Source organism: Varanus komodoensis, unplaced genomic scaffold (genome assembly GCF_004798865.1).
Source record: "Varanus komodoensis strain SLA01 unplaced genomic scaffold, ASM479886v1 scaffold25, whole genome shotgun sequence".
NCBI lineage: Eukaryota > Metazoa > Chordata > Lepidosauria > Squamata > Varanidae > Varanus > Varanus komodoensis.
Window position 1 is genome coordinate 2975046 of NW_025335661.1, and position 144179 is coordinate 3119224.

Sequence of the window (144179 nt, forward strand, 5' to 3'; positions counted from 1 at the left end):
AAGGCATGGAACATTTCTTTCATCAATGGCTTCTTAATTAATTGGTTAAATTTGTGTTGCTTTACACCAGTGCCTCAATGGATTTATCATTTATTACTTTTATATACTGCCTACTAGCCAAAGCTCTTGCAAGTTGCTTTTTACTAATGAAAGAAGATAAACTGTCATTTTAAAAAGGTATCACATATTGTTAGAAGAAAAGTTCTTTTTAATATTTCCAGTTCAATTTCCTATCACAAGATCCTATAAAACACAAATATCCTAAAAAGATAAAGGACTATGCCTGTCTCAGCCCTTCTGAATAAAATGTGACATTCTTACCAATGCAAATTGGTTCCTATGAATTAATAAGTTCTAGCTGATTTAGGGTCCAATTCAACCTGGATGCATGACCTCTGAGGACTATGGGAATTGTATGCAAGGTGGGATGAGTTCAGAGCCAAAGCTTGCCTCCAAGTTCTCTTGCCCTGCAAAACACTTAAATAAATTTTAAAACAAGACTTATTTGGTCTTGTATACTGAAAGATACTCAAAGAAGAAGAGCAGAGAGATGGACCCCTTTCCATACCTTTCCTTTCCAGAACAACAACAACAACAATAGTATTACCCAACAGTTGGTCTCCTCCTCTCCCAGCCTCCTGGAATGCCCACAAAATTGCTTTTCTGAGGTCACTTTTGCAACCTCAGAGGACAAAATGGTTAATGGGAGATGGCAGAGGCACTCTTAGCTCAAAGTTCCAGCTCTGAACAGGGAGTGAGCTTGCAAAACCAAACTGGGACTCTGAAAAATCCTATGGCTATCTAAATCCTATGCAGTGACCATAGGGTTGTGCTGTAAGCCGAATAAAGTTTTTGCAACTATAATTACTATTGTATTATTTGCTAATATGCTTAGCAACCAGTAGTTGGCAGCCATGGTTGGTTAAACCCTGGTGGAGCAGGGATTCTTATAGCATCATGGAAATTGTAATGACCGTTTCCTACTGGTTTTAAAAAGAGAAATTCAAGGGCTCACTGTTATGATAGCAACTTAATATACATAGAGATGACATACCTTAGGTATCAGGTATTGGGGGCAAAAATAATGGTCATTATCTTGTTCATGCTTTTCTGGATGATGTTGTCTTTTGTTGGAGTAAAGCTGCTAGGTTAATAGGATAGCTTCTGGTCTGATCCAACAGGCAGTTCTTAAGAGCCTAGAGTAGAAGAAAGGTTCCCAACATGTTAAGGTTGGTAGGCACAGTTGGAATTTAGAGAGAGTGTCATGAGGACATTTAAAAACACGAGGAACTTCTCTATTCACAAAATGGCTGCCATAGAAGGCATGACAAGTCACACAACACCAAGTTCTCATAGAGCAAAGTGGTGAGGTTAAATGAAAAGTTACATGCTCAAGTGGTCAAGTGCAAGAAATCTGAGCTCCAAACCACATCAGAAGTCAAACTGACACTTTGACCCTCCATGTGGATCTTGCCTTTTTTCGTTTCCCTACCCCCATACATATAAGTTAACAGTTCTCTCATTCAGCCAATTTCAGAACATACTATAAGAGCTCTTTATACATCATGAGCTCTTCTATTCCTTTTTTGTAAGATTTTAAAAAGTAATTTCAATGAATTTTCTTAAAATGCAATTGTGTTGTTGGAATTTAAACTTGAACACATCCAGCAGTGGACCTTTGACCCTCTGCATGAAACTTGCCTTTCCTCACTGAATCTCTCCTCTGCTCCCGCATGAAACTTGAAAAGGCATTCCTGATTTACAGGTTTATTAATCAGGCACTCTATAGAAGGGCGGGAAAGTCTATACTTCCTCTAACAATTAGAAAACTGAAACTACCTTGTGGAAGCCAGTGAGAAACGGAAATTGTTTTAACTCTTTGTTTCATGAGAAAGGAATTCATCACACACAGACTGGTCAGTCACTAATGTCTAGATATTCAATTTTCTTCTTTTCTCATTTTTAAAAAAGAACAACTGGCTTTCATTATATTTAGCTTTCCTTTAAGAAAATTTAATCAGTTTAAACTGTTTAGTCTTTTTTCCCTGATGAAAATCATAAGTCAAATTCAAATTTGAACCAGTTTAAACTGTAGCTCCTGTCAGCACCTTAACATTACAGTCATGAAACTAACGAAAAGAAAAGGTAACAGTACAGAGTCCTGAGTGTAGAATGTCAACACAGGTCTCACTCAGAAAATAAAGGCAGAATACTGCAGATAAATTTGATGTACCCTTATATTTACAGGTGATGTTGTACCTGCATAAACTGATGCCTGTTGTCCATTCAGCTATTTCATTTATGCATGATCAATAGATACTCTTCCCCAGGTTTTTCTGCGCAGTCATTCAGATGATCAAAAGACAATTCCAGTTGTACCACTGCCATCTTTTAGCAATGCAGAAGTGGGCCTTCTCCATGATGATGTCCACTTAAAAGAACACTCTCCCCTTGGTATGAGGAAGTGCCAAATGTAGAGTGCTTTAGGTACCAATTAAAGACCCCTCTGTTCATCCAGGCTTTCCCTGTGTGTGTGTGATGCTCTGTGATGCACAAATCAATAGATAGAACTATTACTGGTTAAATCTTGCAATCATTGACACATAACCAGGCCTGAGAAAATTCCTCCTTTCTAGAAATCAGCCTGTGTGCATCCTTGAAATGTAGCTGACACTGACCAGGCACTAGGCCAGAGAAAACTAGTTGGCACTTGACAGATACAGTAGCTCAAAAGACAATTCACAGCACCCCATCCCAATGTTCTTTTCTTTGGTGTAATACCACCCCATCCTCCCCTCTCCTTCAGAGCATCTTTAGTATGCAAGTGGGAAAGATCACACCATTGTAACCTTTTGCTTCTGTAACCTGTTGGAAAGTGTTAACTGTATTACGTGTAACCCTCTAATGATCAAAGTATAAAAGGGCCAAGTGAGGACTGCTCAGGTGTGCCATCTGGAATGAAGTGTTGGTAGCAGGTTATTCTTGAGAATAAATCCTTTAAAAGAAAACCTTTCTCTGTCTGTACTGGTTTTAATGTTTTTAATGAATCTTTCATAGCAATGTTTTAGCAATAATTAGGCATTTTAGTGTATATTAAACTGTATATCTCCTTGTAAATGGCTTGCTTATTTATTTATTATATTTATTGATTGTGGTATATACATCTATTAAATAAATGCATACATACATTTGTTAAGTTTTGTTTAAATGTCAAGCAGTACACTTAACAGAAAAAACAATGGAGAAAATGAAACAAAAAGAAAATAGAAGTAACTCATAAACATAAGCCTGAGTATAGGTCCATATATGCTAGCAAACAGTGGAAGATGTCAGAGAAGGAATCTCTGCAGTGATCAATATTTAACAGATTGATAAGTTATTCATTTCTCTCTATCAACACCTACTGCTCCTACTACCAGCCTCCTCGACTTATGAATCTAAAGAAACTTAGACTAATATAGGTTAGTCCAGTGATTTTTTTTCTTTCAGAAATATTGCATGGCAGGGGGAGTACCATATCTCACAAAAAGAGTGTCAGTTCTTCTCAATCCTCCATTTTGAATCCAACGCATTAGTTAATGATGAGTCCTCCCACGCTTTTGTCAGTCAGTCCAGAGAAAAAAAGGAGCCTCCACTGTTTTCCCAGGCTCTCTGAGTTGACCAGAACAAATAGCTTAGTAATTTTTATGAAAATACAGCACAGTGCGACATCACAAGTTTGGGGTCATTAGCAACCGTGTCAGGATTCTAAACTGCAACAAGAACCTGCACGAGGACCAATTTTTCCCTGCCAAGGAAATTCATTTTCCCATCATATGGTGGTCAGTGGAGATGAGCCTGGTGATGAGAGACGGAATGCACCTAGCACACTGTTAGGCACAGAGCATCCAAAGATGGCTCAGTCACAGAATTTTGGAGTACTTGGGCACTCCCCCTTATATGCACCTATTTTTTTCAGGCAATTTGGAACCCTGGAAGCCAGGTTACAGAAGCCATGACTAGGACCCTTCGGCAAAGATCTAAAGCAGGCATAGGCCATATAGCACCTTCCAGATGTGTTGTACTACAGATCCCATCCACAGCTGCCTGCATGGCCAATGGATGGGACTTATGGGACTCCAAAAGATCTAAAGGACATCACAGCACTTACCTCTGATCTAAACATCCAAGGGAGCTTGGGACTTTGAAGAGTCACCTTTCACCTCCCTATTCCACCTCCTTCATGGAGGTGTGAAATTCAAAAGAGCTGCAGGATATTTCTGTGTTTCCAATGGATTTCATGCCATTTTAACAGTTATGCATTTCACAAATGTCTTCTGTACATAAAATTTTTAATTTGCCACTTTACCAAAGCTTTGTTTCCATATTCTTTGTGAAATTCAGATTGGTCTCTCCCTCCCTTCCCCTCGCTTTCTTTTTCCTTTCATTGCCTTTCTATATGTACCATTGCACATCCATAAGATGGCACTGTGGTATAGCAGAATTGTGAAAATACAGGAGTTTCTCATAGTGAGATTTCCAGATAATTCCAGGCTTTCTTCAATCTAAAAAAAGAAGCAGCAGCAGCAGCATCAGAAGTTGTTTCACAGCATGGGAGAGGTCCTGGATGCCATCATGTAAAGTACCCACAAAGTCCCATGAGTCAGGAACTGTTTGTGCACAACAAATGCATTGTGTATGTAGAGAAGCCCAAAGGATCTGAGAATCATAGCTTGCTGGCAGTGATGACAATCTTCTATTAGAAAGTCTTAGTGCCTCGTGTCACAGAGTCTTATAGGTCCTGGTATTCTCTAGAGAAGGTTACTGATTAAACAATTTATAGCCTGTATAGTCTATAAAACTTCAGAAGAGTTTGTGAAATGTAATGGTGCATGGAGTGGTGAGGATGCTGTTCATAGAGATACACACACACATATCAGGTTCTTAAGCAAACTTAAAGCAGCTCAGATCATGGCCATTACTTGAGAATTGTTCCTACCAGCAACAAACCAGCTAATCCCATGAAAAGGAAAGGAAAGGAAAGAAAAGAAAAGAAAAGGGAAAAAACAGTAGAATTTAATTAAGCACAATCTGAGTCACTGATGTCCATGGGAATGAATTGCAAACAACTTTTGCTGAGTTATGCCCATCATCCTAAATGGGGTAGAAATACAAGCAATATCACTTGGAAGAATAATTCAGATAAAACAATTAATGACAAAATAATAATAGTTAATGTCAACATAGCAAAAACTACCCATAAAATTTCATCATTATTATGGATAGAGTTCTGAAAATAGGAACAGAAAAATCTGAAAAATAGAAGCTATTTGTTCACCATTTCCTAAGAAATAAACATACCTATTTAATCTAGTCACAGATTGCAAGAAACTTCAATGCTGTGGTTAATAGTCTAGAGTATTTTTTAAAATTTGGAATAGAATACAAAAAGCCAATCAGAAAAGACAGTCCATGACCCCAAGCTTATAATTCAGAAGATGTGACACATAAGGAAAAAAGAATAAGAAAAAAAGAAAATTCGTAGTCAAATTCATAATTCAAATTCATTTGCAGGCTGGTGGAATGACCCTGCCCTTCATTCTCATTTCCCATATGAGAATGTCTAGAATGGCTGCTGGGAGTGGCAGATGGGAATAACTGGTGATGGTTGGGAGCAGGATCCTTCAAGATGGAGGTTTTCAGTGGGCCTTAGCTCAACCTGCCAGAATGGTTGCTGGTGGTGACAGCAGGGAAAAAGAGACTTTGCAGGGGAGATCTTCAGCAGGGCTGCTGGGATGGCAGCTCCCCCTTTCATTCTATCCATACATTTCAAAACATTGTCACAAATTTTCCCACTGAACATACCTCAGTCCATGTTAGTCATGTGAAGTTGCTTAGTTTGTGTGAAGTAAGAAATCAATCTACTATGTACATTATTCATAATTCTGTGCCTAATTCTTTGTACTTTCCAATTCTGTACCATGGATAGGTAAGAACTTTCTTATTTCTTGAAACAAGGGAGGAACTGGTCTCCACCCTGGTTGCACACACCTTTAGAAATTTCATGGGCACTCTTTGGGCTGAACTTCTTATTTTGTATGTGTGACTGTTTTACATACTGAATTTGCTACATTGCTCAGTGCATCGTGATATGTCCTTCCTGACAGAAAACTTGAAGTCCTATGAGCAATTCAAGACTCATTCACATGACTGAACCTCATTTGTATCACCCAGATAATTATACAAAGCAGATAATATATGAGCTGCCACATTCTTGGAAATTCTGAGAGTGCAAACACATCAAATGGCAATGAAATCACAATTCTTAAGAGGAAGACCATGTCCCCTGTGCCTCATGTTATCAGGCATGCATCCAACTGCATTTAGTTCACATGAAATTGTGGTTCAGGTTCTTCGCAGTGAACCTGACCTGACCCAGCTGCAATTCAGTTATCTACTTTTGATTTCTTTCTTTCCCTGCCGCCTCCACCCTGATCTACTACAGTGTTCTTTTAATTGCTTAGAAATACAAAGTTGTTTTGGTGTGGTCAAACCACAGATGCGACATTTATCACTAGCCTATTACACAGTGAGTTGGTTCAGCTCTCACCATCAGGAGCTGTTATTCCCATCAATGACATTTTGTTCTGAAAACAAGGCTACTGATCTGGCAAACAAAAACAGCCTCCTCATTTGCAGATAGCTCCTAGACTCTCATCTCCGTTGCTGAGAAGTAAGGAGGTGCCAGTGGTCCAAGGATACCACAGTCCCTGAACATTACTGATATAGGCACCGGCTCAGTGTAAATAATGCAAAGAAAGTGTCTGTATTCTTGTCTGGCCTTCTTGTGGATAAAAAAAGAACTTTATGATCTTTTCATTTAAAAAACAGCAGTTACTGTGACTTTATTTATGTTAAGGCTAATGTAAAATGTAAATATGGATCAAAAATACCACTCACACCCTAGGTGGGGAAAAGGTACAAATATTGAGACTAGAGCTTGCAGAATAATAAAGGAGGGTTATTATTTCTCAAATTAAACTGTTTTATGATCTTATTGGGATCAACCTATTATTAGAAGCATTCATAAAGCTTAAAATTTCACAGAACTCTTTGTCCAGCTCAGTCTTGATCAACAGTTTCCTGTATAAGATGTTGCTTATTAAAAGCATAGTAGAATTCAGTCTGCAGTGTGTGAAATGTTGATATGAAGGATGATGATGGCTGTGAGGTCTGAGCCTGTCAATAGTGTCCGGGGTTCAGAAGACCGCATCCAATGCTGTAGTTCTGCAAACCAAAACAGTGCTTGTGGAGTTGTGCTAAACCTTTTCATTGTACAAGTAGTTGTGTAGTTGTTAGAGCACTAGACTGGGATTTGGGAGATCCAAGTTCTAGTTCCCACACAGTAATGAACTTTGCTGGGTGCCTTTGGGATGGTCACTGACTCTTAACCTAACTTACCTCCCAGGGTTGTTTTAAAGATAAAATGGAGAAGAGGAGAAGGAGTATGTAAGCCATCCTGACTTCTTTGCAGAAAAAAGGATATTAATGATATAAATAAATCAATAAACTGTTAGCTGAATTCTCCTGTCATGCACAGTTTGTGACCTCATCTCCACATGCAAAGTGCATGTGCAAAGTCATTTCTACTAGTGTAATGACACAGTCAAATTCTGCCTCTAACACATGACCTGGATAAAGCCTTTTGTTGGGTTACTCATGTAATGCCTTGTGAAACCATGAAATCTCATTATTTCTTCAAATATGGAGCAACACACAGTACCATTTTAGATTGGATGACCTTAGTTCTGCCTCAATAAAATCACTGCCTTAAGAAATTACACTTTCATCCATTTTGTGATCCACCATCTAGTATTTAAGAGATAACAAGTTTATTGGAGAGTTGACAATTCAACCCAGAAATCTACCTTTTAAGGAGGAGAAGGAAGTCACAGGAGGGTCAAAAGCTCAACTGAGGAACCTTACCACTGCTTTGGGAAAAACATTGCCTGAGATACAAGATGGGGAATATGTGCCTCAACAGAACTGAACAAGAACTGAACAAGAAAAAGATCTTGGAGTAATTGTGGACAATAGGCTAAACATGAGCCAATAATGTGATGCAGCCTCCAAAAGGGCAAATGCTATTTTGGGATGCATTAACAGAAGTATTACTTCCAAATCACAAGGAGTAGTAGTTCCTCTATTCTCTTCACTAGTCAGACCTCACCTGGTATACTGTGTCCAGTTCTGGGCACCAAGATTTAACAAAGATGTCGGTAAATTAGAAAGGGTCCAGCAGAGGACAACAAAAATGATCCAGGGTTGGAAACACTGTCCTATGAGGAGACACTGAGGGAACTGAGCATGTTCAGCCTTGAAGAGAAGACTGAGTGGGGACATGATATACCTCTATAAGTACCTCAAAAGCTGTCACAGGGAAGAGGAAGGTCAAGACCTCTTCTTGCTAATGCCAGAGTGTAGGACACGGAATAATCAATTCAAGTTGCGACAACTGAGATTCAGGCTGGACATCAGGAAAATCTTCCTCACTGTCAGAGCAATACAACAGTGGAACCAGCTGCCTAGAGAGGTGGTGGGCTCTCATTCACTAGAGACATTCAAAAAGAAACTGGACAGCCATCTGAGTGGGATGGTGTAACATAGTGTCCTGCAACAGCAGGGGTTGGACTCAATGGCCTTCATGGCCCCTTCCAACTCTACTATTCTATGATTTTATGAGATCTTATTTAAGCAATCTCAAAATGCCGTGCCACAGCACCCAGTACAGAGAGTCAGCTCGACCAGTGCAGAAATGAATGAGTTCAGGTCACATTCCAACATGAATTTTTCTTGCCACACACTTTCAAGCTACTGTGCCTCCTCTAAATGGTAAAGGGCCAAGCACCATGACTTCCATAGGCCATTTGAGAATCAGCACATAGACTCTCAATAAGCAAGCTTCAGTTTCTGTCTGAACTGGACAATTCTCAAGGATTCTGGAAGCTATGTGGGACACTGGGCACTGCTTGACTGTTGAAGGGATAGGTGGAGTCTATATCACCAGCATTGTTTGATGGTCTGATGATCCCCAGGCATGTGGGAACTCAACAATGAGGGTATGTTGGGAGAATGCAGAGAAACTGGTGATGCAGCATTCCATTCTTTATTCCCATCAAGTGTGGCAGTGTTCCTACCATGGACTCCTTAAATGAAAAATCCTCAAGAGCAAGATCTTCCAAGCTCAAATGACAGAGGGGTAGGCTTGTTTCTTGTTTGGGCTTTCCAAAGTCCAGTGGACCCAGATCCAGGCCTCTCTGGGGTTGGTGTAGCTACTGGGGTAACAGTGCTCTGAACAGGGTTAGCCCCAGACATTTCAGTGCCTGCTAAACATGCCTCCTCCCCAAGTCAAGGTCTGTGGTACTGGCTAAGTTACTTTGACACCTGAGCAGGAAGTCCCACAAGTGTCTTTCCTGAGAAGAAAAATACAATACATTAAATAACTAAGGACTTGCTGTCTTTCGAGGACATCCAAATCAGCCGCCCAAGCTGGCTGCCTCATTCTACCTAATGATAAGGCACGAATGTTTTTAGACATGTTTTGGGTTAAGAAATCTCAGCTGCAGATGCAGGTTTTTTTTCAGAGCATGACCTCCAAATAGGTTTTGCCTATCACTGCTAATTTCTTAGTAAACATTTGGGATACAGGACAGAGTCCCTATGTTTCTCCAGAAAAAATTAGGCATAATCTGAGACAGTCTGACTGGGAAACCTTGCCTTCAACACAAATATACTCCCCAGCATAATCACAGACAACAATAGGGACTTGACTGAAACACCATAACCTTATACCAATTTCCCTGACTAAGCTCCCAGCTTGTTGCTGGGTCTCAACCTGCTACATCCATTGACTAGGTCATTATGTGTCCTGTAACACAGAAAAGCCAGAAGTATGTGCATTTTTGTTAAAGGTATACTAGGAAAACCAAATTTGTCCAGTAGGCAACCAACAGTTCTGAATATACCTCAATGAATGCAGTGCATAACATGGCAGGACAAATACTATATGGTGCATTAATGTTTGTGAAATAAATACATGAATGGTGATGTTCATTTCATTAAGGTGAACATTCTGCTGTGCACATTCCAATTCGCCAAGGGCAATGCAAGGATTTACACCAGATGTCAGTGTTCTTGGAATAAGGTACTGAACACTCATGGTGTTGTTGTAATGTATGTTTATTTACACCTGCATATCTATATTGAGCATAGATGGAGATCAACAGCACTAACACTAATAGAGTAGAAACCTACTTCTCATTAGGTTTCTAGGCAGAAAATGGCAGAGCCCCAACCTAGAAAAGATGTTTCTCTGCCATCTCTGTCTGCAACTATGCGTATTTCCACAGACCTCTGCCTTAGTACATTCTACAGCTGGGAGGTGGAAAGAAGGTAAGTCATTTTCCCGAACATCCTTGCCTTGGCCACTTTCATTTTATTCAAAAGGTAGGGATTATGGGCCACCCGGCTGTTATCTAGAACAGAAAGAAATATGGTCATTTTTGCAGAACTATTAGCAACTCCAAGGTTCTGGCTGTCAGCAAGTCCAAGGCTCCAGCCTCCAACAACCAACACAGATAAACAGATTTTCACGAATAATTAAGCTGGCAGAGTTCCTCACAAGGACATCCATACCACCCCAACTTAAAGCAATACATTCACTTCCCACTCTGAGATTTATCTTAATCTGGGAGCATTGGGAAGGGAGCTCAATGCTGAATGTTTTTGCCAAGGCATCCCCAAAAGACAAATATAAAGGCAAAGTGAAGAAAGTGGTTTACTGGGAAGATAAAATAGCAGCTACAGGGTCTGTCTTGGATTAATAGGAACTGCTGGAACATTTGCATTTGGCATGTTACAACCTGCACTGTAAGACTTTGTCGTAAGAAAATTCTTAAGAAACATTTCTCGTTTACTCTCAGATAGCTCTCTCTGAACTAGAAGCTGAGAACACTTCTTGAATGAAACACTCCTTCCCCTTCATGTCGCAGTACAGAAAACAGAACTGAACCCATGTGAGGAGGCTTACCCTGTGCGCACAATGAAGCCCCTTGGCAGGAAAGGGAGAAGGATCAGCTATTTAGTCTGCAGTATGCATGGGACTGCATGGGGTGTGGGAACTGCTTTGCCTCGCCAATACAGAATAGCCTTTCTAAGAAGGCACCTTCCAGATATGTTGGGTTACAACTCCCATATTCCAGCAGCATAACCTTTCCTCCGGAGGAGATAGGAGCTGAACTCCAACACTTGTGGAAGAAACCATGTTAGGGAAGGCTGATGTGGCATGTCTTCTAGTATGTCACTTCTCCACCCTGCAGTTCAACAGACTCATACAACAGCAAGAGCTAAGTGAAATGTGGATAAGCCAGCGAAAACCATCTTGTGGTGTTTGAGATGCCAGCTCCAAGAGCAATAACCATTCCGTACTAGATCTTTGCAGACTATAAGGGATTATGGCAAGTAAGGATCTAGGCTAGTGTTGCTAAATTTGGAAAACATTTGCCCATTTTTAATCAATAATAAAAGTGAATGAAGGTTCTATACTGTTTTGTTTCCAAATGCCTCTCATTATTTTGTTAATTCTTGTTATTATCTGAATGCTTATTCACAGTCATTGGAATGCATAATATATTGATTGCCAGGATGCATCTCTTTCAAAGATAAGCTAACCTTGAACTTACTTACAAAGCGTCATCATTGTCCACCAGTTTCCCAGTAACAATCTTACAAAGCATGAAATCCAAGGGAAAAGAGACATATTTTGCCATCAATGTAATTTTAAATCTTTTGCAGCTAAATCCAAATGTAAAAGGACAATATAGATCAGATAATTGGAAGACTGGGGTTTGAACTAGCAGCTTTGGCTAAAGATGGCATTTTCCCAATATGTGATCATTTAAAAAACTATTATGGGACTTATAAGTTGCAGTTCTGACTACACTGTAATCCTCATTATCTCCAATACTAAAAATGCTCAAAAAGTGCCTTAATTTCTGGGGCCTTAGGCTGCTGTCAGCACCTAGTTCAACAGGAAGTGCTATGGGGACCAACTCCTCCCAAACCCTGAAAACTGGACTGCTAAAAAGTTCCATGTCACAGTCCGAGTCAGGAACTTTTATATATTTCTCTTCCATTTTAGTTGGCAATACATTTTTTTATCTGATTAATAACTGTTTTATTGTAATTTATGAATATTTTATGCCCTAGCACTGTAAGCCTCCCAGATAACCATCAGGCTATGGGGAGACATAGAAATGGAAATAAATAAATGAGCAACATCATCAGGAGCAGCAGCCATATCAATATTATGGAAAAGTTTGGTACTGCCTTTAAAGATTTCACCAGTCAGTTTACAAAATAAAAACTCAAAACAGTAAAATGTGTATATAAAACAGCAGCATTGCAGTATAATTCTAATATATGTCTCTTTAAAACACATACAGAACAGGTTTAAACCATAAATGTAAAGTTCAGAACATGGGCCAATAGCAATTAAATATGGGCTGGAACCAGACATTCCTGGTTTCTGCTGGGTTGGATGAATGCCAGTGTCCTGGGTTTGTGTTCTGGAGTTACTCCTAGACCTATTGCTCCCACAGAAGTTCCAAATGACCACAGCCAGTCAGAGCGCCTTCTTCCATCTTTGATTCATTTGCCAGCTATGGCTTCTCCTGAACAAAGATCATTTGGTCACAGTGATACAGGGCACTCAAGCCTGGATTCTTCTGTGAGGCTGCCTTTAAGGCTGCTCCAAAACTGGAGCTCATGCAGAATGTTATCAGGAATTCCCTCTTTCAAAATTCAGAATTCCCTCTTTCAAAATTCCCGCTTTGCTGCAGGAAGTGCACTGGCTACCTATTTGCTAATGGGCCAGGTTTATGTTTCTGGTATAAAGCCCTTAACATCTTGGAACTAGGAATCGGAAGAGAGTGTTTTCTCCCTCACCAACCTGGGATCATTGGAGGACATTCACCTGGTGATTCCACATGGCCTGCATGAGGTGACCACCCCCCTCCCTGCCTCTGGAGGGCAGGCAGGCTCTGGTGTTGTGTGGATTGCAGCCCCTGCTTAAGATGCCTTTGTTTGCTCACTGGCCAGCCATGGTTTTAATGTTGTCCTGTTTCTGATGCATTGTTTTTATTCTTTTATAATCTGTTTTATCTTTTTATAGTTCACTACTCCAGAAGCTATCCAGACATAAAGCAGCATACAAATACCATGAGTGTAAACAAACAAACAAATAAATAATTTTAATAAGGTTAACACTATTATCAGCTCTGGTCTTGCACCATCATCCACATGAGCAGTTTTCCTTCCTACAGTTGCTCTATTTAATTTTTAGGAAAAAACATCTGGGGCCATTTTCACCCCCTGGACTTGCTCCCTGAAGCCATACCTGTTTCCTTCTTCCCACTGTAGCTCCAATAATAAATAAATTAAATTTAAAATGAAATCTGGAGCAACTATAGAGCACTTAAAAGTTTCTAAGCTTATAGTAGTTGTGGAGCTCTAAATTATTTTTAAGGTTTCACAATGGCCACTGTAAATGTCATTTTTTAAAGTTTTACTACTGGGGCAGTGGACTCCACTGTAGGAGAAAAACAGAGCTGCTCTTAGTAGCTCCGCCACAGATGTTGCATGTGCCATTTACATTTAGTTCATTTCCTAGGAGGTGTCTGTGCATAAGCACAAGTGCTTGCAAGGAGGCGGCCTTCATAAATATAGCAGTGCACAGAAACTGATATGCTTATTGGAACATCGATAGCACCAGGGTTCTTGCTCAGATGCAGTGGTATGCACAGAGGCCTCTTCCTGCAGATGGCTGGAGAACAAGCAAAATGACACATGCAGCTTCTGTGCAGTCCCACTTCCATGTCCTTTTGTCAACTGCCCCAGAGAGTTTCAACAGCATAGAAATTTACAGCCAAAATAGCTGCATGTTCATGGAAGCATTTTTTCCTAATGTCTGAATAGTGTTAGTACCTCGATCTTTCTTAGATTAACCTTCACCCATCCTGAAACTGCTTCCAGGCACCATTTCAGGATTTCCATAGTTTCCAAGTTGGAGAAAATTAGAGCTAGAGTGGAATATGATGTACACATGACAACTGGGTATGCAGAAGCAACTTGTTCCCATGCTGAGCAACCCTGATGCACCCCAAAGGATATGGGTTAGAACACGAGTCTACCAGGAACACCCTCTGGGGAAAGGACTGGAGCCACCATAACAATAGGCCCTTTGTCCTGCCCTGGCTAAGTGATCCAGAAGAGAGCCGGGGCAATGGTATTAAGTGGTCCACACTAAATGATTCATGAGAATACATAGGGCTGAATTCCCTCTATACATTCTCTGGCACAGGTCATCCCCCTGGACAGGCAAGGCTATGTCCCAAAACCAGGCTCCAAAGCAGGTTGGAATAGGATGAGATTCACTGGTACTGCATAGGCAGTTGGATGTGGTTGTGGTCCCACCCTACTAACCCATCATCCAGAGAGTTATGTGTGATTTTTCATTTAAAAAAAAAAACCCAATTTTTTGTCTAAGCACACTACATACTTGAAAAAACATTTACAATGCATTTGTCAGCCATATCATCCAAAGAAGTAACTCTTTGTATGATTAGGCAGAAGACACAATAGTGTAGCCTTTCCCAATCTGGTACCCCACAGATGCATCGACTGCAAGAGATATAGTCCACCACATCTGGACTGGGCCATTTTCCACACATAAGTTGAGGGCTGTCTTCTCTGAAGGGCAATAGCTATCTTTGTGTTCCCAGGCATAACCTTACCCATCACTTGCTCTCTGAAATCCTGTCAGCCAGAGCTGTCAGGAACTGAACCTTGGACTGTCATGCTGTGCTACTGACCTATGACCCTGCAAGGAAGCAGCAGAAGGCAGAGCTGACCAATGTTTTCAAAGTACACAGTGGAAATGACTTACTGCCAACTTCCGACTTGGCAACCTGATGACTCCAAATTTGGTCTCGTGGATTTGGAATCCTGCACTCTTCTCAATGAACTGGTTATATATACATACACATCAGATCTTTAGTATTTCCTCACACTATGTAAACACCTGCTCAACGTTCCTTCCTACATGAATCACTATTGACAGTGCTTGTTACTCGAGTCTACAAGCCATTTCTTTATAGTAAATACAGAGAAAATTCTTCCTTGCATTTTTAACCAGCATTGAGCAGGAGATTCAAAAGAAATCACTCAGATCCTTTGAATTCAGTGCCACCATGAAATCACTTGGCTCAGTGTAGTATTGCCACAATAGGCAGTGGGATGCAGTCCTCAAAGTGCTTTAGCTGCAACCCTCTGCATGCATAAAATGTGCATCGTGGGACTTAGGAAACATGGGATATCTGACTTGTTTTTTCCACCCTGTATCTATATTGCCATTTCCACAATGTTTCTTCTCATAATGCTAGCTGAACAAGACCTGGGGGAGAGGGAACAGAGTCACACTTCAGCAGTCCGGGTCAGGAAACAAAGAATATCACAACCAGCTGAAACTACAGAGAGAATTAATATTAGCAGAATATAATTAGACACATTGGACTTCTGCCAGGACATCAGGGTTAACACTCTTATGCTTGTAAAAAGTACCATGGGATTCTTAATGTGGTTAGAATGTTAGGCTTCCCCTCCTTGCTGAAAAACACAGACTTGTAAAATAATTGAGACCCTGATTCTAAATGTATGTTGCACTTAAAATTCCACTGAAGTTACTTACCCTTTGTTTTTGTACACACCTAGGATCAGCTGAGATCTTAAGTCATACATTCCAGTTGCCTGGGCACAATTACATTTGCCACAGACTAGAGATGCCATTGAAAATGGGCTTATCCATGGCAAGGATCCCCATCCCTGACTGTAATTTCCAGAACTATTTAACTTGTAGGTGGTCACTAGCCACCACCAAGAGCATGAAGATTCCTATTGTAATGACAGCCATCCACATGGCAAAGAACCCTACAGAGTACTGTTGGGACAATGGTAACTTATTATTGCTGAAAGACTATTTTCACTGGCATAACTATTACAAAGGGACTCAGCCCAGTGGGACTTAATTCCAAATATCTGCATTGAAAAGCCAAGCTTTTGGGTATCCTGAGACAGATACTAGACACACCTACCTACTTCCTAGTTCTGGTGGCTTATGCTCACTTATTACACTTGGCTCTGTGGCTTTGTGTCAGGCTCCAACATATTCCCCAGCTGTTTCATTTCCAAGTCATACTACCTAGGAATATGAGACAAATTGCAGCACATTCCAACCTGGTATTTTAAGTTGGGGGAATGATTTTCCTAACTGGCAATAATGACATCGTGTATTAGCATAATTGTATGTTAACTAACATAAATTAGTATTAACATGAAGTGGCACAAGTGGAACAAAACTGTGGTTCAAAAAAGTCCAATTCCATCAATGAGATGATAAAATGAAAGACATCTACCACTCCGCAAAAATCAGACAGAATGAATTTAATAAAACCTGTCTATCCCGAGCACTGCTTGCATGTCCTATTCTAGGCCTGGGCCTGCCACCCGGCAGAGTGAGGCAACTGCTTCAGATAGACTTTGGGAGGCAGCAGTGACATCCACTTGGCGAGTCCACCTGAGCCCCCTGGGCCTTCCCTTCTCTTGGAAGGCAGAGCTGTGTGTACAACATGACCCCTCCTGTACCGTCTGGGCGAGGCTGCTACCATCAGGCATGCTGCAGGATGCTATCTCATTGCCAGTTTCAAAGCAGGACTCAGTTTCCGGTCTATTTGGTGCATGTGGATGGACTTGAGATGAGCATCATCATGTTCTCTTCTTTCAGGCAGCAACATCTCTTGGACCAGACCTACCGTGTTCTGCTTCAGCTTACCTTTCTTCACTGATAGGCAGCGATTTAATTGTTTATAAGCAGTATGATAAATTAGTAAATAGCAGCATGTCATAAGAACATAAGAGAGCTGTGCTACATTAGTCCATCTAGTCAAACCTTCTGAAGGTTCATATAGTAGTCAACTATCTACTCACAGGAAACCCACAAGCAGGACGTGTGAGGAACAGCAGGCTACCACCCATGTTCCCCAGTAACTGGTGCCCATCGGCATACTACCACTGATAATGCATAGCCATCAGTTTAACACAAAGTAATTTCACTTTGGTTTAATTGCTTTGAACTCTCAGAATCCACAAACATCAGAACTTTGAAGGAATTCTTTAATGGAATGTAACAAGGGAGGAAACACCAGACATAAACATGTTTGTTCCAAGTTATCTATAAGAAGTTCCTTCCCAGTACAATTGGTTCTCCAACTGGCTTCTTTGCCTCTGCAAAGATAGCTTTTAATTGCCTCAACTGATTAGAATTCACACCTGCATCTGTAGTGTAGAAGCTACTTAAAATGAACTGGTTTTGCAATCAGTATATAAATTGCTAGGGAGAAGAGCAGTTGGTTAGACAAATACTTATCAGTCCTGGAACAAAGATTTTTTTCTTTGGATGCACTTAATTGTATGGACTTAGAAGTGTCACCTTGAACTTGAATCCACTTTACCAACTACAATTCAGTGAGAGCTAACAGTGAATTAAGACAGTAATCCTTATCATACTTTCTCAGAAGTAAATTCCATTAAAACCAGTGAAACCATGTACACATGACTTAGTTCTACCAGTATTTTACTTCTTGCTTTCTAGGTAGCATTTTTAACAATATAAATAATCATAAATAGAAGTTTAATAAAATGAATAGTTTTATTCCTGTGTCTTCAATTTCCTTTTGTTGCTGTTCTTGTTGTTGTTCTTGCTCCAGAAAGTGTGATTTATGCCGTATTAACTTAGAAATTGCCCTATTTGCCCTTAGAAAGTGAATGAGATTGTTAATTGTGATAAAAAACAGAACCTATAGAAATGTTATAAGTGAATCACAATTTCAGTACAAAAACAATTAATTTAAAGGGAATGGAAAGTAAGTTAGTGTTAAGCATTATGAATTAGAATACTTGTTTTATGAATTAAATTCTTTTATTATATGGTTTTATTTAGGGGTGAAAGAAAAATAATAATTGTTGGTGGGTTTATGGATGTGTTGTAAGGTGAATTATTGATACCTATGTCAAAATATTTTTCTATGTCATAATTATTAGTATTAATTATTAATTAACTTAAATAAGTATTATTTTTAATTAAGTATTAAGTTAAAACTATGACAAATTTGGCAGAAATAATAAAAGCTATGGACTTTTTTGAAACTTCCTGAATTTGATATAATATGTAATATTTGTGTAAGGTCTGTTGGTATGTTTTCTTCTCTTATTTCTTCTTTTTTATTATGAAAATAATAAAAAAAGAAAATTAATGAGATTGTTGTGATAAGAATGGCATTCTGTAATTGGCTGCATTTGCCCACACACCTTCAGTGCAGTAAACAGTTTTATAAACTCTACTTGGTTAATAAGTTGTAACAAAGAAGACTAATACAATGTAAGAATGAAACTTACATTATTATGTCATAATTAAGAAGATTCTCTCATAGTTGCTCATTCCATAACAGTACTTCAAATCACATGGAAGTGAAAATAATGAAGTACAGCCAGAACCTGTGTGGATTGACAAAGCTTCACAGAATATGCAAATCCCATGAATAGTAATACATTAGGAAGAGCACTTCATGAGTATTCTTAATTTAGAATGTATTGTCATTGGTTTTCCCAGACAAAATGGACTCCACTGAAATAAGAATCTCCATTGGTTTAAGCAGTTTATTGTTTTGAATGCTCATTTAATTCAACTGTGCAAATTTAGACTCAGAAATTAGCTTCCTGGCGAACATCATTGTTTATCTCAAGTTGCATCATTCTGTATGTCCTTATGCTTATTGTCATGAGGGGAAAAATCCCATCTTGGTACTAAATGCAATTAAGATGCTTTCCAGCAGTGTTCATCTATCTTTCAGAAACACACACAGGCATGATGTTTAATTCTAATGCTTTTTGCTGAAGTCTCAGGTGAAGAATTAAACTTGGCGTATGTGTAGCACAACCTGTAATAACTTCAAGGGTAAATTGCAGAGAAATTTAGATGATATTGCAGTTAGATTCCAGTTCTTCTGGTTTGTACCCTGAGCTGTAGAACAATGGAAAAGACAAGTTCTTGTGAAAGTAAGACAAATCCTTACATATCCTCAGCTCATGTTTGCAACTTTTGAAATTTTAAGAGAAGCAAAACCTGCACAAAAATGTGTATGCATTTTCATGCTTTTTTCTTCTAACATAGACACTTAATCTATACATTTTTGCCTGGTAGACTCTTTTCTTGCAAGCAGTTTACCTGTGTGTGTGTGTGTGTGTGTGTGTGTGTGTGTGTACATGCATATGGTTTACAGAACACAATCGTGAAATTCTGAGAAATGTGAATTGTGAAGGATAATGATGTTCTGTTTCACATATCAATTGCGAACTATCTTATCACACAAGCTGAATAAAGTTCCATTACCACTCCATTGTCATCTCTAGTGAACACTATATTCTTCAATTAGAGAGGAAAACATGATGGAAAGATATTTTAAAATCAGAAAACCTAAGAGAGGCAGTCTCTTCCACAGAAGTACTGTGAGCGATAATACTAGACCACAAAATAAATTAATACTAAGAACATGCTGTCATTTCCTACCAGAATGCTCATGGTGATGCAGAGATAGGAAATGAAATCAGAGAGGGTTACAAACAAGTAAATAATGGGTGACATCAATCACCTTCACACTGTCTGGAGAAATGCATTTTCCAGTCACAGCACATAGGTTACATTTCTTGATGCCCTCACCAACTGGGTCCTGAAACAGTTGGTTATGGAAATGAACAGAGGAAAGGACACCTTCAATTTAATCTTAAATGGCTATACCCAGGACTTAATACAAGATATAGATATTACTGAACCAATTGATAACAATGATCACAGTGCTATCAGATTTAACATATACTGAAGTAGAATTTTTTTGAAGAGGCATAATGTAGTCTCACATTTGACTAAGCAGGAAAAAACTTCTCTAAACTGGTAAAAAAGAAGTTGAAAGTGGGAGTCAGAAGGGATCAGTATTAGGACCACTGCTTTTTAACTTATTCATCTGGAATTATGAGTGAGACGTGAAGTGGCAACGTGATCATATTGGGAGCAATGATGACACAACACTGAAAAATACAAAGTGATGGAATATCAGCTAACTGTCCCTGACCAAAAGGAGATCTTGAGATTGTGGTGACTGGCTTGATGGAAAAATTAACCCAGTGTCATCTGCTGTGAAAAAAGGCAGAACTCAATATTAGGTATAATTAAGACCGGAACTGAAAATAAAACCACCCAGATCATACTGTCATATATAAATCTACAGTCCGGCCACATTTAGAATATTGTGTTCAGCTCTGGTCACTGCACCTAAAATAGATATTTCAGAGTTGGAAAAAGTACAGAAAAGAGCAGCTAAAAGGATCAAGGGCCTGGATCAGCTCCTGTGTAAACATCTGGGACTCTTTAACTTAGGAAAAAAGATCAATAAGGGGAAACAAGATAGAGGAGTACAAAATTGTGCATGCTGTGGAGAAAGTGTATAGGGAGATATTTTTCTGTCTCCCATAATGCTAGAAATTGGGGTCATCTCAGGAAGCTGATTGGCAGGCCATTCAAGAGAGATAAGAGGATACTTTTCTTCATACAGTACATGGTTAAACTTAAGAATTCATCTCCACCTGATTTAGTGATGTCCACCAATGTGGACCCCTCTAAAAGAGGACTGGACAAATTCACAGAGGAGAAACCTATCAATGACTGCTGGTGCACAAGACAATGTGCTGCCTTTAGGAACCCAAGCACTATGTCTATGCATCTTGTTTGTGCAGGTACCCGGGTGAGAAAGTGCTGTTGTACCCATGCCTTCCTTGTGAGTTTCCCATGGGCAGCTGGTTGGCTGCTGCATAAGCAGCATGCTGGACCAGATGTACCCTTGGCCTGATGCAACATGGCTCTTTCTATCTTCTAAGAATACTTCCAAAAATGTATACTGGCAGCATCTTTTTCCATCCTAGTACTGCCATTCACTCAAAGTCTTGAAATACTACTGCAAAAATGACAGCTCGGCACACTCAAAAGACCAGGTTAAATCATACATTTGCATTCCTGATCTAATATAAAAATTATAATAAATCTACTGTTTTATATCTATGCTGTTGAGGGTGGAACAGAAGTTGTCTTCCAGCTAAAATTGAGGAAAATTAAAGGTGGATTAGCAATGAGTAAAAATCTTTTTCAGACGTGGAAAATGCTTGCAGTTTGGATGCATTCACCCTTCAGTTTTGCTCACTTTAGGGGCTTCCATATAATTGAAGGAAGTAAGGCCAGTGGTGGCTGGTGCCTGTTGGGAATGGTGGGAAAGGAAAGGACAGGACAGCTAACTGCAGGCAGAGTCCTGTATTCATGGAACCAGGGAACAAAAGGGGTAAACCATTCACAGGCTGAACCATAACATACTCTGATCATAACAGGCAGAGCAACCACGAGAGACAATTAATTTTAAGTTCATGAGCGAAAAAGCAATGGGTAGGTAGTAGCGCCAAACTACTCAACAGCACAAAAGCACTACTTTAAACAACATGTTTCTGTCTCAGAAGTAGCCTATTGCATTAAAGAATAAAAATGCCCGATTATTTTTTTTTTTAAGTCTAAAATGAAATGAGGGAGGAGTGGAATGCTCCTGGAATATTGCAAGCCTCCATCAATTGCTTTTGTGCCTAGAGAAGGGCAGTTGTGCTTGTTTGTTTGTTTGAAGTTATAAATGCATACAAAAGTAGAACCATTTTGGAAAGAGTGGTCAGTTTGGAGTGGAGTCCAGGGTCACAAGGCACTGAAGCAGGCAAGGAAGCCACCTCATGGAGAAGAGAGATCAATGCAGGCTTCAAACAAAGCCAACCGTTCTTGGAGGAAGCTGAGCTGAAACAAGCTGAACAAATTCTGAGCAGCAGCACAACAGAAGTGACTTGTTGAAGATGGAGAGAGACTGGCTGGGTTCAGACAGCATGATAACCCACACTCCAGGACTGAGCATAGTTTGAGTGTGGGTTGTCACTGAACTGTGAGTATTGCTGCAATGTGGCATATCGTGTTGCCTGAACTCAGCCAGGATAACAAACCATGGGGAACAACACACATTTCAACAACAAACAAGAGTTCAAGAACAACCCACACTTAGTCTTGTATATGGATTATCATGTTTTCTGAATGCTGTGAGTTGTAGGACATTTTCTCTCTAAACATGCATAATACTTTGGCTTTAAAGTGGCCTAACAGTTATTCTTTTTCCACAGGAATGACAGGGGCTATAGTTCCATAAAGAAGCTGATGATTTCTAACAAAGTGTCCTTCATCAAGCACAGGCATCCTGACATTCTCTACATGCTTTGGACTACAGTTCCCATAAGCCCCTGCCAAGATAGACAATGATCAGATATTATGGGAATTTCACTTCAAAGCATCATGAGGGTGCCAAGCTGCCTACCTGAGCCCAGAGAGGCTTGCCTGGCACATATATTGTAGTCTTGTCAGTGACTTCGTACTTTTCCAGGCATTCTACTTCTTCAGTTTTTGTTCTAGTTAAATCTGTTACTGTATTTTGAAATATTCACCACACTGTTGATGGTTTTACTTTGGTTTTATACTATGAATTTACATTTTAATAATTTTAAATGATGCTTTATCATGCTATCTTGGATGTTTTTAATTGTTGTAACCTCTCCAGAGACCTTTGGCTATTGGGTGACATAGAAATGTGACAAATACATAAATATTGTTGTAAGCCATCCAGAGACAACAGTGATGGACGGCCTACAAATTTTATAAATAAATAAATAAATAGATAGATAGATAGATAAATAAATAAATAAATATTCTCACTCATAAGACTATGAGTGCTTTTTGCTCCAATCCTTTTGCCAACCAGCATTGCAAAGAATGCTCATTCTCATTATAAAGATTTCCCCAGTGCAAGTACTTCTGCTTTCCTAAACCATCATGCAGTAATCAAGCAAGAAAAGTGTTGTTGGTTCAGAAGAGATCTTATCCTTGTCTTAGTTCTGAGACTTAAAATTGAAGAAGAACAGACCTGTGAAGGAAGAGATGGGCAGAGTGTAGAAAGGTGTGGAAACTCTGACTGTGGAGGTACACGAAGATCATGGGAATGTATGTGAGTACCTCCATTATAAGTGAGTAACCGAATAGACTTTTAGGCTTCTGTGATTCACTTTGTATAATCAGGATTTTAGCCAGTTCATGCTTAACTTACAGAGCACAAGAGAAACCAGAAATTGGATGAGTCTTTTTCTCCCAAGGTCTGTAACATTTTGTAGATGTTTATCAAATTGGAAGTCTTTAACTCTTTTATGGATCAGAGCTGGATTCATTTTATCATCCCATCCACTTAAGGAAGATCTTATTTTAAAAGCTTCTCCATATCTCCTTAATCCAGAGTCTATTTTCTGTGTGCAGAACATTACACTTCCTGTATGGGCACTGACCCATAACTGTGAACAGATGTGGCTCTTCGGAATAGACCAAGATTAGAGACGAGCTCCTGCCAGAAAAACTGCTGTGATTTCAGTGCAGAAAGAGGAACTTAGAGCACCTTGACCCATCCAAAGAACACCTTACCCTTTGCTTTGCTGTGTTGCCAGATTTTTCTTCTTTTCACATCATGTCGTTGATGAAGCTTTAATGTGTGGGAGGCGAGGCTCTTGCTGCTGTTTATCAAGCCCTTTGAAACATGCAAACCCTTTGCCAGAACTGGGAAGCACAAGTTTTATTTAACTGACTCTGTGATGAACTCAAAGCAAGGCAGCCGCTTTCCCTTATTCCAGGTAGGCATTAGAAATAAGGATTCGGGTACTACACACAATGGAGCATTGGTCCTGCTGGGGCAGATGGTTCAGACAGTAGAGGTAATTGGCACAGGTTTTTTTTTTATAGAACTGTAGTTGATTATTTAATCAAATATTCTTTTGATATGATTAAATAACTATCTATATAAAAGAGCCAGTTCTCAAACTTTTTTCACTGTCAGTTTAATGAACAACAGCAGCAGCCATGCTGCTTCAGACCAAAGACCCATATCATCAATATCGTGCTTCCATCAGAACTTTTCTGTATTTAATCCAGTGCTTTACCAAGGCTGCTTCTTCCATTTTATTTGCAGGGAGGAACAACCTTGCTTCTGAAGATTTTTGTTTTGTTTCTGGGTGGGAATTTCTCCTCTGACTCTCTCTATGCAAGATGGTGCTGTGGCAAAGAGCGGAACCTTCTAGTTGGATCTTCTACAAGGCTTCTGCCACAAATCGTGATGTCATCCAGGAAAATATTGCTTTATCCTCAGTGTAATAAAAGGAAGTGTGAAAAGGACTGGACAACATGAGAGAGGCCCTGGGAGCACAACATTATGTAAAGGACCAAAAAACTCATCTGAAAGAGGGATCACAAGTACACAATAAGCCTTGTGTAGAAAAGCCCACAGTGGCCAACCATATACCCATGAAAGGCCCACAAGTAGGATGTACAGGCAAGGGTCTTCTCCTGTGCTTCCCAGTAACTGGCATTCAGAGATATGCTGCCTTTGATCCTAGAGGTAGTACAGAGTCATGCATACAAAGCCCAAGCTTCCATCACATGCTAGTATCACACCAAGAAATAAAACCTAGGCTGTAGCTATGCGTATTATTGGGCATTGCTGTGATGAATGATGCTGGCCCAGGTCTTAATGATTCCTGCAGAATTCTATATGCCTGAGCAACATGCTACAAATCAGGTACACCTCTGAAGAAGTAACACTGGCTCTGAGTTCACCAAGAGCATCTCCAAGTATCTCTGTGCACTTCCTAGGGGTCACTGCTATAGTCTCTTCATCAAAAAAATCTACATATCCCTAATATTACATAAAGGCTGTTCCTTGAGTCTTTTATATACTAGCACAGGCCATCCTGACAACCCAGAGCTTGTTTGGGGGTTGTTATACCCATGATCCACCCCATTATGGGTATTGGGAATTGACTAGGGAGTGGCAAGAGTGGCAAAAAATCCTTGCCAGTTTTTCTAAGCTCACCTTAGCCACTGCCAATGCCAGTCATTCAAAAAATGCCCAAGTGACACTTTGGGGCAACTGGTACAGGATGGGTATAGCTCTGCCATGATTGTGAGCCTTTTCAGCTTGCCATAGCATTTTTCTTCTTACCTCTTACATGATGCTTTTAACTCACCACTTTACTTTTCAATCCACTACTTTAAGATCAAATCCTCTACTAAGATCAAATCCTCTCATTTTCAAGACTTCTAGTAGAATTTGCTACCTACTTCATCAGCAATTTGATTGGCTTGAGGGTCAACAGTTCAACAAGGTCCATTGGCAGGTGGGATGGGAGGAAGAATTCAGAATATGTTTAGTTTAAACCCTAAGCCACTGCTTATTTCATTAAGTGATGGTCATTTTGCTGTAGATAGCCACCTTCTCCTGGGAGACTCTGACAATGCAGTTGAGTATGAACAATTTCATAGACAGCACATAGCAACTTATCCGTCAACCTCTTTTTTGCATGTACTGGTTGCAGAAGCATGACCCTGCTTTCTTGATTTCAAATCAGTATAGCTATATAGCTAGCATAAAAAAGAATGTACAAAGTTCACCTCTACTGCATTCATGTACATATGCTTGAAAAAGTCTCCTATCAAGTATAGTTTGGTGAATTAAAAAGGAAAAAATGATTCCCAGCTGTGCCAATTAAAATGCAAAAAGAGAATGTGTGGAAAGGAAAAGGATGTTCCAGGTGTCCCCAGCTGTTAACAAGGACATTTCTTATGGTGTTGTATCAGAACTAAATGATCTCCAACATACCATTGTTCCCCAGTCTCCCTCAACTGCTGTTTACTCTTCATTCACATGCTATAAAATTTCTTTTGATTTATTTAGTACAGGAAATTTGAGGAATATTGAAATCTTACAGGTGTTTCTTTTAGTTACCATTGCACATTTTTATATTCAAATCCCATGCTTCCTCCAAGAATCTCGGGGTGGCTTATGTGTGCTTTTCTTTTATCTACGTAACAACTCTATAAGGTGGGTGATGTGCCCCATGTCACCCAGTGAGCACCATGGCTGAGCAAGCATGTGCAATAAGTTTTGAAATTCAGTTGCAGCATTTCATCCTCCCTGGTACTCACTAAAGAAATCTCATGGACTGATAGTATTCTGAAGGTATAGAATTCAAGGTCAAAACATATCAAATCTTCAAGACCCAAATGAACAGCATTCTAGAGTAATAAATCAACTGGCAGAAGAACTCTCAGAATAATGCTCTGTTATCTTTGTGAAATCATAAAGGACAGGTGAAGTGCTGAATGACTGGATGAAGGCTAATATTATCCCTATCTTCAGAGAGAAAAAGGAGGAATCAGTCTATCTGACATCAATCCAGGGGAAAATTCTGGTACAGGTTGTAAAGCATTCAGTTTGCAAACACCTTGAAAACAATGCAGTCATTACTAGAAGCTAACATGCAGCTGTCAAGAACAAGTCCTGCCAGACTACTCTGATCTTGTTTTTTGATCAAGTAACCTCCCTTGTGGACTATGGGAATGTTGTGACATAATATATCTTAACTTCAGCAAAGCTTTTGACAAAGTGCCCCATGATATCCTGATCAGAAAACTAGCTAAAACTAGCTAATTGGAAGAACAAGCAAATGGATCCATAGCTGCCAAATACCAGACTGAAAAAGTACCTATCAATGGTATACTCTCAAATGTGGGGAAAGTCAATGAGTGGGGTACTGCAGGATTCAATCTTAGCCTCAGTTCTTGTCAACATTTTGATTTATGATTTGGATGAGGAAGTTCAGGAAACACTTATTAAATCTGCAGATGAAACAATATTAGATGGGATACTCTGGAGGATAGTGGGGGAAATCAGAATGATTTTGATAGGATGGAGTGCTGGACTGAAATCAATAGTATGGCATTTAATAGGGGCAAATGCCAAGTTCTGCACCTATGAAAAAGAAACCAAACATACGGCTACAAGGTGGAGTTTACGTAGCTCAGTAATACTACAAGTGGGAAGGAACTTGGAATTGTTATATTTCACAATATGAACTGTATGAATCTGAATCAGTTCAATAAATTAATTGAATGTGGATCAACAATGTGATGTGGTTGCAAAACAAGGCAACTGCTATTTTGGGGTGCATTATAGAAGTATCACTTCTAAATCACATAAAGTACTAATTCTCCTTTACTCAGCACTGGTTAGGCCTCATCCTGAATACTGTTTCCAGTTTCAGACACCATGGTTTAAGAAAGATGCACACAAACAGGGAAGGGTTCAGAGGAGGGCACCAAAGATGCTCAGGAGAAAGAATGATATGTTTAGTCCTGAGAAGAAAAGAATAAGGAAAGTTATGATTGCATTCATCAAGTACTTGAAAGTTTATCACACAGAAGAGGACCAAGATCAACTCCTGATCATCCCAGAGACATGGAATAATTATCTGAAGCTCCAGGAAGTCAGATTCTGGCTAGACATCAAGGAAAAAAGCCCTTCTGACTATTAGAGCAATATGACAATGGAACCAATGACCTAGGAAGGTCATGGAGTCTCCCACACTGGATAAAGCCAAGTTACATCTGGAATGCCATCAAGCTGTTAGGGACACTTAAACTTGGAGCCCTTCATTGAGCAGGAGGGTGGACCTGATTACCTTACCAGCCCTTCCGGTTTGCATAGTCTATAATTTATGATCGATGCAATGCCATTAACTTTTGACATAACTTAAACCAACTCAGAGGTTATTAGGAAAGCCAGGTCAATGCTGCAAATGTTAGTCCAGAACCTTTTAAGAAAAAGAGCAGTAAAAATGGCATCTGTTCTATAGTGCTGATGTACCCTGCTTTGATCATCCCACATAGGCATGGCTATAATAAAACTGAAAAAAATAGGCAACTTGGAGGACTACACACAAGAGTATGTAGAGGGGCTATTCACAACACGTTCATGCATGCACAGCTAGAGCTCTTCCTCACAAGAAAAGAAACCTGGGCAATAGGACCCCCTCCCAATGGAAGAGTTATGCCCGTGTCTGTATGTCCCTAGGACCCCTTCATGAAAACAGCTAGCATAGGACTGCATTGTTTCGGACAAGTGGCTGCTCCAACAAATGGGAACAATCCATCTCTTATTAGGAGGGTGCTAAGGTAAATATGGAAATGGTGGTGCTCCTCCTGACAGTCCCCCAGAGCCGTGCCCCCAAGGAGGTCTCAGGATTAAGGCTGCTGTGCTGACCCACATCAACAAACCACTTCCACGAGTTTTTACTCCTACCACCTGCCTATCTTTTGAAAAAGCTAATTGGCCTTAATTACCCAGAGCAAGCCACTGAAAAGAACTTTGAAACACAGGTCGCAATATGTTGTTGCTGGGAAAATTCATTTTCCAGCTATGCTCAGAGGGAGCAAGGAAATTGGGAGGGGGAAGGTGCAGGCTCTGCACACCTGTGAGTTGTGGCTCCACCGCACAACAACATACTAGCATGTGTGGAAGAACAGCTAGACTGTGCCCAAAATGTCTTTAAGACAAAGCCTTCTGGCCATGCTCTGGCCCCTAGGAGATCTCCAATCAAATGCTGCATGTGGAATGCTCTTGTTCAGGGCTTTATCCAGGCACCTGTGCCTTTGCTCATATACTGCATTCCATTCTCTTCATCCTCCCAAAAGTCAGCATTTTGTGGCTATGGAGCAGGCTTTGTTTCCAATGGGTTTTTTTTTGAGAGCTCCACCACCTTAGAGTTTTGTCCTCTCCCCTCCCCTCCCCTCTTCCTCCTCCTCCTCTTCTTCCTCTTCCGGGTACTTGGGGTTCTTCCCTGATGGCTCTTGCACATGGTGCTATTTTGGACACATAGACTGAACAATAGAAGAGAATGATCTTCTCCCTTTCTGATGATAGACTCAGAACCTTATCAATGGTATAAGAGCCTGTACACATTTTAAAAAAAGAAGCACATACTGTATAGTATACAACATTATTATTATTTCTTTGGCATTATTCCAAATTCCATTACTATCTTTTAAAAGTATTTAAATGATATATAAGAAATGCCCATCTTACATACCATTTTTGATCAATGATTTCAAAGCAGTTTACCAAAATGAACAAGTAAAAACAGCAATAAACACATACTCTTCAACCAGCAGATAAAACCACAAGTAAAAGTCAGAGAGTTTACAAAGCTTAAGACAGTAAAATTGTTTTAAAGCGTAAATGAATGCAAGTGCTTTAAAAATAGCTTTTCAAAGATTAACCACGCAGTGGTCCAACAGAGACTGGTGATGGTGGTGCCCATGTATGCAGGTGTGGGCTAGCAATCTGGTTATCTGAGGGAAGCTGCAGATTTGCAAGCATGGGGAGTTGGCAGCCTTGGAAAGCTGATAGGACTAACAATCCACATCAGAAAAAAGCTTCTCTCCCCAGGTTCAGTGCCCAAAGCACCCACACAAGCAGCTGCAAGCCACAGGGTGTGGGAGCAGTAATGTCACAAGGGCCTCAGATAAACAAAGTGATATCTCTGCCTCCTTTCCTTACTTGCTCCAAAATGGGCAAACAATGCACAATGGGGGTTTTCCAAATTTCACCCAAAGAAGCCCAGAGAACAAAGCTGTCAGAGTAGTGACTGAGCAGGCAAACGGCATCATAGTCATCCTCATCCAGGTCAGATCATAAGCTTTGCAACTCTGAGCACCCTGCATCTTAACTGGTACCATACCTGAAAGTTTCCAAAGATGCCATCTCCTATATGGAAAAAGCAAGAAAACAAGAGGACATAATGGTTAAACAAGTACTAATCATATGGTAACCTTATCATAGCAGCATTCACAATAGCCGCCTTCAGAGGTTACCCTCCATGTGTTCCCAGGATATGTGGAAGGACAGAATGTGTATAGAGTCCCATCCCTGTTCCAAGGACTTTGTGCATTGGGCAGAAAGGCTGAAGGGAAACCTATGCACATATGACTGGACATGCTTAGGAGCCTCCATAGAATCAAGACCGCAGAAGAGTTCATGTACATTCAGGCAAAAGCTCATGCTGTTTGATTTACTGCCCAGTGTGATAAGGTGTGGCACAATGGGCTTATTGGAGGCAGGGTCACTACACACTGCTTCCATCAGCCTCCAGCAGCATAGTAGGGGGTCTGTAGTTCAACATATCTAGAGCGCCAGCCCTGCCAGGGAACCACAGTTTTGCAACTCAAGGAATAAATGGCTGAGAGGAAGTCTGCTGCTGAATTAAACATATAAAAAGTGACAAAGTCTGTCTCACATCCCTTTCCATCCCTCAGTTGATGCCCACATGCCATCATACCATCACCTAGACCTGGCTGAATATAGCTGGTTTTGGAAACAAGGGTTGCCAACATATCCAGCAAAGGTCCTAGCAATGGGGCCGGTAGTTCTGACGTTAATGCGGCAGTGTATCCACTCTGGGTTACATTCTAACCTTTTAAAGAGTTATTCATGGTACTGAATCTGTTTGGAGAATGAAGGATAAAGTTCAGGACCATGGATAGCTCCTTTAAAGTTCAGACACAAACTCAGAGTGGATTTAGCACCCCACTGACAGTGCATCCACCAGCCTCCACTGGGAGCTCTCATTCTTCTCATGGAGAATCCCAGGGAGCAATCTATCTTCCTTGAACATGCTATAATATATGCTTGTGAAAATCGAAAAAAGTTTGCAGCATCTAGTTCAACAGGCTTGGGGCAGGATAATGGTTGCTGAATATTTTTGAGTTTTGTATATATTGAGTGGGAAATGCAATATTCCCACTGTATAAAGTAGGTCACTCAAGCTTCTCAAGCCACTCAGAATAAACTCTGCAATCACAAAAATGAGCCCTCACCATCATTAACAGTTACCAGTGAAGCATTTCTATTCATAAGAAAGCTCTCACCAGCATTACATCTGCACCAAATATATCCAGGTAAGAAAATGCATCTGTGAATTGCACTCTTATTTTATTTATTTATTTTGTGCCTTAGAAAGCATATCCTTTCAGCATCCTGAGTGTAACAACAATTACAAATGTGAGATCCAACAAAAAACATTTCAAAATCTAACCCAACATAACATACAAATACACAAATACCAATGCAGTAAAATAAATACACATTGTAGGAGATAAAAACACCATCAGGGAACTGAACAAAACTTAATTCAAGGAGAAGAATAAATTATTAGCCTTCTCCTAAAAGAAAACCATCTGGCCATCAGGCAATCTGGTCTAGACAGAGAACTTCAAAACTAGGCACAGGAAATTCAGCATGTCCTCAGCTTATCAAAGTTCTCTGATTTACACCTTGAAGCTTGGTCCATCCCATTCCTATTCACAATTGTGAGCAATTATTTTCTTTTTGAATGAGAAAAGTGTGCATTTCAGCATGCATTTCTTAAAATATGTGTAGTCATATATGTCCTTCCCCTGTTGATTAAAGTGTGGAAATGCATTTTTTCCAAATGCACTTTTTTAAAATGAGCATTTTGTTCAAGCATTGTTTGAATCCAAGTGCAGGCTTAAGAATATGCACACTTTTGACAAGACATACATTCTCATTCACATTTGGGGTTGCTAATGGTGCAAGTTCTGACAGGTAATGAGCAAATACAAAATGCTCTTACAGGGGATCACCACCAAAAAGACCCCATTTCTCATAGCCATCCTCCAAACTTCAAATTGAGGGGACAGTTGGTGGAACACTCCCAGAGATGACCTGAAGATACAGATGGAAAGAGGTATTTTTCCTTCAGGTACCAAAATCACAATGTACAACTTTATCAGTCAAAATCAGTGCACTGAATTAGGGCTCAGAAACTAAAACCAGTAAAAGACAAAGAAAGGATTAGTGTAGTATGTTTGCAACATACAAAATGTAACCTTCATTCAGCTAATACCTAGGAGTATAAGAGGGTGGACAGAATTCACTTGGATGCTGCTTTTTCCCTTTTTGTCTGTACTCTGAATGTTTGCATTCAAGTGTAAGACACCAAAGGAAAATACAAAATTGCTATTTTTCCATGCTTGCCTGCCCCTGTTCCTCACCTATCTTCAAAACTGCACACCTGCTCTTCTTTCAGTCTCAACTGGTTCCTCACATGCCTTCATCCCTGGGGAGGACAGAAACAGGCAACACACCATGAAAACTCCAGATGCAGGATGCAAAAAGTAAGCTGAGCTCTGTTACATAAGAAATGCCATAAAGACCTTCTGAGTCTTACCAATTCAGCTTTCGTTGGAATTTGTACAAGTAATGTTATCTAAAGGAGAAACATATGAGGGCAAATTGAGCAGCACAGAATGAAAACGATTAAAGCTGAACCTAGAGGCAAAGTACCTTTAAAGGATCAGCCACGCAGCCCTATCTTTGAAGGGCTGGATCTCTAGATACCTTTGATTATCATAAAACAAATCACAGTATCGGTCAGGTTGCCCCCCACCCCACCCCACCCCAGCCCTCTCAAAGCACTCTTGTGGCATCATCCCGAATCCGTCTCAGCAACACACACATTTTGCATTAACTGTGGCTATTGGTTCAAAGAGGACTGATACTTTAAGCACTGACAAAGGATGAGGGAAAGCATCAATATTTTATGCCACAAAATGCTGCAAATGCAAAAAATACAACATATGCTGCTAAAACCAAAGGGCCACTGTCGGGGCTATGATTTTAGCATAGCCAATTATGAAATGATTCATACCAAATTTCTCCACAGTATGTCATTTGAATTAGGAAAATATAGATGGAAGTGGGGTATTGGCAGAAAAAGCAACAGTCCTCCATGGATTCAATATGCGTGGTTAATTTAAAATATCTGCATTTGCTGGGTATAATATAGTTGAATAGGTTTTGCATGCCTAACCCTGTGTCATATAATTTCACAAGTGGTAGGTTAGAAAAGATGTGGAAAAAGAGTTATGTTCCATGTTGTGTCCTCTTCTATAAGAAAGTGGAAGGTCTTGAATTTGCATGCATTGATGGACCACGCATACTCTGCATATCAGGCAAAGATTTGCCACCAAAGGAATTTTTTAAGGAAAATTAAATTCTGTTTATTTTTGTTTTTAGCTCAACAGGAAGAAGTTTAAAGAGAAGTCTGTGAATCCTATGAAGAATTTCAGAATCTTGCATTTGATGAAAATCTGTGTCTGTCAAGATTTTATGTACAGACACCTCTGGATCTTAGCAGCCATTGTATCTTAGAATGTCTTCTTCTGCTATTCTGCCTGGAGAGATTACAGTCCTTTGGTTGCACTTGAACTTATCCCATGACAAGAGTACCTAGTTGTAGGTTCTTCTTTCACTATTTTTCTCTGTATTGATAATATAGAAAAGCTTTTCCCATCCAGCTGAGGATTATGGGTGTTGTAATCCATAACATCTAGAAGGCATCAAGTTGGAAAAAGTTGATGAAAATGCCATGTATAAAACAAAATTTCAGAAGCAGCAGGTGCACGACCAGAATCATGATCAAACTGGCATGCTGTGAACTAATTAATTAGTCATGTATTTACACAGAGAACTTTTCTACATGAGACTTTTAACCTTCTTTGTGGGATTAAGACTGGCTCCTTTGCTCATGTTTTACTCCACATCTTTTTCTCCCATTTCTGTCCCTTTCCATAGGTTCTGTTATGTAACCACTAGATGGTGCTGTGGATTAATGGAATTGCACAAATACTCCAGGCGTTCATGCCACTGTTTGCAGCTAATACTAGACTTTCCTTGTTAGACAAAACAAAGAAACACTAAAATGGCTGCAAAGGATGGGAGAAGCCCTGAAGGATGAATGTACAGTGCTACCTCAGCTCACAAATGCCTCAGTTCACGACCAAATTGGGTCGCGAACAGAAATTTCATAAAAATTTGGCCACAGGTCACAAACTCTGTATTGGGTGACAATCGCGAGTGCATCCTCCTTTCCTACATGGGGGGGGGGGGGGGGGGGGGGGAGATGGCCGCAATCGTGCTGAGGGGGGAGATGGCCACGATTGTACCCATGTTCCCTGCCCGAGCATGCCTGCGCCCACCTCCTCCCCAGTGTGCCCATGTCCACCTCCCCCCCATCTGCCCGCACCCATGCCCACACCCACGCCCACCTCCCCACCGTGCGCCGGCACCTGTGCCCACCTCTCCCCACCCCACCCCACACAATTGCTGGGCGGAGGGGGAGATGGCTACGATCTTTGTTGTAATTGGTCACTTTGCTTCACTTTGCTTTTCTGATTAAAAAAAATAGTTTCAGAGTGGATTAACCTTATTTACATTGAATCTTATGGGGAAATTTGACTTGGCTCACAACCAATTTGGGTCACGACCAGAGTCCTGGAACAGATTATGTTCGTGAGCCAAGGTACCACTGTATCATGTAAATATCTGCAAGCCATGAGTGAGGAACCATAAGTATACAAGCATCATGTTGAATGGCAAAGCTGGACAAAAGCCTATATAGCCTGTATAAAAACGTTAAGGCTCACATCACACAAGAATGCAAATGTAAAGAATACATTTTCATATTGCAATATTAATTATTGATTACTTATATTTGTAGGTTAAACAGGAATAGGGTTTTTGGTGTTGTTCTTATTAACAGTTTATTGGTTTTTTTCCCATTTCCAAAAAGAAAACAAAGAATTAAACCCTCCTTCCTCCCCACCCATTATCTACCCCGAAGCCTCTTTGACTACCACAGCTCATGGGCAATGTAACAGCTGCATGCAACTATCCATGGACTAGGAATCTTGATTTGGAGCATGACCTTGTAAGGGAGCATGAACTTTTAAGGGGAAGAGACCTACGGTTCCTAGGATCCCCTAGCCATGAGTTGTAGGATTTTTTCCTGTCCAAATATGAACAGGATCACAAAGAAGCAAATATTTTGAAACCACAATTTCTGTGTAGGAGTTCAGACACTGTCAAGAATGTTCTAATATTTCTGTCTTTCAGTCTTCCAAGACTGTGTTCCCTCCCCTCTGCATACTTTTCTAAAATAAATAGGGCATCCCTTCATAGTAATTTGATTTCCCTGTTATACCAGTACAGGTTCTACCTTACGCACTATGAATTCTGAATATTTTAGTCAGCCTTTCTAACTACTACTAAATGAATTGCTGTATATGCAATCTCCAAGTAGCCATGGAGGCAGGTTTCAACTTTAATCAGTGTTAGCAAATCATTTGTTGAATTAGCAGCATGAAAAGAGGTAATGGTGATCCTCAGTTCCAGCAGTCAACCATGTCATTAAATTAAGGTAATCTAAATAACAACAGCCTAGTTCAGCAACTAAAGTTAGCAGAGGAGCGTTCACAGTCTCCATGAACAGACAGCTAATGCTGAACAAATAGAATGAAATGCCATTACGAAAATAAAGATCGGTGTAAGCAAACAGAATTTGGGTAGTGATTATTGATAAAGAAAAGGACTTTTTTTAAATGATGAAAGAATGCTTTTTAATATGTGAATGAATTTTTAAAAATGCTACACTTTCAATCAAATTGGAGGGTCCTTATTTTAAAAACTAAGAGTGATTATATAGTCCCTGGACATTGTGGAAAGGGTATAGGGTACTTCACGTGCCTGGATGTAAGAAACAGACCTCTGGTGCGTCTCCTACCCCTAGTAGCTGGGGTGGAGAATCATGCGGGCTGCCTCTCTGAGGCCAAGAAATTGAGCTCAGAGAGGGGTAAAGGGGACATTTCATTGGGATGGAGAGGAGAAGAATGTAGCTTCAGCCTCCTTCCCACCCACCCTGAAGTGCCTCATCTAGACAGCCAAAAATGGCTGTCTAGCTAGCTTGAAGAGCTGGAAAGTGGGGAGACAACTCAGCCCTGCTGATTCTCCTGCTCTGGAATGGATATGTGCAAACCTCTGAATTAGGGGTTTATGAGCCTCAGAGGTGCAGCCACGAGATTGTGCCCTAAGTCTGAAATCCTATGCTCATTTGCCGAGGACGGATTCAGTCAGGCTTACTTCTGAGTTGACACATGTAGGATTGCTCTGATAGTGTCTACCATTATTATACAGTTATTGGGCTTGATCTAGAACAGAGTGAATGGATCTCCATCCACACAGAGGGAACTGGATCATTCTCTTCTATACAGAATGGTAGATTGCATTCCATGTGCTGCCTGGAGAGCTGTCCTTATCCTCCTCCTCCTCCTCCTCATCATCATCATCATCATCGCCTTGAGCACCACTGACTGGATACCAAGACTGGCCGGAGTGCCTGGCCGATGCATCACTCTAAGGGATCCTTCCCAGGATCAAGGCAGGCAGGCATCTGACTTCATGGTAAATCTCAAGAATGTGATTCTCAGCCTTCCTATTTCTATTAATTTCAGCATCACAAGTTCAGATTTAAATTAGATAAATCTTTGATGGGCAATTTCAGTTTTAGACAAAGGTGGGTTCTGCAACAAGATCTTGCAGTGAAGAGCCCTCCTCCATTTCCCATGCACATACTCACACATTAGAGAGCATGTTCAGTCCACATTGGGCTCTTTTGGGAATTCCACTCCTTAGGAGTTTTACCCCTAAATATTGATTGCATTTCTGCAACACCCAAGGTTTCACAAAGTCTGCTAATACCTCTCTGTTAAGTATTTCCAGAGTGCTGTTGTGGCTATATAAAGATGAGCGCTCACAACCTGAATTTCAGAATTAGAAGAAATGATGCTATGTTAAACAATTGTGAGAAGCTGCCAGGACAAGAACCAAACCCCCACTGGTCTGTGTGATGTCACTCAGAGGAGTAGGCACCAGGGCCACTGGCTAGAGAATTATCTAAGAAGGCACTGAGAAAGGAACCTTCTTCAGTACCCAGCAGGAAAGCTTTTCCAACACTCTCTATGAAAAAGCAATCAGTTGCTGGTCACAGAGAAGAGCTGTTCTCTGCCAAGCCTGGGGCTTGACCCTAACCCTAACCATAACCCTGGTGACTTGAGTTAAATGGGGAACCTTCTGGCCCAATCCTGGGCAGAGGCAATCCATCTCTGTTCCAGAGTCAGATTTTCCTAACAGGTAGTCACTGGCTTTCTCTGACCTGCAAAGACTCCAGAGGCTTCCTGGTAAGGTTTGCCCTTTTCTGGGCAACAGCAATATATACCGCAAATGGCTCCTTGCTATGCTCAACAGCTGTTATGGGCCTGTGCTGATAACAAAGCAGTCAATATCACATTTTATTAAATGACTTAAAGCTTTCATGTGGGCATTTGAAAATACAACTGTTGGAACAAATGCTTTTTATATGCAATATTTATTTATTTAGAATTTTTGTATGCCGTCCCACCGCATGAGCCTCAGGACAGCTTGCATACAATAAATAAACATAATACAAATAGTGCAACTAAAATCCAGATTCACCCTGGCTGCAAATTAAAACCTATAGTTAATATTAAAAATTGTTAAAATATTGTTTAAATAAAAAGGTCTTAGCCTGGCGCCAAAAAACAAATAATGACGGTGCCAGGTGGACCTCTCTGGGGAGCGCATTCCATAAGTGGGGTGCCACCGCAGAGAAAGCCCTCCTCCGGGTACTCACCCTGCTAATGTCTTTCACAGAGGGTTCCCGGAGGAGATCCTCTACTGCCGATCTCAGGGGGCAGGAGGGCAAATATAGAAGAAGGCGTTGCTTAAAGTATCTAGGTCCCAATCTGTTAAGGGCTTTATAGGTGATAACCAGCACCTTGAATTGAGCCCGGACTTCAATGGGGAGCCAGTGAAGCTGGTAGAGGACTGGGGTTATGTGAGAATAACGCCCAGTCCCCATCAGCAACCTGGCTGCTCTATTTTGCACCATCTGAAGTATCCGGACTGTCTTCAAGGCAGCCCACGTAGAGCATGTTACCGAAATCCAATCGGGTAGCTATTACTACATTGCTCTTTTATCCTGCCTTTTTTCCCTCTTTTGTGGAACTCAAGGGAGCTCACATTGCTCCATTTTATCCTCACAACAACAACCCATGAGGTAGGTTTGGCTGGTGGCCCAAAGTCACCCAGTGAGCTTCATGGCCAAGGAGGAATTAGAACCTGGATCTCCTTGGTCCTCTGTCCATCACTCTAACGCCAGATCTCTGTAATTACATGACTCTATATTGTTCTCTTGTAGTTAGTGGATTGCCTTAATGCACACAGAAGGTGGCTTCTGTCAGTGCTGCAGGAAGAGCATTCTGTGTGAGGTAAGTGGAGGCTCTCTATTGCATATATTGAGTCTCACACCTGCCTAGCCCATATCGACCATGGCAATTCTCTGCCAGACCCTTTTGCTAAGCTACAATGAGGCTGGTGTACTTCTATTTCCCCTCTCAACTGCTAGCCTGGTTTGGCTTGACAGATAACATGGCAGTTCAGGTCATAACTAAGAGGCTTCTCAAAAATGGCAGCGCATCTCCTGGTCTGAACTTGCACTACTTTATTGTTATTAGTCACATGGCATGCACAGTCAGCCAGAACTATTTTTCAGTCTGGTGTATGCTCTGATTGATGCAGCTGCTTCCTTCTGTTCACAAACCAGGGCACAACCCAGCCAAAAGTAAGCACATCTTGGTCCCTGGATTTACTGGGAAAACATTAGTAGAAGCTAAATTCTCTAACTGAAAATCACTTAATCCTCCCAGTGAAATCAATCATGTTCTGAGGAAGATTTTTCTCTCCCTTTTTTCTTAGCATAATTTATGTAAATGCCTAAACAAGAAGTAATTTTTACTGTACTAATGCAAACTCCACCACAGGCATTCATGGTGGACATTAAAAAAATCAAATTCCATATTAGTGCAATTCCTATATTTGGCCAAACAAAAGGTCATTAAATTGTGCATGCCGTCTTCACCACACAAAATATTAAAAAGAGGAGATTTGGTGGCTGGGGATAAAAAAGCCTCATATGTTAGTGAAGCCACTGACTGCATTCAAGTTACACAATAACCCACACTCAGGGTTTGAATATGGCTTGAGTGTGGGCTTCTGTTGACCTATGGGTTATTATGTTGTCTGAACCTAGCTGAGATAACAAGCCATGGTGAACAAACCATAGTTTACAACCTAACAACAGACCATGGGCTCTTCTCCTGTGCTGTCTATGGGTTGCAAGTCATGGTTTGTTAGTGCAAGTGGGTTTCATAAACATGATAACCTACATTTCATTGATAAGCCTCATTCAGTTCACTCTCTGAACCCACTGTCTGTGTGTTCACAGTCTTAAGATGAATTAAGGGAGGAGGGATGTGCAAAAATCCAAATTAGGCTCTGCCAGTCATGTGATGGTTACACATTGGAGATGATGGTAAGGTTGCTGGGAAGAAGAAAATGTTGGATCCCCAGTATTGGAAATATAAAATCCATCTGTTACTCAGATGTGATTCCATCCTGGGTGAAAGCCCCTTGACCACACAAGCACGCACACACCCTTTAGCTTTAGATTAACCAAGCTGGATATAATTTTATATGCTGTACTAAGTTAAAAAGGAGAGGAGAGGGAAGGGGAGGAGCAGGAGGGAGGGAGCGAGGAAGGAAAAGTCAATTGAAGTCAAATTGTTACCTTGCATGATGTAAAGATCTGGAGATCACAGAAGTTTGCACAATTTTTGTGATCTTTCAGTTGGCCCAATAGAGTATTACACTGGTACAAATGTTGCACTAGTGTTGTGGGTAAAGTGAATCCAAGCAAAGTGAATCACACCTCCAGAACCGCATTAATCTGATGAGCTGCAAGCAAAGATGTTCGACATGGAAAAGCTGGAAAAATGCTAACCTTAAATAATATGCTGCCATAGGTGCCTTTTTAACGGCAACAAATCTCACTGTGTAGCAGAACTATCCTGGCAGGTGAGCCAGTGTCCAAGTTGCTTTTTGCTATGAACTGACAACTATAAAAAAAGATACTCTGTATTAATCTCCACCAGATCCCTGGGATGGTTTTCAAACTTAGATGAAACTCTCTCTAATCAAAGTTGACTTTGGGAGAAAATGAAATGCACACGGAAATGACAAGCCGGCAGAAGGCTAACCGTTCATGTGCCCCAGAGGCTGCTTCAAAAGTTCACAGCCAAATCAAGACCTGGGTGTCGACCCCAAATGTCTCTCCTGAAGAGATGTGACCTGCAGTGTGACATCTGGATGACATGGTCAAACTACCTGGAACAGAGCGAACACTTGCATAGATCAAATCTTTGGAATGCTTTTCAGTCCCTATGGCAATTAACAAAGGCTTTGTAGCCTTCTTTTGCCAAGCGCCTGTCTTGTGCTCAACTTGAAAGATAACTCCCCATTTCCAAATCCCTTTAGGATGTCTTACTCTTAGTTTTTTGTTGTTTTTTCAAGTTCCAATGATAAGGTATAATTTAATAAAAGAAGAAATGACATCTAATGAAAAAGGCCTTTGCTTGCTTCAAAAGAAATTGAAAAAGATCAGTCACATCAAGATGTAAAAACGATATACAGGTGCAGTGTATGTACTCCCTGGGATGTTGAAAGCAGTAGTTAAAGGCATAGTGGTGAGCTAGAAAGTTAGTGTGGTCCTTGAAATCCGGTGGAGGGCCAGGTTCTCACTTCACATTTTGCACCCCAGTACAAAACATAGAATCAGAGGTGAAGGATGTGGTGCCTGTCTCTTTAAGGCAATCAGCTTTGTGTATGTGTGTGACACACAGAGAGAGAGAGAGAGCGAGAGGGAGGGAGGGATAGGGAGAGCAAGAGGGAGATGGAGATGGTTGTGGTGCTGGTGGTTGCAATCTGGTATGGATACCCAAGTACAAAATACGCAAGCCACTCATCAAGTGCAAAGGGCACACATGTGGCAAATTTAATGCATGTCCCTTCCAAATGTTCAGGACTGGAGAGCTGAATCATTTGCGGACCACCTCTTACGAATATTTAAAGAGACATGTACCAAATTTTATGCACATGGACCCTTTACCATTGATGCAATTGTATGTATTTTATATCTGGGCATTATTCCTATATGAATGCAACATGGAAAAGACAAATCAGTTTAAAGTACTTACAGCTTATAGCTAGTTCATCTTCTCCCACATCTCCTTATGCCTTTTGCCGTAAGGCAGTTAAGGCCTCTTCAATTTTGACAAAATCCCTCCATGGGAAGTGCTTTTCTGTAGAAAGTTGCACATAACCCACATGTAGATGCCCAGCTATTTCAATGCATGTATAAAGAAGTAAATACACAGAAGGTCCTCATGAGGGTGTAATGGTGGGCTCCGCCCTCCATAATTGTACCCTCCTCCTGCAGTGGATTTAGAAACAGAGGTATTACTCTATTCACTGGTGAAAAGAGGGTCCACTCTTCTCATTACCCCAAACTGTCCCTGAAGTAGCATTGATTCAGGGCATTGTGGGAAATTTCAATGGCAACCATCTGGTCTTCCAGCACTTAGTACAGGGGTCAGAAGTGGGGAGAGGGAGAGGGGGAGGGGGGACAGTGAAGGAGAGGGAGAGGATAATAAAATCAGGGTAATGGGAACAATAGATGGCAAAAGAAGGGGACGGCAGAGAATGAGGTGGCTAGATGGATTCACTGAAGCAGTTAGCGTGAGCTTAGGTGGACTCTGGGGGATGGTGGAGGACAGAAGGCCTGGAGGAATGTTGTCCATGGGGTCGCAGTGGGTCGGACACAACTTCGCAACTAACAACAATGGCAAGAACGATTGGTAGGCAGCTCCTTGAGGATGCCATGTGCTTATTTGGGTCAAACCATCTCCATTCATTCCACATGGTGAACTAATGTTAAAAACAGGCATGCATTCAAAAAAAAAATGCCACTGAACTGGCTGGAGGATACATGTATTCTTCACTCTCCAATTTTGTTTGTCATCTTTGGTCTCTTTATATTTTAAATGCTGCAGTGAAATATTATCATGGCTTCCAGCCAAGTCTTAAACTAGAGGTGGACATATGCAGGCCCCCAGCCCTTTTTGCAATCACCAGAGAGATTCTGGGTCCCTGTGAGATTCAGCAAGACAATGCAGCCTCCTGCAGTTTGCCCACTCTTGTCTTAAATGATGAACTCAGCAGATGCATATGGGCTGCATTCCATTGCATGTCTTTGCAGGGCATAAATGTGTGTTCTGATCACTTCCATCAGACTCAGAATGTCAACATTTTCACCCTGCCTCTCCCTGCCAGGTGTCCATGCTACAGATGAGTTCTTTGCATGTAGCAATTTTGTCACTTTGAAGCAGCCTCAAGGGAATGAAGAGAGAAAGTTTCAGGATGCTGAAAACACACACACACACACACACACACACACACACTTCTTTGAAGTAGCCTAACATTTTTCAGTACTGTATCTTGTAATTAGATACACTTTAGGGGCTAACTGTACTTTTTAAAGAAGTCTGCAACGATCTCTGAAAAGTTTGTTTCTAAAAATGAATCTGGCAACTGTCCTTTCAAACTATCTCCAAGGTAGACTCTTTTCTGTATTGTGAGAGCAAACAAAATAAATACTCAAAACCAACTGTTTTTCAAGGCTTCCTTCACCTACAACATTCCTTCCAATGGAAGACATCATTCACACATTCCTTTGGGCATGCAGATATACCCCACATTGTAAAGTGGATGATGTCACCAAAGCATCCAAGTACTTCTTATGCATATTGGAACAGATAGTAGGGAGCGCAGGGTACAGAAATGGATTGAAGTGGGGAGATCATGAAAATGCTAGCACATAATAGCTACAGCCCAATATCCATCCCATGGTCATTTTGATATGGCGAAGGCTCCACAGTACAATTGGTAGGTAAATGTTGCTTCTGAATTTGCAGGCACACAAGGAAACTTAAGATTTAGCACAGAAGTTTTTATTCTTGAAATAGGACCTGGATTTCTGTTTTGTTTTTAGCATGTTCACAAATTAAGAACAGCCCAGACCATGATGATGTCCTCATCTTTGTTTACCTTATTTCTCTTATAATAAAACAAATAATTAAAGTCCTGATAGATCAGTATAAGAAAACAATATTATGTTTAATATGTGTGCACAGATCATTATCTGTACATAATTTAGCAAAACATATGAACAAGATCTTCAGCTGGGATGTTTGTTCCAGGTTCCCATAGTTGCCTCTTCATGAGTGGGACACTGTATATTATATATCTTAGACTAGCCTGCTTCAAGGGATTGACTGTTTAAGGGCACAATCCTATTACCAATAGACACTGTCAGGAGAGCCACAGGAAAAGGTGGCGTCCCGGCTGCAGCCTTGGAAAAGCTTTCTGAGGTTGCAGAGACTGACTTCAGAGGGCCCTTCCTTTGCCCCCTGAGCTTGTGCAGTCCTTTCTATGGCAGCTGAAGCCCAAAGATGGAGGAATATTTCTGGCACAGGCAGTAGAGGGAGGGGGGCAGGTGTGAAACCCTGCCGGTCTCTGCCAAATCCAGGCAGTGCCTCAGCCTGCACCTCCTGGAGAGGGAGAAAGCTATTAGACAGTCAACAATGGCCATCTCAGTGTTTTTGAAGGCCACCAGGGCAATCCTTGCCATCATGCTTCTCCTGTGCTTGATGAAATGCCTGTAACCTTCTGAGTTTCATAGATTAGATGCACCTACACAGGATTGTACTAAACATGGAGTAGCCCTAACTTGACCACCCTGGAGAGTGGAGGAAATCTTGCAGAAAGGCTATGTGTGTTAAAGAGAAAGAACATGAAAGAGAAAGTGCATGTGGCTGCAATGTTGCTGGCTCCGAAGCAAGATTTAACTGAGATTTACTTCCAAATAAACACAAAGGATCAGCTGCATGACTAAGAGAGAAATTCCTTTTTCCATTTGTTCAGTAGACTGCACTTTGACTTCATTATGATATTCATTCATTATCTTACTGGAATGATTCATTTGTCAGCAGAGACCCTTTCTAGAGCATCCACTGACGTCTACACCAGTTTGGTTTAACAGTCATTCCAATTTCATCTTCCATTCCAAGGATATTTTACTGAGTGCTCACTGTTAAGACCTTCAGCTACGACCACACACATCCTGACCGTATTTCCTGCATCATCTGGGTGTTCCAACATCTTTTACAGAGATTTAGTGTTCAATATCTCTTGCACAAAACTAGCCATATGGACTTTTGGTCCAGCCAGGAACTCAAGTAAGAAATAGGCAAATGCAACTCATGCATTCCTATGCTTGCTTACATAGATTTATTTTGTTTATTTATTAGATTTCTATCTAGTCTTTCTATCTAGTAAGAACTCAAAGAAACTTACATTGTTCTCTTCCTCCTGCTGCCAAGCTTATCCTCACAACAACAACCTTGTGTGATAGGTTGAGCTGAGAGTCTGTGACTGGCCCAAAGTCACCCAGTTTGCGCTATAGCTGAGCAGGGACTAGAACCCAGATTGCCTGAGTCCCAGTCCTGTATTTATTTATTTATTCATTTATTAAAACATTTTTATGCCGCCCCATTCGCCGAAGCCTCGGGGCGGCTCACATCAATAAATTAAAATAATTATAATATAAATTAAAATATAAATATAAAATTAAAATACAACAGTACAGTATAAAATAAGCCGCCCTGGCCAGATAAAACCAATAATGTTAACAGTTAAAATGCCGCTTGAATAAAAAGGTCTTCGCCTGGCACCAAAAAACAAATAACGACGGCGCCAGGCAGACCTCTCTGGGGAGCACGTTCCATAACTTAGGCGCCACCGCAGAGAAAGCCCTCCTCCGAGTACCCACCCTCCTAATTTCTTTCACGAGGGTTCCCGGAGAAGGGCCTCCCCCGCCGATCTCAAGGGGCGGCTGGGCTTATATGGATGCAAGCGCTCCTGTACTCTTATTAACTACACCACACATCCTCTCATAGGATTATGCCTTAGTAGAAACAGTGAGACTTAAATAGATGGGCTACACACCTCTGAATGTCCATGTACTAGTATGTTCACTATACACACATGCAGCAAATTGGGCTGACCTCGGGGTCCATTGATTTGCTTTTATTTTATTCAAAAGATTTCTGTACTGCCATTCATCCCACATGAGATTTCAAGATGGTGGACAATATAAATAACAAATTATTTTAAAACCCAACAACACAGAACATCCTTCCTCAACCCAGCACCCTCTAAGTGTTTCTTACTTTGACTTCCATCCAGTCCAGCCAATATGACCGATGGTAAGGAAGGTTGGAAGCCGAAGTCCAAAAGATCTGGGATGTGGGAAGTATGTTGGGAAAGAGTGCAATAGAATTTCCAAAAATCAGACAACAGAAGAGGTGCTTGGAAAAAAAACCCCTGAAATAGGAACGTCAGTGTGGTGGCTCTACCATATGAAATGTCCTTCCAGTTGGATCAGGCATTCATTGAAACTACTTTATTTTAGGTATTTACTGTAGGCTTTTCTATTCATGGCTCCTCTTACATTCAAATAAACCTATGCCTGACTGAGAGTAAATTCCAGCCACAGTTTTGTTGATCCATGTGTTTTTACCATAACTTTTTGATTTTGGGACTTCAATTTATTGTACAGCATTCAAATATGTCTTGATGTGAAACAGATGATGATGGTGATGATGATGGAAAGCAAGATCTTTGGGCACTTAGTGTTTCAGCATGGATGCAGCACTGTGAATTTAGAAAACGAACTAAACAGAGATTAACATTAAAGAGGTGCATGGATGTAAGATCACCAAGAAAATCTCAGAAAACCTTTGTTAATCCACAAAGAAAATGCTTATTTCAAAAACAGGATTCACATAGGACTTTGGATCCTGGGAAGTGAAATGCTACGAGGTGGGTGGTCACTGGAAGTATGGTTGGGTTTGTTTACACTTTCATTTTTTTAAATTATTCTTATAGACATGGGATGGAAAGAATGTAAAATTCTAACAAGCCAAATGTGAGAGAAAGTGAAACAGACAGATTAATAAGGAAGAAGGCTTTGATTGCTTAGGTTTTGATAGTTCGGCCTTGAATCCTTCTGAATACAAAGATTGGGGCACTGAATTGGGCTTGTTTGCCCCTGTGTAATCATGAACTGCCTTAAAAATCTGGAATTGAGCCATGATTCCAGCAGGCAGTTTGACTCTAGGAATACCAGTTGCTAGAGAACATGGATGGAGGGTGTTATTGGGCTTATGTCCTGTTTGTGGACTTCCCACAGGTATCTGGTTGGTCACTGATGAAAACTGCATGATGGTGATAATGATTTTTAATGATTTTAATGAAAGTCTGGGTAACTGACAGCAATTCACAGCAAAAGACTACATAGACCTTTGGTCTTATCTAGCATGGTTTCTCTTACATTCATTTAAACCTAGGCCTTATTTTTGAAAAATTAAATGTGGTTGAAGGAAAATAGCTTATGTTGGTCCCCACTGCACTGTAGCTGGAGTGTTGGCATGTTGAGACAAGTCTGGTCTTAACTGGAGATGTTTGGGTGCAATCCTATGTTCTCCTGAGAGCCCATAGGATTCTATTCTATTCTATTCTATTCTATTCTATTCTATTCTATTCTATTCTATTTTTGGAGTCCAGGCACCAAGATCCTCCAGTGCTGGTGCTTGGACTTCTCACAGGCAATAAATAAAGTACCATGCTGGCTTCCCACAACTGGGCCAACTGGGGAAAAGGAAGCCAAGGTTGCAGAGTTGCGCTGATTCCAGTGAATGCCCCAGGCGCCTTCCCTCCTGCTCTCTGACATTAAATCTAGGTGCCCCACAACAGTCATCTAGAAAAAATGCCGGGTGCAAGGGGCAGCAGTAGTGGAGATTACCACTGTTTGCCACACCTTAAACTTTGCACGGTTGCTCAAAAGCCTCATGAGGGCAATCAGATTGCACCCTCAGAAACGCTCTTAGGGCAACTGCAAGAGTTTCTCCTCCTTTGTTCATTGACCAAGTTATTCCTATTTGTTAAGACAAAGCAGGGCCAGAGGGAGCATGAGAAGAGCTCTGGCTGCATTTCTTGCTTCCTAGCATATCTTGTCCAGCTATTCTCCAGTGCTCTGCACCAGTGGGAAAGAACCCAAGGGCTGAATTCCACCCATGGTTTGGATGAAACCTTTTGAAATCTATCCTTTTCACGTCTGTGGACTTCCTTTCAAGCTCTGCCCAGTCCTGCAAGGCAAGGAAAGCCAAGAGGAAAGCCAAGAGGACACACAGACCCCACGTGCACAACCAGCAGGAGGGGAGCTGCAAGCAGTCGTGCCAGGCCCCATTCCTGGCTACGTCACTTACCAGCCTTCCTCCCCACCTGGTGTCGCTGGTGGCAGCAGCACTGGGTGCAGAATACAGGTGCTACGAGCAGCCATGCCAAGTGCTGTTCCTGGTGACAAACCTCCTTCTCCAACAGAGCAGACAGCAGCAGGACTGGATGCAGACAAGGGGGACTGTTTGCACAGCCTATGGTGGGCGCCCCATGAATGCTGGCAGCGCTCACCAGGAAAGCAGACTGGAGCCCCTAGAGCCAATCTCACGGAATCCAATGGAACTCCACCCCCAGATGGATTCCTCACATATCCTTAACTCCATCTTGCTGAAACTTTCCAAGACCACATTCCAAAGGTAGATGGGGCCAAGAGCAAAATGTGAGGGGGTCAAAATACCAGCATATGTCATTTCAAAGCCTTTCCTTCCAGTTGCTCAGGCTTAGGAGAAGCATTCTGACTTTTTAAAATGGGAGAAAGAGGGGAAAATGCCTGTTAAAATGAAAAACAGACAAGTCAGGTGGTTGGGGGAAAGGTGGTGGATCCAGGGTCTGGGGCGTGGCCTTTTGGGAAACCCCAGAGGGCCAGAGTTAGTTCTCAGGCCTGAGGCTCTACACCCAAGCTCTATCCCACTAGGGTCAACATACTTCGAACTGTGGCCTATTTCAGACCTTATATGGTAGCAAATCCAGGTCTGTCCTTCATAGTCCTTGACAAGTATATCTGAATGATACATGTATTCATTGTATGCACATTGTTCAAGTACAGCTATATAGGCAAGGTAGGTAGCTGAGTGCCTACTGTCAATAATAAAAATAATTAGCTGCCATGACTAACTCCTGGACATTTCAAGGAAGTTAATAAATGTGTCTGGAGGCAGTTGACAACTATGATTCTACTTCAGCCACTGCACCTGATATGGAGCCAGTGTGGTGTGGTGGCTAGAGTGCAGAACTCATAAGACCTCTGTTTAAATTCTTGTTCAGCCATGAAGTTAAGTGGATGGCATTAGGCCAGTCTTAGCCTAGCTTATCTCACAGGACTGTTGAGAAGATAAAATGGAGAGGAAGCTCAAGTATGATGACTCAGAAGAAACAGTGGGATATAAATGTAACAAATAAATACATAGAAATAAGAAGCAATGTTTTCTTGCCCCACCCAGGATTTGTTTGTATTGGCATGCAGAAGAGCTTGGATTTGTCTGTTTGTCTGTCTGTTTTTAATTGTTCTTGCCCACTGCCTCTGTAGCCTGGAGAAACAACCCACAATTCTAGGTTAGCATAACCCGCAGTTCACAAGCCAACAACAAACCATGAGTTCTCTTTGGCAGATTCATAGAACATGATTTAACGAACAACTCATAACACTTATGTAATTAGACCATGGTTTGCCATTGTGAGTGTATGTTGCAAACTGAGGTTGGTGCTGTCACGTGACAGCATATATCACAACATGCTTATAAATCTTCACAGTGCCACCAAACACTGCATTAATACTGCTGTGTACTGCTTCCCTGGTGAATTAAAAGCGCTGCTAGTACTTCAGCACTCTAAGCGTCAGGTGGTCTCTTCTTTACAGCTTCAATGTAGGATCCTAACCCTTGCAGCAAGATGCATGCCAAGTGTGTCCTTAACTCTAAATCATTGCCTGAAAAAGTTTCCAGAATTTTACCTCTGCATTCAGCACACATGATTGGTTAGGCCACTGTGTGCTCCCCTTGCTTCTGTGCTTCTTTCTGAAAGGAAAACCACTTCAGTCAAGGGTTACTAAAAACAGGATCATGCATTTGCAATTGAAAGTTAGGGGACAGAACTAATAGTCTCCCAAACTCAGCTATGTGTATGCATGTGCATGTGCGTAAAAATGAGCATAACAATACAATGAAGGGAAGAGCGCCCTCTAGCTGATAAACTGCACATCATTTTCAGACCCATGCGATCAGCAGCATATATTGTACACCAAATTACTTACTTAGAACACATTCTATCCAGCATTAAGACTCTGGAAAATAACACCATGTGCTTTTACACATAGGCATATTTATGCAGAAGCAACCCAGAATGCTTTTGGTGGGATTTGCTTCTAGACAGCCTTCTTATGATTGCCGCATTGGTAGTACTAAAAGCTGTAGCCAATTCTCTAAAATTTTTATTTTCTCTGATAATAATAAACCACATTCACACCAACTCTCCCCATTTTTACTGCGAATTTTACTTCACTCCATGTGTTTTCCCAGAAAAATCCTAGAACTGTGCAAAAGGGTTGTTAGTAGGTACATGGGAGAACAAATCTTTCTTGTTGTCTAAGAAATGTTCTGATGATATCAGGGGCCAAAAATTCCCCTCTTGTATCCTCCAGCTTTTTGTATCTAGAAACTGTCTAGGCTTTCCTTTGACAAAAGGAAGGCACATGCCTATCTCTTCTCTAATCTTTTAAATAAAATGTTACTTGCAATAAAATTGGAGTAAAGAAAAAGTATCTGCAGGACATTTGAAGGGAAAGAAGCTGAGCAGACCCATGACTTGCCTTCAGAATCAAAGCACAAAATGCTGCAAAATATTTGAAAATAAATAAGTATTTCTGAAAATGTTTTGGTACATGGAATGAAGGCTACTGTAGTAGCTTGTGTCCATCACATGAAGTAAGATAGTGCCCCCTAGTGTTCAATGACTGAAAAGGTATTGATCGATACCTAAATAGTCTGTACATTTTCTTTTCCTTTCTTATTTCTCCAACCAACCAAACCTAAGACTGATCAGTCTGGGCTATTCTCAAAATGTAGAGCAGAGCAATCACCTGGACACAGATAACACAACACATCCACTGTGTTGCTTCATGTTTGAGAAATACATGTGGCACCAAAGTACTCTCAGGACTAAGCGGCACTGTGTTTGAATAAACTCAGTGGTGGGTAGCAAAGAATGTGCGCCTCGCCTATACAGCCATTGGAGAGATTGGCTCACCTAAAAAGAGAAACAGGGAGAAAAATCTCCCAAAAATATTAATGAGAAAGCAGCAGGCAATTTTCACAGGCTGGTGGATTGCTCCTTAGGCAACCGTGCAAAAGTGGTCAGCAACACAAACTTGGCTTTTGTAAATCATAGAATACGAGAGTTGGAATGGGCCAGAGGGCCGTTGGGTTCAGCCCCCTGCTCAGTGCAGGACTCCAAGTTAAACCATCTCTCTCAGATGGCTCTCCACTTGCATTTGAATGCCTCTAGTGTGGGAGTCCACAACCCCCTCGGTAATTGGCTCTATTGTCCTACCTCTCCAACAGTCAGGAAGTTCTTCCTGATGTTCATCCAGAGTCTGGCTTCCTGTAACTTGAGCATCTTATTCCATGCCCTGCACTCTGGGATGATTGAGAAGAGATCCTGGGTGTGCTATCATACCGCCTCCCAGTCTTTTCTTCTCAAGGCTAAACAGGTCTTTCTTTTAAGATGTTTGAGCTCTGGATTTCCTGCAAAAGGCATCACCTATGAAAATCTCTGATTTTATGACTTGCGGAACCGAGTTCATGGCTGTATGCCTTTGTTCAGGGTTGTGACCAAGCAAAATAAGGTAGGCAAAGCAGCAGGAGGGTAAAATGGCTTTAAAAAACAAGGCAAGGCAAGGCAGAGGAGGAAAGGCAGGGAGAATGAGCTGCCTTCAGTTTAATCACCCCACCCCAGCTGCCTTACTGTCAATTCATGGTTATTACTCAAGAGCACTGATGTTATATAATGTTCTGTTATAATTTATTACTATCCTGCTTTTCAGACAAAAAGCCTCCAAGGCAGCATACAAAGGCAACACATGCACACACACTTTAAAATAGAACTTGCACAGGTTTAAGGCAACAGTAGCAGTAGTAGTTTACACCTTTAAAACAAACAATCTCTCTCTTGAAGCCCAAACATACCCTTTCACCCACTTAGAGAGAGAGAAACAACCTCCTAAAAATCCAAGGGAAAGCAGTAAGTCCCCACAGGGCTATTGTTTCTTAGTCTACCTCCCAAAGGTGGTTGGCAGCAGCTCCTTCCAAAGGTTCCAGTTAGTGAAGGAAGGGAGGAAAGCAAATGCCAAAACTCCCTGTTGCTTCTAAGTCCATTCCTCCCTTGTATCAGTGCCACCCAAACAGAGGTCCTTATAGGCAGCAATGTGTGGAAATCTTGCCCCTTGTAGTAGGTTGGTAGTCTCTGCTCAGCACTGGCCCTGGCGCTGGTTCTGTGCTTGGCATTCTGTATCCATACGCAGTGATATGGGCCTGTGTGACTTGATAAAACATCCCGCTGGCCCCTTGTGTTCCCAGTATTGCTGTTGCCTGAATGCATTGCCTATGAATGCAACTCTCTGTTCGAAGGAAGGCTGCCAACAGGATAGGAGACAGGTGGCAGGAAACACCGTCCAAGGATCAACACAGCAGGGTGCTGCATCAACCCCTAGGGGTGCCTGTCAAAGGCACAGGTAAATAAAGAACGGCTCTCCTGTCTCAGTGGCACTGTCAGCCTTCCCCAACCTGATGCCCTCCAGGTGTCTGGGATTACAACTCCCAGTATTCCTGACCATTTCCTATGATAGCTGGGCTAGAGGATCTAAAGTGATAGCCATTGTAGTATATACCAAAAAATGTAGTTACAGCAGATGCTTTTTGAGTACAAAGAGCTTTTTTGTGTTGTCACATTATTAAGAAATCTCATTGCTAGTGCTTCTTGAACTTTGAAATACCACCATTGCCCAAGGGTTAAAAGGGATTAAGGATTAAGTGCACAAATAAACAGTCCACAAGGTATAAGTAAAATAATATTTGACAGAGGAAGGAAACAATTTGCTCATTCTCTCTACTGAGAAGAAAACAAGGAGTAATGTAAAGATCAGTGAGCCTTCTTCAACCTACTGTTCTCCAGATGTACAACTACCATGGTTCCTGGGTGTTGACCATGATGCCTGGGGCTGGCGGGAGTTGAAATACAAAGCATTTAGTGATCGCCTGGCTGGGGAAGGCTGTCAAACAAGTCATGAGTAATGGGACTGAAAAGAGTCAGAACAGTGTAACTGCTGGATCTGTATACCAGTAGAACAGGTTGGCAAGTTATGGGACATCTTCCTTGAAACTCTTCAGGTCAACACTGGACAAGCATCTGTCTGGTTGCTTTGGAACTGAGTGCTCTTCTCCAAAGTAGGATGTTGGATTCACTGACTTGGGTCACACAATCACCCTGGCTCACCATGCTTCATGCAAATCTGGTAAGAGTGGGTTGTTGGGGTGCTTGACCAACCACCCAGAACCCATAAGCTGTAACACAAATTGGGAAGAATATGGCTCAACAGCAGCTCTGCCTTGAGAAGCTGTCCATTAAAACTCAGTGACTAAGTAAGGATTGCTTGATTCTCTAAGCAATCAAGCTGCCAGCTCTGAGGGAGCTGGAGCAATTGGCAGTGGAAATAGGAGACCATAATAGCCCATGGGACTACTATCACGTGGATGCAACACAAGCTGGACTTTATGGAAGAGTGGTGAGAAAAAAGCCATTGCCAACACAATTACTTACCCAAGAAAACTCACAGCTGTAATTGCTGCCAAAGGTACTTTGACCAAGTACCTTTGGGCAATACTTACGCAACCAGCAAGTACCAGTTTTTTTTATTATTTTTGTGCCATAGTAAAAATCATTTGCATCTTCACAGTATCTTTTGTGCACAGTATCTTGTGTACATTAAATGGTGACAGTGCCAACTAAATCCATTTGATTCCAGGTTGTAACACAACAAAATATGGAAAAGTTAAAAGAGGATGAAAACATCTGCAAGGCAGAGCATGTAAGGAATATACTCTGTATGTAGAGCATGTAAGGAATATGAAAGCAGACAATTAAACACTGTGTTTTTACATCCTAAATAAATAAAATTCAGGGTGCAATAATACACACTTTTTGACAGGGGAAAAGGTCCTACAACATTCAGCATTCCCCAGCTGGCAAGAGACTGCTGGGAATTGTAGGAATTTTTCTGCCTATTTTTTCTGTCATAGGAACGTGTCCCAGGTGAGCCTGATGATGCTTTAGCTTTTCCTAAGCTCTGCTTTTTTTACTCAAGCATGCACTGCTGGTCTCACATGACATGGGAAGCCACTGTGAAATCTTATCATTGTGAGCCCACTCTGTCGTCCAGATCCAGAGTTACAAGATCTGTTTTCTGAAAAGGTCTGTTCTAAGGTTATCATGTATCACTGTTGCTTCTGTGGTCATCTAGCCCAGGATCACCATTTTTTCATTGTAAAAAAAACAAAACAGAACCAAAAACCATAGATTCCTTGCTCTCTATAGCCTTCAGCATTCTAGAACAGATGTGTCATTGCTTCTTTTACTCCTACAGCACAAAAATACATGTATGGAGAAGGGGAATCATAGCAAGACTGTTGATTTACATTTAAGAAAAATCTCTCTTGAGGCTGGAGTGCCTGGGAAGCTCTGTAGACATGCAGGTATACTGTGGAAGAGGAAGAGAGAACCCATTTCAGGATGCAGTGGTTCAATCAGGAGTCCAATAGGGAAAAGATGAGGATTTCACTCATGGAGGCTGCTGGGATGCATGGCGAGACTAAGAAGATGGAATGGGGAGCATGGAAGCCATGCTACCTGTGTAACCATGAAATCATCTGACCAGTAAGTCAGGCAAAAATCTATGCACCATGGAAACAGCCCAGCCACTGTTTTCTTAGATAAAGTGGGTCACATCAGAACAAGGACAGCATATGGGTTGAATCAGTTTTCAGTGTAGGTGAGAGTATCCCTCAGGAAAAAGGGAAAATATATATAATTGTGAGTCTTTTCTGAAACTACAGAGCAAAGCACTGCCCCCCCCCACACACACACACCATACAAGCACTGTACACATAGACACACCTATACATTCATATAATTGCCAATCTTTCCTGAAACAAGAGAGCAAAACATGATAAACAGGCCATGCCATTAATGTAATGTTCACTTATAGCCAATTTACACTGGCCAGTCAAATTCTTCATAACCACCAGCTGGAAATTCTGGTCACATTCCAGCCAAAGTTTAGTACTCCTATAATTTCAACGGTACAATCAGATGCATGTGCCTTCAAATAAATAGCCTGAGATTAATGGGGCTCTCTCAAAAGTAACTCTACCTGGAATTTCAGCCTTGGTCTCTCCTCTTTCATGCATGTTAATGGGATTGTGCCAATTTCATGTGACATCGGAGTCATCCTGGTGTGGGGGATGAAGGTCAGCCCGAACGGTCCTGCATTGAGTCATAGGGAGCTCTGGGGTGATGAACTGATTGCGCACACATGACAGGGCAACTTTTACTACAGTTCCCTTGCCCGGTTCAAATATACTCCTGCTAGAGCATACAGTCTGCTGTCCAGATGCTAAAATAAAGTTGCAACAGAGGCAACCGTTCTTCATCTTTAAGTTGGAACTGAACAGGACTGTCCTTCAGACTGAGAATGCTTTCAGACTAAGGATGGTTCTCTAAAAGCCATGCAAATGGAAGGCATCCAGCCACCCTAGGCAAAATGTCCTCTGGTAGGCCCCCTCTTCTGTTAGTAACCTAGGAGAATATACCATGCTGTAATAGTGGTGCCGCAACCTTGGCTGTATTCCTCAGAGTGACACTAGGTCAAGGGCATTCTGGGAAATTAAAACGATGACTAGGTCCATCTGTTTAATGTTGTTCCAAGCACTAGATAGGCTGGCGGGCTGTGGGGGTGGGGAGACACTAAGAACCAAGGTAGACATCTGGAGAGGGCCCTGCCAGGCAACCCTAGCAACTGCCCAAAGTTAGCAGGTATAGATGTCATTTATGACTCACCCAATGTGTATGCTTACGCCATGTTTGCGATAAACTAATTTAATGCCTCTGAAAGTGCCTGCAGAGTGCTGAACCTACTTACACATCTGAAATGCTTGTTCTTTCGTAAGTGCTACGAACAAAATATACCTTGATCTATGCTCTAAGTATAGAGAGAATTAACATTATCTCAAGTGCCAGCAAAGCTAATCCTCACAACAGCTGTTACCACTCAAGCTGAAAATGAATATGATTTTAACTTTGCCTGGATCTAACCTAATAAATTCTATTGTTTTCCTAAGCACTTCTGTGAATTAAAGTGAACTCTGGGTTGCCATCCAAATGCATGTATAAGGCTGGAGTGGCTTTTAGGCATGTAGCCAAATAGCCTCCCAATTCCCTAATAGGGTATATAGCCCTCCCTCTAGGAAATCTTTGCCTCAAAAGTTGGAAAACAAGCTATTCTCCATTTCCCTTCAGCTTTGCGAAAGAGTTTCTCAGCACTGTCAAAGGGACTCAGCAGGCTCCAGCACTGTGACCCTGCAGCCAGAGAATGGGGCAGCCTCTGTGTCTCCAACCAGGCCTGGCCCTACAATAAGGCAGAGGGAGGGGATGCTGCAGGCAGCAGATTTGGGGTATCAAGAAAAGGCAGCAAGTTGTTACTGATTGATATAATATTGATTTAATTATTTTATTTTTAGTGCTAGGGATAGGGAGATGCAGTTGTGGGCTTTTTGGTCACATGTGCCAAGACAGAAAAACGGTGTGCTCACCAGGGCATGCTGGACATTATAGGCCTTTTTCTATTTAAACCTGCATGGGATTGTGCCCTTGGCTATTTCGAGATAGTAGCACCTTGAACTAGGAGAAGGGGCAACCTCCCTCTTAGGTACCAAAACGCCTTGAATTAGCCGTTTTCCACCATGTACAGACCTATCCAATGCTCAGTCAGCTGAATAACTTGCTGCTGTCTTCTCTTGCCTGGCTGACCAAATTTAAGAATTTTGGAAGGGAACTTCAGAAAAGCTAAAGCAATATTATGCAAACTTCTGAGAGCCTGCCCTGCATTTTCATTAGTTGTACCCTGGCTACTGATTCAGCCTCCAAATAGGTGCCAGGAATGTCAGAGTTCTGGACTCACCATTCCCTAGAAGGATTTTAATGCAGGCATGCAGCAGGGTTCCCCCTAATCTGGGGTGGAGAACTTGCAGCATTCTTGATATTTCCAACACTGCCAACAATATGGGATGTTGGGCTACAGGTTTTCCATCCCTGTCACAATTCAAAGGAAGGAAGGGATGTAGAGGATGTACCGTATTTAATGGAGTGGTGCATAGGTGATTCAGACTGTCTGAAGCTCTCTTCATAAATGCCCTTGAACTACCCTCTGAACCTGAACCTACTAGAAATTTTATCTATCAGTTCCAATAATTACATCTATATTGATATATCACACAGTAATAAATAGGGAAGGCCAAATTCTTACTTAAGATTACATGGCAATATCGTAGAAACATAGAAGTAGAGCGAGTCAGAAAGGGTCTCCCGGGCCATCTAGTCTGACCTCCAGTACCAGCCGGCTCCGCTCACGACACGGCCACCATGTGCATGTCCAGCCTATCTTTGAACACCACAGGGCCAAGATGGATGGCTCCAAAAATGACAGTGTCAAAAGCAGTTTACTACAATGAACTCTGCTGTGGCGTGCAATGGAGCCCTGGCAAGATGCTTACAAACAATGTGTTTGTCTCAATGTTTTTTAAAGCATGCAGCTGTAAATATGGCCATCATCTTAGCAAGGGTGGAATTGGACTCAGTTCTGATTAGTTTGGAGGACTGAGATGCTTACACAATGCTGCTAACCTCCAGTGCCGCAATGTGAAATGGAAGGCAGTTCTGTGAGGTGGCATGGCTTCTTAACTCCCCTATCAGTTTTTTCTTGAAAATCCCTATCCAACTGCTTCCATCTTCCACTTCCTACCCAGAGGAAAGATGTAGCATAATTAGCAGTGATCCGGTGGAAAACTGGCATAAGGGGAAAGAGTTTAGCTGCTCTGCCACAGTATGATAGCCAAAATACCTGCTAAGTTTCTGATGTTGTAGGAAATGAAAGACAGGAATGTAGGGAAAGGTGTTTTAATGTCAGATTGTGATGAGAAAAACAGTCATCATCAATATTTATTTCTATCCCAGTATTGGAACTCAAGGAGACTCACAACATTAAAAACTTACACATTTAAAACATTCATAGAAATATACAAAAGTTAAAAGACAATCACTATGTCTCAGCCTAGTGCACTGCGCAGAGTTGTTGTGAGGGATACAACACGTGCGTGGACAGCAGGTATGCTACGCCTGGGCTTCAAAGGTACCATAAAAATGTAATAGGACCATTATCTTCCGCGTGACGATTTATTCTTGAGTAGCTTTTCCCTACAGCTGCCATCTCTCCGTGTTGTTGATTTTTGCAAGCACACTAACTTTACGGTGCAGGACAAAGTATAAATTTGTAAATATATGTATATATGTAAAGTATAAAGTATAAAGACCTAGAAATTTGCAGCAGAGCCCCAATCAGGACTCCGGAAAATGATCTGGAGAATGCTCCTTTCGCGCAGCAGCTGGAAAGTGGACACAAAGTCGACAGGCCAAACCGGCCACTCCAGACTACGTTTCCCAGGACGCCGTGCGTGGGAACCCGGAAGTCCGTGCCGTAGCCCGTACAGCTCTGAGTGAGATGGCGGCGTTAGGAGCGTCGAAGTGCTTATGGCGCGGCGGGGCGGCTGTGGCTTTGCTGCTTTCGAGGAGCTCTCGCGTGCGCCAGACCGCCTGGGGGTGGCGGGGACTCTGCCAGAACCTGGAAGGAGGTGAGTAGCTATGCATTAGTCCTGGAAGCGCCTTCTGGGGAAGAGGAGCTTCCAGCTGGAGCGTGCATAAACTCCCATTGCATCCTTCCTTGACCTAGTACCACGCAGAGGTATTGGACTACAACTCCCAGCATGCTCTCACAAGTCATACCGAGCGAGGGAGACTGAGAGTTGTAGTCCAATGTATATACAAACGTATCGTCGGGGAAGCATGTTCCACTGGGTTAGGCTGCGGGACATGAACAGTTATGTCATGGCTAACATGGCAACGGGAGCAATTCTATGTTTTTCCAGAGAAGAAAGCTCTGCAACTCCCAGTTGTGAAATGCTGAAAGTTGTTGGACTCTTTCCTGCCTAAACATGTGCCCTAAATTCACTTAAAATGATGCACAAGAAGCTGCTGTCTAGTCGAATAGTTTCACTCCAGGAGTAAGCACCCTAATTCTCTCCATATATTTTGGATGAGAATTTATGTAATCCCTGACTATTTATCCATACTGACTGGCATCTTTGAAGACTGTTGTCCTAAACTTATCAAGGATTCTTATCAAGAATTGTGCTGCAGTGACTTCCAAGTTCTCAAGGAAACAGACAAATCTTAAATCTGAAAAGGATGCTAAGATATGAACCTAGGACCTTTTGCATGCATAGTATTTTTAAAATGACTGTACTGGGGTTATTTTCAGTATTTAAATTAATAAGAAAGAAAGAAAGAAGATCATACAGATATAAATCAGAAAAACAACAGTGTTAAGGTTCTCTCCCACCCCAAGAAAAAGCTACCTAGATTTAGAATTTATCAAAGGCTTTGATTGGGAAAAAAAGTTGGGTTTATGTTTGTGTTTAAGCTGCAGCTTAAAATATTCCAGAAGGGTCCCAAACCAACACAAACATGAGACACTATGTGGACATTCACTGATGTTAGCTTTATGATGGTGGAGTTACACATGCAAGCCATCTCTTGATATTGTGGCCATGAGCAACTCAATCTGAGTGTGTGAACTAAATAAATAAATTCAGTGAGGTGAAAAGTTTGCAGCATGTAGTTATAGAAGATTGAGCTAGGGCTCAGCCCCCCAAAACATTAGAGTATGATGAAAAATGCCTCTGCAGGCTTGCTGTATAGTCATTGCTAGCTTACACATAAATGCTTTATTTATGTTTCAATTTTTTATAGTTTTTAATCATGTAAGCTACATCTTATTTGTCTCTTGAGAAACCTATATGCGGGTCAAGAAGCAACAGTGAGAACTGGACATAGAACCACTGATTGGTTCAAAAATTGAGAAAGGAGTTCGGCAAGGCTGTATACTGTCGCCCTGCCTATTTAACTTATATGCAGAGCACATCATGAGAAAGGCGGGCCTAGATGAATCACAAGTTGGAATTAAGATTGCCAGGAGAAACAGCAACAACCTCAGATACGCAGATGATACCACTATAATGGCAGAAAGTGGAGAGGAACTAAAGAGCCTCTTGATGTGAGTGAAGGAGAGCACAAAAGTTGGCTTGAAATTCAACATTAAGAAAACTAAGATCATGGCATCCAGTCCTCTCACTTCCTGGCAAATAGATGGGGAAGAAATGGAGGTAGTGACAGATTTTATTTTCCTGGGCTCCAAGATCACCGCAGACGGGGACTGTAGCCAAGAAATTAAAAGAAGCTTGCTCCTTGGGAGGAAAGCTATGGCACATCTAGACAGCATACTAAAAAGCAGAGACATCACCCTGCCAACAAAAGTGCGTATAGTCAAGGCTATAATTTTCCCAGTTGCAATGTATGGCTGTGAAAGTTGGACCGTAAGGAAGGCTGAGCGCTGAAGAACTGAGGCTCCTGAATTGTCAGTCCTAGAGGAGATCAACCCTGACTGCTCCTTAGAAGGCCAGATACTGAAGATGAAACTAAAATACTTTGGCCACTTAATGAGAAGGAAGGACTCACTAGAGAAGAGCCTAATGCTGGGAGCAATAGATGGCAAAAGAAGAAGGGGACGGTAGAGGATAAGGTGGCTAGATGGAGTCACTGAAGCAGTCGGTGTGAACTTAAGTGGACTCTGGGGGATAGTGGAGGACAGGAGGGCCTGGAGGAATGTTGTCCGTGGGGTCGCGATGGGTCAGACACGACTTCGCGACTAACAACAACAACAAGCTACTTTGTCAGCTCCCTGGTAGAAATAATCAAGTAAAGAGGAGTGGCATCTGGGCAAAAAGCATTTCCTTGCTGAACATCTCCCCTTTTGTAAACACTACCAAAAGATCCATGGCTTGGAAACTTCATTCCCCAATTCTAATTTGAAGTTTCAATCACGACAAATGGCTGCAGTATTTTTATAACTGTGGTTTACCTAGCCCTTGAAAGAGGAAGCCCCATCGCAACCCATTCATTATCTTGTGAACCTAAAGTTCTAATGTAATTTAAATTGAGTGTTCTTCAGACAATTAAAGTTACCTGTAATGATTGGAAAATCATTAAAGGTGCAGTCTTATGCATGTTTAGACAGTATAAAAGCCTACAATGCACAACATGGCCAGCTATCATGTAGGCCTTTTCTCTGTCTAAGAAGGCATTGGATTGAGTTCTAAATCTATGTAAGAAAATAAGATAAATACACACACACTTGCTGTCATAAGCACAACCATGGCAGGGCTTTGGATTGGTGGCCTTTCTGCTGTGGCTTCTTCTTGATTCCACATAATTGTTCTACCTGTCTTTTGAGAGTATCTCAGGAGAGTAATCTAAGTATTGCAATATTCTTTATTTAGAAGTATATGCCACTGTATATAACGATGCTGTCTTCCAGGTAAGTATGTATAGTGCTGTCTGTCTTGTCTGTCTGTCATTTAATTTATAATCTGTATTAACCAATAGTTCAGCACTTTCTGGATGGATTACTGCTGGCACTTAACAGAACTTAAATAGTAGCACTTCTCTTTAAATATTCCACCAGATATTAAGATGGAATTTTCTTAATCCACCACACTTTAAAAGAAACATTTGAGTTACTGCATTTTACCTTTTCTTATATTTGGACTCTCCTTTTTTCCAGAGGACAAGAAATCTGATGTTGCAAAGCCTTGCTTTACAGATGAAAAAATTCAGAACTTGCTGTGCAAGATGACAGGGATGGACTTAAAAAAGATTTTTAAGCCAGTAAAACAGGAACCTAAACCCCCAACATACTCACTGATGACAGAATTACAGCTGGAAGAGGTACAAGTTTTCCAGATATGTCTTTAATTTTAAGAGGTAGATCTGACACTTTGGGTTGTTTGTGGTTTTATTTGTTCTGACTGTGTGGCATACAAAAACCCCCACCCAAAGCAACTTGCAAAAGATTTTAAAGACTTGAAATTATCTGACACTAATTCGAAGCAATATTCTTGCCTCATCAAACACTAAACATTTCTCATTTTATGAATGGTAAGAAAAAGTGGGAACATTTAAATATAACAGATTTAGAGCAACTTTCATCATCAGAGGTATGCAGATTGATCCTGGTGGCAATCAAATATGGAAGAATTGACAAAATTCATTCATATCTTAAGCAGTGCTAATACAAACATACCCTCTTCCTTTGGAGAAAAATGTCTGTCTCTCTCTTTGGTATGACAACAGTCATGACACTTTAACATGAGGTGAGAAATCTGGCCTTCCAAGTATTGTTGGATTCCAGGTCCCATAAGCTCCACTGGTGAGTGGTTGGGGATAATAGAAGTGCTAGTCCCATAACATTTGGAGGACCATAGATTCCCCATCCCTGTGTTAACAGAAAAGAACATATCCTAGGTATGCAGGTACCTATATAATTAATTCTATGAATGCATATCAGTAATAGAACATGTATTTTATCTAAAATGCATGTGCTCTCCATTTGTCATCTTGGTATTTTTTTTCTGCTAGTATTCTCAGCAACTGCCAAATACTATATATTTTTCCCTGCAATAACAAATTATATATTTTTTTAAATGGTGGAAAATGTAACTTTTAAAAATATCTTAAATGTTTGGACTGTTTTATCTAAATGACTCCATGTTGGTTTCTCGAAATAATTTTACAGCAATTGGTCTGTTGCCTTTCTCATGGGTTTGCTGAGTGTTGTGGTCTAACACACCTGGAGGGCACCAGGTTGAGCGACCCTGCCTTAGACCATTTCCCTCTTTAAAACAGTGGTATGAACAAAAAGCATTGTTGATACTGGACCTGCAATATGACATTTTCCGGTATGATTCTCTTTCCTATCCTTAGGCTACAAGGAAGGCCATTGAGAAGGCTAAAGAGAAGCTCAGCATGCCTCCTGTTTTGCCTGAGCGGGAACCAATTAATGATATATTAGCAGAAGACAAAGTTCTAGATGGAATTGAACCCTACAAATATGTGTTTACTGATATCACATACAGCACTCCACACCGTGTAAGCTATCAGTATCCTATCAAAATAGCAGTGGATTTTGTTGTGATTTGAACTTAGTTGCAGTTTTAGGTACTATAATCTACAAGAAGATGCACAATTTTCAGCATACTATTGTTCACACAGAACCACAGTAATGGTTTATCGTGCAGTAGCTGCTTCTTAGAATCAAGATGCAGAATTTCTAGGACTGACAGGTTGTTGGGATCTGCTTGATTTGTGCTGTTTTCATTCCATTGATAGATTTGGAAAAAGCTTCATCAAAGGCCTTCTCATGGTACAGTATTGTTGCACTGTACTTGCATGAAGCATGAGGCTTACATGGGCTTCGCTGTACTGTCTGATCCTCCTTCTTTCTCAATAATACTGGGCAGTTAGCCTGAGTTAACAGAACTCGTCATCCTCCTGTTTTGCTAACAGTTTTCTTCCTGCAGGAGCTAAGTTTATGCATAATAAACTTTAGGAAAAGATGCTGTTTCCTTTAATGAAAAAAGCAGATTGGAAACATTCATGCAGTAGAAACCTATAAATGTGTATTGTGTGTAGCAGCTAAATGAAAATTCAGTAACTGACATCTCTGTGCCATGCCTTGTTTGTGAACTTCCTAGAAATATCTGATCGTTGTTGGGAGAACTAGAATTAAGCCACAAGGCAATTCCTGAGGATGTTTGCATCTCCTTTAAGCAGTACGTAGCAGCAACAACATCAGAATTCCTAGTGTGCTCTCAGACTCCCATGCATTATAATCTGTTGTACTGAAGATCGTAATACTTGCTTTCTTTTCAGATGGCCTGCTGCGACTATTCCAAGAAACAGTTGGTCTTTTAAATTTGTACTGAAATGCAGGGAAATAATGGAATTAATGACTAAATCCGCACTTACTTACATCTTTTCAATTTTAGGAGCGTTTCATTGTAGTTCGAGAAACCAATGGAAACTTACGCAAGGCCACTTGGGAGGAACGGGACAGGATGATACAGATTTACTTCCCAAGAGAAGGACGTAAACTTAGCCCTCCAGCTGTCTTCCAAGATGAAAACCTTGTGGTAATACCTGGTGTAATTTAGGTCTTGTGAAAAGTTATTAGTCTACCTTTGGTGAATAAAATCAGGTTCAAGCATTTAGCCTAGCAGGTGTCTACTGCTCTCATTGCTATTAGCTCGCTTGATAACTACCAGCATGCAAACATTGGCCTTTAGCTTATCCTTAGGACACCATGGCCTGGCTTAGGCATTTAATTTCTTGTTTGCTAAACCATAGTTCAGCATATATGAACAAACAATGGGACCAGAATCACCCTTCTCACTGATTCCCTTACCTTTTTCCTTGTAAACATCTGGCTTTTTAAAAGTTTAATCTTGGTTAAAGATCTTGATGAACTAAAATGAGCATTTCAGAGACACTGATGGCTGATGAGGCTATTATATCAGGACAGTAGGAAGAGCTTATGGTTCCACTGCTTTTTTCTAGTGGCTAAACTATGGTATGGCAAGTCAGGCACTGATAGTCTGGACTAGTCCTCTGTGTGTACCTGACATTCATCATAAGGGAATCTGGTAGACTGCTTTGAAATGTCTTCACAGAGATTGTGATAGCCCCGTTATTGAAGTTGACACCCCTAACTTGAATAGCAGTAGTACATGCTCACTTGAACCACTTTGCTTAAAATTCTGTTGCAGAACTAGCCCCAAAAGTTTTCCCAATAGTTACCTGGTTGGGAATCCTCAATAACAGTTAATTAGAACTATTGCTTTTATTGACTAGCTTTTTGATGTGGGACACTACATTTAATCACTGTGTAACAACTTGTTACTTTAGAACGTATTTCTTCAAGACCGTCATGAAGACCTCCTTGATCACTGCCTTGTACAGTTTGAGCCAGATTCATCTGACTATATCAGAGTGAGTAGACAGTCTTAAAGGATGGGTTTCAGGTGCTACTTGCATCTATTTCTGGAAGTAGACTCAAAGCTGTTAAGAGTTTTAAGTAGTTATGTTTCTACTTCTGGGCAGTTGCATCATCGGACATACGAAGATATTGATAAATCTGGAAAATATAATCTTCTGCGTTCAACAAGGCATTTTGGAGGCATGGTGTGGTATCTTGTAAATCGAAAGAGGACAGATGGATTGCTGCTAGACATGCTCCAAAGAGATTTGTAAGTACTGTTTGAGTTCAACGTAATTTATGTAAAAAGGAATTGCATGGGTTGTTTACCATAATATTGTAGCCATTCGTAAAAACATGTTCCATTGTTGTCTCCTAGTAACTATAGGATGCACTGTTAAGATGGCTTTTTAAACTCAAGACATCTGTCATGAGCTACTTGTTAATTTGCTGTTAGCAATAAACAGTGGTTGAGGGGTTACTTAATGTGGACTTATTTTCCAGGTTCAAATCTCATTCTTTCCATCTGCATAGGAATAATGTAGGCTTTCATATGTTACCTAGATTTGTACCTAACAGTGCAACCCTGATGCCACTAGACAGTATCTTGACTGTTGTAACTGGGAAGCTGGAAAATCCTCCAAGTTGGTAAATTGTGCTAACCTCATAGCTCAGGATTCTGTGTTTGGAGTTTTACCAAACCTGGGGAATGTTTGGTAAAACCTTTTGGTAAATGGGGAATGTTTAGATCTGTAAGAATGAATAATGCATTGAAATCCAAACCAGTATGACTGGTTTTCAACCTTCCCCTGCAAGATATAATTATTTGGAGAAAATAATAAAATCTGGTACTCTGTAGATAGATACTTATTTTGAATGAAGAAAACTGAACATGGACAAGGCAATTGGATAGAAATCCAAGCACTTGCAGCATAGGAGTGATTTTTATCCTTTTATGAGTATGCCTACAAATCTGATTTGAGGCATACACTCTAGGTAGTCCCCCCCCCCCCCCCCGGCCACTAATGAACAGAAGTGAACCAGCTAGTTGTAGATTAACATGCTTTTAAAGAGAAATTTCAACATACAAACTTCTAAAAATAAAAACCCTCACCAAGTAACTTTATTTTTCAGGTTTGACGATGCTGTAAGCTTAGTTACCCTTTATCATATGGTCCATCCAGATTGCCAGTCAGCAACAGAAGCAAAAGAACAAGATCTTCAAGGACTGGATTTAATTAAGGTATAGCATAGTTTGCTACATCTGAATGTAAAATGACTGGAAAATACCTAGAGGAGAGTTGTATTAATATTTCAGGTTCTACAGATCTTAAAAAACAATTTTGAGATAGGGAAGAGATGACCAGGCAGTCTACATAAATGCTGCACCTGCATCAAAACATTTAAGTAGAATCAGCTTGCTTTTAGGCACACCTGTTAAAGCTATATAGAGCTTTGTTGGATAGCAAAGAACTCCCTTAACTGGCTGGTAACTACTCAGTTTTCTTGCATCTGTCTAATTTCACAGAATGATAAAGTCAGGGTTAGAATAGTGGGTTGATTTCACTGTTTTTATACAGCATGCTGGAACATCATGCTAAGATGTTCAAAAGTTTGCAAGTTACCTAATTACTTCAATTGTTACAGGTTTTTGCGAAGACAGAAACACAGAGATCTGGATACATTGAACTTGCACTACAGTCTTATCAAACAGATTTGTCTGAATCTGCAGCTTCATAAAATGTTCTGTTTTATCCATTCATTCAACATGGTGGGTGTCAGGGATTATCAGGGGGGTGGGGTGTAAAATGTACATTAAAAATTTAAATTAAAAGTTTTACTATGAAATGTGTAAGTATTTCCATGCTCTTTCTAAAGTGCATCTTCCCTGTTTGATTGGCCAGCTGCTCACCATTCTATTAATGCTGTATAGGTAAAACACTGAAAAGGAATTTTAAAGACATTTATTAGAAGACTTTGTCTTCTTGTGACTGAGGATCCCACAACAAAAGGAAGTTTCCAATGCACACTATGATGGGTCTACCTACTTCGGGCTAGTATTAAAAAAAGTTGTTTTCCAACACGAAGATTGCACTAATAATCAAATGTAGGGAAAAGCAGTTTATAAGAAGTTTGGTCTTCCAAAAAAAAAAAAAATCAGTCAAATATCTCTTCATCCAAATTAATGTCGGTAGTATCAATATCCTCCAGTTCCAAGATATCCAAGACTTCATCCAGATCCAATACCTAAAGGCAGGAAGTACCTAGTTAGCATTTTTTCTGTCATAATTATAGTTCTGTTAACTTACCTATAGGTATGTTGAAATTCTTCCAAGTGTAGTTTTGTTATGTTAGTGTCACTAACCTTTCTACTTTTATCAACCTAAAAAACCATCAGCATAGTAGGGACATATTCTGGCATCATCAACCATGATTCCAATTATGGAATATTTATCTGACATAGAAAGAGTGGTCCTCTGGCTCCTAGGCAACATCTGTGGGGATGGTTATAGAATAGTTTGATTCTCAGCTTTGACCCTGGTACGGCCAGTGTAGGAAGAACTCTGCTAGCTGTTCTCCAAGGTCAGAAAAACAGCTTGAGGGAGGGAGAAAAGGAAGCACAGAGAATATTCAAGTAGCCAGGATGCAAGATAGCCTGAAGTTGCTCCAGTCTCCTTTCTTCCTGCAAAAACTCTTCGCTAGATGGTCAAAAATGACTGTCCAACGAAAAAGTGGGGCAAGGAGGTGAAGACTCGCTGAGTGTTGGAAGAACATGAGCCTCCGAACTTGGAGGGTCACACTCATCTGCATAGGACTGTGTCCTAAACCACAGATCTCTCTACAAGGCTCACTGATTTCCAAAATAACCACACTAATGTTCCTCATCCAGCAGACAGAATTATTTTTACATCTGTACGAATCAGAGGGCACACTGAACTAGTGGCAAAATGAAAACCAAAGCATTCCCATACTAAGTTGTTACAACATTTTCAGCAGATACTGAAATGATGAATAGTAGCTTACAAACATGGTAGTATGAAATTGGACTTGGTGGATCGATTTTAGCTAAAATTTGCTGGAGTGTTACGCACTGAACTGTCCTGTTTACTGCCTCAATTATATGAATAACTATTCCATCTTGACAAAAGGAAGTATCATTCACATCAGTGCTTATAGCTATGAAAATTAGAAATTTCTGCAGAAGTGCATATTGATAAAACTACTTTAGTCAAAACAATCAAAACCTGAAAATGTAAATGGCAGCCATGTATATTTCTCACCTGCCTGGTTTAATTTTAAAATTTATTTGCCCATGAGTTTAGGTAACAATACAACTATATATCCAAGACTGGGAATAAGTCACAATTGCTAATATTATGGAATGTACAGTTTTGTAACTTCACATTACACGTAGAAGTAGACAAGTTGAACAGCTTTAGCACCCACAGTTTAGCACAGCAGGATTTATATACTGAAGTGTGTAATAAAGAGAAAGGTGTACTGTTCAAAAATTTAAACAAATTTTATATTGGAAGCAGTATTCTTACATAACAGGATCTGGAATTATAGGCGGTCTGTAGGCACATTTTATTCCTGCCTTTGCCTGGATGTTCCCTTTTTTGCCTCCCTTACCCCATTTTGAAGATTCCCCTTTCTTTCCACTCTCTACACTTTTGCAATCACTTCAGCCATGGAGCCCTAGCCAGGAAGTTGGCAAATGGTAAGAATTTATGGCTGCTTTGGCAAGGTTGCCAGGGGACAAGAGCTCGTGAAGGCTAGTGTTAGGCAGAAGAGCATGAGGATGTGGTTGTGGTAGGTAAAATGAGGCTGACACTTGGTTTATGCTAAGTTAGGACAAGAAAATTAGTCCAGTGGTAGGTGATCCTGATTGCTGAATGCCGGTAGGTCAAATTCACATCTCACCAGAAAGTTAATCATTTTGTAGGACTTGATTACATATAAGCTTAACTATGTTGAGCTAGTAACTGAGTTCAGATGGCACAACAACAATCACGGGTGACAGGATGTCAAGGGAAAACGTGAGCTATCTTTGTTTACAAAAAGGAGGTGGTAAGATTTACACTCTTCATGGCAAGATCCTCTTTATTTTTTTGCACTAGAATGAGCTCACTTTTCCAATTGTTCCCAGGATTATAGGTGCTTGGAAAAGTGTGAGCCATCCACTTTTAAAGGAAACTGGCTATGCTTTTGATAGGTACAAAGGCATTCATGCCTACCTGTATCCCTGCCAAGCAACCAACTTTAAAAAGAGCCTGCTTTCACAATCTCCAGAAAAAAAGTTAAAGTGGCAAAGCCACATTGAACCAAAAACAGGTTACAATCAAGATAAGAATGGGCTCAAGTTGGTTCTGCCATGGTGCCCCTCAGAGATACCCAGAACAGAACTAAAGGGGAAGAACAGCACATGATGATCCCAATCTGTTGGGCACACTCCGGGTTGCTTATAAACTACCAATCCAGACTAGCAGGATTATAGCCTCCCCACTGAATAACGTTTTCAGCTTGATGCACCTGAGCTTTACCTTTTCATCTTTTACTGTTTCAACTTGGTCCTTTCCTGCAACTGGAAGCACTACCACAGGCTTAGGAGATGGGGCTAGTTCTTCCTCTTCTGGCTCCTTCTAATGAAAAAGGAAAGACTTTAAATTGTCTAAGAAAAAAAGCAGAATCCTGTTATTCTGTTGGCTAATCTTTCCAAATACAGATTCAGAAATTAATCAGAAAATACTAATCCTACACAAAATCCAAGTTAAAGAGAAAGCAGCATATGGAAACTGGACCAGTCTATATTTCTGCCCTTATTTCACTATTACATCCCTGCATGTGAACTTTGCTGTGAGAAAATTTCTCCATGAATTCCCTGCTCACCTACCTTCACATGGGGGAAAGGAAGCATCAAGAGTATGATCACACCCAGATATCAGGATCTGAAACCAGTAACTCTAGGAACAAGCTATAGTTGCACTTGGACAGAACAAAAAACTGTTTCATTCAAAATTATGAATGATAGGTTTTACACTTCCCTAAGGTGTCAAAGGTAGAAGCATTCTCATAGATGAAAAATGGCTCATTGTAACACTTGAACCAGATTTCTCTCATACAGAATGCCCTCACAGAAAAATGCAAGTCACCAACTGCAGCAAATCTTAAAGGCGTGTAACGGCACTTATGCATGTTCATTTTTTACTTTTGCTTTCCCTCCTGTGCTGTAAAAATGAAGACGTGTAGTTAATTTGTGTATACTTTGCCAATGTATGTGAAAGTTACTGTACAAATTATAAAATAGTAAAGATGATGCAGTAGACACCAAACCATCCCAGATTATTTCCTACGGCAGGAAAATGCATCTATCTTTATTGGTAACTGTACAAGCCAAGAACATATTTCAGCTATCAAAACTTTACATAATATCCTTCCCTCTCAGCTTATGCCAACCTCCCTTGATACGGCTGTTATATTGGAAAGTACAGTCAGTGGCTTATCAACACAAAGTTTATGTGCAAGCATTTAGAAAGCTGTGTCCAAGTGCACTAAATCATACTTTTTTTGCCCCCTACAAGTGCACACATGGAGTTACACTTTAAACCCACTGGAGTCAATATATTTAGGGATGCAAGGCTCCCATTCTCATTAAAGCCAGTATAGAACAACAGCTTGACATTTACAGGATTCCTTAATTAGATGCCTCAAGAATAATTTAAAAAATTAAGGGATTAGTGTTATTTCACAGTTCCTAAAGCATCTTTGAAGAGGAGAAATGTAGCAATTTTCAGGTAGACATTCAATTTATTCACATACAGAAATAAGGCAAGCTTACAGCAATAGTTATTTACATAATCCAGAGTGTTTTTTAAATCCTATAAATATACACGATGCCTTACGTTGCCATTCAAAACAGTTCCCATGTTAAGAAAATGTAGTCTGAAAACAATGCAGTTACAAAGCAATCTTTTATCGCCAAAATATCTCAAATGTAAGAACAAGCAATCAATTTGGCTCAGGATATGTGTGTTTTCCATAAGAAGTCATTGCATATATTATCAAAGTAAGGATTCTATATGTTTATTATTCCAGAATGTCATTAACACTGACCTTTGTCACCTCCCCTCTTTCCGGTGTGAAACCTTTGGCTTCTTCAAGTATGTTTCTCTCTTCATTTGGCTATTAAAGAAAAATAAAATAGATAAGCAGAACATCTTAAAGAGATACAGAATTTCCTTCCTGTCTGCCAGATTCCATGTAGAGTTGTTTACAACTTGCATCTACTTACAGTGACTAGGGGATATTCACTGGCTAGCCACCGATCACTATGTGTCTTCTTGAGGTATTCTTCAGCAATAAAAGCCTCTTTTAATCCAGGAAACAAGTTTTCATATTCTGTGGGGTCAGCCAGGGATTCGGCAGCTTTCTGGTTGACTTTAGACAGATTTTCTCTCCACAGTTTTACAACCCTGTCAATGAAACAGATGGCCCCCATAAGCAGCTTGGTTATAAGCAAAATAATTTTACTAGTTAGAAAGGCACACACAGTTACCTTGAAACTTGGCTTGGCAAATATGTTCGTGCCAGAAAAGCAGCCTCTGGTAGGCGTCCTGTTTTAATCAAGAGCTCAAGACAGTTTTCAAGCCTACAATGATACAATGGAAAAGGTAAGCCATGTTTGGATGGGGTTAACACATCTGAAGCAAAAAAAGGGCTATTTTAAAGATGCTTCTAAAACTAGCACAAATGTGTCATCTAGGATAATGTGATACCATCATTTGTAATCTCACCTGCAGTACTGTTTTAAATGCAAACTACTGTTGAATACCAAGATCCAATGAGGCAAAATTTGGCTTCTGATATGTACACCTATGGATTATGCATAGGGGTGCTAAATTTGTATGAAAGAGAAGCCTAGCACATCAAGCAACTTTGTGTGATACTATGTCAGAATTTTGCCACAGGTTCTTACACAGCATACAACTATGCAACGAAGTGCATCTGAAAAATCATTACATCTTTGGGGCGCATGTTGCATCCCATGGACCATTTATTAAAGCCAGTTTAAGACTCAAAAGACTTTGGGACAGCTCAAGCAGATAGCCCTTGGAAATACAGAGCAAGTGCCTACAGTAGTAAATTCTGTAATAAAACTCAATAATTTGATTCCACCCATGGGTTTATAATATGGTAGGGTAAGCAAGAAAGACAAGGAGAATAGAAATAGTTAAAAGAAAAATAATTTAAATAAAATTAACATAAATTGTAAGGAAATCAGTGGAGAATGAAAACTGGTCAAAAGGATAAGAACTAGAAAATTGCACATATGGAGAAGAAAAAACATTAAGAACATTGCAGCAGTCAGTCCATGAGATTTAGTGCAATTGATGCTGCCAAAGTTGAAGTCATGAACTAACCAGTTGATACTGTAGAAATGTTAGATGGTTCACTACTTACTTTCCTTGCAGAAAATAACTCAGGAATGCGACATTGTTCTTGCCATCTTTTTCTGCTCCCTCAGCTAGCTTGTTCACCATGCTTGCATTTCCTGAGGCTGTGGCCAAAAGCAGTAAGCCACCATAGTCTTGTGCATGGTGCAGGCACTCCTGGGCAAGGCCAAACTGGCATTTACTGGTTGCAAGTTCAGCAAGCTGCTTCCACTTCTGTTCAGACTGTGTAAATAGAGTAATTGCACCTTTTATACTTTTATCATGTTTTAAGTAGTTTGAGACTTTTCAGACTAAATTTAACTCACTAACAGACTATTCCAGACTTCACTTCTATAGTTTCCCTCTTGCCCTGAACCCTTAATTTGTAGTGCAAATTCATAATTAAAGAGAAAATCCTTAATATATTATTTGATCTAGGATCAATAGGTATGCCGCCTATATAAAGTAATGTTTAGTTAGCCTACAGAAAGCTAATCACAGACCAAACCAGCTTAAAAGAGGTTTCCTACTATGATAAATAAACTAAAAATAATAATTATGAACCTGGATAGATATGGAGGCCATCTTAACCATAACCATATTCTATCATAAAAACACCGACAGATTAATCTGGACTAAAAATAAATCAGCCAAGAATACAGAAAACCCATCTTGAATAAAACTGCTGTCAAAAATGGGAAATTATCTCTCAAGATGGCGCTTAAAAACTTGAAATCCAAGAAACAACAAAGCAGCGTAAATTGGCCAATAATCCAAAATGCAAACCTGTTAAGACTCTCGGGAGGTATTCAATCACTTGCAGAGCACGTACTCTTAAATTCAGCTCAAACTTGACAAACTCTGTTTCTGTGCATTCAGAATTCCACATCTTTCCTATCCTTTCATATCTTAACATGAACAGTTTGTTTTCAGAATGGTGTTAACTTACTTCAGCTTCCACTGCAAGTTGATATGCAATCTTCAATTCGCCAAGCTGAAGAGCAAGTTCAAAGCGATGTTCAGGATCTGTAGATACTGCAAGTGCTTGTTGTTTGAAGCCCTGAAATGCAGTTTTCAAATAGCACATCATTAGTGAAAGAATTTTCTTAGCACTCCATAGAAAACACAACTGAATCACAAGCACACATACCTCCCTTTATCTGGGTCAAATCCCATTGTGTCTGTCCTATTCTGAAAACCTTATTATAGATACTCAAGGACATTTAGGACATAATTGCATGGCTGGCCAAGAAATGTTGGGACTTTGTCACAACATCCATAGGATTCCACCCTTAATACCCAATTTATAGAACTATCTAGCTAATTTAAATTTGGAAGTTTTACCAATGCCAGTATACTACATGGGCAACTTTTAATATTCAATGATTATTCCAGAAGAATATGGCAATTGTTTTTACCTGCTTCTCAAGGAAATGCGCAACTCTGGTCCTCTGCTCCTTTGGAATTGTGGGAAGAACTTTGTCAGCCATACTGAAGTCTCTCCTCATCACTGCAGTCTGATACTCTAGCACTGAGACCAGCAAGGAGTAACTCACTATATTTAATTCTTTATCACCAAGATAAAGCCTGTTGTCTTTGGGTATATAGCCCAACAAATACATTGTCCTTAAAAAAAGAAAGAAAAGAAAATAGGTGTGAAAAGGAAGAGAGAGGGCTTGCTTTTAAGATCCAGAACAGAAGCTTTTAGAATAACTTTAGTTTGAGAAATCATCCGTATGATCATGAATGTCAATTTTACCTATCAAAGATGCTGAGTGGAAGAAAAACTCCAAGAAATCATACTATAAAAATCACAGGGGAGAGAAACTGGAAGGAACAAAGTATCCAACTCTGAGTTCTTTCATTTCTCCAAGTAGTAGTACACTAGACACAAATGCTTGGGAAGTGGGATGAATATAAGAACTGAAGCCTAATGTGAGAAACAAGTTGCTTTGCAACTTAAAGCTGTGTTGCTGATGTTTAGTTGCAAGACCGGACTGTAAGGCACAACACTCATTTAAGGACCATATACCTGACCATCACCAGCACAGCAATGACTCATTGCCACATTAACAACTCTGTTCAAGATGCACTGACAGAATTATTTCATATCAGAACAGTATTTGATGAACTACTGGATGCTCACCGGTCCAAATGTGCAATGGTGACAATTTCTCCTCCAACATAGTAATTCAGTCTATTCACTGAACTGGTAAAAATAAAGCAGTCGCCTACCCACAATCCTGTTTTCACAATCTTTTGAATCTCACCAAGGACCTGGAGGAGTAATAAAAATAAACATTAACTGTATTTGAATTTATATCACATAAAGAATGACCCTTTTGGGAGAAAAAAAAGACAAGACTCGAGAATCTTTTCATCTTCCCCAGAAGTATCAGACAAGAAAAAAAAGCTGGTACTGGGTGGAAAGGATTGAAGAACGGAAGCCTTATGTGAAAGGCAAGAAGTTGCATGGGCATCTCAAAGTTGTGCAGGTGGAGGGCCCCGTAGTCAAGCTTTGCACTCTAATCTACACTCATCGAAGGACCATATTCTTTACCCCTTAGCTGAGTAAGGCACAAGGAAGTTCTTACAGTTCATGAAATCGTTTTCACAATATTGTAAAATGCACTAAATCATGCTTTTGTTCTCTAACTCTGTCAGCAAAATACTTAGATCACTACAAGATTAGTACTTATCTGAAGACTTCCAACTATGGTCAGCTTTCACAATCTGTCTCCAAGGATACAGCCCTTTGCAGGTATGAACAGAAAACAGTTGGCTTGGGAATACTGGGAGCTGGAGGACTTTTTTTGTTTAAACCTGCATAGGATTGTGCCCTAGAATACTATTTACACATAATTTCATCAAATATAATACTATGAAATGTATAAAATATGATGTATCCATCTATGGTGTTAAATCTTTGTCACTAAAATTTTCTACGACTATTCATCATTAAGTTCAGTTACCTCAAAGGCATCTTCAATGCCATCTTCAGTGACTCCCTCGTGTGAATCCTGTGCTGCTGCAACTTTCTCAGAAAGGTATTTCAGAATGAAGAAGGATTCTTCTGTGGCTATGCAAACAAGTTCACCAGAGTCAGACCAGAAAATCTACATGAAAAGATGATAATGAATTTTAAGGTTACAACAAGGCAATAATAAGCCTAACATGGCTATTGGTATCACTAGCAAGCTTATCATAGCACTAAAAAAAAATCACACTATTATAACTAGTTACAGTATTAAAGAAAAGAATAAAAGCTAACAACAGCAGGCCTTGCAAGGGATAAGTTAGCCAGAGTGACCCTGTGGTCCCTGGAAGTATCCCACAAACCATAGGAATGGTGGATCTCTACCCCAAAAGTCCTATGACCTCATAAGGAAAGACCTTTCTGCTCTCAGTCCTTCCCATCCATCATGGAAACACAGCAGGGTGTGCTTCCTGCTACTACTATGAAACCTAGAATAGCTCAGAGAGGGAAGAAAAGGTAATATGAGAAGGTGGGTATGAGAAGCCAGATCCAAAAGCTTCTCTATTGCCTGTCCTATTCAGAGAAATGTAGGTCAGGTAAACAAATCATGAGGCTTATAGCTGTAAATGGAAGGAACTACTGGTGTTTTATTTATTTGTATTAATTAAGCAATTACACCTCTATACCAGCTATAGGCTTAACCTTTGTTCTTTTCCTGAGCTGCCTGGATTCTACTTAAATACAAAGGACTCTGAGTGGAGAATTCTCTGTCTATCAAAAGGTAACTGCTTAGGTTTCTACTCTTAGCTATTCAGCAAAATGTAGTTCAAGTATGTTTGGGTTGTATTTGGGCTCACATGTTTTGGCTGTATTTCAATTCTGCGTATAAGTTCTGTATTTTCCCAGTCGTAAAATGCCAAGCCATTGACAGATCGGACACCCAGCAAAAAGCCACCATAGATACCTGCAATGAACAGAAACAGAAGAAATTAGGACTTGACTTGAAAATGCCCAAGCTAGCTAAGATTAATTTTGAATGTGAAGTGTACAACATGCCTTCTGCTCCAAAGTCAGGTTTAAAGGACTTTTTCTCTTTGAAGTTTTTAAATATCTTGACACTGCTGTTGCTTTCCCTGATCGCATACCTGCACATAAGCAAAATGATTCCGTATAGCTCATATTCAGAAAGATTAATACACAAGGCTAGCAGTAGGCATGCTGATAACATACAGACTGCCAAAGATCTCCCAGCATGGAAAATGGATGTACCTATGGGCCAAATCAAACTGTCCTAAATTAAACCATACAGCCATTGCAAAAACTATTGAATATTACATTTCAAAAGTATAATTTGACTAAGACAACTGTGTCTTTCAGGAATGAGTCACATTTCAGTTTTACCTCTGCACTAATATAGTCCCCAACAAGACAATATACAAAGAAGTCACCAGCAGCACAGTTTGCTACTAAGAAACAGCCACAGTTGTACATTAGTCTCTCACTTGAGATGGGGCTGGAGTTCTGCACATGTACAAACTACAAAAATGCAATGTTTTTGACTGAGCCTCAGTTTCAAATTATACAAGTAAGGTTAAATATACTCTTTCTGAAACACTTTCAAAGAGTTACTTGCAGATTGCAGTTGACTTGGTGCCAAAATATGTAACAAGCACAAGACTATGCTACTTACTCTGAAGAATCATGTGCCCAAGCAAACTCCTGAGCGGAACCAAAACTCTTGTTTCTCAATGCCATAGCTGTGTAAATGATGTATTCCCCATCCCCACACACAACCACAAATCTGGAATGTAGTAAAAACAAAAACAATGGTAAATTAGATACACAAGAAAAGTTTGTACACAGGATTGGAAAGCACAATCAAAATACCGTACAGCACATTGTCTCTAACCCAACAGTTGGTTTAAAACAAGCTCTTCTATTAAAATATATATCTCCTGAAAAAGAAAAAGCTTACCGCCCATTGGGGTTATGTTGAATGGTCTGAGGATATATTTCACAACTGCCCATATCTTTCACAGCAAGTGGTAGCCTCTCTCCATCTTTAATTTCAGTATCTCCCATTGCTTTCAGGTTAGCTTGTTGAATTTCTGAGTGCTTAGCCCAAATAATCTTTCCATTAGCATCCATTGACATGGCTGGCTCTTCACGGCCAAGCTAATTAAAAAATAAAAGATCATGAAGAAATGAGTTCATATATCTATCAGATCTCTCTCTACATGTGTGCAACCAGTAAAGTGCAACTAATGCACTGAAAACATCATAAGCAATAGTAAATCACCAATATTGCATTGTTTTTCTATTTGTTTAATAAATGGAATAATTTATTGTTTGTTTCATAAAGTGATACCAGATAATTAGCAATCTGTTGGTAGATATTCAGTACAGATACATATTTTCTAAGACATACCTTAACAATGATGCTACCTTCATCATATCCCAGAGCCACGTTATTTGATCCTCTTAGGCTTGCCACACACCATACCCGCTCCATGCCATAGTTGAGAGTACTTTCCAGACGATAAGTGCTTGAATGCCAGATTCGAACAGTTCCTACATAAAGAAAAGTGGAAGGGAACAAAAAGATTTTATTTGAATTTGTGCTAAACAAAGTCATCACATGCAGTATTACTCTACATCCAAGAAAAAGAACTGAAATAAAACAGGTGTTCAATAAAACAGTTTCTTCTTATGTGCAAGCTCAAGATGGTGAATACTTTAGCCAATTGACTTGGTTCCTTTTTTCTTGACTTGTTTGTACTGACCACAGTCAAAACAATTTCCTGAATTCAAATATAACAAGATAAATTTCTATTCAAAACTGAAATTGGAAGATTTCAATCTCCTCATGAATGGCAAAGGATGGGAAAGAAGAATATGAAACCTGGGACTTACTCTGGAAGAGTATTATAGATAATAACTCATGATTTAATATTGCTTCTGAATAGGGCCCAGGCTCCTGGAAATGCACTTATCTTTTGGGAAACGGGTGTCACGGGAACTTTTTTTTTAATCCTCAGACACTCAAACATAAAATGTCATACATCAAATTTACATTTGCAAGGTGGAATACTGAGCAAAGAACAACATAAAAGTGATCTGGCAGAATGTTAAAGTGAGGTAAAAGCATGATAGGTATTAATAGAAAAAGAACAGTATGGTGAATGAATGGGATGAATAGAACAAAGATTTTACGGCACAATCTTATGCATGTTTAGACAAAAAGGTCATATAATCCCCAGCATTTCTCAGCAGAGGAATGCTGGAATATCTAGGATTATTTTCTGTCTAAAGATGCATGAAACTGTACCTCTAATTTATGTCAATGGAAAATCAAATTCTAGAAACACTTAACAAGTTTCTCTAGAAAGACACCTTGGCAAAAATGATCCTATGACTCCTCAACAGTACTGGAAAGGCCTTTTCAGAGTCACAGCTGTTATGCTGGAAAATGGCTCTGATGTCAGAGATGGGACTCTTCCCTCAGATTGCCCTCCCCACATCACAGCTTGCATTGAAGACGTGTGCTCACTGTTTCTTCTAGATCGCAAAAGTGAGATCAACATATTAGGAGAAGAAACAACATACTGTTTGCATTCTAATTAATGTAGGGCTGAATCCATACCAAGTTCAACATGTTTTCCCTTGGATACACTATTTACTTTTGTTTGCAATCCTTATTTAAAAAGCCTAGAAAGGGAAACTTTCACAATCCCATTCAGGTTTAGACAGAAAAAACGTCCTACAACTCCCCGTATGTCCTAGTTGGTTTTGCATGCTGGGAGTTGCAGGCTTTATTTCTGTTTAGAACTTCACAGGATTGCACCTAAAGGAAACTATCAAAAGGTCCACTTGATGGATTATTGTCCCAGTGCCCAATACAAACTGCAATAAGAATATGTTTCATTAAATTGTTTGAATAATTCATAAGCCTATAAAAGCACAAAATTTACTGCATTCTCTAAATACATATTAAATTGTCCCTGTCACAAAAAAATCACAAAAAAATAAACTAGCAATCTTTAAAGAATGGAAAGTTTTTTGGTCTTATGGATTAATGAAAAAATAAATTACCATCTTCAGAGCCAGTTATGATAATTGGCAGCTCAGGGTGGAAACTAACACAGGACACATTCTGTGCGTGTCCTTCCAGAGTTTGCACACAGGTTTTATTCTGAAAGGAAGAAAAAAAAGATGTAGCTAAAAACAGAATACCATTCTAAACTACTGATAAACCATAAAATAAAAATTACATATCTAGAGCTTTCAGTTACCAATTTCCCATGTCAAAAATAAACGTATCTGATTTTCAGTTCAAAAGCACAGCAAAATTATTCACCTATTTCATATTATTCCAAAAATTTTTAGGAATAGCAGGACACAACATACCTGGTAATCCCAAATTTTAACAAGACGGTCATCTGCTCCTGAAATTAGATATGGCTTATCACCTCCACTGTAGTAATCAATACAGTTTACACCCTTCTCATGGCCTTCCAAAGTGAAGTTGGGAGAAGAAGAACCAAGCTGCCACACCTTGCAAGAATATGAGAATTATCAATGGATGCTGAGTTTTTAAAATGACCATGAAAAGATTTCTTTCAAACTTTCTAAAGATAGCGGTATTTGAATATTTTGTCTTCCTATCTGCTAGCTACATATATTTAGTACAGAAAATAAAAAGCAGCAGGTGAACTTTCAGCTATATTGAGATTAGATTATATGTAAGATTATATTTACACCTCATAAGTACAATCAAGAACATGCACATTTTAGAGGTTGTAGAAAATGAAGTTTCTTCAGACTTCTCAAGATCCAGAAGCATGCTGAAACAAGATCAACCTAATCTATGCATGTTACTATCCAAACACCACACTGCACAGTGAATTTCCTCTTAAGTCCATTCTGCATTCTCCATTCAATGTGGGCACACCAAAGGCATTGTGCAGCAAGAGAGCTGTGTTGTGTCCATCTATGACATGATTTGGAGTCTCTGTACTCCCACTTACTGTTCCTTGCTGACAAGTTTTGCCATCAAGATGACATCACATGTCAAGCATATCCAAATGTTACACCTAGGAATCACACTAGCTTTTAGCAAAATCCACATTACAACTAATTGTTCCCTAATTTTGCTACTAGATATATACTGATATAGACAGAAGTTTTTGGTCAGAGTATTAGATACGACAAACAGTACTGAGTCCATGTCCTCTAAATCTGAAAACTACCAGTTCAATTATAATGAACAGCAGATAAGCATTTATGATGTCAAAATAGTGCATTGCATTTCATTGCAAATTAATCATTCCAAATGACTGATTTTCAAGTAATAGATCACTGTACCTTGATTGTCCTGTCCAAAGAGGCACTTGCAAACTGGTTATTGTCCTTAGGATTTATGACAATCTGCATTACATAATGTGTGTGTCCTTCAAAGACTTGAGAACAGGACCATTTTTTATCCCAGTCCCATAACTTAATAAGCATGTCATCTATGAGGGGGAAAAGCATAGGTCAGTGCAAGATTTTCAATAATTCTCAGTATCTCCTCCATAAATAATGTTTTCTTACCTCACTGAAGCAAGAACTAAATCTAGCAGCAAGGTAACACTTGTTTTATTTTTGTTTATGTTTTATTTTTGAACAAATTTCAACATACTATTGTGTGCCTGTCATCTTTTTATTTGTTTTTATTCTTTTGTTACCTGCTTCAGGATTTGTTTCAAATGAGAAGTGAAATATAAATATTAGTACTTTAAGTAACTTTTTAGAAAATCCTGCTAATTGTAAACAAGCTCAGCCTAGAGCCCTATACCATGGGGATCATTGCAACAATCAGTAATGCTAACAATTGTACCTCAAATCATCTAGTGGGTATCAGGCTGGAAAAAGCTGGTTTAATGGCTTGAGATGCAAGGCATGAGAAGGCTGCAAGCATCAATATGAAGTTCCTTCATGCTAAATCAAGATACTCCACAAACCTGATATGTGGCAGTGTGAAAATGCAGCTACTAATGCTAATTCTGAAATGAACCCAACACCTCCATTTTCCAAGAGATTAGTCATTCTAGTGAAGAATTTGTGTTAACCTGGCAAGGGACAGAAATTCCCCCGCCCTTAGCAATGCATATGAATGCCAGAAAGCACTGTAACTGAGTAGTAAGTAGTCTGGTTTTCACAGCATTTATCTCTGACCCAGTTCTGCCCTCAAGAAGCTAAAAATCTTCACCCCATCTGCCCGCTTCCAAAAAGTACTAAATTATCTGTAGTTGTGCCCCAGGCAAGCACACACTGTTTGTCAGGTAGATTTCCAGCTACTACTGTCTGGTCAGTTTTGGAAAGACTGCTTTACTTTTAATCATGTATTTCTATGGCGTATGTTTAACAAATTTCTAAGTTGAAGAAAGAGAGGCATACAATGCAACTATGTCCCTTAGGCACTGCAGGTAATCAATGATAGAAACGGGATGTTCATGTCCAAGCAACAAAAAACTGAAAGCTCTGCACATTTATTCTTATATCTACATCCCACCTTTTTCCTGTAAGGAAATCAAAGCAGATTTGACTTTTCTATTTTATCCTCACAACAACCTTGTGAGGTAGGTTATGCTGCAAGAAGTAGGATTCTGCTGTAAATCTTCTATCAAGTTAACCAATCACCAAAATGTGTTACTACTTCAAGATAGTCCAAGTTTCTTACAAAATTATGAGCGGTTGTTGATAAATAACCTCTAAAGAGAAAATTAACCAATCTCTCTAAATTCTTACCACTGCTTGTTAGAATGAAAGGCTGTGTAGGATGTACAACAATGCAGCGGATATAATCTGAGTGTGCTTCAAACATATGAACTCTTTCCAAAGTGTTGTAGTTGAAAACTCTAATTTGCATATCATCCTATAAAAGAAAGAAAAACTAGTGAAAAGCAGAATCTGTATAAAGGCTGATCATGCAGCTCTATATATTAACTGTGATTCATGTAAAAACTGTTTACTTTTATATATTTCAGTAAAAACAAAGACTTCAAGTATGTGTCTCAGTGCTCAGAGTATACTACTCTATGGACTTTTAAAAACTGTTTCATATGGTTATGCTGGTTGTTTAATCACTTCCAGACTTACTTAAAAGGTGCTAGTTCTTATTTATAAATGGCTTGGGACCCAAATACCTGAAGGACCACCTTCCCCATATATTTCCTCCATACATTCTGCTCAGCATCTGAGGTCAAACTCCGAGTGCTTTCACTGATTACAGTCTGGCAGGTGTATACTGGGACCTGACTTTTTAGTGGGGTGTCAACTCTGATGCCATCTCTCTATCAGGGCTAATTGAGGACCACTTATCCCTGCTACAGCAGCCTTCAAGTATCAGAAGGCTTATGGAACTAGCTAAGACTATTTCTTGATGTTGATTATTTCTTACTGCATTGCTGTCATCTTCTATAACTATTACGCTGTTTATATCTATTATGTCTATATCTATTATGCTGCTTTTCATCTTTACACTCTTTGCTTTTTATAAGTGATATAAGTTTGTGCACATACTATTACAAGCAGCCTTCAGTTTATACAGAAAGATAAGCTACACATCTTAAAAATAACAAATGTAAGTAATCTTTAGGATCATATTGTATTTCTTTCAGTGAATTATGCATTTTAACAGCTTCTGATACTATACCATCCAGCACCCCGCAATAAGTCACCTTTTAGAATCCTCAGTCACCACACCACAAATATAAAAAACAGTTTGACAGATCAATGCAAGAGAAATCCAGTAGTAGGAATAAAATATACAAGTACACAGGTGGTTCTAGGAGACCCAATTTGTGCATATAAGATGACAAACATACCGCATAACTTGCATCTGCAATTAAACTTGCACTTCAAAGTTTCCTGCCTCTAAAATTACAGAAGTAATTACAATTCAGTAAACAATTCTTATGTGATCGCTGGCTCCCAGATTCAAATTCATCAACAACAAAATTTAGATAGTAAAAAACTGTCAACTTACAGCTCCTGTAACAACCCAATTCTTCCTTGCCACAAATTTAGCAGCTCTGACTGGCAGGTCACATACTTCAAAGGTTTTCACCAGCATCTAAAAATGAAAGTTGAGGTTTTATGTTTACTGTATTTATGCAGTGTGCTTTTCAAATTTGCCTCAGCTATTTCAGATGGTTATTTTTCAAGTGCCAGAACTTCAGAAATAATAAACTAGGAATGTTAATAAGTTGAGAACAGTATCCTATGCAGGGATATGCAACAGGGAATTAACAGTTCTTAACAGAAATCTGAATGTCTGGAACTGGACAGAAGGGAGCTCTGCTGTTTTCTCCTATTCTGGAAATGAATTTTTCCAGATGGTACTAACTCTTCCTTAGTGGGTTCCCCAGCCCAACAGAATAAGCAGAAGTCATCCACAGTATTGGCTATTGCCCTACATGATTTTTCTAATGTTAGATAACTGTTAATACTGAGTATTCTTGAAAAAGGAACAACCACATAGTTAAAAATCCTTGGATACCTATAAACTTTAGGAGGAAACCTACAAGTGCCATGCAATTACCTAGGAAGCAAACTGAGAAAACATTATGAGAAAACAAAGAGTCCAGGACAATTCAGGGGCATCCAGCTGCTCACTGCTTTAAATAAAACACATGTTTTGTTCACAGCTTTTTTGCTTCACTTCAACTAACTTATTAATTCCAACTAATCTTTTATAATTAACATACCGTGTATCAAATCTTACCTGTGTTTCATGGTTCCAAACACAGACACTACCATTGTATAGACTAGCCAACATCCATGGCTCCGTGGGATGCAAGTCCACACTCTTTACTCGGTCTGATCGAGCTGTTAATTTACGCTTGATATCAAGTCGGAGAGGCTAAACAGCAAAATAATAGGCAATAATTGTTCATATTTACACTTTAAGGAAAATGAAGATTAGGCCTGAACAGCTAATCATATTTAAGTATGGGGTCTGCACTGCCTGTATCCCAATATGTTTACCTGTTGACTCTCACAGAGGTTGACTGAAATGACCCACAGACTTAATCTAATCCAGGCCATACTTAAAACAGCAACATACCACTGCCTGTCTTCAGTCCACTGAACCATTATCGTTCTGCAAAACAGAATATGTTGACCATCTCCTGACTAATTAGATGATGAACAATTTTTCAATGCAAAAAGGACTGCAGATGTGAAATTACTGTTTGGAGATTCTAGGGGCGTGAAGAGGCAGTGGTGCCATTTGTGTACATGCACAATCCAGACTGAAGGACAAGGGTAGGAAAGCATCAACAGAACAGCTAGGAGTTTCTGTTTAAAAAGACCAATGTCTGAAATAAAAGTACAGGGCCCCTAATGATCTCTTGTTATATCTGATTAGTTGACTTTTTGCCCACATGAGCTTCACCTCCTCCTAAGCCCCCCACCCCCGCTCCGTTTTTCCCTCTGAAACCAAATGTCTTCCTTTCACCTGTCATACATTCTTTTAACAAACAGGAAAGTCTTTAAGGTCCTGAAATGGCAAATAGACAGAGGCATTTAAAGCACATCATATGCCAATTTGGCCTTTTTCTTTTTGCACTCTGAGCCTGAACTCCCAGATCTTTTCAGCATCTAGCACTGCCCCATACATCTGCAGAAGAAGCCAAAAATCTTTTCCAGTTCTCGAAAGTTGCTGTTTACTAAAGTTGGACTACAGTATCTTGTTTTACTATAATTACTGATTATTAAGATCATTTAATAGGTTTGAATTTCATTCTGAAAAGTGGAAAGTGAGGGTGTAAGCTTTAATAAACTATAAGGCAGCACTACAAATCCATACATTCAAGTAAATCTTGCTGCTTCTTGGACACACATTTCTATATACATTTATACAGAGCACTTCAGGTATAGGGTGGTATAAAAGGTAAAGGTTTCCCCTTGACATTAAGTCCAGTCATGTCTGACTCCAGGGGGTGGTGCTCATCTCCGCTTCCTAGCCGAGAGACCCAGCATTTGTCCACAGACAGTCTTCGTGGTCATGTGGCCAGCATGTCTGAACACCGAGGTGCATGGAATGCTGTCACCTTCCCACCGAAGTGGTACTTTTTATCTACTTGCATTTGCATGCTTTCGAACTGCAAGGTTGGCAGGAGCTGGGACGGAGCAACGGGAACTCACCCCATTGTGCAGATTCGAACTGGCGACCTTTTGATCAACCAGGCCAGCAGCACAGCAATTTAAATCACTAATAAATGCATACATCCATAAAATCTGAAGGTGTGCAACACTACTTTGATAACAATTTTAGCAAATATTGTCTTGAAAGGTGGGGTATTCTCCACTAGAACATGTCTCATGGCTCCCTCTCGGGAATGTTGTAGTAGTGGCTCTCCTACATCTGCAAGGCCAAGATGACCTTTGAACTCACTTCCAACCCTATGTATCTATGACCATGCACATCCAGGCCTCCTTCCAATTTAATCACTACCAAACCAGTCTGCAGAAATGAACATTAAAACAAACATTCAAGCCACGAGGCACTGAATATACCGTCCACACATTCACAGGCTCCAAAGGGAGTCTTCAGTCTGTGGTGGCATCCTGACACATTTATCCTCCACAAAATCTAGTGTACAGTTAAGCTTTTAGAGGTAAATCCGCAGCAACTTCATATGCAGGTCTTGCAAAGCAGAGGCTATTCGTTTTGTAACCGACCAGGAATCAGGGTCGTCCCCAAAGGATCTCTCCATTTCTTGCAAAGCAGGCAGAAGTCAACTGGTGAAGCGTTTCTTGTCCCTTTGCTTCCATTCTAAGAAACGCTTTACCAGCTAGATTTTGCCTGCTGTGCAGCTCGTGACCACGCACGATCTTTGCCGACAAAACGGTGGCAACAAACGACTGGAAGAGCAACCGCCCTGCCTCCCTGAGCCCCTCCACCTCCCCGACAGGCCTCCCCGCCGCCTTCCGGAAACCCCGCTCCTCCTCAACCCACAGGCTATAACAGAGCATCCCCCCACAAACGACATCCGCCCTCCAGTCGTTAGAGGGACCGAGCGACTCACCATGGCTTCGGCTCCCGCTCAGAGCCGCGACTGCGGCCACCCAACTGGCTTAGAAGCTTTCGTAGCCCAATTCACCGACGTGGAGCTTCCGGCTTCAGCCGTTCCCGCGACAGCAACGCGAGAACCTCGGCGCGAACTCTTCCGCCAAGCTTGCTGCGCCTCGGGCAGCTGGATGGAGCGAAGGAATTTTTTCATAGAGATAGGAAAGGGTAGACTTTCTGTAAAGGTACGACCTAAGCTTGTGTTTTTCAGATCTATTCAGGAGTAAGTCTCACTGAGTTTAGTGAGCTTGCACCGAGAGAAGTGATTATAGCTTTAAAAGTGCAAAACTAATTCTATAGAGGTCAAATCTAGATTTAGTCCTACGAAACTGTGCGCAGGATTGAAACCTTGCAATGTAAGCCTATGTCTGTCTATCAAAGAAGTTAGCTCTGCTAAGTTCAGTGTACAAAAACTTTGCAACGTCAATTTAGCCAATGTGAATTTAGCCTAGCTGTAACCTGAGATGCGCGTTTTCTCCTGGTAGGAATCAGGTTTAATCATACTTAGAGTGGACTTTTTAGGAAGGCTCAGTGTCAGATTTTGACAGCATCAATCTTCAAATTAGTTCCCCTAAAAATTATGCTGCTAGTTTCTCTCTTTTAAAAAATGATTTGGTAAATTATATTTTCACAATTTATTTAGAGATCGTGTAACTAGAGCAAAACCTCTAAAGTCCTGTTAGTTTTTGAGTTGGTCCATATGGGAAGGTTTGAATTGGCTTGTGGTAAAGTTGTGTCCTGGCCCTAAAATATCCAGAATCAATATCATATAAGCTTTATGGGATATTCTTCCTGAACGGTCTGAAGTCTTCTATTATGAACTTCTATTATCAACAATTGTTTGCCTTTCCTGCCACCAGTGCATGAATAAATCACCTTTGGGTGTAGCATGTGTATTGCCATGCCAATTTCATTTGCAGCAGTTGGAACTGTCTGAACCAGATTTTCATTTAATGGAATTCTTTGGTTATTGGCCTCCTTGTCACAATGTTCAACTAGCCAGCTAATTGGGATGCTGGGTTCATTGGCAATAAGTCTTTGAACGGGCCTGGGTTGAGAGGCTATTAATCTACTCCATTAACCCATATTGAACAGATGGCAACTGGTTTTAGATCTGGACTGGTGATCTAGAAGTGGCAGGGATATGTCTCCAATTATCCATCTGGTAGCTGCTGCCTGGCTGCTGAATACATGAGCCAGGCACCCAGTAAACAATAAAGTCTAGGAATTATGAGGACTGTCAGATGTATTGTGCTACTGCAACACCACGGAATAGTTAGGCTGCAATTCTTTACATGCCTATCTGTGATTAAGCCCCTTCAACTCAATGGAACTTACTTCTGATGGCACTGTTAGTCGTAATCTAACTGCTGATATATTGGTAGTTTCTGCTGTCTGTCATCAGTGCCATCTGACAATTAGCATTTATCTTTATAGAAGTGAATTAATGGATCATAGTATGGACAATGTGCTATGTTTACACAGACATAATATATAAAAGGCCATAATAGCATTCTGTGAAATAGCAGGCAATTAAAGAAAGCAAGCAGTAAAATTGTTAGTGTTTATAACATGTCTGTATGTGATTAAACACACAAACACACTCATATACAACACATACAGTCACTATCCTATTTGGTCATGTGTGTAAGAACTAATACAAAAACCACTGTAAAATGTATTTGTTTGACATAGCTGCAGTCTAAAAGTATCCCCATGATATCCCTGAAGCCTATGTGACTATTGCAGAATAAAATTTTATATTATATTATATATTATATTATTTGGAAGGGAGGGAAGTAAAGAGATTCTACTGAACAAGGTGGTCCCATTCTAGAAATATCTGAATGAGTTGCTTGGAGATTGTAACATAAGCTTCTATCAAAATCACTTCTATACCAACTGAGCTGCTTCATCAGTATGGCATTTGGTTATTAAAAATAAGAGAGCAGTTTATTTTATCTGTAATCAAGCAGTATATGCTTCAACTTGCGGTAATTAGATTTTGACACTTGAATTGCATTTTAGAACTCATAAAAATGAAGAATGCTTATAAGCATCTCTCAAATGCTAGGACTTTGCATATTATATTGTCAACCAACTTGCTGTGATTTAGTAGATGCAACGATGTGACAAGCAAATTGGAAACAGCTCAGAAGAGTTGGCTTCAAAAAAGCTGGAAGACAATTTCAGCCATGTTATCCTGTGAATCCTGTACACCAGTTCGACAAGGCCTGCCCAGTTTTCTTTGTTTGGGTATAAAGACTAACCCCCAGTCACAAGGTATTTAGAAAGATAATTTGGGATACTCCATATGGCCATGTGAATAATGTGTTAACATACTGACCATAAATGCATCTACAGAGTCACAACATCAGCATACATCTGGGATGCCCACACAAGGACTTGTTGCAAGCCTCATCTCTTGGGCTACAAGCATCCCATCTTGAGTTCTACAGCATGAAGGAAGGGAGGATAGTCCTCACACAGTTGGGTTGCCAATTGCCTAGCCATACTGTAACCACCCCCCCGCCCCCGCCACCGGCATGGGACCAAGCAGCTTTCAGGGCCCTGGACCTGATCCCTCTGGTTCACTTTTAAGTTATAAACAGGAGCATAGCAAACTGAGCAGATCAAGATTGCCCCTTCTGTAATCATGAGTGTACAGCCTTTCACAATAATACATCTTTTCACAATAATACATCTGGTCTAAATTAGCTAGTTCTTTTAATGTAAGTTCAGCATCATCAAGGAGTTGGAAACAAACAATTTAAACAGATGGACCATTTTTTAAAAGGCACTTCTGTTACATTTAGTCAAAAAAAAAAATCAGTCTCTGTAAAACGGCCAGCTTTGATGGGTGTTAAATTCCCATGAACAGGTAAAATACTACTGAAGCACTTTCTCCCCCTGGAAACATCAAATCAGTAGTCCAATCAGCTTTGTCTCTTGGCCGTTTGCTCTGCAAGGAAGGCTGCCTGTGCTCAGAAACCCAATGAACGAGCTCAACTGGGTGGCCTTTATTGATTTTTACTTGGGATTCTCTGTGATTTTTGTTCTCCTTTCACTTTCCCTCACCTGTTCCCAAATATGCTTCTTTTTATACCTCAATCATTTAGTTCAAGAATGTTGCCAGACATGTTCAAATCTGTATCACACATACTGTGTCCCAAAAAATATGACAGCAGGTGGTAGTTTATGAAAACTAATCAATTTTTTGCTATAAAAAAGTGAAAAATCTTGCATTGCCATAGCTTCTCTTGAATACTGGTAATTTTTTCCCCAAGCTCTATCAACCAGCAGCTAACATTTGATCACAGAAAGGGAATGGGGTTTTCTATATGAGGCTTTTAAACCACCACTTTACAGAGGCTCATGATGTTTGATTCATTACAGGATTGAGATCAACACCCTTACAAGGTTTTTCCAAGCATTTTCTTTTCTCTGCCTTTCTGTATGAATCCTCAAAAACCATTTGACAGCCAGTGTACTATAGCAGTTAAGAATGCAGCACTGGGACTCAGGCAATTTGAGTTCTAGTCCCCGCTCAGCCATGAAGCCAGTTTGGGTGACTCTGGAGCAGTCAAAGACTCTCAGCCCAACCTACCTTATAGGGTTGTTGTTGTGGGGATAAGACTGAGAGCAGCAGGAGGATAATTATGTAAGCTGCTTTGAGTTCTTTAAAATAAAAAGGTGGGATATAAGTCTAAAAGAAAAGTAAATACACATCATTATCATGATTAAAAATGATATGCTGTCTTCCCAATGAAGATATAACCATACATATCAGTAAGTTCCATTGAGCATTTACATTTACCTGTGAGTAAACATGCATATGATTCTCTGTTAAGGTGTGTGCATTTTTGACCTGGTCAACGTATAAGACATTGTGAAGGGCGGGATACAAGAACTTTGAATAAATTAATAAAGGCACAATTCTATGCAAGTTTAGACAGCAAAAAGAGATCTACAAATGTTCTTTGGGGCATGCTCGCATAGCATTGCAGCTTAAGTGTGCCAGTTTTCATACTTTTAAACAAAAGCGCACAATTGGTTAAGCTTAGTTGTTCCACCGTTTACAGTTGCGGGTGCTCTGAATTTGGCATGCATCAACCAGAAGATCCGATCAAGGGAGACGCCAAGGAGACAGGGAAAAGCCCCCTCGTGGAGATAGGTCAACTTGCCACGTTGAGCGGCTTGAAGAAATTGCTCAAAGAGGCCCTTCTAGGACCCAGCACGCTATGATAAAACCACGTGCTCCGTGTTCTCTCCCTCGCCTGGCTCCGCCTCCTGCAACCAAACCTCGGAGCCCGCCATGAGTCTGGAAGCGATTCGCTACCGCAGAGGATCCCTGCAAATCCTCAACCAGCTCCTGCTGCCTCATCAGAGCCTCTACGAGGAGATCAGCAGCGTGCGTCAGGGCTGGGAGGCCATCCGGGCCATGAAGGTGCCGCTGCTGCAGCGCACGATCTGCTGCCTAGTTTGCTCTGGTGCTGAAGGATATAGGATTGTCTCAGCTAGGACGTTGCACTTCGGACAGCCGTCCTACGCGGTTAAGAGCTTCGGGACAGGCTGAAGTTCAACTGACATAGCTTTGACGGGGTAGAGAAGCAAAAGATGCAGAGAAGAAAGCTGCAGTTTTGAGTGACAGCCCCGAGTTTGGTAGAAGAGGTCATTCGGCTGGAAGGGGGAGAAATGGGTGCATAGAATTCAGGGCAAGAGATAATGTGTTCAAGAGACCAGATAATTCCTTTTCTCTTCAGTGGCCAAGACTTGGTTTTGTACAACCTGTTTGCAGAGAGAGTTCCATCTGTTTAGCAGGGTACTTGTAGTGCAGGATCAGTAAAATCGCTGAAAGGCCACCTGTTCAACGACTTCCTTCCTGTGTTTAGAGAAGAAGCATACCAGATTTTTAAGAAGGAAAGGTAGAATGCCTACACCAGTGTACTGAAGTGGCAAAGTGCAGCAAAAACAACCTGGTGAGATTCTGCTAGAGACCTTCTAGAGAAACTTAGGAAAAAAATCAATCATACTGCTGACCTTGGAAAAGTACTTGAGGCTGGAACTGGCACTCCCAGTTTGGACCACCCTCCCCACAGCTGGAAGACCAGCATACAGGTGCTGGGGGGCCTGGAAGATGTGCAGGAAAGGGAGGAGAAAGACACCATAGTCCTACAAGGAAACTTGGTGGTACCTCTGGCTCTTCTTCTCCTGAGCCATGTAAAACAGCAAGCATTGTTTTGAGAAAGCCTGACTCTATACTCCTCTTGCTGTCCATTGGTTACCTGTAATCCTTTGAGTTTGGAGATTTACAGGCAGACACATTGGATTGAGCTGCACTTCTGGACAACAGTCTTCATCATCCTGGCTAGTAGAGCTAGCTAGGAGGTTATGGGAGTAATTAGTGCAACACATCTGGAGGATGGTGAAAGCTCATGAGTGGAACTGGCTGGAGTCAGGGGTCAGACTAGATGGCTCAGGAGGCCCCTTCTGTTTCTATGCTTATCTGGGAATAAGTCTCATAGAGTTTCATAAGAGTTATTTCTGTATAGAAATGTATAGGTTTCTGTGTCATCCTAAACACTCACTGCCATGGAGCAATTAAACATCCCTATGACATGTTCTGCTTTGGGAGTATAGCATAAACAGTTCTTGAAGACAGGTCACAGCACTGCTTTTCTTCAATACACCTAATTTACACATAACAAGTTTTCTAACAATCACGTCCCAGTGTCAAATTTATGATTTATGGGCAAGCTCTTGAAGCATGAGGTAGCTCTCCAGGTTGTAGTGAGTGATGTTTAGTACTCCAACCTAGTTTCAGGTGTGGTATTGGGACAATAACTGCATTGATCGTCCTTAGTAGAGGATCTATGCATGGCAATGGATAGTTGGTTCTTCTGGACTTCTCAGTAACTATTGATACCTCTGGACCATTTGACTAAAATTGGCTTTGGAAGCACAGTGTAATGGTGGTTCCAGTCCTTTTCTGAAAGTGTGTTGGTCTATGTGGTTCCCAAGGTTCCCTCTTATCCCCCATGCCTTTCAACATCTATATGAAACTGCTGGAGAGAACATTCAGAGCTTTGGAGGAAAGTGTCCTCAGTATCTGGATGGTACTCAGCTCCATTTCTCAATTTCCTCTACAGATCTTAGAGAAGCTATAGAATTCTTGAACCAATATCTGGAGGTGTTTTGGGATGCACAAAAGAAGAAAAGCTGAGACTTGGTCTTGATTTAAATAGAGATACTATAAGTAGAGAAAATGATGAATATTTATAGGGAATGGGACCAGGTCTTAGAGGGTTGTATTCTGCTTGTAGGACCAAGTGCACAGTAGTTCTCCTGGGACTTTTAACTTTTGAAGTGGCAGTGGTGGCCAGGAGTGTGTGTGTGTGTGTATGCGCATGCGTGCGCACATGTGTGCACACACATTTTATTAGCTTAAGCTGTATACCAGCTGAGACCTTGTCTGAAGAGCTCTGACTTTACCTGGGTTATCCATGCAGTAGTGGCATCCAAAGTAGACTACAATATATTTTACATGGGGCTGCTTTTAAAGACAGTTTGGAATCTACAGCTGGTACTCAATGCAATCCCCTGTTCTTAAGGGCCAGGTGCATGGTTGCTAGTACATTTTGAACCCAATATTAAATGCTGCTTTTGACATTTAAACTTTGTAACAGTTTGGATCCAGCTTATTTGAAGGGGCCACTTCACCTGTACCAGCCAGCCTGAATGTAAGGTCAGCAGTGGAGAATCTTTTCACTTTTCTTCCATTGAGAACAATTAAGCTGGCAAGTGCAAGCAAAAGAACCTTTTCCATCGTGCCTTCATGCCATCATTCAGTTGTGCTGTACGTTAATGGGTCTTTAGCAACAGTTTTTGTTTTTAGTATTTTCTGGTCTTGATGTTTGTTGATAATTAATGTTACTGATTTTCTTGGGATTTTGTTACATAAGTTGCCTTGAAAAGGCTTCCTTCTTAAAGACAGCCTAAAATATTTCTGAATAAATACAAATCAGAGAATTTATAGGTACATTTTCAATACGACGGCCTAACTACATACTGCACTCTCACCCCTAGTAGACTTAGATCCAAGCCTGGATCTTCAAAGGTTAGCCGGGAAACCCAGTGAGCCCCAACAGAAGTTTGTATGCCTGAGTCTTGAACACAGAATAATATTTCTTTTAGGTGATTGCATTCCTTTAGCTTCTGATGGTACCAGCCTGCTTTGGATGCTACAACAGGCCCTATTTTGTCAGCCACAGTGACTGCTGGTCTTACCTGCAGTGTAGCAGATGTAGTTCCTGGCTGCTTGCTGTAAGCACTAGCCCGTTATGTAACCTTCATTTCCTGAGTGACTTCCAGATGTCTGCACCTGTGTTGAATATGCCTTAATGCGCCCTTCCTGGTGGCCCCTAGGTGCTCTGGGCTACAGCTTCCCAGCTTTCCTGACCAGTGATCCTGCTGGCTGAAGCTAAGAGAAACTGAGGTCTAAAGCTGCTCTAATGGCAGCCAAGAAATTAAAAGACACTTGCTCCTGGGGAGGAAAGCTATGGCAAATCTAGACAGCATACTAAAAAGCAGAGACATCACCCTGCCAACAAAAGTGCGTATAGTCAAGGCTATGGTTTTCCTAGTTGCAATGTATGGCTGTGAAAGCTGGACCATAAGGAAGGCTGAGCACAAAAGGATTGAGGCCTTTGAATTGTGGTGCTGGAGGAGACTCCTGTGAGTCCCTTGGAGTACAAGGCGATCAAACTGGTCAGTCCTAGAGGAGATCAACCCTGACTTCTCTTTAGAAGGCCAGATCCTGAAGATGAAACTCAAATACTTTGGCCACCTAATGAGAAGGAAGGACTCACTGGAGAAGAGCCTAATGCTGGGAACAATAGATGGCAAAAGAAGGGGATGACAGAGAATGAGGTGGTTAGATGGAGTCACTGAAGCAGTCGGTGTGAGCTTGGGTGGACTCCGGGGGATGGTGGAGGACAGGAAGGAGGAATGTTGTCCATGGGATCGCAATGGGTCGGACATGACTTCACAACTAACAACAACAATGACTGTCAGTTTCTTATTTGGTCTCTGTGGTGCTTACCCTCTTAAAGGGTTTTCTTTATCTTAGGTGCGTGGTGCTCCAGCCATTGCCATTGTAGGCTGCCTGAGCATAGCAGTGGAGTTGCACAATAAAGGAAATGCAGAATGGAGTGTGGGCAGCCTGGAAATGTTTGTGGCAGACTCATTGAGCTTCCTTGTGAGTGCCCGACCCACTGCTGTCAACATGGCCCGGGCAGCTCAGGAGCTGGGCCACTTTGTCCACCAGGAGGCCAAGCGTGAAGGGACTACTGCTGCGAGTTTGCGAGAAAGGTGAGGACCAATGACTTCCCCTTTCCTTCCTACCCCAAGTTTTATTTGCAAGGACACCTGATTCAGTGTAACCTCTCACCACAGTGTGATTGGCTGGGCAGAAGCCATGCTGGATAAAGACCTGAAAGACAATAAAAGCATCGGGGAACATGGGGCATGTCACCTCCTGCAACGAGTAGGGCAGGACAAAGTTATAGTCCTGACCCACTGCAACACAGGCTCACTGGCGACTGCTGGCTATGGCACCGCACTTGGTAAGTGACATTTCCATGAATTCAAGAAGCATAATCAAGCATAAAAAGCTTCCAACTGCCCTTTTCAGCTAGTCCAGCTTCTTATCCCTGAAAGATTTCTCTAATTCCTCACCATTCCATTCTTTGAAGCAAACAACAGAGCTCAGAATTTGAGCTGTACTTCTGTAGATATGGAATCATCATCCCTTATAGGGATGCTACCCACTTAAGCCTGACATGGTGTCGTGTCTTGTCAATATTGATGATGTTGCCTTGTAGGTGTGATTCGCTCCCTGCATGCCATGGGTCATCTGGAGCATGTCTACTGCACAGAGACACGACCATACAACCAAGGAGCACGGCTGACTGCCTACGAGCTGGTTTACGAGAAGATTCCTGCCACACTCATCGCTGACAGCATGGTCTCTATGGCCATGAAGGAGAAAAAGATATCAGGTGAACATTTTGTGTGTATCCCTGTTTCTCTCCATTTCCCCATCCCACGACTAAAGCAAGTGAATTAACACTCAATGCCAGCTTGGGCTGTGGAAATTCCTAGGCCATATTGGCAGCAGCAAGCTCTAGTTCTGCACTCAAGCTTCATATTGCAGCTTAAAATTGACATAGGAGCTGCAGCAGTGGCAAGCGGAGGAGCACATGAATGGCTGTGATGGTTAATGTTTGGTCTGTGGCTGCATATCGCCCCTGGAGTAGAGAATACAGAGCTAGTTGGTTCACTGGCCAGACTCCCTCTAAGGCATCTTCCTGTACATTAAGCTCTGCTCAAGCCAGAGATTTGTTAAGTTGGATTTCTTGGAATTGTGGGTGGGTTGGTGGAAGGTAAGAGGAAGTAGGATTGGGAAAGCTCCCCTCACCACTGTCTCTTACATCCATGACAGTTATCATGTCATCCCACTTGATGGCAAGCCACAAGTTGGTATGAACATCATCTTGGAATGGTTGAGAATCTACCATGTTCTGTATCTGGGGTGTGGTAAAGGGGACTTTTATTTAAATGTAATTCATTTATATGCTGCCTTTCTTTACAGTAGGACTCAAGGCAATATAGGTGGGATTCTCAGGTGGTTGCTCATCCTAACATTAACCAGACCTGAACCTGCTTAATTTTATCAAGGTGACTGCATCCCATGCCCTCAGATTATACGCTGGGATATTTATGAAGAAACCAAGCACTGAAAGTGGTATGGCCTTGTTCTTCATGCTTAAATACTTAACACCATATCAGAGCTTCCTGATTGGCTTGAGGAACTTTGGCACTAACTTTGGCAGACATGTCCGAAGAACTGGGTCCTGACTTTGGGCTTTTGATTTTTCTCTTCTTTATTTGAACCTATCCAGCTGTCTTTGTGGGAGCAGACCGAGTTGTTGCCAATGGAGACACTGCTAACAAAGTGGGTACTTATCAGCTGGCTATTGCTGCAAAGTACCATGGGATCCCCTTCTATGTGGCAGCACCCAGCACTTCATGTGACCTGAGCTTAGAACATGGCAGACAAATTGTTATTGAAGAGCGGCCAAGCCAGGAGCTGACGGACATCAGTGGTGTGCGGGTTGCAGCACCAGGTACCAAAGCATGGGTGGGATGATTGCACGGAAATGGAGGGAACCTTTAACGCCTTCCTTCCATTCATAGCTCATGATTGAATAAAGTGTGTGCACCAAGTTACATAATCCAGATAGCTCAATTTTGCACAGTAAGCCTTTGTAAGCCTCTTTTCTATACCTTGAGTATCTAAATATTCTCCTATGGCCTGAAATCTGGGGAAAACTGCACAAGAGCCATGAAAACATCCAGAGGGCCAAACTGACAGCCCAGAAGTCATATTTCTGCACACGGTACTTAGTTAAATATGGCATTCACTTCCATAAGTTGTAGTGGACACCAATCTGGATGGCTTTAAAAGCAGATTCATGGATTAGAAGTCTATCAGTGGCTCCTAGCAATGATGGCTATATGCTACTTCCAGTATCAGAAGGACTCCAGCTAAGCTGGACTTAATCCCTAAGCAGAATTCTGTACCAACACCCTCTGTCTTAGCTGTGTGGTCACTGAATATCCCCATGCTTGGCTCCATGGACAAGAAAGCATAAGCCTTTGCATTGTCACTCCAGAAATCATTTTTTGCCAGCCTACGATCTGAGACCTACAGGATGCTGTGTTATATGTACCTAGAACCCATTCTTTTCTGTGCATTTGAATTACATGTCCTCTCTGGACATGTGCATTTGCTTCTTTGGAGGTGCCTGTATCCCATTTGGAAAACTGGAGCCATAAAATATAGCATTGATTATGAATATGGGAAGTTGACCAAATGAAGGACTCAGTATTCCTATTTATTGCCTTATGGGACCAGTAGTATATATTTTTCTCCTTCTCAGGCATTGGTGTTTGGAACCCGGCGTTTGATGTCACCCCTCATGAACTGATAACGGGCGGCATTGTAACTGAATATGGTGTCTTTGCTCCTGCTGAACTGCAAGCAGCACTGATGCAGAACATGGGAAAAGTATGAAGTACTCAAACCAGGCTGTTTGGATTTCTGGACAACAGTGTGGATCAGGGCAGATTTTGAATCCCATATTTCAGCATTATGGGAATGTGTTTCTAAGTTAGCTCTTTGTATTTGTATATTTTGTTAATCAATACCGATGACTCCTCCCTGCCCCTAACTAAGCAGAGTGTGTGAGTGCTGCGTGAACACACACCACTGTGGGCCTTGCAGTTTCTGTTAAATATGGTCCCTGTGTAATGCCTTGTTCCTGAGACGCTGCTTGCACAGTGTGCTAGGATGATGAGTATCTGGCTCTTGAGCAATTTGTGACTCTTGAGACCCTCTGCTGCAGCCAAGAGCTATGTTCTTCCACTTGTGTGAAGCACTTCAGGAACATTGGAAAATCGTTCTATATCTCAAGGCAGAACTTATTCCCTTGACATCCTTAGGGCAAAACTTACTGTCTTGAATATTTTACAAGTACCAGAATGCCACTGAAAGAAAACTACAATAATCCTGCTTGCACAAAAGCAAAATAATTCATATGTGCATTTTTTCTCTGTGGATTTTCTCTGCATTTTTCTCTCTTTTGTATTTAGTTTTTTCCTATATTCCTTTTTCTGTGCCTTTTGCTCTGATTTGCTTAATAGGCCTGCTTCATATGACAGTCCAGAACATGGAATGAGCATGAATTGTCATTAAATTGTGGCTTATTGTTGAATCAGGGCTTGTTACATGTGAATCCACAAACTATGGATCAACCACAAACAGCTTAGGAAGAGAATCATGGCTTGTTGGGCTGTGAACTCTGGGTTGTTCATGGTTAACAACTCATAGTTAAACCATAGTGCAGGGTTTTCATATAATGACATAATGATTTATGACATTTCACATGATGAGTCTACAGCAATCCACACTACATACTCTAAGTGCAGAGTCAGTGTGGTCAAAAGTGCTGGTTTACAATTCAAGAGATCTGGGTTCGCGTCCCAATGAGCTTCATGGGTGACCTCTAACCAGTCACAGACTCTCAGTGTAGCCTACCTTACAGGGTTGTTGTGAGGATGAAGGAGGAGAACTTTGTAAGTTGCCTTGGATTTTGTGCAAGAATATAAATACAATATGATGATGTAGAGAACAGATGATTGTATCATGAATAAATAGATTTCTTTGACATAGGGAAATCATGCAAATTCTGTTTTCTAGGAAGTTGTTATTTTTTATGGAAGGGAAAGCACTAGGAAGATGTGTGAAAATTAGTAATTATTATTACTGTTATTAATTATATTTCTATACCACCCTCAATAGCCAAAGATCTTTGTCTTCTTACCAGTTGCTTAGCTTTTGTAGCAGGAAGATACGGTTTCTGCATTGGACCAAAGCTCCATTTAAGCTAGCACACTCCAGCCAACTACCCCTGGGAAGCTTGTAAGCAGGGCATGATGGAGGTTCCCAAACTTGTTTGTTAGTGTGGTAATTAGAGCAAAATTCCTGTGGTAAGTATACAGCAAACACACATCATGAACAGGCATGTTTGTGTCTTGTTTCTGTTTGTTTCCCTTTTAGGTTAAATGGAATATTTGCCCAAAGGAAAACATTTGGTTAAGTCCCCAAGTCTTTCCTTAGAGAAAATATAATGATGTGAGCCGCCCCGAGGCTTCGGCGAATGGGGCGGCATAAAAATGTTTTAATAAATAAATAAAATAAATAAATACAGTGATAATGCCAGCTCAAAACACCCCCTTACTCCAAAATTATGTCTTAATTTGAGTGGATTTGTGTTATTGACTGTTGAGGCTTCAGATTGGCTTGTCTTGATGATTCCTGAAGATCACCACTTAAGATCAGTGTTTTCAAACTACTCTTAAAGTCTCACTAGTTTTGTACTTTAGCATGACATTAATCTTAAAGCAAGAAGAGCTGACTTTCTTTGCAACAATGTCTTTTACCCAGTTATGTTCCAAAGAATCTGTTGCATTACCCCTATTCTCTATACTCCCTTCTTGATTTATATGGAAATTGATTGAGGCACTAAAGTTTAGAGATAGAGACTTGACTAAACAAATCTAGTAGATTTGAGGAAGTGTGATTTGGACAAAGGGCATTTTGGCTGAGTTTCAAACAATGCATTTAGGACCTGTACACATGATACAGAAGAATAGCAAAAGTTGCCATTTATTTATTTAAAACCTCTATAACCTGTCTCTCTTCCTGAAGCAACTAACAGCAAAAATCATGAAATGTATATGTGTGTAACACTATCTGTAAGCTCCTGCTCAGCTGCCTTACATCTGCTGTTTCTTCGTTTATACCGACAATTTTCTGTGGAAGTTCGAGAATAACCAGTGTGATAAGCATGCTCACTGCTGATTAATTTAGATGTATGAACAGGATGGATAAATACATTATCAAGAGGTTGAGTGCAGTGGTCTGAATCCCACTTCTTTTAGTCAAGCTACCGTTTCTTAACTGTTTTTTATCCACCTCAGAATATGGAAATAATAATGTAATACTTAGCACAGCTGTCATAAGAATTAACCATGGTAATGCATGTGAAGTGCTTTGAAATGGAACATGTGCTGTAGAAATCTTCAGTATTCTGATTGGCAAACTGCTGACTTTCTGCTAATCTCACAGCTGTTAATGACGCAAGAGTTATGTCAAAAAATACAAGAAAAAAGATAACTTTCAGATAGAGAAGAAGGATATATGGGTTAAGCATAGAAGCAGAGCACTATCTTCCTGCCATCTGGTTACAGGAAAGACAATGAAGAAGCAGGCCAGGCCCATAAATTCATTAATTTTTTGACCTTGTTAGGCCTTAATAATTTATAGAAGGAATTTAAAATTCATAGCAAGTCATAGCATGAAAATAGAAGTCATGGGAGTCTTTATTTATCCTACTGGGAAAATTGCCTTAGCTAGGTTAAGTTGGCATGATTGGCCATTATTTGCAGCAGCTGCAAATCAGAGACCCATGTTTAAATTTTTGTTTCATTAATTAAATGAACAGAATTTGAACACTTACCGATGTGTGTTATGATTGTTACGCAGCCAGTGATCAAATCTGCTATAACTGTCTGATCGGTATAGTGAAGTTGCATTTGACTGAGCCTAATGATTTTTGTTTCAGCAACTCACAGATGGGCTCCTGATGCACTGTGTTCATGAAACGCGCTAATGTGAAAATTTGCTTTAAGGTCAGGGTGATTTAAATAGCCTGTCAAGAGAAGCTTTTAGAACACCCAGTGTGTGACTATAATCCACAAGATTTCTCATTAGGCATGCCTTATATTAAGCATTGATTTTGGCTCAGTTCCTTCAGGTGGAAAGTAGCTCTGTCAGCAGTGTGGGGTAGTAGTCGGTGCTTTAAAAATAATTTCTTTCTCCAGAAGTTGTAATGCCTATTTAATGTTCTTGTTGGAAAGGTTAACACCAGTTATTGTTGTATTTTTTTCCACCTGCTGGCATTTCAACTGTGTATTGTGGGTCAAACAATTAGCAATCACCCAGCAATCATGAACATTTTCTTTGCACAGTGTGGATGTGGTATAACTGAGAATTTTTGCCAAGAGCAGGTTAACAGATAATTTACTCACCATCATGGAAGAAGTAGAGTTAATTTTCAGCTATTCTTATTGTGTTATATGTATGATGCCATATGTGCACCTTTTGATTCTTATGCAAATAAATATGTTAATGATATTTTTATTCCAACAATTGCTCTTGAAAAACAAAGTTTCCTTCTCAACAAAAAATAAACACCACATGGATTATTGGTAACTGATTCACATTTGGAAATTGAATTCTTGGTCATTTACATATAGCAAACACAGTTTATACAGAGACCATATAGGTGATCAGATGATGGGTTGAGTTCTTGAAGTTTCCTATTCGGGACTTGCTGTTTGATGGTGCTTTCAAAAATAAGGCGCATGTGAAGCTGGGCTGTGGCATACAAGTATGGTTCATGTAAAGCCCTGGAGGTTGGATGACAACATGGAGAATGAGTGGGCTGAATGCTAGCAATCTTATGTTTTTACTGGCGAAAGGAGAATTATTAGCTCCATTGAACCCCAGGACAGAGGTACAAAACATTTCAGAAAAGACCAATTTAATTCTGTTCAAGCATAGGACACAACCCTATGCATAGTTACCTGGCAGTCAAGTCAGTTATGCTTAGTAAATGTTCTTAATAAATGTGCACAATATTATATAATGGATAGGTATGTGGAAATCTGTAATAAGCTGTAATTTAGACAAATGATGGAACCATGAGTTGCCACTATCTAGCCCTCTGGGAATAATAGCTTCTCCCATTCCAGTGCTACAAGAAGGGCTTCTGAGGAAACATCTTCCGAAGGGGATGGGAGAAGAAATGCTTTAGATTTGATTCCAAAAGAAGAGGAACTGAAGATGACAAGAAAATAAGGAACATGCCAGCTGTTCTCCCAGTTTCCTGACCGCATTCCCTTTCCTACTGTCGTACAGATAATGAGCCTGGAGGAAGTGAGGAATCTTTACATTGAAAAACAGGAGAGAAATGCTTTACATAAAGTAATGAAGAACTTAAGGGAAGCATCCTCTCCATGTCTTCTACTACATGGAGATGTCCTCAGTTTTATGTTTGCCTTCTAAATGCAGGGATGCAATAAGCAATTCTCAAATGTCTCACTAGAGGACAACATGTCCTCACTAGAGGACAACATTTGTGCATCAAAATGTAATTTCCAATGGTCATTTGTCTGCATCCAAATCCCTTCTCTGTTTATGGCTACTATATATTCATAGGTGATAATCACCATTTATTGCTGAAGGCAATATTAACGACTCAAGAAGTACTATTTCTGTGCATGTAACAAATTGCTGAGCTTTGTAATAAAATGAATATCAAAGTATTTTAGAGTATCTGCACTAATTTCTGATAAATTTTGTTGTCATGGATTCCAGAGTTTAACAAAATATGCCTTATATTTGTTTGAGTCAAGTCATTTCATATTTCGGAGAGATAAAATCTCTTTTGTACTTATTTGGCACACACTCATTTAGCTAAAAAATACATGTGTGTTGACACTAGGTGGCATCATTACTCTGTCCACTATTTTAAATGATTTAGCAGCAGAGAACTCAAAATATCTCAACATTCTTTCATTTTATTTGGATTCACGTCTATCCAAGTCATTCTCTTAATTAGTTCAGCTAGATGAAATATACTATTCATTTCCTAGTATCGTTATACTTTCATTCTGCTACAGCCTTCTTTAAAACATTGAAATTGTAGTTTTAATGTCATATGGAGAGAATCTAATAGATTAATGCTATTTATTCATTTATTTTAGAAATAATCCATGTATTCAGAAATGTTAGTTGTTACATTTACAGTTTAATTATAGTAGCAGATGTATTTTTACATAGTGCATGTTTTTATGTAGAAAAGAACATAATTGCTCTACCACAGCTATGAGAAACCTAAAATTTGTGCACAAATTTACATGTGTGTTACTAAACAATATGGTATCCTTTAGAACTAAGTTTCCAATTCTTTCACTACTATCCTCAGTATTGCCTAGATTGATCACTCTTTAGTTGGGATATGACAGAGCTAATAAATGAATGTGACCTACATTGTAATAGTAAAAACTGCAGTGTAATAGTAAAAATTAAAATAAAGATATTTCCACCATCTCAAAAGGTGGGTTGCTGAGAAGACAAGGACTCAGAGATAACTCAGAGATGCTCAATTCCTGGGTTGCTTGTCATAATGTCTAAACCCAGAATTCTGAATTGTTGGGCTTGAGCAAGTCAGAATCTGAACCCATTGTTAACCTGAGCTGTTTCTCACAGTGGGACTGGATGTGTGCACATGCATGATATGTCACTCCCACTTGTCTTTCCAACATCCTTGAGTTTTTAACTCTGGGAGGTTATGATATGCAGACCGGCTCAGTGTGGTTAATCTTAACCATAGTTTGCTCAACAGAAGTAAACTTTAAACTGTGAGTTATTTGCTTGTTTTATACAAACCATAGTAAACAGAGTCTGCACATAATGCTAAACCGTGGCTGATAAAAAACAGAAGCAAATATTTTTGATTTTTGATTTGCCTGCAGCTCCACTGAAGGCACAAAGAAGAGGTTGGTCTCTAAACAAAGAGGCTTGTTCCCATGGTGATACATCATGGTTTATCATGATAATTAAACATACAGTATTAAAGCTTTGGGGAGTTTGGGAACTTCAGGGTTATAATAAAACTGGCATGTAGTACATGGTTGATTTCAAGCCATTAAAAAGGTTGAAGAGTCAGCCTGTGGAAGTCATTCCCAGGTGAATGTGTTTCCATAGCTATATTTAACAAATGATGTCCCCCAATACATTTAACTTAAAATGCTTGGGGATGTTGTGGTTATGTAATAGCTTGGATCGATCACGTTTTGCACATCTAGTCTTCTTTGTTAGAGCACTTTGAAGTAGTTGACCTTTGCATTTGCACGTTTTTAGTGTGTGGATAACAGCTTCTTAATATGTTCATATTAACTATGATTTTTAGCTAGTGTATGTGCAGCACATCTTTTGGATTTTACCATTCCATTAATCGTGTATAATAAAGGTTCAGCTTTCCTGTACATTTTTACTTTTATTTTATTTTTTGCTTCGCTTGTCCTTCTCATCTTGGGTAGCACAGATGTATGCCAAATTATCTTCCCTTCAGTTGTTCTAAATAGCACATGATTAATAACAAGATTGAGTTTCTAATAATTAAAGACAAATCTCTGCACGTGAGATGTATCTGCAATCAGTGTTTCGTGCTTAACTACAGGCTGTACTGTAATCAGGAAAGGAAGGGGGCAGAATTCATTAACCGGTGTTCCTTCTGTTTTTAATGAGAGTAATTTTTATCTTTTATAGGTTACATTTATTAGTTAAGAGAATAGATAGAGCAGAAGTCATTGTCCATTGATACAATCCTCCATTTCTGTGTTACTGAAGAGCCTATTGTTTCATGAGAAAATAGCAAAATGAGAAGGAAGGATTCACTAAAAGAAATGGAAAAGTTGAAGGAGAAAGAGCAGCATTATTATAAAAGCAAAACCAGCAGAAGGAATAAGAGAGGACAGTATGATCAGCTGGGCTGAGATAAGTAAACAAGAACAAAAATGCTGTTGGAAGAAAGCCTCAGAGATAGATACAGAGACAAGGAGATTTGGTGATGGTAATTTCATTTATAAAGGTCAGCTCTTAGGAGCTGAATGGGAAAGCTAAAGGGTTAGAAGAAGCATTGGGTGCAGGCTAAGGTAAGGTATAAGTTGCAATGGAAGCCTATATATGTCTACTCAGAAGTAAGGTGTACTGTGGTCAGTGGAATTTCTGCCAAGTATGTGGGTATAGGATTGCTGTCCAAGGTAGCCAATGCTTGAGAGATCACTGTGCTTAGAGGAGTGGAGGGCTAGGGATGAGTTGTGGTGGGTCCAGAACAAGGATGAACATCAAAGAGGATAAAGAAAGCTTAAGTTTATGCATATTGCAAACAAAGGATGGAACAGTCGGATGAAGAAAAAATCTGGAAGGAAGACTAATAAGGTATAATTATATGGAATGGCATAGGAGAGATGATAGAATAGCAAATTATGGTGTTGGAAAGAAGTTATGAAAAGAGTATGGAATAGGAAGCCCACAATATTTCTAAGGAGTCAATATTAATCCAGCAAAAGATCTGGAAGCAGAGACCTTGGTAAAGTGTACTAAAAGACTCATGTAAAAAGCAGTGTGGGTTGGTGGAGGGTTCTTCCCTATTTTAAAAATATCAGATATGTAGCTGCAAACTATCTGTCTAGGAAGTAGCTAGTTTGTCCCTGTGCCTTTGGCCCTGTTCAATGGCAAGAATTTTTCAGACTTCATAGTTGAAAACTAGCCCTATTTGGGTGTGCAAAATCCACGTACCTCTTCACATGAATGGGGCCAAACCATCTTGAAGCACGCAGTGCCACAATCAGCAGAGAGCAAGCCCACATACATACAGCTGTCCGTGTGATGAGCTCCACCAAAAGACATTCATAGCAGAAGGGGCTACATCAGACATGTGACTGGGGTGTGGTGACATGTGCATGTGAGTGGACTCTGAATCCCTGAACAGCTATTTTCATATTTTCACTCCCTGCAGTGTTAAATGGGTGGGTAGCTCTGATGAAATCGCTTCAAGGGCTTGCAATCTCACTACATTAGGGCTCCTACAAAAAGGGACTCTAGGACATAGGGGCTTGCTGGATGCAGCAGAATCCTTCCAGAATTTGTTCCACATTTACAGGAGCCCCTTTCATTATTGGGTGGAGAAGGAACTGTGTTCTGCTCATTTTCCAGAGAATCATTCTGTTTATTATTCCACATGTTCCAAGATCTCCAGCTGAACTACCACATCTCTGCTAGTTGCACTGCTGTCATGGGACCCCTTTGTTTGTACAGGGGGGCTTTGCACTTCTAAAAATAATCGCAGAAATGAAATGCTAATTCGCAGATTGGGACAGGTCTGCAAAGCTCCCTTCTGAAAGTTCTGCTGCATATTTATAAGTGCCAAAGCACCGTTACATGAGCAGTGAGTCCTGTGAGTGCTTGGGCTCAGAATCCTAGCACTCAAAATGGATTTCGTAGAGAAGCTCTGATTTGAAGCTAACCGCCCTGATTTTACACTCAATGTGTATGAGTGGCCTAGGGATGCCCTAGGGAGGATTTCATTCCAACTCCTTTGTTATAATGAGATACCACATTCCACAAATTTCTCCATGTTCAAGGTGAAAAGAACTTGAAATTGTGAATGTGCAAGAAACCAAAATTAACGGATTCATCCACTGAGTCCCAGGAGCTTTAGTGCTTAGCTGGTAAAAACCAGGGCTTGAATCTCTGCCTTTTTGTCTACCTCATGGCTGAGTAGGGTGGCTACCTCTTCTTTCTGACAAGCACCTCATTTTTAAGAGCTACATGGCAGACAGGTATACATAGCCTTTCCCATGCTGGTCAGTGCAGATGATTGATTCATTTTCAGTCTGGTTTTGTTAAGAAGTGATCAAAATGCATGTATTTATCGATATTTGAAATGCAAAGAACTGGAAAGTTAAAAACAATTGAATGTGGGAGAAAGGCAGACTGACAGATTCATCTTTCCCTAGTCAGGCACAACCGTTTGCTAGGCATATCCTATTATCAGGCACAAAAATGCTCTCGCTTTGTGGTTTATAGTAACATGTTGCTTCCCTGCATGCAGAGCAGGAGAGCAACCTATAGCTAAAAGATTCTTCACTGGAAAACTGTTATTTCTGAGATTTTAACATTTTAACTAAATTTCCAGGTTTCCAATGTATCCAGTTCAGCCACCAAGTAGAGCAATTTACTAATGCTTTCAGGTACCCATTAGTGGCAGGCAGCAATTTGTGTTTTTTAGAGAATGAAGATTGTAATTTCAGAGAGCAGGGGGTGTCTGTTCCATTTTTATCCTTCAGCCACAGAAACTCATTTTCCAGGTGTATTTGCTGAATATTTTACTGGTATTTGCTTCTCAAAGAGAGTAGAAATATCACAGTAGTAAAATTACTTGCCACTTATTTTTAAGCTTAAATGCCTCTCATCCCTTTGAACTAAGAAGGACTTGGTTGAGACTCATAGAGCACCATGGCCATCACCCAGGGAAACCCACCTTACAGACACTCACAGTCCTATCAGGAATACCCTCAGAAATATCAAAGACAATTGTGAGTGCCATCACAGTCCAGAAAGCATCACAACAGGCAAAGTCACAGTTCCAACAAGAAAGTTTATGGCATTTGATCAACAACAGAGGCACCAGCTTCAAGATTCAGTCCCAGAGTTAGCAATTGCACATGCAACTTAAATTAAAAGCTTTGATACTCAATGGATAATATAAGGCAAGAAAGGAAGGGAAAGAGGTGAGCTGAAATAAAATTAGAGACATGAGCACCAAAGCAAATAGGTCATTAGTGTAGTGCGGGGATGGGCAACTTGTAACTTTCCTGCTTTTTGACCTACAAGTCTGGCCATCCCTCACGACTGGGTAGAGTTGAGACAAAACATAGGCAAACAGCTGGAGGTCCACTACTTGCCAATTGCTGGTGCAGAGCTGAAATCTTCCAGTATTCAGGAGAAAATAGTTGAAAGGAAAGTTGAAAAGAAATGATGAGAAGCAAGTTAGTGATCAAGAACCATGTCATATATTAATGTTTAAGCAGGTATGCACTTCAGAGTTAGTCACTATACTCCATAAAATCTGGTTCTAGTTTATTTCACTGCACAAACATTACAAGACAGAGAGAGAGAGATCCAGCAACTATGGTCTACAGTCTCTCTTTCCCTTTGCTTCCTCCACCACCTGATGAGATCAACAGTCCGTAGACATCTTTTCAACTCCATTGTTAAAGGATACAAACATGTGAATTTTCACCACATAAAAATAGTCATGAGTGTCAGGACTCCTCCTGTAACATGTTCTTCTGATATAAAATGTGGATGCAATAAAAGTAATGTATCACTCACATTAAATCAGACCAATGATAGCAGACTCCTTTTCTTCACAACTCGTACCTATCAATCTGTCTGTCTGTCTGTCCACACTCTTCCTCAACCTGAAATCCTCCAACTGTTTTGAACTTCAACTCTCCTCTTGGAGTTGTAGTCCAAAGCATCTGGATGGCACCAGTTTGAGAAAGGCTGGTTTACCATTTTTCCAGTGACTATAAGCAAGGCTATCTGGGTTGACAAATCCAGTAACAACCCCTGTTAAGATTTCATTCAAATGTGTCTACAGTTGTAAAAGACTGGCAACCAATTCTTTTGCATCCCAACAAAGCTTCAAATCTGTCACTGCTATGTCCTCACCATGCCAATCAACTGAGTAAAAACAAAAAAGAGTTTTCATACTTTCTGGTATAATGGTCTTCCTCAAGACCAGTTAAAGAAGTTATATTTCCTGACGGGAAATAACCCCATGCTGCACTTTTCCTCCTGTGGCAATGTATTTAAGAGCCATGTTTAATGTATTATCCAGATCAGCAAAACTAATACTGCATTGGAAGCCCTAGAGAGGAAATCCTGTATTAGAGAAAACTTCTAGTTGCATTTTATTGCCAGATAAACTTTATCACCACTGCTTCTCCAGGGAAAATAATATATACCTGGGAAGAAAACTTCCTTTAGTTATTACAGTTCCATTCTCCAAGCATTACACTTTCTTAGAAAAACAGATGGAAGAGTCTTGAGGAAAAACAGCAGGCTTAGTATTAATGCTGAGTTAGAATGTACAGAAAGAGGGATTAAAGATTTAAATTGTGAAACTTGCTAAAATGGGAGAACAAAAGGATGGAAATGGGTTACAGAAGAGCAATTAAGAAATAAGGACAGATGAGATAGGATAAATGCCAGCCCTTGGCTGTAGAAATTGAAGAAGCTGAAGACACTTACACTGAATTACCATCATAAGTTGAAAGAAATGCCCTTAAGGCAGTACTATGGGATTAACTGGTAAAGGTCCTGTTTAACCTTCATGCCTCATTTTTATTTCTTCAAGTAAAAATAGGGTTTCTGAGAACAACTTGCTTGATGGAGTTTATGTTCATAAAAAACTTTGGTGGGCAATTTTCCAATGAACTATGTCAGAGCTGTAAAATATAACAAAAGGGAAATGACTAAGTGTGTGTCAGGAAGCCTTATACAACCCTTGGAGATTTTCTTTACGTGTGGCCTTTTCCTAAAGTAACTCTGTTGACAGTTGATAGAAAGGTTTAGCTTGTGATAGAAAAATGGATGCAACAAACTTCAGAACAAGAAGGATGGAAGCCCCATCTATTTCTTCCACCCAGGTCTCCATGCTGTTTCATACTTAAATTGGGATGAGCAACTTCTGATCTTCCAAATGTTGTAGGACTGCCACTCCTATCATACCCCACCATTGACCATGTTGACTGGGGTCACCATCAATAGCTGAAAGGTCACACCTCCCCGACTTCTGCATTACATAAGTTGTATCCAGATTGATACTAGATTAACTATGCTGACAGGAAGTGGACTTCCTCGTCTTCTCCTGCCCGTGGCAGATTTCCAGAAATGCAAAAACATAGTAAGGAGACTCTGATGAATGGAGTGAGCTGTGCTGTATGTGGAAGAGGAATCCTCAAAAACTGGCAGTGGAGCCCTTTCTCTAATGGAACATCCTTTTCTCTCACAGAAGGCAGATCCTGGAACCAACCACATGATTGCAAAGCCAGGTTTACCACCATAGCTAATCTAAGCTCAATAGCAGACGTCTTGCAATATTATACACAGTTATAAATATGAACTTGCTGCCTGGAATGTCACTGTCTGAGATATATAATACATTTAATTGATCTTTTAAAACTAGTGCACTATTTAATATTAATCCCTGTCTCTTTATTTCTGCTCATACAGGAGCCTGTGTGTTTTGTCCAGAGTAAGAGACAAACTATTGCTACAGAGATCAGTCTTACATTTTCAGAAAACTGGGTCAGCTCTTGCTTGTTCATCTAACACAGCTATGTGCAAACTGATACCTGCAATGCCTACCAGACTGCAGCCATTCTTTCTACAACCACTATTTCAAGGCTGTAGATTTTATGGCTACATCTGCTCTGTCTTTGGGACTTTTCTGATTCTTTTTCTACCTGCTTCTAAAATAATGAGCAGTGCTAGATGGCTCAAAATCTTACACAGTATTTTGTGGCATTTGGATTGGTACTAATAAAGATATTACATCACTTCTGATTTTCAATGTGCGCATGAATGCCTTTTAACATGTGATGTTTGAAGAGATCGATTTGGCTAAATAGATAGGGCACAACCCTTCCTTTCTGTTAAAGAAACCTTCATCTTATTGCTTCTTCCTCTCTCCTTCTGTTACAGCCAGTAGTGCCATTATTTTCCCTCAGACATGCAACTACATAAGCACATCTAATCTTACCTAATTCAGGTTGCTACCATCTTCTGCTGGTTCTTTTCATGAGAATATCTTGAATACATCCATTCCTTTGTAAGCTACAGCTTAATTTTTCATCCACTGTTTTATCTCAACTATACTTAACACCTTAATCTTATTGGAATCCCACTTCCCACCAACCGTTAAAATGCCTGTTTTAGAGCCTCTCTGTGTCCACCATTACTGTGGTCATGCCTGAAGTCAATGTCAGACCACCCTAGGATTGGCTATTGGATGCCACCTTCTTACCAGGGTTAGGAGTTAAAACTCATGGCACCAAAGTTGAGCTTTTGTCACCCTCTGGATTGGAGAATGAGCAGAAGTTCTTTACTGATCAGTTTTGGGTGGATCTCTACTCTTGGGACACCCATTACTTAGGTAGTGTCATTTTCTGTCAAGAAGAAGTACTGAAGATTTTGCATGCACTTGGGACCTGGGATTGCGTTTTTCCCCTGTATTTGTTTGTTCCTGTTCACTTATCGTATTTCTTTTCCTTCCCTTTTAATTCTTTAGCCCTTTAATTCCTTTGCTTTAAACACATTCCTTTTGTCTTGTTGACAAGGGTGTATTTGGTGTTTAATACAGTGCCTAAAGGGGCAGCTTGTTGGGTGGAGGCAGAGATCAGACCCCATCAGGGTGATTGGCTGGTGCACCTCAATCATCCTTCGCAGTTCTTTTGCAAGGCTGCTTTTCCACTGTTTGCTTTCAGTACTGTTGCAGCTGGTTCTCTTCCAGGTCTACCATGTCCTTGCCACTCTTCAACAAGACTGTATTCAGCTTTCCATCTTGTGTGTACACATAGATTATAATATGACAGTGTCATGCAGTGGGATGCCTAATGCAAACTGTGCTGTGCTGCTAGCCAAATCTTTGTTAAAATAGTACTACAAATAGGAAGCACAACATATGCCTAACATGTGGAGTAATTGAGAAGATATATGCAGCATACAATGGTACCACTTTGCTAGTTCCATCTAGACTTCCATACATCAGAAATATAATTGCACACAGAACACCTTTTTATAGTGAACTAGGCTTTTGAGTCCTTTGAGCCCAGTAGCTTCCTATAGTCTTGGAGGGAGGACTTCATTCATCATTTCTTACCTGATCTTTTTAACTGAAAGTTGCAAGGATTGAGCCTGGGACCGTCTTAAACTAAAGCGTTTTTGTATAAATTCTGCCAGTTTCACTCTCATGTATTAGTCTCTTGGTGCAATCAGTCATGGTGTAACATGAGATCTAATTATAACAAGTAGAAAGATGGGAAAAATAATTGACACAATCTTCGCAGCTCTCAAAATGCATGTCTGGTTAATTTTCATTTAATCTCATTTTCACAAAATGATTCCACCTCATCTTCTCATCTTTGCATCTGCATAACAAGTGTAATCAAGAAGACCAAAATTAAACATCCCTACTGCTCTTCTTTCAATCACTAACAGATTAAAACTGAAAAGAGTCTCTTCTGTGAGGAAGCTGAGAGGAAGAGGATGAAACCTTCCATTAAAAACTGAAGTACAATTATTAATCTCTTCATATTACAGCTAAACATGAACTTGCCAATTAGAGCAGGAACAAATAGCGTAACAAAATGCCTCACTATCCGCATGTGTACTAAGTATTTCCCAAACGTTTTGAACAGAGCCTTGTTCAAACCTTTGCTTCTCCATCTCAGAAGTATTAGAGCTCTCTCAGCATAAGACCCCAATTCAGTTTTAAAGGCTCTTCATATTCCAGTGGCAGACAGGGCCAAAAGCAAAATGGTCAAGGTCAACAGTACTGGCATACTTGGCTTAAGGCTCTTACTGCCAGTAACTAAGCCTTAGGAGATATATTTTAATTTTAATCTTTTAGAAGAGGAGTGGGGGAACATGCAAACTGAAAAACTGTCACTGAAAGAGGATAGGGCCAGGGGAAGTTTGGGACCATCTGTGAATCCCAGAGCACCAGACTGTGATCTCAATGAAGCAGCTTTTCAACACTCCTACTTTATTTATTTACTTACATTATGTATATTCAGTTCCACAGTGAAATAGATTCTGGAATGATCAACAATAAAAAGGTAAAACAGATAGAATAATTAAATGTTTACAATAGGATAAGTTAAAATGGGATATCAATAAAACCATGGCTAGTTGTTCAAGGAAGTCTTCCTGAAACACAGAGGTTTTCAGGAGGGGCTGAAAGCAACACAGTGTTGTGCCCATCTGACCTCCAGAGGCAAGGAGTTTCTGGGAAAGGGGACTACCATGTGAGGACTCTGGTTGGGCCACAGGGCCATGTGGAACCAGCAGGAACATGCCAGCTGGTGACCTCAGTGACTGACATGTTAATAAATAAGAAGAAGCTCTCTCAAGTATCCTAGTCCTGAGTGTTCAGGGCTCTAGACACCAGTACTACAACATTAAACTTGGCCTGGTAATGAATAGGCAGCCAGTATATTTCCCTCAGTAAAAGAGTTGTATACTGAAAAGAGACACCTCCAGCCAAGTTGCTGCATTCTCCACCAGACAAGCCTCAAGGGCAGCCCCACAGAAAGCACACTGCAGTAATCCAGTCTGGAGGTTACTAGGGCCTGTACCATTGTGGCCAAACTACCCCTGCTCAGGATAGGCTTTCCTACCTTGTCAACCCTGCACCCATCCTTTATTCCACAGGTACAGAAGATCAAGGATACAGTTGAGTGCTTAGAGCATCTGGATGCATGTGAGCACCAGTGGAATTGGATACTCATCCTATTATTAGGTTTAGGAAGGAACAAGATCGTGGAAGCATCCTCCATCACAAATTTGATTTGAGCCAGTGAAGGGTTACTGCCAAAAGATATTCAGTCTGCTTCAGATTCCTATCCCTAACTCTAGCTGGGCCCCATCCCATGGCACCCACAGTTTCTTCTTTTAGTGGAGAGGCTAAAAGGCCACTGTGTGATCCTGGGGAGACAGTGGTGAATAATCATTCTGTCTTTGTGGCTGGGTCTTCTTTGTGCAGCTATTCTATATTTTTCCCCACTCTCCATAGGGGCCTGAGTTTGTGGTCTATTTCTCTTTCTCACTGTTTGATGTCTAATACCAACAAATTAATCATGTGTAGAGTTTCCCATGAGAAGCTTGTTAATTAATATTGTTTTCAGATAGTCTTGCATGTAACTGTCAGACACCGGAAGGTCATTCAGTTATCTGTTGCCCATACTTTGCTTGCTTAGATCATTGTTACTCATTATTTGTGTGGGTTTGAACTAAATCTGGCCTGGGAACCAGGAGGCTCCTGGCAGTGCCTTATCCAATTCGTGTTTACCAACATATGGGGCTGCCCAAGGCCAGCTGTTCTGGTATGAGAATACTTAAGCTGCATATGCAGATATCTTTTAAGACTTTTTCCCAGTAACTTATGTGCAAAATATTGATGCTGTTGAGTTTAATAGGAGCTGGTATGGGAAACACCAACACCCTATATCAAGTCGGGGGATATTCCTGAAAGCAGAACATCCAACTGACCTAGCTGCAGAGCGTATTGTATGCTGGCCAGGAATTCAAAAGCTACATTTCTTTGAGACATTTTTGATAGTAGAAGGGATGTACACACTGTACCTGTCCCAAATTATGATCTCTTTTCTATACTCTTTCAAGAGCTAATAATGCTCTTTACAAGAAGTGTGCTTATTGTCTCTGGACTTCCAAAAACAACCACTGTAACTCACAGAACACAAGACAGTAATAGCATGAGAATAAATGAATGTTTAATTGCTTAGTCCTTTGTTGTCTGCTAATATGCCAAGGACAAGAGCACAGTAATGGATGGAAAGATGAATGCAAGTAATGTTCCAGGGTATTTGCATACCTCTCCTCTCTCTCTTGATTTTGCATTTACTCCCACACTTATCAAACTACTTTGTAACAAAGTATTCTCAGTACTCTCCACAAATTGCATTTCTGAAAATTGTGAGAAAAGCCATGACAGCAAACTGTTATAAAACTGATAAATAGTATAAATATATAGTTTAAAATAAAAGACCCTAGTGTTTGTATCTATGTGGTTACAGTACACACTAAGATATTCCTGCTTGTTGCAGGAGATTCTAGGGTGCATTCACATTCAGCTGATGCAGAGCCCTATAGAGACTTGTTTGGCTTAGTGAGTTCATCTCTACAAGATAAACACATGCTCTGCAATGCACCCCTCTCTCCTCTGTGCCTGTGCATTTCAAGGAAAAAAAATCAGTATGTGAAAACAACCCTGCCCACCATTTTTGGTAATGAGATGTTAATAGCTGCGATGTTAATAGCTGCTTTACAAAGGAGGACAATCCTCTAGTTTGAATCATGAAAGGACTGTACTCTGCTTGAGCATATCCTCTATTTGATAGTTCAAGACTGGTTTGTGGTTGAAGAACCATTAAAAATGGCATGGCACTGAATTTCAGAATTCAGAGTTTCAGAATTCTTCTGGTGCTGAATTTCCTTGATTTTGCCAATGTGTCACCACCAATTAGTTAACATGCTCATTGTATGAGAAAACTAACATAAGGCAGGAGTGTATGGAAAGAATGACAATTAAAAGATTACCCTTCTTCCTTCCTAATCATTCCATGGGCACAGATCCATGTAGGATTTCTTTGATAGAGCCATTTTTCTTCTTCCCACTCTGTTGGGCACTTGGCCATGCTTGTGTAGATTACTGCAATCTGCAGCATTCTGCACTTTCAGGAACAGATGCAAACAGCACAGAGAGACTCCACATTCCTCCCCCAGTCCATGTTATTTCTGCTGTGGAGTACCAGCCCATCCACCTGTCACTCCTTCCATCATTCCTTCCCAATGTCCTCAAGCAATTAACTAAGAAAATTATAACAATGAAATGATGGCCTATGCATACAGAGCCCCAAGGAGAAGAAATTGGAAGATGTATATATTTGGGAGTTTTTCTTGGCCTTCCTACAGGAAGTAATGGCCATTGTGTGCAGCTGGGGAAAAGCAGGGTGGAGACAGGGCTTTGTTAAGCTAGCACCAAGATCACCTCCTGCACAGGTTACTGTGGATAAATAGGGTAACTGGTTCTACCATGGCTAAAGTCTACCGGCCAGCAAAGTACTTGGAAGAATGGCAAAAGCCCCTTGCTGCTCTTCTGGAGCTCTACTTGGCCTCTGCCAGTGCAGCTACCCCACAGGTGCCCTTCCTGCCACAACCAAGAGCTGTTTTTGGCTCTCCACAGAAGTTTTAAATTTATTTTCCAGGGCTGTGAAATCCAGCTTTTGTGACAATCCTGTTAGTGCTCCAGTGGTACCTTGGAAAAGCTATCATGGGGTGGCAGATATTTGTTATTTTTCTTTTTTCTCACAAAATGGTGGTTTTGGACTAAGATATATGGCTGCATATACTCCAGTCAGCACCTTCTACCACACTGTCAAAACACCTTTTAAAAGGACCCAGAAAAAGCGGAGAATCACTTTTATACTTTCCCCAAAAACTAGAGTTCCAGGGAGAAAATGCAAAACGTTATCACAGTTCTATTATGACAGTGAGCTGCCCAGAGTGCTGTGGCACAATTGGGTGACATGCAAATGTTTTAAATAAATAATAAATAATAAAATGTGAGTCCTGTCAGGTTGGAAAAAAAGCTGAGGAACTTGCTGCAAAGGTGAGCATAAATCATATCACCCTCTTAGTGCAGAGAAGATCACTTGCACCTTTCATTTCTTTTGACAGCTTGCTTTTTTTGACAGATGTCCAGAGAAACCAGGAAGAGGGGGACAAATCTATTTCAAAGCTCTTTGGGGCAATGCTTGGTATTAGCACCTGCTGCAGGATTCGTATTCCCCAAGAAATTGCATTAGCCAAGGCTTCAAACTCCCATGCTTGTGCAATTGCAAAAGACTGCAACTGAGTTTATTTTTAAAACCCTATTGGTACAAATGAATCAAATTATTCAGCCAGCCATGGACAGCCCCTCCAAAGTGCTGCTTGAAATGGCTGTCAAAACAAGGATCACAAAAGGGAGTGTCAAGCCAGCTTTCACAATCTCTGGAAAATAAAAACATCAAAAGTTTAAAATGTGAAAAGTTTTGGGGAGTTGACAAGAGTTCTTGGTCACATCAGGGAGGGAGACATGACTCAGTCCTGCCATTGTGTCCTGTGGGGTACCACCTGGAGACATTAGAGGGTGGGAGCAAGCAACACTGATTGTCTGTCAGGCTCACCAGGGGTTGCTTGCAGACCAACCAAACCATTGTGTCTGATGGGTGGGTGGTTCTGATGTGGAGGCCTGCCCACTGAGTCACACGGTGTTAAATTATCAGATTGCGAAGTGGCTTCCTTCTGTATTTTCTGACTTTTTGGTCAAACCCTTTCTCACCCCCTCTCCCCTCAACATTCTAATGTTTCACCTGCTGAGAGAAAGATAAGGGGCTTTGTGGTAGTTAGCAGAAAACTAACCATAGCGAGCATTGTAGAGATCAGCCAGTACCTTTCCTAATTATAGCATAATGCATCACCTTGCATGTGTTTCCTTTTCAGAACATGTGGGCTCAAAAGACGTGGAGTGTATTATTGTGGCTTTACAGACTTGAAAAGGGTGTGGGAGGTGTACTTCAGGTCCAGTTACAATATATTATTGGTCACTTTTTCCTGAAAAAGTCGAAAGCCCTTGTGTGGCCTTGGGGGATATGCCAATAATTTCCATTTTTCAGCAGGACCCATTGATCCATAATCCATAAGCTTTTGATCCACAATCATAAAAGCCCTTGAACAGCCCAATTAGAATACCCAAATTGTGTATAAAATCAACAGATGGAGTTTGCATCAGGACTGAACATGCTTTCTGTGTGCTCCGTGCATTGGTCATTGATCACTGCTCCTCTTGTCAGATCCAAGGATAAGCAAATATGCCTCCCCACCACCCTACTCATGCAGTTGGGTTGCAACTCCCATCTATCATCAATGACCCTGTGGGAAAAGTTCCTGGAGAGAGAGCGAAGAAGAGGAAAAAACATCAGACACCTGCTCTTGTTCCAGCTGGACAATCCTTGCCCCTGGGGCCATCTTCCACCAACTGCTGTGTGCAAAACATCCTGACGATTATTGTAATTGTTATTCATTGTAAAATTTGCGAATGGTATTTAGTGTGCTGCTGTTGTATTTATGTTACATGTAAACCACCTTGGCAGAATTTGTAGCCTGAAAGGAGTCATGTAACTAATTGTAATAAGTAGATAAACTCCCATCATCCATCAGCAGTGCTAGCTAAGGCTGCTGGGAGTTGAATGGCTTCTGGAGGGCCACACTTCCCCTACCACATGCAGAAATGTGTAATTTGGCAACATTTCAGAGATCAAATGAGACTTCCTGAGATCGCATCTTTACTGCTGATCTCAAAGGTGATGTTTAAAGCAGAGCCTTCAATCTTATGAGTGTTTCCTTGGGAGCATTTTCCACTGAACTCAGCAGGATTAACTTCTGATGAAGCATGTATGGGAGCAGAGGTCCTCAGTCATTTTAGGTCAGTGGGTAGATCTGGAAAATGGAGGTGTCACAGCGCTCTTGCATTATGACTGCTAAAATAGTGCTACGGCGGGCAAGGCTGGTTACAAAGCATTCCTTTCTTAGCAAGCAAGCTGGGGAGACTAAAAGAAAGTACACTGCTTTCTTTTGGGTGGACTCTGAACTGCAAAACACAGAACCCTAACAACCACCACCACCACTTCAAATAAATATGATGCCACCTTTCTAGCATGGCAACTTCCCAATTAAAAATATTTTTAATAAAAAAAATTTCAGGAAATGAAATAAAAATCAGGAGGAACATGAAACCTAATAGGTGTTGTGGTCACATTTGTGATTTCAAGGGTAAAGGAACAGCACTTTTAGGTTATATTATATTGTATTTCTTGCAGATTATAAGATGAACTATTCAGTATATGTACACTTTAAAAAATCCTCAAATCCAACAGCACTCCTCAGCTTGAATTAGACCAACATAAAGATGTCTTCTGTGCCTGTGTCTGCATTTTTGTCTTTTGCAAGCTAGTCTGAGTGTGGATAATTCTTGGTGAAAATTCTTCCATTCCTTGCATTAGTCTAATTGATGCACAGTGGCCATCACTCCCAAATACAAACCCTCTCTGCTCTGCTTAGTATTTTCCTGCCCCTGAACTCATCTGTCATGCAGATCATATTGTGCTGCACCTGCTGGGCACTGCATTTTATTACAGCTGAGAACAAACCATTATTCCACTCTCTCTAAAGAGGATACAGTCACCATTTTTAGAGGAGCATAGCATATTTCAAAGAGACCAGCACTAGAACTCAATGGGCTCTTTTTGGAAATGAGAACTCCCCATTAATTACATCCTAGGGAGTTTTGTTCTGGTGCCCAGTATGCTCACGGGAAATCTCATAGATTCATTGAAAAAAAAAATATGTGCATAGAACTGAGTACTTGGATCTAGGTCTGGCATGCTTTACAGAAATGTATTTCTGAACATTTTAGTTCCCAAGCAGATTTCAACTTCCTGTGGTTTTAGAGATAAATTTGAAGACAAGCACACTGTGTTGATGATCATCAGAAAAGAGAAGTCACAGTGGTTATTTTTTTCTGTCTCTACTTGGGCTTTTGCATGCTGTATGATTTACCTAATTACTTCTGTTGCATGTAGGTTGTCATACTGCCCAAACCTGGCAAGATACAGGGTGGTTTCCAAGTCACCCAGAACCTTACCATATGGCATGAGTTCCTAGGCAGTTTGGAAGCCACTTCTGTGGCACATCTGGCAGAGTCTGGATGACACAGCAATAATGCTAAACTATGGGTGAAATCACTGTGGTGTGGTTTGCTATGCTGTATGAACCTAGCCGGACAGATACAGCATGCTAAGGATGGTTTCTGTGTAACCATGGAGAGAAACAATGGTCTAGTCCAGTGGTTTTCACAGCTGGGGACTGGTGAAAACAGGAAACTCACCTTGGGGACCACTGAGGCAGAAACAAAAAGCCATGTCTCTCCTCCCCGTCCCTTTGGCAGTACCAACAACCGCCCCCCCCCCCGCCAATGAATGTGATGCCAACCAAGGAAGAGGTGGTGGAGCACAGCTAGGCCCCCACACCAGTCTGCAGCAAGCAGGATGTGCCCCCCGCCCCCAGACTGGCAGGAAATCTCCAGCAGATCTGCGCTGGTCCACAGACTGGTGGTTTTAAACCACTGGTCTAGTCCAGTGGTCCCCAAACTTTTTTCAGGCTACTGCTCCCTTTCATCTTGCAACTCTAGCATCCCCACACCTCTTCATTTGTATTAGGTCTACTACTCTACTGAAAATTTAAAACAACCAATCAATGCCCTCGCTGGATATTTTCCCTACCCTGGGGAATTACTACCCACTTTGGGAATCATTGGTCTAGTCTATGGTTTTTATGTGTCACTCTTGTTTGGTCACTGCAGTTTACACAAACATTGCTTGCAAGCTGTTCTGCATTGTTTTTCTGACAGAAGCATCTCTCCTCACTCTGCAAAGTTGTCCCTGAATGAGAGGGGCACATGGGCTATGTGCAGGACATTGCCACCAGGGTGAGCATGGTAATCCTGCAGTATGGTTTAGCCTTACGTGCGAATGCAACCATTGTGCAGGTAATTAGGCAAGCTGCTTGACAAGCAACTGGCACATGTATGTGCAAGAGGAAAAGCCATCATGATTGTGTAAATCTGTCCAGATTCTACAAAAAGCTAATACAAATAAAGCCTTTCTGGATTTTCAGCACATAATAAAAGTATACTTTTCCAACAGGCATTTCCAGGAAGGTTATCTTGTCCTTTGTACATCACTTGGATTTAAGTGGTTTATAAATAATAATGATTAAATTAAAAAAAACTGCTTGGACACAGAGGTTCAGTTCTGCGCATGGCTGCTTCCTTATCATGGGCTCCAGAAGACACACAATTCACTACCATATAACACATGTCAGATAAAGAACTGGGATTAATAAGTTTTTGGAATGGCTACTACTCTGAGCTATACATCTGGGGTTCCCAGGGCCCAGCCAAATACTGCCCAGTTACAAACTTGCTTAGCTTCAGAGTTGGAACTACTAACGTTTACTGGTAAATCCTTGCCAAACTGTTTATCTCATTTAAAACTGAAACACATTAGGCTGAAATTGCACTTCTATATTTACTTATCTGGGAATATTTCTTATTGAACAATAGTAGACATGTATAGGCCTGAACAGTGAAAATGGGAGATAAGAAAACTTGTATATGGTGAGTAGATAAAACAAATACAGTTATAAAAATGGCTACATCCACTTCTTGTTGGACATGTCAAAGTTACATTGTTTTTCCTTGGACTAGTTTACAGGATTTTGTCAAGTAGCTCTAATGGGAAAGACTATTATTACTGTTATTAGTCTAACTCATGACTTTTTTTCCTCTTTTGTGAGGAGTTCAAGGCAGTTTACATGCTCCTTCTCTTCCTCCTTCCGTTCTCCATTTTATGCTCACGACAGCCCTGAGAAGTAAGTTAGGCTTAGAGTCAGGGGCTGGCTCAGTCACCCATGAGTGAGCTTCATGGGTGAGGGAAGGCTAGGACCCTGATCTTCCAAGTCCCAGTCCACCACTCTGGTCCATTTATTCATTTTCACTTCATCTCACTGTGCCACCTTTCAGCACAGATTTTGTACATGCTCACTTGCTGCTCCCAGCTTAGTTTCACAAATGGCAATGCACCAGATGTACAGTGACCAGGTAGTTAACAGGTGAGTGAGCAATATTGGCTGCCCAATTAATCTATCTGTATTGTGCCTTTGTTAGAGCACTCCTTCTCTGAATTCTCGGGGATGGATGCCATTGCATCATCCATGTTAGAAAAGCAGAAGGAGCCTGGGCCCTCAGGGCAGCAGGCTACAGGCCTCTCTTTGCCAGGGTGAGAGACTTTGCCTCTGGGGAGCATTAGTGCATGTGACAGGCTGGTAGGGCTCCTGTGAGAAGCAGTGCTGGCTTTCAGAGAAGATATTCTTTGGCCTCCGAGCAGAAAGCTCTAATGTATTATAGCTGATCAATGGATGGGGCTCAGCAGACTATGGAGATATAATCCTTCAGTGGCTCCTTAGCAAGCTCTGAAAACAATGCCTTTCTTCAGCTTTGGTACTTTCTGCCTTGTTTCCTGGATTCTACCTTGAGAATCAGTGCTCTGTACAACTGACCTTTAGTTTCCTGCTTGACTTTGCTTATGGACTGTGTAACATATCTGGCTGTTTAACTGACCTTTGACCTTGGTTTATACTTTGACCTTCCCTGCCTACCTGCTCCCGTAGTGACAGAAACGTTTTACTTGATTGACTATCTTCTGACCAAGCTTTTTGGATTGCCCAATAATTGGAAGTCTGCTTTAGTCAAAGGAGGACAATCCCATATGATAGCACTGTGAGCAGCTGAACAGAGGTTCTTCTAGCCTTGTTGCTGCACCTCCACAACACCACAGTTGATAACTATGGCATTCCAGAAGAACATGGGCCAGGATGCTTTCTAGAGTCAGTCAGTCAAAGCTATAGAGGATGAGATGGAAAAGGCATGGGAGAAATAGACAGATAAGCAGGAGTAAGAGAAAGGGTGTGAAATCTTGCTCCTAAAGATGGATGAGCAGCCAGCCATGTTCTATTTCTTGGAGGGCAGCAGCATATAAAATGGCTCAGAAGTGGATGGAATGTGCCAGAGAGAAAAAAAAAGTGTTCACCTTTGTGATAACCTAGCTGTCTTTAGGCCAAGGCCAGGAGATGCCTGACTTTATTCAGGAATGCACAGAAGCAAAATTATCACTGAGATGTATTGTCAGTAGGTGAGTTTCTCACAGCAATGTTCTAATACCTGCTTGTTCATCCAAAATGCTAATACAAGCATTTAAACAGTCCTAGATATGCACCTAAAATGCAATTTGTCCACAAGGTCATAGTCGCCCCTCTCTGTTTAGATTACAATTGAGACTTGAGCTCTATGTGACTGACCATCATCATGCCTCACTCACGGCAGTTGATCACACTTCTGGATGACAATATCTTGCACTTGCAACCCTCCTGAGTTTTCCCACCACTCCTGCCATCTTTCCCTCTTATTTCCTTACTGAGAATGAAAAGATGGAACAACTCCATGATGCCTTCTGCTTGTCAGTACTAGGAACCCCCCAGGCCCGTCTGAAAATCCTCTTAGCTAAATCCAACATATCAGACATGCAATATGTGTTTTCTGACATAAGTCTCAGCTACGTAGATGACTAACTTGAAACATACAGAGTTTGTTTAGCGAGCTGATGGCTGCAGGCTTCTCCTCCAAATTTAAATTAGTGATCTAGCTGTTCGGATCATTACCACCCTGTTGAGCTATTATGTTGCCTGAAACCAGGGACTCTGGTCCCAGAGCTACAATAGTGAGAAAAAGTACAGTGGATACTGACATTATCCTCAGATCTTATCCAAAGGTATTAGGGTATTAGAGTATCATGGAGCGATATACCACTGTAAAGATTATTTGTGTTTATTCTTCCCATTGCTGCTAAAGGACTTTCCTACTTTGGTACTGGTTTTGTTTTCCTGCAGTGTGAAAAAGAACGCATCCATGCATATGAATGGTTATAACAAGAAAGCCCCCTTTATTGAACTATTTAGGGACAACAAGTTCTTTTTTAGAAGTGTTAAGACATTTCCCCATCCTTTAATAGAACAAGAAATGGCTGGCAGTGTCAAAACTGGCATTTGTTTGTTTGTTTGTTTGTTTATTTATTTACCACAGCAAACGTGACAGTAATTATACATGATGTGGCTGCTCAATTTATTTTTTCTTAAAGACTTGATGGCACACCTGGTCTTCACATGTCAGCTCCTGTAACAGTAAAAACCATTGGTAAGTACAGACAGTTTCCATTGGTTTCCTGTTGTCAACATTCTCCCCTCAAAACTTGCAGATAAAACAGCTGAGCTGCTGCATTAACAGTGGGGCTGGGCTATTAAAAGGAGCAGAGCAGTGTATTTTACGTACCCAATCAGCCAGCAAGCACTACAGGTTGCAGTAATTAGATTGTGACACTCGAATTGAGTTTTTAAAAGGATAAAAATGAAAAATGCATGGAAATTGCTCTGTAGCGGCGGGACATTGCATACTCTATTATTAACCAACATACTGTAATTTATTAAATTCACAGAAGCAACAAGGAAATTGCAAAAGGAGAGAAGGAAAAGCTTTGAAGATAACAGGAGGTAAGTGCAACACTTTGTCAATGGGGTTCTCTACCTGGTGTCTGCAGGGTTTGGGTCTCAACTTGGAATGTTGTGCTATCCATTGCAACCTGACCAATGGGAATATTGGCAAACTTTAAATTTGTTTTGTCTTTCTGAAAGGAGGATAGGATGCTGGTTGTGCAGGGATGAAAAGACATGGCATTTTAATATACTGTATCTTATTAGCCTCCTTATGCTAAACATAAAGAAAGGATTATATGATCATGAAAGTCTTTAAGAACAGAGGATAGATGAGCAGGTACTGTCCAACTTGCTAATGCAAGCATCACTCCTTTGCAGACACATCCTCAGTGACTCCAAATAGTCAAAGGTAAGCTGACCTGGTTTGCAACATCAAAAGCAGACCACCAAAGAGAAGTTACATATTCTAACAGGGAATTTCCATGTGCTTATAGTGCTGAATTCTCTCCAGCAATTTCTTTTGGAGGCACACTCCTATGTAGATTTAGACAGGGATTGTAGGGCTTCATTCGGTCTAAATCACATATTTGTGCTTTAAATCAATATGAGTAATCTACCAACCAGCAGATTTCCATGGGTTAAAACACACACACATCTGTTAAAATACCCGACAATTTTATTTTATCAGAATAAAAGTACAAGTGCCACAAGAACTACATAACTAGTTCCAAACTCCATGCAGGATTCTTTATTTGAAAAAAAACGAACACAGATTCCTTCACTATCCAGTGCATGACTCCTTTGAAATTTGGGGACTTCTGTGATCTGTCACAAGGTACTGCTATGAGTTATGTTTATTGTCACTATCAGTAGTATTAATATTAAGAAAGCCACTGAATTCTGGTTTAAAGGCAAACATTTATGGTGTACTGCTATGCATTATGGTCTTAGAATTAAGGAGGGCACAAAATTCTGTTCTTATACAGAACCACTCAGCAGAATTTTCAGTCCACATATGGCAGAATCTTGCCAAGCTGATCAGAGTCTGGCTTGGACTCAGAGGAGTTGTAGTCAATATATCTGGAAAGTTCTAGGCTGGGGAACTGTGTTGCATGAATCCTGTCCGTGCAAGTTGATTCAGTCAACAAAGACTTGTTTCAGTAGTGCACTTTGAAGGCAGAGCAGGAGGGCTTTGATCTTCACTTTTCTGATTGTTCTTCCAAATATTCTTATGTAGGCTTTTATTTTCTCCACATTTCACTGACTGCTTATTTTCTTAACAGGTCCCTACGGTCTCACTCTCCCATTCCATTTCTGGTTTGGACTTCAATTATTTGCTCAACTGCTCAATTACTTGCTCCCCAGGTTTTTTTTTTTTTTAAATTCCAGTAGCACTAAATTATATGCTTTCTATTTGCACAGGATTGCACCTTAGACAGCAAAAGGGCCTACAACTCCCAGCATGCCCTAACAAGATCTGTGGTTGGAGCATGCTGAGAGTTTTTTCTGTTGAAGCATTCATAGGCTTGTGTTCCTAAATTAAATACTAGGTGCCTGCTGAATGTTCCAGGAGCTATTTTCTAAACTGCTTTTCTGCACCATTTGTATTACAACCTGCAGAACTTTTTTCATGTATATCATGCTTCTGACAGCTTATAAATCAAGTTAAGCTAAATAAATAAATACTATTAATTGCCATGTTATAATATGAAGGGAAGGCTGGCTCACTCCATTTTTTACACTTCATATTGTATCTCCCATTTCTTGCGGTTGATTTTAATACACCAAAAATATGTGGTTCTCACAATGATTTGATTTCATTGCCCCAGTAGGTTACTGGTTCCTCTCTAGTCCCAGTGCTAACAAACTCAAATAGAAATCCTGTAGTCCCAAGAGTGTCTCAGGAACTGTAGTATTTTTTCAACTCCCTTCCAAGACTGCTACAATTTGGAAGTGAGGCTGTGGTATTGAATCCCTCCCCAATTCCCTGCAACAAAGCTGAAAGAAGGATGGCTGCAGGTCCCAGCATGCAGTTCACTGGCAAACAGGAAATGGGGTGTCAGTGCATGGTGAGGCGATACGAAGAATTCTGTGGCCTCTCAGCCCCAGCCCACCTCTTCCAGCACACCCTCTCTAGATGTGCTTAGGGAGGCCTGTCTGAGGTGGGTGGGGGAGAGCAGAAAAAAGAAAGGAGAGTTGCCTCTATTGCATCTCCTGTCCTGTTAGCAGCAGTGTGGCAGGACACTGGATAGGCAAATACCTGAGTTTGGAGGCTTCCATCTCAGGGCCTAGGTCAGCCAGCCCAGGAAAAAGCTGCCCCTGGGAGACAATGCTTGCAAAGTCAGAAGAGTTATTTTCCTGTCAACACTTGTTGGGAGGAAAAAGGTCCAGTGAGGATAGAATCAGAGCCCAAAGTTATCAGCTAAGTGAGCTACAGAAGCCAGTGGGGTGGTCTTTCCTAACATTAGGGGAAATCCGAGACAGAAGACCAAATATGAGATGGATCAGTTCCATAAAGGAAGCCACAGCTTTGTGTTTACAATAGCTGGACAGCGTTGTCAATGGCAGGAGATTTGGGGGTACTCATTCACAGGGTTGCCATAAGTCAGAGGTGCTGGCCTGTCACAACAGGATTGTCTGAGGCATGCAAAAGTCAGGTTGCAGAAACAGCCATTGGTAGACAAGAGGCCAGAATGGCAAGGAAGACGATTGTCTGCTGCTTCAAGCCAACCACATTGGGGAGATGCAGTGGAACCCAGGAAAGCTCTTTAATAAGGTCCCACAATTATTGTTTGTTCGTTTAAAAATCATTTAATATGTTGAATATTTTGTATTATGTTATTATTCTGTAAAGTGCCCAGAGAGCTTTGGCTATTGGGCAGTACAGAAATGTGATAAATGAATGAGAGGACAACCCATAGGAAAATAAGTTGCCATGCTGGTTTATTTATAACCCACCTCTTTACTGAAAATGGTCCTGTAGATGGCTAACAGGCATAATGAAAAATTCTTTCCTTTTGTGTCAGGTATCAGATTTCTAGGCACAAGAAGAAGAAAAAGAAGGCTCTGACCCATGAAAAAATTCCAGGAGGCAGTACAAAAGGATGATGTCACCCTTGGCAAGGGGATTTCATCACTGACAGTACTGAAGTGTAGGGTTCAGCTTCAACAGTGACTGCTAGAGTCATAGACCATTGAATCATGGTGTAGATTATGCTTGCATCCCAGTTAAAGCAAAACAGTGTTTAACTTTCAGAGTTTAGTACAGAAATGTTTCTGTGTATTTCTGCCTCATTCCAATGCCACATAACCTCTAAATAGTGTTGGAATGTGTTTTGATCAGTATTAACCATAATTTGGATTTCTAAGATGTACTAGTTCTTGCAGGTTGCTGAATGAAAGCAGATTAATTACATAAGCCTTTTCCGTAACATCAATCTGGTTATGGAATGGAATTCCATCCCAAAAGAACTTAGAGAAGTTAAATTTTAATGGTTTTTAGGCAAGCAGTAAACATGTTTTCATTTAGTCTTCCTGTGATACTGAATATTTAACTTAATCTCATCTGGTTTTATTCATTTTACTGTTTTGCTATAATGCTCAAAACAAATTAAAACACTTTGGGGGTGCTTTATAGGACTAAAATGGAGTCTCACAGAATCCTTATAAATTAATAAATATTTGTATCCTATCTTTTCTCCAGGTTGCTCAGGTTGGCACAGGTGGAGTTCTTTCATTTCCTCATGAAGGTGGCCAGGGAACATTGTAGTTGAGCAAGGATTGAACTTGATTTAACTCTTAAACTCTTGATTTAAGAGTCCAAGCTCTTAAAGCCACACAGTACAGTGGATCCATATGCTGGTGGTTGTGGATCAGATAGAAAACAAAGGATAGAAAGGAAAGGGTGCCCAAGCAGTTTCTAAAAGAGAAGACATGAAAGTGAAATGAACAAAGGCTATGAGAAAATCTTGAAAAAGTTACCAAACTTCATTGTTGCCTTTAGTATAGATTCTGTACCAATGGGCACCACTCTTACCAAATGCAGTCTGTCTCCTTCAATCCAGTGTTTCCATCCTCTGTTCTTCTTTTCACCTTTCTGGACACAGATTAGTTTATCTCCATCCCAGGTCACTAGTGTCTATAAGGATCAAATGATAAAATCTGTAATCTCCTATAAATTTAAAAGGCTCACAACAAATCACAACAAACTGGAGCCAAGGTGACACAATGGCAGCAAATAGTTAATGGGCAAAAAACCTATAACAGACAATACTACCACCATCACCACCCACAAAACCACTTAAATTCAAGTGGCAAAGCAATAGTGTCACTTAAAGTGTTTTATGCTCCCAATTCCCTGCTATTCCTTTTGACACAAAGATCCACAATATACACACAAAAGAAGAGAATTAGATAAAGTGAATTTATGATGGCATTTGTCTACAGAAAAAGAGCATAGATATGGAATCTGCATTATCCTGTTCTTTCTAAATAGAATGCAACAAAAGCATTATGAAACCCAGCAGCAGGAAAGTCATGGATCATTTAAACTAGTGCAACAGTTTCTCACACATGCTTGTATTTCAGATGCAGTGAAATTCTTGGTGATGGGGCAGGACTGTTCATGAAAGGTCTTGATTCAATGGTTCTGCACAGCAGCACTTTTAAAAGCATGACTAATCTTACCAGATTGCAATCCTATGCAAGTTTAGACAGAAAAAGGTTTACAGCTCTCAGCATGTCCAGCCAGCATAGATGCATATGGGATGCACCATTTGAGATGCATAGTCCTTTTTTGGTCTGAATTTGCATAAAATTGAAATTGTATCCCAGGAAGATTAGTTAATGAACGCGGGTGTGGTGTGGTGTAACTGCTGAGCTGGGGACACAGGAGATCCAGGTTCCAGTGCCCCTTGGCCATGAAGTTCACTGGGTGACTTTGGGCCAGTCACAGACTCTTAAGACCAACCTACTTCATACGGTGGTTGTTGTGAGATAAAATGGACCTATGTAAGTTGCCTTGGGTTGCTCACAAGAGCAAAAAAGCAGGATATAAATGCAATATGAGAATAACAATAGGACTGCAACTTGAATCACCTTATTTGTAGACTTATGAAGCAGGATATTTATTGTATGGACAACACAGGATAGAAACGTTGTTCTTCAACCCTATAACAGCCACAAGACTCTGGAGGACATATTCTGTGTGAAGATCAGGATACTGGGAGCCTTGAGTGGCCACTAATATATCACCTAAGACTAGTCCACAGATTTGTACATGCAAATTTATCTGTGTCAATGCCCACTTAGAAATAATTGTTATGATTAACTAGAAACAGGATACAACTTGTCCTGGCAGTTCTTCCACACCTCCTTCTAAGTAGATCAAGTCAATGGTTTTCTAACTAAAAGGCTTTGCTAACACTGGCCAGCTTGGCTGGCTTTAAAGTACAGATGAAGAATATTATAAAAGCCAATTACAAAAGAAAGAAGCAGAATTAAAATGCTAGCAATTAAAGAAAACATCTTAATAAGAAGTTGATTCCAAACTGAATACCTCTGTTCCATACCTAACTGACTAAGTAAATGAGGTGAATCCAATTAAGAAGCAATCACATGGAGTATCTAGTACTTCTCTTCGGTCTGTTTTTCTCCCTGATGCTGTACCTCAGGATTAGTGATGCTACATCCACCCCTCCATATTAGCCTGCTCATTAAGCTTCCCTACAGTATTGAGACTGCTCAGTGACCACCTCGTTTGTTTTTGGGCCCAGAGGCCTTTGTATTTTAACTACAACTTGAAATAATAACCCATCATCCTTTCTAAGTCAGAATCTGTTTTTACATGTCTTGACAACTCTTCTGTGGGGACTAGATGCTTTCTTCCTACAAAAATCACTATAGTTGGAAAATCTATGAGCAGGTGATCTGCATGCTAGCTGAGTCTCTGGTATGTGGTCATGTGTGAGGAGAATCTTCTAGTTGAAGAACTGTCCAGTGCAAAAGCTCAGAATGATCTCTATCAAGACATCAGACTCTGCAGGCAATTGGTCATTCAGCCATGTTCTTCCTAATGGGCTTTTGCATTATATTGCTTCTGTGTTACTGATATTTCCTTTTCCTTGGCAATGTCTGTGCTCCCACCCCAGTCATACATGGGCTAGCTATGGATAGGCAACTTCAAGGCCCCTGGTCTTGTTTCTTAGGCCATTTACCTTTAACTGGGTTGGATTAGGCGGCCTTGAAATACTTCTATGTGAAGCACTTTACTTAGTACCACTATGTAGAGATCCTTCTTAACCACTGCTTTTTCTAAAAGCATTTCAGTCCTAAAATTTGGGGGGCCTTTGGGAATAGGTACAATGGGTGGGGGAGGAGATGCCTTTTGCATGTGAAAGCAATCAGGATTTCTTTGAATCCTGGCCATTCCCTCCACTTGCGCTGCTTGTTTGTTGCCTTCTCTACAATGATCAGTAGAAGAAAATGTAAGCTCTGCACACACTGACAGTATCCCCCATCTCTGTGCAAGAGAAGCACAGAATGACTCTCTTAAAAATAATTAATTCCTACTTCTCCTGCAAGAATAGCAGTGTGTTGGTGTGGGAATGTTGGGCAGAAATCATCTTGATAAGAAATCAGATAGAATTATAAGAGAAATAAGATGCTTTTTCTTTTTTCAGTCAGATAACAGCAGTGAGATAGGAGGAGAAAATTGAGGTTGCAGAAAGTTCATGGAAGAAACAGTTTTGTTCCTTGATAGGACTGGTAAAGGATAGCTCTGGCAAGGTATAAAGAGCATGCTGTGATGTCAGGGCATAGAAAGGTCATGGATGATAAAAAATATGTTGGCTATAAGTAACACATTTCTCTCTATTCTTCTTGCAGGTGGGTGGGGGCAGGGATAATTAGGTGATTGAAATGGATGCTATTCTGTCCTGGAGATCTGATACAGAACCATATGGGCACAGTTTGCAGTGTGGGTTCTCTTTATTTTCTTTACAGTGGCTAGAATCAGAAATAGCACACTGAAAAACTGATGTATTTGGCACTAAATGTTATAGTCCTACAGTGAGATCCTCCCCTGATCCCATTTCCCTCCATTCCATCAGTGGAAGTAAATAAACCAAACATTGACTCTGGTATCTGACCAATATCTTCTAGGAGGCTTATCAAACATTGTGTAGCTTTGGAACACTCCCCATCATCTGAAACACATCCTAGCCAGATCTCAGTTAGGGATGGAAAGAACCACCTGAATATATGTTTTCTTAATGGGCAATAGGAAAGCTATGACTGCTTTCAGAATATGCATTAAACCTCTCTCCATTTTCTCTCTCAATTTCAGTTCTGAGAAGAAAATGAGGAGAGTGACAGTGTAAAGCTATCCAAATCTGAATTGTAAAAAAAACAAAAACAAACACTACTAAGAGATGCAGTGTCAAAAAATGCTACTATCAAGAAACATGCTGTGTTAAATGCTAACAATCAGACTCATGGGATCTAAAGCTGCTATTACAATTAGAATACAGTATCATAGAATGTTTGCATCTTAAATCCAGGCTTGCCTCTCCCCTCTCCTCTCCCCACAATGTTACAGTTCTTGATATTTGATAGATTGATGGGTTACTCACCTGGTCCAAAGATTGGATTCAAATAAAAGTAGCATTATCTTTGGACCTATTAAGTCATCTACTGTTCAAACATAATAGTAAATACAGTGCGGAGTTCAACGATTATGCTCAGACTTAGTCATACTTTGAGTACACTCAATGAATCAATGGACTTAGCTGAGTAGTGCAACTCCCATTGATTTTAATGGGCATGCTGTAAGCATAACAGAAGGAAAAATTCAGTGGCTCCCTATCTATGGGGCCTATGATAGTTCAGATTCCCAACACCAAGACTGGAGACCTGCTCTGATATTGGAACTGGGAGTTGGAGCCCTTCCCCCTTGCAGCAAGTGTGGAAAGAACAGCAATGGTTTCTCTCCAAGTTTGGAAAAGCGACCTCAGAGAAGAGGGAAATGGAGCATTTCAGGGTGGAGTAGAAGAAACCGGAGTATCCCGGATATGAAGTACCCTGTAGCTGTACCAGCATCCTCCTGCTGCCCCACAGAAATTTTTATTAGATAGCCAGAAATGGGCATCTAGCAAAAATGCAGAACAGGAGGAACGTGCAGGCAAAGATCACTTCCTCTTGCTCTTACTGGATGAAAAGAACCTCTGAGTTTGGAGGCTCTTGCCCATTTTGATTAGATTGTGCCCTTTGTCCGAATCTAACCAACTCATTTTATCTCATACATAAAAGGCTTCAAAATATATTCACTGTTCTCTTACGCAAAATTCTTGGAATAGTAATGAGAATCTAATGGCAAGAACAAAAACTTAATCTTATCTAACCCTTTTATAGCTTATCCTTTGGAATATAATTGCTAGAGGGGACATTTATTTGTTCAATTTATATCCTGCTCTATTTCATGGCCTCAAAGCAGTTTACAGTAATCTTTGCCCCTTATGGGCTCACAATTTTAGAATGACTCCCAGTAAATTGATGTAGGTTCTAGGTACTTTTTCCACTCTTTGCACTTCTCTATTCTGTATCTGGCTTGAAGACAGGATTTTCAAGACCATTGAAAATAAAACATGTTAAAATTAGGAATGAGATTGTAGCACTTTATGAGACTTTAATAAGAGATTGAGAATATCACATTTTCTGCTAGCATGAGTCATCTGATTTCTGCATCCTCTTTTGTATGCTCCCTTTCTGAACTTGTCAGCTCCACTAGACAGCTACAGAGCAGGTAGTTTGGTAATACAGAAAAAAGGGCTCCACAGTAGGACTCCATAGTACAACTCTACCACAGGCCACAACAAAGCCAGGCTTAAAGAAAGTATGCTTTGTTTTTAGATTGTGAACCTGTTTTGTAGAAGGTAATGACCAGGTGTGCATGTAGTGGCAAGCAAACATGGCTGAATTTCCATGTGGGGCTTCCCATTTTGCATTTTAAAAAAATCAAGCTGTGGTGGGGTTGTTATTCAGCTTCTTATTATGTATAAACGGAATAAAGGTGAGTTGCTGGGATGGTTAATAAACTATTGAGAACTCATGGCCTATTTTAGGGTTGTGGGTGGCTTGTAGACCACCCCAAGAACCCACTTTGGCCCAGTTCACAAGTAGGAATGAACTGCAGGCTGCCCTCACCATTGCTCTAATGTTCAAAATAATGGTTCGTTCTGCAACAAGAATCCCCACAGTGAAGGTCACTCACAATGATTTCTCAATATATGTGAACTTGCACACACTTAGAGGTATTAGTTCCAGTCTGAAAGAATAACATGGAGTGAGAGATGCATACTATATGCAAGTTTTATAGATACTTGTACTAATGTAAAATGTTTCCCTGCAGCTACCGATGGTCACTGCTGAAGTTACCTAGCATGCAAACTTTGGAGTGCACTTGTGGTGCAAAAGTCAAAACAATACCTTGCCACAACACTTTGCCACAGGCAGGGAGTCACCATAGTCATGAATGAAAAAGTTTCCACCACAGGTAGAAAGTCTGCCTGTAGGAACCCAGAAGGGTAAATAGTTCAGTAATGGCTTCCACCATTGAGAGGAATCTGCTTCAGCCTATGGGGAACTGTGGAGAAAGCCCGTAGCTGTCAGCTGGGGATATATTAGTATCTGAGGAATCATGAGGAGTTGAAAACAGATGAAAAGCACTTTTGTTTTACTGTCAAAAGAAATTGAGAAATCATCATGATTTACATATAGAAAAATAGTTGCAGTAGAAAAACAGCCAAATTTTGAAATGCAAACCCCTGCTTCTTTATAAATAAACATTTTTTTTAAAAAAATTAAATTTTCTTTCAACCTATTTTCTGGAATTTCAGGTAGTGATGTGGACTGCTCTGAAAATGGAAAACAAATCATAGGTTTCTACCTTCACCACTCGGTTATCAAGTCCCTTGGTGTGCTCTTCAAATTCCTCTCCTATGGTGTAATTCAGTTCATAGTTTCTGAAAGTGCTCACTGTTTTTGTCTTGAAATGGTTACCCTCTTGAATAATTTCTTTTGTTTGTTTCAGGTGGTTTGCAATCTTGCGGGTAGCAAAGTCAATGCCTGCAAATAGTCCAGAAAATATTTAGATTTACAGTGCCTCTTTTCAACACGGTGCTTCTAATGGCGACATTTTAAAGAAGTTGTGTGTCCCCAACAGGCATTTTCTTAGAGGACTTCGTTTCTTATGCTGTATTAAATTGTGTTTGTAAAAATAGGATGTTTGTGAGGTGGCTTGCTAGGCCATGGAAAGATGCTTGCTTGAATAGCACATCTGCACATGTCACTTCTTAGCATGACTTTAACCCAAGACTATAATTCTCTACATACTTTTGTGAGAGTAATTTCCACTAAACAGGCTTTTACGTGCTCACAAGTTGAACTAAAGTGGGGTGACGGAAGAGGGAGTGCACATAAGCTCTCTCTCTCTCCCTGCTCCACTGGAACCTTGACTTTTGCACTTTGCGAGTGAAATTTTCAAAAGGGGTCCACTAGTGTATTCAGCTGAACATACGTGGAGAGCTTCCATGGTTGGAAATCCTGAGAAAGCAGGATTTCAGTCACAGGAGCTCAGTAAGTTCACTCAACGAAACATGTTAGAGAACCTTTCTGAGAACTTCATGCTTAGGGTGCAGGACCACTATGGGCACGTCTTATACATGTGCTCATCTTTCTCTTCCTACTTTAGCCTTGCATGGGAGCAGATGAGCATCTCCACAGGGATACAGTTGGGCTTGTCTCTGAGAAAACAAGCACAAGATTGAGCTGCAAGATGGGATGGAAAACCAATTTCAGCCCAAAGGTGCAATTGGATCTGGACTAACGTGTTGGGAGACATACAACTTCAGTGTGTGTGCTCAAACCAAATGTCAAGTGCAATCACTACTATTAGCATGTGCCTCCAACACACACACACACACACACACTATTGTAATATATGAATAGAAGCTGTTTTCTCTGGCTGAATTTATGGCAATAATCATAAGTTACTAAACTTGGTAACAGGTAACCCCCTCACTCAAGGGATTTACTATCTAAAAAATCAGTAGAATTTTCCCCACTCAACTCAATGTAATATGCCTGAAGCATAATTGTTAAAATATTATACAGGTTTAATCAAGAATTAATATACACATGTATAAATTCTATAATTATAATTCATGTGATTCAAGCTGTAAATCAATATAAAGTAAAACAATTATGTATCTCCATTAGGTACCTGTAAAAGATAATGGTAGATTCCATTCATGATATGCACACATGTTTCACCCTTTTAAGTCAGTAACCATCTGCTTTTATACCAAAGTACTCCTATATCTGTGCAACATAGTTGCTCAACTGATGGTTGGAACTGTTGGCTTTATGCCTATCAACTATCTGCAGATGTAAGACATCTGAATTCAGGTTGTCCTCAGTGAGGAAAAGCATGGAAGGGAACTCAGGCTTGGCCTTGCATCTCCAGGAAATTAATTGAGTGGTTCTGGCACAGCTATTGAACAAAAGCATCCTTCTGTTTAGTGCCAACAACAGCAAGAAACATTACACTGTGCAATGTTCCTGTTTTCCATCCCAGTTTCCTATTTTCTCATATTGTAAACAAATACTATACAGTTTATACACCTTGTGCTTCGGCAGAAAAGTTGTATAAAAACGGAGTACATTAGAAAAACAGGCAGACTTACTGACTGATTTACTTGGTCTCTGTAAGATTTTTTCTGTAGGAGGTTTGGACAGGAAGTAGATTTGGATTTACTGCTATATATCTGGATAATGTAAAGTAGAACAGCAAGGCTCCCAATTGTTTAACAATAGCAGAAACAAAATGGCTTCCCCCTCCCCAGTCCTAAATGATACTACATAAATTAAGAAAGCTTGATGCAGATTAATTTTTGGAATTGTATAAGGACAGTAAATTCCATTTTGGTGTTCAAACCAAATTAAACAAAAATTGGTTCTCAGGCTTCTTTAATTCTAGTATCAGGCTCTGTACAGTGGATTTTGGGTGTCCTAACAAAAAGTAGATTACACAAGCCTGAAGTCTGCCTTCCACTGACCTACACAGCGTCTTGGCAATACTACTAAATTATTTTTACCGTGCCTAGCAACGTTTGCCACTGGAATGCTGATTTACGACCAAGCCATAGTATGCCCAAATGCTAGCTCAGAACATGGGTTGTCTTGACTGCTGTGATGCTGCAAGGATGCAATCCAAAGCATACTTATTAAGGGAGTATATTGCATGACACTCAGTGGGCTCATTTCTAAGTAACTTGGCTGAGTTAAGATTCAGAAATATGTTAGAAAGATCTATTGAAATAATGGCTGTCATACTCACTTAAATTTCATCGATTTCATCAGCTCTACTCTAACTAAATCTATTTCCAACCCAAAATATTTTGAATTTTATTTAAAGGCAAAACTTATCCGTAAATTATATCTGTTATAATATTTACCTAGTGCAACCATGTAACCTTCAAAGTTTTCATTGGATTCCATTTCCCATGTTCCATTGTAGTCTGCAGGCATTGTAGCTAGGGGAGTTGAAATCCAATGATGGCTCAGCTATGGAACTTGGAAGGATAGTCTGCAAAAGGAGCATGCTGCACTTCTGCCTTTTAATGTTTCTCTGGATGATGTTTATGGTTTCCAAGATAATGTAGTCTAAGGGTCAGTGAGATAAAGTGAACAGAATTTTACCTTCATCACCGAGGTTCAAGAGGGCAGAATACAAAGAACGACTGAGCTGGGAATTTAGAAGCAAAATGATTTTTCAATTAACTTTGTAAAAAAGACAAAAAGAAAGAAGACAATAGGAATTTCTTTTGAGAACCAAGACAGAGTTCTGAAATATTCAGTACATAGCAGGTTAAATTTGTGTTTAGTTTGCTGATATTCAGAAGTTTTTAGATCTTGTTTGAATTATATGGTCTTTCTGGGTCCATGGAGCATTTAAGAATTATTTTCTAGTAAAAATATTTATTACCCCTGGTTCATCAGACAACCACTCAGAGCCAAAAGTTGCCCTACACAGCCGAAGAGTGACTGAGATGAAGGCGTGACCTAACTTCTTTTCAGTGGTCTCAAGCAGTGGGCCACACCACTTCCATGAATGTCCCATGTGAGAGATACTAGTTTCAATGACGTGAAAAAAAGATTTTGATTTCTGAATACCAGCTTGACCAACACATTGCTGAGCTCATGCCCAGGCAGGGCAAGGTAATGAAGGATTATGAGATGTTAACAGAGAAACACACAGAAGTTGGGTGAGGCAGCATCCAAGGCTACTCGCAGCTCCCAGTGACCTCCAGCATGGTGCTCTGCTCCTCTTTCTCTCTCTTGCAGGAGCTGACTATGTTCATAAGGGTCTCTCTAGGTTTACCTGGTTGGCTGCTTTAGTAGTGGGCTACTCCTACTGGGATGCCAGAGAAGGCTTCAACAGATGGGAATCAGGAAACCTGCCATTTCTTTCTGTTGCAAGGTGTGTGGGGAAGAAAAGGAGAATGCAGGAGTAACCTGCCATTGAGCTCTGTTGGAAGCAAAAGCTTCTGACCTGGAATAATATAGGTGCCCACCTGCTCATTGCTCCCTGTAGCCCAAGCAATAGGGCTTTAACTACACAGTTTTATATTTTGTGCCACCTAAGTCATTGTGACAAGTATTTTTATTCTAGTTATCCAGAATTTATTGTGAATCTCTTTGTGCATTTTAATAGAATGACTGCTTTATGCTGATTTCCATTTTAATTTCTTAATTATTAAATATTTGGCCTATGCATTTTATTTTACACATTCAGTTTGAAAGACTGCAGATTAATGATTGGTTTCCCCATATGATGTTAACAAGAAACCACCCCACTATCCCCAGGGCAGTTTTTCACTTTCAAAAGTTATCTCTCCTCTCCTCTCCTCTCCTCTCCTCTCCTCACAAGATGATGAATGAGTGAATGAATGAATGAATGAACATCCCTTTCCAACCCCAACTAAAAGTGAACAGCTGACCTGAAGAATGGTCAAATCTGATTATGAACCAGTGTTCAATTCACTAGTATTCATGTCTGGCGTTTCAGCTGTGGTTGTAGGAAAAAGCTGCCTTATCCTATATCTGAAAGAATTCACAGAGTGCTCTCGTTTGCTTCCAGCTTGAGTGGCAGCTTGATGGTAAGTGAGTCTTAAGAACCAAAGTTTTTCTGGGCTGGGACAGGGGTAGCAGTTTCCCCTGCCAGGACACCCTGCTACCATTGCCTGTGTCCGGAAAGCCTTCCAGCATTTTCATTTGTCACAATTCCCCAGAATGATGACTTGTACACACAGATGTAAATCTGCATCTAGGGAGATGGTCAAGTACGAAAGCCACCCTGAGCTACTGAAAGAGCACAAGTGCTAATGGAATTTTTGCACAAGTGCAAAAAAGGAATTTTCTACCAAGGAAACCAAGCTCAAGAGGTGACATCAGGGTGCTGAATACTAACATCAGATGTGCCTCTCCCCAACACCAATTCTATTAAATTAAGTTCAGATCTTATAGGTACCTGGCCATGACTTAAAACAGAGGAGACAGTCTGCACTGCAAGTGTCATATTCCAGATTTTCTAGAAAGAGGGAAGGACTAATTCAGCTCTACTAAAAGCTGTGATTTTTTTTAAATGAGTTGGATCCAGATTTTGTTATATTTACAGTGAAGCAAAGGGGTCAATCATAAGTAGCTTAGGTTCCACCAATGTCATGTCATCTAGTATAATTAAGTCTAGCTCCAACTCCATTCTGTACTGGTACTTTTCTTCTTTCCTGGCTTTTCATCATTTGTGCCTTCATTTGGCCTGCTTATCGATTTCTGTTTCCTCAGCCAGGTTTTAAGAGGACCCATGTGAGCACAAGAAGCTTAAGAGAAACCTGTGATGTCTCTAGTGTGAGAATGTTGGAACTGCCGCCAAAGACCAACAAAACACATGATATGGTCTCTAAAGAAATGCTTATATTTTAATGTGCAGTGCAGTTGGTATTGTAATGACCAGCTCCATCGTAAAGGGAGCAGGCCAAATTGCCTGATAACTTATGGACAGGTGCATCCTTGCCATGCAGCTTTCTTATGTCTATAATAACTCTATCTGACACAAATGCTGGAAGTATTTGCTTTGTCAGTTAACATGATAGCTCAGTAGCTTCCTCTCGGATGAAGATAGTGCTGAGGTCAGCTTCAGATTTCATTAAAGAAGTGATTTCTTGCTATCACAGGTCTCCAGATGTAATGTTGTTTTCTTCCTGCCTGCAGCAGCAAACATACTGAAGGTCGGGATGGGGGAGGCTGTATCATAAGATGTCAGCAGGTCTCTGAAGACAAATTGTAAAACACTAAAAAGCAATATGGGAAGCTTCATTATGGCACTTTGAAATAAAGTAAGAGGCAAGAAAACCTAATAAACTTCTGGGTAACTTCTGATTTCATTTGCACTAAGTGAGACTTTAGAATGAACCCCTTGACATAAGATGAAATTGCACTGATTTACACCCCTTGGTGTCGTAAGGAAGAATGTGATTCGTATAACCAAAATATTCATTGGCAAATACATGGGAAGTATAAAAAGTGAAATTGACTCTTACCCTCGGAAGTAACTAGAACTTTTTTTTTTACCTCAGGAAAAAATTATGTGTGTTGGTAGCAACTAGCATGGCCATTTATCCTCCTCTGTAGAGGACAATCCTCTATTTGGAGGGCTGTTAGAGCACTGCCCTCTATGTTGAAGTCATCCTCTAGCTGAGTATTCAAAATGGCCAGCAGGCAGCCCAGCCCACTGCAGCTTAAATAAGCTATTGTGGGCTGTTTGATTGTGTGAACTGGTTCACTGAATCCTGCTTCATCTGATAGACCTCATGCATATAGACAGGTGGAATTCAGGGCTATCCCAGAATAGGTAGCTAGTATAATGTTGGGGGTACTTGGTATATAATTTTACAGAATATCATCTTTTACTTGACTTTAGGTGAGCATTCAGGAAAAATCTCTCATTTTGGCTTAGCATTAGTTGTAACAGAGAATAAATTCAGTCCATATTGTGAGGTCAGTGTTGAATAAAAGGCATATAACATGTTCAGATGGATTTGCAGAAATTTAAGATACAGGGAGTTATAGCATCCTTCTGCTTGGTTCTGGCTAGCAACACATGGCTCACAGCTAAATATAGAAGGTAAAATTCAGAAGTGTGTTGGGCAAGGGTGGGTTGGGGGTGGAGAGAAGACTGGAATGTGCCTAGTTAAAAAGATGAAAGAAATTCAAATATATTTGAAATATCAAACGAACTAGTCAGCAAATATCCTGGCAATTAAAATTAGCAAGAAAATGAGATCATGTCAATTGAAACGTAAGGACTTTTAAAGAATAAGCTGGATGAACTTCAAGAATGCTTGGCAAGGATGCTTTTGAGAAGGTGCATCCTATGGTTTCCACTACAGGGCTCCCACTGAGTTCCTTTCCAGCTTTGGTCTTGTGGTTATTTTCCCCATTAGTGAATCACACATTTTCATACTGGGATCTCCTCCATTCATATCAAATGTATGGTTGCATTTAATTGCTAATTTGCAGTTAGTTTTCTTTGGGGATATGTTTTATATGAGCTTAGTTTCAGGAATTCCCTACATATGTATTTACTCAGCAACCATCGGCTGTATTATGCCTTCTGAGGCATTGGTATAATTAGAAGTATAACAATTACATAATATTTTACTAAGCAAGAAAATAATATTCAAAGAGTATCCCTGAAATGATGGAGTACTGACAGACAGTTCTGACTTCTCGTGAGTTTTTCACACTGAAGAATGCCTGGGTCAATGATAATAAAGGCCATAATGTCTCCATTAGATTCAAAGAATCTGTGTAAATTTCCCAGACTCCCACTGACTGTGGAAGTTTTTTCAGTAAAGATACTATTAAACTCAATAGTATTTTAGGCCTCAGCTAGCAATACTTTATTTTGCCGGTCATTACTCCAATAGAATCCTAGTGATGAGCTGTGTCAATGAAACGGCAAACAAAATGATCTGTCGGGGAAAGTGTTGCTACAAGTCCACTTGATAGGAAACCTTCTTTGACATTTCCAGTTGCTTAGCTCTTGCCTTTATGCCATTTCGAAATGAAAAGAAGTCTTACTATGTATCTTTCTATACTTAAGTTGTAATGGGTAAGTTCCAGTCACTGTCACAGAGTTTCACAAATGGAACCTTGCTGCTAATCTCTAGACAGTTGACAGATTCTGTATAGAAGGCTTCTGTTATTTTTCTGGTCATGATCCATTGTTGCTGTTTCCCTTTTTTGCAGGCAACTTATTGAGATCAGTGGGAACTCTCTGGATGGAAACACTGAATGCAAGGCTTTGTGTTTTATTCACAGTGTGATCCTCAACATTAACTCTGAATTCTATAATTGATTATGCACTTGATTTAGGCATAATGATCTTAGTCTAATAAACTATGGTGTTGTGGTTTCATATCCTGATCTGTACCCATTCAGACATTATAGGACACTGTGGTTTAATACACTTTGGAAGTGTTAGATTACAGTCCATGATGAGAAGAAAGTAGGGAGGAGAGGAGGAAATGTATGGGCACAAGGCTAATTTGTAGTCTTATGAACCATGGTCTATTATGCTGAGATCATTACATATGAATCAGCCCCAAGGGCCACCTCCATGTCATGTGTGTGCTTGAACTGGAAGATCAGCATTATAGCAAAGCAGACTTTGGTCCCAGCCATCTAAATTAAGAGCCAGTCACTTGCTGCCCCTTTCTGTCAGCAGGAGGGCATTTTCTTCCTTTAGTTGCTCATCCCAGCTGCCAATAAGAGGGCAAATGAAGTTAGCATGGCAACTGGATTTAATAGCAGATTCTTTGTGGGGAGAAACTCAGCTTGTTGCCCCAAACTTTTTTGAGGTAGTCCATTGGAAAACTGATTTCTGACCAATGCCAAGACTCTAAGCTAAGACTGAGTGATTACAGCCCTCAAATGCTCCGGCTTACAACTGATGTCAGCCCTAGTTGGCAGAGCCAGTGGTAAAGGCTGATTGAGTTGTAGGCAAAGCTTTTGGAGGCCCACAAGTTGTTTACCGGTGCTCTAAATAAGCTTCTTCTGGTATGTATTTATGATGTGAGACAAAATGAGGTTGTTTTTAATGGAAGTAGTCACAAAACCTATTTATTTATCATGAATATATGCATTCTTGCTTTCCAGGATGTGTTAGCTAATTAAACTAATCTAACAGATTGAGTTTTCTTTATGAAGCAGATGAAATCAGTTAAAACCAGCAGAAAGCAGAAAAAGGCACAAGAGTGGTAAAATTCAGCTTAGCTCTTAAAACTATCAGTTAACACTGGACATTACAACATGTTGGAATCCTTGGGCAAATAAAAATAACCAAAACCCCAAGCAGGTGACACTGGAAAGGCATGAAAGTTCTAGCCAGGTAGTCTTCCTGTTATTAAAATTAATTTCCAATTAAGCAATATATGATAGCTTGACTAACATTCCCCCAATTTTGTTCACCAATTCTATAAATAGATATATTTGGTTTGTCACATCTATTCCTGGCCAGGTCCCAAAGAGCTATTTTAGGACCACTTAGGCATATTCAGTGGGTGGGAAGGCTCGCTCATGCGTGTGCTCTCTCACTCTCACTCTTGCACTCTCCCTCTCCCCTTCCTTCTAAAATCCCCCTTGAACAGCAACCATAGTATACCATTAAGACCCTCTTCATTTTTTTAGTTTTTACAGTGGCAAAAGTGTACATCCAAAGTGGCAAAAGTGTACATTCCATTTTGGGTAGATCAAGTAGGGAGAAGTCTCATAAATAGCCTGAACAATTTGGAATGGAAATTATGAAACTATATAATGAAGATAACTATGATTAGGATTATTAATGACTGATAAAGTCAATGGCTAATTTATAAGGTGCCCCAGTTGGGAGGAGGAAACTAGAAAAGTGTTCCTGTAGCAACTCCTGGGGGTAGAGATATATAGGAATGCCACATGACTCCCTGTAATAGTACAAGGTGTTGTGGCCCTTGTGGATAGTAGAGTCACTGTCAGAGGACAAGCCAGAACCTTCAGAGACAGTTGGTCCTCTGGAAGACCCTGGTGCTACTCCAGGCAGCCCACGGCCTTTAGGAGTGGTGCCTTTGCCTATGTCTCCTGGAGAGGCTAAGAGCCCAGCTTCTGAGGCAGAGGGAGATGTTAGGCTACCACCTAGCCCCCAAGAATGCTAGCTCCTTAACAGCTATGATAGGATGGTGGTCAGATAAAGGAATGCTCACTTGCTGCAGAGACGTCTATTTTTCTCTTGAGAAAAACATCTGACAAGCCTCTGATGTGATCCACCTGAGCCCAGGGTCGCATCTCTACATCAGCTTTCTCTTGTAATTTGAGAGCTGCTAGAAACAGCATTGAACTTCATTTCCGATCTTTGTTTCCTGTTTTCTTGCTGTGTGTTTGGACCTCTGTGCTACTGAGAACTGCTGCTATCTGTCTGCTACCTGACTTGTTGACTGCATTTTTACCTGACTGATTTTCTGTCTTTTGATCTTGACTGCACCTCAGACTTTGTTCTGGAAGAAAACCCACCATGTCCAGTTCAGCTGACCTTGATTATTTGTCTGCTAAAGCAACTACTCTATTGTATGCATCCTTGTATTTGCTTAGCAGAGAGTCAGGGTTTGACTTCCAGTTGGACAGAGAGTACCTGGACTAGCAGCACCTGGAAAGTGCCATCACTGGTGCTGGGATATTCTGCGATTCAGGGGACCCTTGTAGGCATTTTACAGTCTTCCTCTACTTAGCATCCTCCATAATGGATGGGAATTATGGGACTTGTAGTCGCAACACCCCTTGCCAACGCCAATCCGATTGCAGGCTCTGAGCAATTGAATAGCATGTCCAAAATAAGAACATAGATGGTGAGCAGGCCAAGTTAGCCCTAGCAGCTAGAAAAAGTCATGCTTAGAAAGGTGATTTCTCTATGGGTAGCCAGTTCCAGCTATACATTCTGCCAAGCTGGCATATTTCCCTGAGCACTTGAGTTCCCTTTAAGAGGAAAAAAGATAAAAATCTATTTCGAAATCAATCTTTTAAAAATAAAATGACTGGCTTCCTGCCACCAGTGGCTGCTAACTCATCTGATCAATGTCTCTTGTGTTTCCAGTCAATTTCTTGCCATCTTTTCCCCATTGCCATTAATCCCCCTTGTGCTGACTTCAAACTTAATTGTTGTGCATTTCTTGGGAGGCCACAGAAGCAAAGCTCAACAAAAGCAGTGCATTTTTGCGAAGAAGAGGAGGTCATTTTTTAAAAGACTGTGGTTTCTGGTGAGAGGTGGGTTTGTAGTGACTTTGGGCTGAGTTTAAGGGGAACAATCTGAATGCACTCTTGTGGCTATAACATGTCTCTGAGATTAGAGCACAGTGTTGCTATCAACCACTAGTTCCTGTTTATGATAGACATTTGTGAAACCTGGAATACTGACAGTGCTTTATCATCTTCTGATGATGGATCTGGACATGCTGTACTTGTTCCCGTCACTGTACTTTATTGACATGGTGATTAAATCTACAAAATGAGAAAATGAGGGTATGAAAAGCATGAAGCAGATTGCCATGAAGCTGTATGCTGTTCAGTGAGACAGTTTTTAAAAATGGAGTTTTTGGTTGGCTCCTGTAGGCTAGCTTCCTTGACCAGGCTGCTTCCAGTTTTATATTTGGTCACCATTTATGAATCCAAATAAATACATCAAGCTTTCATGTACCAGCTGAATTCTTTACATAAATCAGGCTGTAATAACTATAATCTGTCATTCTAATTGCATTTATTCTGTGGCAAAGTTTTCTAATTGCCACTGCCAGTTTCTATCTTCATCAAATAAAGGTTACATTATTCAGCCATTGAACTCCATGCCTGATGGATCACTTTGAAATGGAAAGGCTCCATAGAAGGCAAAATGGGTTGTTTCATCCTTCTGGTCCTCCTATGACAAGCATAATTTAACTAAAA

At 40.5% G+C, this 144179-nt stretch overlaps 4 protein-coding genes across 5 annotated transcripts; 2 read left to right on the forward strand and 2 right to left on the reverse strand.

The window, feature by feature from the left end:
• Positions 1–57852: 57852 nt before the first annotated feature.
• Positions 57853–66282, forward strand: MRPS22 (mitochondrial ribosomal protein S22). Its single transcript, XM_044432885.1, has 8 exons — positions 57853–58000; positions 61048–61211; positions 62247–62411; positions 63311–63454; positions 64227–64310; positions 64422–64567; positions 65431–65539; positions 65944–66282. Exons 1-8 carry the CDS (start codon positions 57871–57873, stop codon positions 66034–66036), a joined length of 1035 nt encoding a protein of 344 aa, XP_044288820.1. The 5' UTR covers positions 57853–57870; the 3' UTR covers positions 66037–66282.
• Positions 66246–85881, reverse strand: COPB2 (COPI coat complex subunit beta 2). 2 transcript variants are annotated; one of them, XM_044432884.1, is made up of 22 exons: positions 85782–85881; positions 83474–83611; positions 82736–82822; positions 81496–81622; positions 80071–80219; positions 79114–79260; positions 78799–78898; positions 77135–77277; positions 76682–76881; positions 76397–76507; positions 75763–75851; positions 75564–75670; positions 74702–74845; positions 73876–74006; positions 73148–73355; positions 72679–72789; positions 71758–71972; positions 70853–70945; positions 70589–70769; positions 70411–70479; positions 68841–68936; positions 66246–66543 (listed from the first exon to the last, which is right to left on the reverse strand). In XM_044432884.1, the coding sequence occupies exons 1-22, from the start codon at positions 85782–85784 to the stop codon at positions 66454–66456; spliced, it is 2739 nt and encodes a 912-aa protein (XP_044288819.1). In that variant the 5' UTR covers positions 85785–85881; the 3' UTR covers positions 66246–66453. The 2 variants fall into 2 exon arrangements, with proteins under 2 accessions (XP_044288819.1, XP_044288818.1); XM_044432883.1 differs by having other exon boundaries at positions 68841–68939.
• Positions 85882–90137: 4256 nt separating this feature from the next.
• On the forward strand, positions 90138–100658 carry MRI1 (methylthioribose-1-phosphate isomerase 1). The gene is made up of 6 exons (XM_044432987.1): positions 90138–90269; positions 93951–94192; positions 94277–94446; positions 94705–94881; positions 95785–96009; positions 96826–100658. Exons 1-6 carry the CDS (start codon positions 90138–90140, stop codon positions 96957–96959), a joined length of 1080 nt encoding a protein of 359 aa, XP_044288922.1. The 3' UTR covers positions 96960–100658.
• Positions 100659–122660: 22002 nt separating this feature from the next.
• RBP2 (retinol binding protein 2) lies at positions 122661–135683 on the reverse strand. Its single transcript, XM_044432970.1, has 4 exons — positions 135608–135683; positions 133039–133217; positions 127132–127233; positions 122661–122778 (listed from the first exon to the last, which is right to left on the reverse strand). Exons 1-4 carry the CDS (start codon positions 135678–135680, stop codon positions 122728–122730), a joined length of 405 nt encoding a protein of 134 aa, XP_044288905.1. The 5' UTR covers positions 135681–135683; the 3' UTR covers positions 122661–122727.
• Between the last annotated feature and the right edge of the window lie 8496 nt (positions 135684–144179).

Bases quoted from the DNA above. Each gene is read 5' to 3' on its own strand.
- MRPS22 (XM_044432885.1), top strand. From the start codon at position 57,871: ATGGCGGCGTTAGGAGCGTCGAAGTGCTTATGGCGCGGCGGGGCGGCT. The intron at 63,455-64,226 runs GTAATACCTGGT...TTGTTACTTTAG, and splicing joins TCCAAGATGAAAACCTTGTG to AACGTATTTCTTCAAGACCG. The intron at 64,311-64,421 runs GTGAGTAGACAG...ACTTCTGGGCAG, and splicing joins ATTCATCTGACTATATCAGA to TTGCATCATCGGACATACGA.
- MRI1 (XM_044432987.1), top strand. From the start codon at position 90,138: ATGAGTCTGGAAGCGATTCGCTACCGCAGAGGATCCCTGCAAATCCTC. The intron at 94,193-94,276 runs GTGAGGACCAAT...CTCTCACCACAG, and splicing joins GCTGCGAGTTTGCGAGAAAG to TGTGATTGGCTGGGCAGAAG. The intron at 96,010-96,825 runs GTACCAAAGCAT...TCTCCTTCTCAG, and splicing joins TGTGCGGGTTGCAGCACCAG to GCATTGGTGTTTGGAACCCG.
- COPB2 (XM_044432883.1), bottom strand. The intron at 82,823-83,473 runs GTAAGATTTGAT...TTTCATTTTTAG, and splicing joins TTTGGAACCATGAAACACAG to ATGCTGGTGAAAACCTTTGA. The intron at 77,278-78,798 runs GTAATTTATTTT...TTCTTTATGTAG, and splicing joins CATAACTGGCTCTGAAGATG to GAACTGTTCGAATCTGGCAT.
- RBP2 (XM_044432970.1), bottom strand. From the start codon at position 135,680: ATGCCTGCAGACTACAATGGAACATGGGAAATGGAATCCAATGAAAAC. The intron at 127,234-133,038 runs GTAGAAACCTAT...TGATCCTTATAG, and splicing joins TTGATAACCGAGTGGTGAAG to ACACTAGTGACCTGGGATGG. The intron at 122,779-127,131 runs GTAAGAGTGGTG...TTACTGTTACAG, and splicing joins AAGGAGACAGACTGCATTTG to GAGCTGACATGTGAAGACCA.